General features: G+C 43.9%; 11 protein-coding genes and 5 non-coding genes across 22 annotated transcripts; 10 read left to right on the top strand and 6 right to left on the bottom strand.

Annotated features, from left to right (window-relative positions):
- Positions 1–8512: 8512 nt before the first annotated feature.
- Positions 8513–10211, top strand: LOC121402253 (histone H1A). Its single transcript, XM_041588857.1, has one exon. It carries the CDS (start codon positions 9459–9461, stop codon positions 10146–10148), a length of 690 nt encoding a protein of 229 aa, XP_041444791.1. The 5' UTR covers positions 8513–9458; the 3' UTR covers positions 10149–10211.
- A 2271-nt stretch (positions 10212–12482) lies between these two features.
- Positions 12483–13069, bottom strand: LOC121402259 (histone H2B 1.1). Its single transcript, XM_041588863.1, has one exon. It carries the CDS (start codon positions 12916–12918, stop codon positions 12538–12540), a length of 381 nt encoding a protein of 126 aa, XP_041444797.1. The 5' UTR covers positions 12919–13069; the 3' UTR covers positions 12483–12537.
- Positions 13070–13164: 95 nt separating this feature from the next.
- Positions 13165–13686, top strand: LOC121402256 (histone H2A type 1). The gene has a single exon (XM_041588860.1). It carries the CDS (start codon positions 13231–13233, stop codon positions 13621–13623), a length of 393 nt encoding a protein of 130 aa, XP_041444794.1. The 5' UTR covers positions 13165–13230; the 3' UTR covers positions 13624–13686.
- Positions 13687–15719: 2033 nt separating this feature from the next.
- On the top strand, positions 15720–16142 carry LOC121402265 (histone H4). Its single transcript, XM_041588869.1, has one exon. The coding sequence runs from the start codon at positions 15768–15770 to the stop codon at positions 16077–16079; it is 312 nt and encodes a 103-aa protein (XP_041444803.1). The 5' UTR covers positions 15720–15767; the 3' UTR covers positions 16080–16142.
- Positions 16143–22024: 5882 nt separating this feature from the next.
- LOC121402254 (histone H1A-like) lies at positions 22025–23749 on the top strand. Its single transcript, XM_041588858.1, has one exon. The coding sequence runs from the start codon at positions 22995–22997 to the stop codon at positions 23682–23684; it is 690 nt and encodes a 229-aa protein (XP_041444792.1). The 5' UTR covers positions 22025–22994; the 3' UTR covers positions 23685–23749.
- A 1023-nt stretch (positions 23750–24772) lies between these two features.
- Positions 24773–26510, bottom strand: h2bc11.S (H2B clustered histone 11 S homeolog). Its single transcript, NM_001093284.1, is given in 2 exon segments — positions 24773–25410; positions 25785–26510. A coding segment is annotated over 1 exon segment (381 nt). The 5' UTR covers positions 26488–26510; the 3' UTR covers positions 24773–25410; positions 25785–26106.
- A 234-nt stretch (positions 26511–26744) lies between these two features.
- Positions 26745–27255, top strand: LOC121402258 (histone H2A type 1). The gene has a single exon (XM_041588862.1). It carries the CDS (start codon positions 26800–26802, stop codon positions 27190–27192), a length of 393 nt encoding a protein of 130 aa, XP_041444796.1. The 5' UTR covers positions 26745–26799; the 3' UTR covers positions 27193–27255.
- A 2046-nt stretch (positions 27256–29301) lies between these two features.
- LOC121402266 (histone H4) lies at positions 29302–29726 on the top strand. The gene has a single exon (XM_041588870.1). It carries the CDS (start codon positions 29352–29354, stop codon positions 29661–29663), a length of 312 nt encoding a protein of 103 aa, XP_041444804.1. The 5' UTR covers positions 29302–29351; the 3' UTR covers positions 29664–29726.
- Positions 29727–35538: 5812 nt separating this feature from the next.
- LOC108712507 (AP-1 complex subunit mu-2-like) lies at positions 35539–36702 on the top strand. Its single transcript, XM_018254705.2, has 3 exons — positions 35539–35546; positions 36179–36326; positions 36416–36702. Exons 1-3 carry the CDS (start codon positions 35539–35541, stop codon positions 36560–36562), a joined length of 303 nt encoding a protein of 100 aa, XP_018110194.2. The 3' UTR covers positions 36563–36702.
- A 9229-nt stretch (positions 36703–45931) lies between these two features.
- On the top strand, positions 45932–68313 carry cdkn2d.S (cyclin-dependent kinase inhibitor 2D S homeolog). Its single transcript, NM_001093415.1, is given in 3 exon segments — positions 45932–46117; positions 57450–57599; positions 64817–68313. Coding segments are annotated over 2 exon segments (486 nt in total). The 5' UTR covers positions 45932–46117; positions 57450–57458; the 3' UTR covers positions 65162–68313.
- An 8594-nt stretch (positions 68314–76907) lies between these two features.
- Positions 76908–95130, bottom strand: atg4d.S (autophagy related 4D, cysteine peptidase S homeolog). 7 transcript variants are annotated; one of them, XM_018253978.2, is made up of 11 exons: positions 95112–95130; positions 86299–86588; positions 86122–86205; positions 85656–85829; positions 84645–84945; positions 83353–83417; positions 83106–83251; positions 81167–81245; positions 79302–79378; positions 78986–79105; positions 76908–77339 (listed from the first exon to the last, which is right to left on the bottom strand). In XM_018253978.2, the coding sequence occupies exons 2-11, from the start codon at positions 86489–86491 to the stop codon at positions 77172–77174; spliced, it is 1407 nt and encodes a 468-aa protein (XP_018109467.1). In that variant the 5' UTR covers positions 86492–86588; positions 95112–95130; the 3' UTR covers positions 76908–77171. The 7 variants fall into 7 exon arrangements, with proteins under 7 accessions (XP_018109467.1, XP_041443383.1, XP_018109466.1 ...); XM_041587449.1 differs by lacking the exon at positions 95112–95130 and adding an exon at positions 88302–88448; XM_018253977.2 differs by lacking the exon at positions 95112–95130 and adding an exon at positions 88238–88432.
- Positions 95131–97279: 2149 nt separating this feature from the next.
- On the top strand, positions 97280–97351 carry trnae-uuc. Its single transcript has one exon. It is a non-coding gene; the product is annotated as a tRNA-Glu (tRNA).
- Positions 97352–99559: 2208 nt separating this feature from the next.
- trnam-cau lies at positions 99560–99632 on the bottom strand. The gene has a single exon. It is a non-coding gene; the product is annotated as a tRNA-Met (tRNA).
- Positions 99633–102428: 2796 nt separating this feature from the next.
- Positions 102429–102514, bottom strand: trnay-gua. The gene is given in 2 exon segments: positions 102429–102464; positions 102478–102514. It is a non-coding gene; the product is annotated as a tRNA-Tyr (tRNA).
- A 1359-nt stretch (positions 102515–103873) lies between these two features.
- Positions 103874–103945, top strand: trnae-uuc. The gene has a single exon. It is a non-coding gene; the product is annotated as a tRNA-Glu (tRNA).
- A 474-nt stretch (positions 103946–104419) lies between these two features.
- On the bottom strand, positions 104420–104505 carry trnay-gua. Its single transcript is given in 2 exon segments — positions 104420–104455; positions 104469–104505. It is a non-coding gene; the product is annotated as a tRNA-Tyr (tRNA).
- Positions 104506–118141: the final 13636 nt, after the last annotated feature.

Genomic DNA, 118141 nt, shown 5'->3' with positions numbered 1-118141 from the left:
CATCTGGCCCAGGACTTTTATTAATAGGAACTGAATGTAAGATTTCCAATAACTCTTTTTCATTGAAGGGGCTGTCAATTAATTGGCGTTGTGCTTCGGTTATATAAGGGAGATTTGCTTCATTAATGAATTTCTCTATCTCAGGTTGTAAGATGGAAGGGTTTGTTGGGTTTTCTAATTTATAGAGTGATTGGTAGAAATGCTGAAAGCATTGTGCTATTTTAGGAGTAGAGAAGCAAATTTGTTGGTTTTTATCTTTAATAGTTGGTATGAACGAACTAGGTTGGATTTTTTTAAGAATAGCAGCAAAATGCTTTGTGCTTTTGTCGCCTAACTCATAAGTTTTTTGCTTACTTCTCAAGTATGCTCTGTAGGAGCACTGATCAAGAATAGATTTCAGTTGGAACCTTTTTTTGTTTAAACTAGACAGTGTATCAGATGCTAATGTCTGCTTATGTGCTTGCTCAAGGAGGGCAATTTCTTTTAGTAAGGTCTGGATAAGTCTTTCTCTGTCTTTTTTGAGTTTGGAGCATAGTGAGATCAGGTTACCTCTTATTACACATTTATGTGTTTCCCAGAGTATTGCCGGATTAGTATCTGGAAGGTTGTTAATCAGAAAAAATTCCTCTAACATTCTCCGTATTTCAGCCTTATTCTTATCATTGAGCAAAAGGGTATTATTCAGTCTCCAGTTGAATTCAGATTTAGTGGTATTAGGAAATTTGCAGTTAACCACCACTGGGGAGTGGTCTGATAAAATGCATTGTGTGATTTTTGCGTCATAGCAATATTGGATCCAGTTGTGGGAAACATAAATATAATCAATCCTGGAATAACAATTATGAGTTTTAGAATAATGAGAATAGTCCATGGAATGAGGGTTCAGGCATCTCCAGGAGTCTACTAGTTGCAAATCGGCTAAGGCCTTTTTTACTTTTTTAAGACCTCTATATGATACATTAGTTTTTTTATTAGATGTATCAATCAAAGGATTCAAAGGAAGATTGAAGTCTCCCCCAAGCACAATATAACCTTCAGCAAATGATGAAAGCTGATCAAGTTTCTTTTATGTGTAAATTTCTTTCTAAGAGTTCGGAGCATAAACATTTGCAATTGTGATGTTATAATCAGCTATTTTCCCCTTAATTATCACATATCTTCCTTCATTATCTTTTATTTGGTCCAACAGAATAAAGGGTAGATCTTTGTGGATCAGAGTAAGGACACCAGTGCTTTTTTTAATTGGATTATTGCTCGTAAACAGCAAGTTGTAATGTTTAAATGTAAGCTTCGGTGTTTTATTTTCTTTGAAGTGAGTTTCTTGTAGAAGGATAATTTTAGCCCCCAATCTTTTGCATTCATTCAGAATTTGTGATCTCTTAACCGGCTCGTTGATCCCATTAACGTTGTAACTTATAATTTTACATTCCATATTATTTAATAAAGGTTATGAGAACATGGTTTGAACAAATATTCAGATTAAATATGTATAGACCAGATTTTGTTGTACTTGCTATGACCTTTTTGGGAGGGAAAAAGAAGAGAAAGAATGGAAAACTGGGGAAGTTAAACAATGGAACCATTCGTTCCAACATGGCCGAACCAGAGGGAAGAGGGGGAAAAGACAACGCCCCTCTCTGGTTAGTTTAACTCGCGGCCAATGTATATTTGGGGAGAGAGTTTAGCGGCCGAGAGGTAACTAGACGAGAAGCAATGAACACTACTGAGGATCTAGTCACCAGCAGGCAAACATATCATATAAGTGGGTGTATTGGGGAAACCTTAATTAACCTTGTTACATAACCGAAACAGTATTATCATGTTAATATATGCCTTATAAGTAGTGAAAGAAAATAAACAAGATATATGACCTTACAGCACCAGCATCTTGTCTGAAAAAGTCTTGTAACGGCCAACATGACAGACAGGATGGGGTCAGCGACCCTGTGACAGCCTGTTTGTTATAGTTATACAGGAGTAGTGACCAGCTCCATGTTGTAGCTCCCACCCCTCCCAGCTATAGTCAGGTGATCCCACTGGTGTCTAATAAAAGGGCAGCCAAGTAAGGGGGTTTACTTTGAAAGCAGCTAGTAAGTTGCAGGTAAAACCTAGTCCCTTTGTAAAATGTATAATGAAGCAATAGAATTCTTAATGAATCAGATAAAATTGAGCATAGGACTGGCCAGATATGGGATGACTTTGACGTAGTTAAATATATTGCAATATATGGACAAACAATCCCTGTTTTGTTTAAAGGGTAAGGCATTTTTTAGTAGCAGTATGCACAAAATGTCGCTGTCTTAAATATATTGATAATGGGTTGAGTGCAGAGGACTCTTGTATTTGACTATATGTATTTTGTGGTCACAGCCTCATTGCACCCCCGCCTAATGGTTTTAAAAAATAGTGGTGAGCACAACTTTCCCTTGTTTGTTACAGCCTGAGCAGAAACATCTTGAAGCATAGTGTGGCTTCTATTAGAGTTCTATTTACTTGGAAAAATGTCTTTCTCTTTGAGGCATATTCCTTGGTGTTCTTGGTGTCTGTCTGGGGGTGCGTTGCATTGTCCATCCGCCTTGGAAGGTTAAATCCGGTCCCATAAGGTCTTCAGTTTCTTTAATCCAGCCTGGAAGTTGTAGCTGTGGTAGTTGTAGTCTCTGTATGAAATGAGAGGTATCATCTGGAACTCTCAGTGAAATCTGAGTACCCTCTTTGGTAGCTATTAAGGCAAACGGGAAGCCCCATCTATAGGGAATGCTTTTTTCTCGAAGAGCCTCTGTCAGTGGTTTTAGGGCCTTTCACTTCATCAAAGTAGTGCGGGACACATCTTGAAAAAGTTTTATCGAACAATCTTCGTAAGTCAAATTGTTAGTATCTTTGGACTTTTGAATAATCTCTTCTTTCAGTTTAAAACTATTGAGGCAGCATAGTACATCCCTAGGAGCATTCAGCGGAGTGGCCTTAGGCTTTTGGACTCTGTGAGCCCGTTCAATTTCAATAGCTGTATCAGGGTCCCTGGAGAGAAGGTTATTGAAAATTTTCAATAGAGTTGGTAATATCTCCTCTGTAGAAACAGCTTCAGGAAGGCCTCTTACCCTGATGTTATTTCTCCTACTCCTATTTTCATTGTCTTCGAGCTGCCGCTGCATCTCAGTGATAGTGCGGGCCTGTGATACAATCTGTGAGTGGAGGAGTTTGTCATTATTCAATAGCTTAGTTTGGTTCGCCTCAATGTCATCAGTGCGGGTTGAGATGCTAAGCATATCATTTCTTATTTCTTTCAGTTCCTCTTTAAGTGAGGCAGTTACCTCCTGCAACATGGACTTCAACTACGTGTGTGAAGGCAAGTTCGCCAGGTAGGTACGGATATTAGCGTCCTCGTCTCCCTCACTGTCAGGCTCAGATGTATCCCGTTCCGCATCGGCATAGGGCTCCTTGCTTGAAGCTGCCGGCGCCATTTTGGCAGACACGCGGTCTGATTTTTTGCGCAAAAATAGAGGTGCCACATCGAGTTGGGACATCGGGTTTTTCTTTAGAGGTGTTCTCTCCTTCTCCGGTCTGTTTTTCCCGAGTTTCCCCATGGTTATAACTAACTTTTAGTGCCTCGCCAGTGAAATCCCTGCAGAGCACACGGATCAGGCAGCCATTACTCTCGGTGGCTAGACACGCCCCCCCTGGAGGGAAATCCTTATTGTACAATATCGGGGTCAACCGAGAATGCGGATTAAGAAGGCATTTTCTATGTTTCAATGCATCCCAGGTGTTAGCGATTTCATTGATAATTGGATTAGGAAATGGTGGCTTGCAACGGTGAGATTTGGGTAACCATGTGTAGACTTCCAGCGGGTACTCATATCCATCTTGTGCCACAAGTGGCCATAATTTAAGTCTTAGATTTCATTAAGTCCATCATCCGTTGTAAGACCGCGGCTTTGTAATATGCCCAAAAGTCCGGCAAACCTACCCCCCCTGCCTCCTTCGGTTGAGTAAGGGAATCAAATTTCTGTCTGGCTTTCTGACGCTGCCAAATAAACTGAGAGATGAGAGAATGTAATTCTTTGAAAAATGGTCTCGGTATCTGGAACGGGATTGTCTGGAACAGATATAGAAAACGAGGGAGTATATTCATCTTTACAATGCCGATGCGTCCAAACCAGGAGAAGCCCGGTTTGTCCCATTTCCGCAAGTCAGCTTTCACCGTCTTGAGATGTGGGTAAACATTCAGGAGGATGCCATCCGTAAGTTTAGCCGAAATCTTGAGACCCAGATAGGTGAGATATTTAGGTTCAATCATAAATGTACAGTTATGACTTATATGTTGCAAGTCCTGGTGAGGCAGAGAAATGTTAAGTAGGCTAGATTTCTGTTGATTTATTTTTAGATTGCTCAGAGAGCCATATTCACCTAGTTCGAGCAAAATCTCTGGTAATGCGGTTTTTGGTTGCGTTACAAAAAACAACAAATCGTCTGCATAAGCCGCCGTTTTGTGTGAATGATCGCGTATATGCACACCCGGGATATTCGCATTCTGTCTAATGCGCTTTAGAAATGGTTTCGAGTGTAATGACAAAGAGGAGGGGAGACAGTGGGCACCCCTGTCGTGTGCCATTTTTAATATCAAACGGGTCGGATAGCATCCCATTAACTCGGATACGTGCCTGTGGACGAGTATATAAACTTTGGACATACTGCTGAAAAACAGGGCCAATTCCTATCCACTGAAGACATTTGAATATCATATCCCACTTCACCCTATCAAACGCTTTTTTGGCGTCGGTAGACAATAACGCCAGTGGGATGGCCTTCTTTTTGCAGTAATGTATGATGTTGTATACTCGAAGAGTGTTGTCTCTGGCTTCCCTCTTAGGAACGAATCCCACTTGTTCGGGGTGTATGATCCTTGTCAAAAGAGGTTTCAGCCTTTCCGCCAAAACCTTCGCAAACAGTTTAGCATCTACGTTGAGAAGGGATATCGGTCTATAGCTCTTGACATCTAAAGGGTCTTTCCCCTTTTTATGAATCAGTGTAATATTAGCTTGTGTTGCGTCCGAAGGCAGTTTACCCTCAACCATAACCGCATGGATATGTTTCTGGAAAAATGGCAAGAGAGCCTTGGAGAACCTTTTATAGTACAAACTAGTAAACCCGTCTGGGCCCGGGGCTTTATGGGTGGGTGTGTGTTTGAGAGCGAATTGAATTTCCTCTAGGGAGATAGGAGACTCTAAGCGATCGAGGTCCTCTCTCGACAGGTGAGGCTTAGGGATGGTTTGTAAATAAGAGTCAATCGCATTGCGGCAATCAGGTGCTGCGGATCGATCCGGTTCCTGGTCGATATTATATAAAGAATTGTAGAAATCTCGGAAAATGCGGCTAATATGATCTGTGTCGTGAGTAAGTGTACCAGCGCGGTCCTTGATGCTCATAATGTGATTTTTCCGTTGCTTGATTTTTAATGCAGAGGCTAATAGGCGACCACATTTGTTCCCATGTTCAAAGTAAAGCTGCTTCTGGTAGAAAATCGCTTTAGCAGTATAGTTGTTCAACAGGGTTTTAATTTCTTTTCTGATTGCCGTTATTTGATGAAGGGTATTGTCTGAATGTTGGGATTTGTGTTGCCGTTCCAGCGTCGTCAGAGTCTGGAGCAGTTGATTATATTTCTGCTCTCTTTCCCTCTTCTTTTGTGTGCCGAGCTTGATCAATTCCCCCCTTATCACACATTTATGAGCTTCCCAGACCATCTGTGGGTTGGAATCAGGAGTGACATTCTCTTTAAAATAATTTTCAATGAACTCTGTGAGACGGGTAATAGTGGAAACGTCAGCAAGTAAAGTTTCATTGAGCTTCCATTGCCACGACTTTTGAGGGGGTCTCTGCCGCAGGAGGTACAGCAAAACTGGGGCATGGTCTGACCAGGTAATCGGTCCAATGGTAGCCATAGAACACCTAGGAAGAGTATCGTGTGATGTGAGCAGATAATCTATTCTGGAGTATTGTTGATGTGGGTTGGAATAAAAGGAATAGTCTTTTACTTCAGGGTTCAGGATCCTCCAAGTATCTATTAAATTGTATTCCTGCAACAAATGCCTCAATTGTGTTAGTTGATGTTTCGGGAAACTATAATTTGTAGTGGAACAATCTAGAGTCGGTTCCAAAGGAAAATTAAAATCGCCGCCTATAATCATGGTGCCCTCTGCAAACTGATCAATTTGTTGAAGTAATGGTGCAAGACGGCCTAGTTGTCCCACATTGGGAAGGTACAGCGAATGTAGAAAACCAGAAATTCAACAGAAGTCTGAAAGAAACACTACAGACAGCAAATCTTACTGGGAAATCTTGAAACGTATTTACAATAGAGTTCCTACCTAACTACTGAGAAATGTGCCATGCAACAACCCAATCATCTCCAGCTGAATTATTACATGGCAGACAGATGCGCACTAAGTTACATGTTGCAGACATCAAACTTCCACAAAATACTGTGCCTACAAAATCATCTACTGCTGACGTTGTCAATCGTCAACAAGCCAAATGCAAGGCTTATACGGACAGAAAACGTGGTGCAAGAGAAGTACACTTTCAGCCTGGATCTTTAGTCAGAATTAAGAAACCAGGACTAATGAAACAAGGACAATCTAAATTTACTACACCACTTGAAGTGAGATGCCAGTGAGGACTATACACATATGAACTGTCTGATGCATATGGAATGCAAGTCGTTTTGCTCCTGTGAGGAATGAGCTCACCATTCTCAAGGCACGTGTTCCGCCATATATCGGCCAGAACTCCCATTAACATTTGACCTCCGCCAAAATGATTTACATAACATCCATATTAACTGTACTGCTGTGACTTTTTTTTTTAATTTACATTTTTGTATCATTTTTGTATCATTTATAACACTTTCTACATAACTTTTGGGTTTGAACCTTACCGAGGAGATCCCCTGGCTGCACAGTAGAAAAAACGAGGTCCCGGTAAGCTTTTATAACCTCTGCTAAAGGGAGAATGCGGCGCGGGAAAACCTGGCCAATCCGAGCTATCCCCTGCTGCCGGTAATACCACCACCCTAACAACCTGCTCGGGGGGGGGGGGGGTAATTAACCCATGGTGTCCTGTCCCCATCCCATGCCCACAAGGAGAGGGAGTTCCCCTCCTCCCAATGGGCCATGGGGGGAACAGTTGAACTGGGCCTGGGGCTAAAGGGGTCTGTGCTGCATTTAATATTTAAAGGGATACTGTCATGGGAAAACATGTTTTTTTCAAAATGCATCAGTAAATAGTGCTGCTCCAGTAGAATTCTGCGCTGAAATCCATTTCTCAAAAGAGCAGACAGATTTTGTTATATTCAATTTTGAAATCTGACATGGGGCTAGACATATTGTCAATCTCCCAGCTGCCTCCAGTATCCCTTTAAGTTTCCTTTTCATACACCAATTTGCTACATTAGTTGATACTTTTCTTATCTTTGGCCTTGTTGAGCTGAATCCCTGAGTGTCATTAAAGACAGCTGTTATAAATGATAAATGGGGGAAAAAAAAGTGTCAAATATATTTTTGCTAAATTTAGCAAATTGGAACCGTTCAGAATCTGCACCTGGATTTTTGAGCTGCCAGGCTGAAACATGAAATATTAAACGGTAAAAAATAAAAAAATAAATGTATACGGAGAGCATTTGAAAAAAAAATCTTTATTTCTTGTAAACAATCTTAAAACAACTGAAATGCACAAAGTGTGTAACGTATGATATCCCAAAACCCACAGAACAATTTGTAGCAGCTTTGAGAGAGCTGGTTGTTACCTGTGAGTTTGGGAATCTAACAGATGAAATGCTAAGAGACCAAATAGTGGAAAAACCAACTCACCTCGCATTAGAGAGAGACTGCTCCTAGAGCAGGATTTAACCCTTGCAAAGGCTATTACAGTTGCTAGCCAAATTGAAACTGCAGTGGCAGTCACTAAAATCATAGGCGGAGGGTGACTTTTTTTATTTGGGGAGGCTAAAGTTGACCATACACAGACTAACTTACAAGGGGATTTATATAATAATTATCAACCCAATAACCACTCACAGTTCCCACTGACTTCAGTGGGAAGTGCTTCATCCAATAAATACTAGGGCTGCACCGAATCCAGGATTCTGCCTTTTTCAGCAGGATTCGGATTTGGCCGAATCCTTCTGCCCGGCTGAACCAAATCATAATTTGCATATGCAAATTAGGGAGGGGGAGGGAAATCGTGTGACTTTTTGTCACAAAACGAAACATGTTTTCCCCTTCAGGCTGGATCAGTACCAGTCAGTCGGTGCAGTACCGGATCCAGGCCCGGATTTGCGGCAAGGCACATGACTTGGGGCAGCTGGAAAATTGACAATATGTCTAGCCCCATGACAGATTTCAAAATTGAATATGAAAAAAAATCTGTTTGCTCTTTTGAGAAATGGATTTCAGTGCAGCATTCTGCTGGAGCAGCACTATCAACTGATGTGTCTTGAAAAAAAGAAAAAAAAAAACACGTTTTCTGATGACAGTATCCCTTTAATGGCTTACACTAACAGCCCTAGAACAAATGGAGCTGACAGATCATAGATTCCTGCAAACGCCTCTTACATGCTTCTTCTTAAGATGAACACTTTCCTTACAGACTGCAGCAATGTGTAAAAGTGAAATCTTCAGCTGGAAAATGGCAGGTATGACAGTGAGTGGCTGTCAGAGTGCTGTGCTGGTTGCAGGCGTGTGATATGATCTACGCAGCCAAACATCCTTGATTCGGTGTATGGAAATGTTACTACATCTACTCTGCTCTCTGGCAGTACATGAAGGTGGAACAATGACATCTTGGTGGCCATGGTGTAACGAATGACAAAACACAATGCACACGAGTATGAAGGCTGCAGGGACTGGACTGCAGCAGATTCGCTTCTGTGCTACTTTCCTGCCAGTGCAAAGCCCGCGGATTTCTTTTGTAGCCTCCAAAGCCCTCGCTGTCCCACTGATATCTTGCCCCATAACCTTTTCTCTCTCTGGGATAAGAGCTGGAGGAAATGGATGGAAGTGAGCAAGTCAAATGAAAGCCTTAAGAGAATATCCCCCAGATAGACAGGAGTGTGCCTGAGATATCAGGGGCTGTTTTGGGACAATCGCTGCAACCAGTATGCAGAAAATCGCTGTCAGAGACAGAGACGTTTCCCAGGCAGGCGACTGTACAATCACTGGGAAACGCTTGGAAGTCGATTTTATTAATAACTTTGCTTATTGAGACGCTGGAAGCACAGAATGAAAGCTCCCTAAAAGCCCGACACGGACAAGAAAATAATGGGCGTGGCTACGCTTTGTCCAATTAGAACTCAATTTTACAATAAAACTCAGCCAATCAACAGACAGAACACCTTGTATATAAGGAGAAGTGGAAAGTCCAAGCTCCGTGTTTATCTTTTGTAAAAGAACGACAGAGAATCTGCAATGGCTGAAGCCGCCGAATCCGCGCCCGCTCCTCCCCCGGCTGAGCCCGCGGCCAAGAAAAAGAAACAGCAGCCCAAGAAAGCAGCAGCAGCAGCGGGGGCCGCTAAATCCAAGAAGCCCTCGTCTGGACCCAGTGTGTCCGAGCAGATCGTCACAGCCGTGTCCGCTTCCAAGGAGCGCAGCGGGGTGTCTCTGGCAGCGCTCAAGAAGACTCTGGCTGCGGGAGGCTACGATGTGGACAAGAACAACAGCCGCCTCAAGCTGGCTCTCAAGGCTCTGGTCACCAAGGAGACCCTGCTCCAAGTCAAAGGCAGCGGAGCCTCCGGTTCCTTCAAGCTCAACAAGAAGCAGCTGCAGAGCAAGGACAAGGCCGCCGCCAAGAAGAAGGCGCCGCTAGCAGCGGCCAAAGCCAAGAAACCAGCGGCAGCAGCCAAGAAGACAGCCAAGTCCCCGAAGAAGCCCAAGAAGGTCTCGGCAGCCGCCAAGAGCCCAAAGAAGCTCAAGAAACCCGCAAAGGCCGCCAAGAGTCCCGCTAAAAAGCCCAAAGCCGCCAAGCCCAAGAAGGCCACCAAGAGTCCCGCTAAAAAGACCGCCGTCAAGCCCAAAGTTGCTGCCAAAAGCCCCGCAAAGGCCAAAGCAGCCAAACCCAAAGTGGCCAAAGCCAAGAAAGCCGCCCCCAAGAAGAAATGAGCAGCTCGCTCGCTCGCTCACTATAGTGGCCAATTCAACCAAAGGCTCTTTTAAGAGCCACCACACCCCCCTGAAAGAGCTTACAACTTCCCGCGTCTCCTGCTTCTACCACAAGTCTCCCTACATACCGTAATATTTTCTCACTAACACCACTACAAGTTCCCACATGTAGTCGTTTAGTGGTGCCGGCTGCCGCGAGTACCAACTCGGCTTAAACATTCTATTCGGAGGGCGGAGAGAGTTAATGGACGTTGCCGGGAAGCTTTGGGGGGGGGGGAACTGAATTGCGGGAAACCTTGTTGCGAGTTGTATCTGCGCTGCGAGTAACGCGGCGAAAATGTCCCAGTGTAACAATGTGGCAAAGCGCTACTTTTATCCGCTCATTACTGGAAATCTTTAGAGAAGTAACAAACGGCCAGAGGAACACCGAGCTCAGCTGAGAGGATCGTTGGGTTGCCGCCTATTAGTGGGGCGGTGGGGAAAGGAGTAAAGGAGAAGTGGAGCGATTTTGCTGCAAAGGATGTACCAGATAAATAGATAAATACATGAAACCTGCACAAAGTCTATCCCAGCGGAGGCGATTGAGTAGGATCGAATTTCATGGCGGAATGCTGGGGACAAAGCTGTATGTTACTGTACTGTAGCCAGTTAACGCAATCCTTTTGGCGGGCAATCGTGTTCAGTTCAAAATCACACGCCAGCCAATGGCAAGCCGCCAAGTGATTCCTTTGAAACGCTAGGGAATAAGGGGTGGAGTCAGTCCTTGCAGTTCCCTATCAGGTCAAGTAAATCTGTAGAGCAACGGGGATGAGAGCGAGGAAGAGGTTAAAACCCTCGCTTCTGTATTCTGATCAAAACGGCCCTTTTCTATTTCTTGAAAAGGCTGTACCCCTATATGATCTCTTGTATTTCGTACATATCTATAAACCTAAGTCTCGTCTCTAAAGCATTAAAAAGGGTTCGTCACCTTCCAAACTATTTCCAGTTTAGTTGTTTTCAGATGCTTCACTAGAAATGAAGACTTTTTGCAAGCCAATATTAGAAAAACATCACAAATAGAACGGAAGTGTAAAGTTTACATTTTTTACATTCTAAAGTAGCTATGAAAGGAGGGGGTCGCTGACTCTAATTTAGACTCCTTACTAAATTGATACATTTCTTCTGTTTGTCCCTGCAGCGCAGAATCCCTGAGTTTCCTTGATTACAGGCAGCAGTCAGAATTGATACAATAGTTGCTAATTCACCAGCGATGTTGCTGAAATTTGCATCAACCAATTGTTATACCCAAATGTTGCAAAGTTGTAACAGTTCAGAATCTGCGCCTGAATAACTGAGCTGCCAGACTGAAAGGCCAGGGACATTCACGTTTTTAAACTTCAACTTTAGAAAAACAATAAAAAATAGAAGGTAATTGAAGAAAGTCTTTATTTCTGGTGAGCAATGTGAAAACAACTAGATTGGAAAAGGTGTTTGGAAGGTGAACAACCATTGTGTTACATGGAGCACAACTAGAGAGCAGGTAGAGACCACCCGCTTATACTCCACTTCATATCTGACGCCAAAGGAAATCCACCGGAGCCCTCCAGAAAGCGGATTAATGGCAAAACTGATCCAACTAGAACTCCGGGCCTAGGACTAGGCAGTGATAAGGGTTAACCTAAGGGAGGAACTGATGTGTGTGTGTGTGTGTGTGTGTGTGTGTGTGTGTGTTACAAAGAAATATGTACGTGAAAAACATACACAGGGCAGAGGAATGGAGCAAGCAGGTTGAAGAAGGGCTCCTTTGACTTCTAGCGTAGTTTCCAAAACGTCATCAGCCAGCAGCAGGGGTGGCTTTGAAATGGTTTCCTTGGAACTACTCTGTGGCCATGTCATGGTTTAAAAGGCTACCAATGGATTTAGCCAATTCTGTACGGGTTTATAAAGGAGCTTCTTCATTTTGGGCGGGCTCAGTGGAATCAGCAGCGTGTTCTCTTTGCCCCAAGAAGCTGAATGGGCCGCGCTGGTAAGGATCACAAGTGCAGGCTTGGAGTTGTCGGTGCCTCATCTGTTGTGTTCTAATGCGTGGACTGAAACAACGGTGAGCTAAAGCCATCAAGTGAAAACCGTCAGAAGCGTTGTGGTCTTTTGTTCTATATGAAAAGAGCCAAATCCTGTTTTTAGGCAAATACTGCACGGAGTAAGGAAGGCTTCAGACGTTAAACTATAACGCCGTGGCGCTAAAGCCTCTTCACAGAAGGGTGTTTGTAAATCTTCTAGATAGAAGTTGAATGTAAATACTAAGCGACTCTGGATGAAAGTGGAAGTAGGTGCAGCCCTTGTACAGAGGAGGTGGGTGGCTCTGAAAAGAGCCTTTGGGTTTGTGGGGCAGGGAATGGGGAGAGAGAGATTACTTGGCGCTGGTGTACTTGGTGACGGCCTTGGTGCCCTCGGACACGGCGTGCTTGGCCAGCTCCCCAGGCAAGAGCAGGCGGACCGCGGTCTGGATCTCCCGGGAGGTGATGGTGGAGCGCTTGTTGTAGTGAGCCAGGCGGGAGGCTTCCCCTGCGATGCGCTCGAAGACATCGTTAACAAAGGAGTTCATGATGCTCATGGCCTTGGAAGAGATGCCGGTATCGGGGTGCACCTGCTTGAGCACTTTGTACACGTAGATGGCGTAGCTCTCTTTCCTGCTCTTCCTACGCTTCTTGCCATCCTTCTTCTGGGTTTTAGTGACGGCTTTTTTGGAGCCCTTCTTTGGGGCTGGAGCGGATTTGGCGGGTTCAGGCATGTTCAGCAACTAGACAGGATGAGTCTATAAAGCAAACGATGAAGTGCTGCTCCGGCTGCAGCTGCTTTTATACCCTGCCCATGTAAAGCAGGCTGCGCCGTGACACTGATTCCCATTGGCTGGCTCTGTGGCATGACGTCAAAGCGCAGCTTTTCTCCAGACGATTGGTGGTAAGTAAAGCTTGTGTTTCGTTGGCTGCGAGGAAGCCTAACCAATCGGCAGAGAGAAGGACTCTCGCTGCTGACTATAAAAAGCAAAGTGCGCGCTACACTGTATCGTTGAATCATTTTGTCTAACGAAGTCGTTTGAAGCATGTCAGGAAGAGGCAAACAAGGCGGAAAGACCCGGGCCAAGGCCAAGACTCGCTCATCTCGGGCCGGCCTTCAGTTCCCAGTCGGCCGTGTTCACCGGCTCTTGAGAAAAGGCAATTATGCCGAGCGGGTGGGAGCCGGAGCTCCAGTCTACCTGGCCGCGGTGCTCGAGTATCTGACCGCCGAGATCCTCGAGTTGGCCGGCAACGCTGCCCGGGATAACAAGAAGACTCGGATCATCCCCAGGCACCTGCAGCTCGCCGTGCGCAACGACGAGGAGCTCAACAAACTGCTCGGAGGGGTCACCATCGCCCAGGGCGGTGTCCTGCCCAACATCCAGTCTGTGCTGCTCCCCAAGAAAACCGAGAGCGCCAAATCTGCCAAGAGCAAGTGAGCTCTCCCCTCCAAAAATACTACTGCCCTGACCACTCACCCAAAGGCTCTTTTCAGAGCCACCCACTTCATCTAAACAGCGCTGTATAGCCCCGTGTGTGTCTAAATAGTGAGAATAAATTGTGACACATAAGAGGGTTTCCCTTGTACACTTTTTCCTCACTTGATTGCCAGGGAAATGATGTGGTGGGAGAAGGGCAGCTATTTTGCAGAGCATTAGTCCCCTAATACGAGATTTTTGTGATGAGAGAAGAGTGGGACTAGGGACTCCAAGTCCAATCTTCTCAGTGTGAGCAATGAACGCGTGTGTGTGTGTATGCGCAGGGGGAAAAAAAGAAATCCAATAGAACGGTCTGAAAGGGTGTGATTAGTACTCTCGGGACGGGCTGCGAAGTGAAGCCCGATCATCATTGTCGTACAAGTCCATTCAACTACAACAACGTTTTGCCTGAGCTGCGCGAAGTGGCTTGTGCCCGATGGAAGCAGCACAAAAGCCAGGCTGTCGGGTGACCCGGCGCTGCTAGAGCTTGGCTTCTTTTCGAGGATTAGCTATATAAAGTGATAGGAACCCCCCTCCACCTCGATTAAGGGAACAAGGATTTCACTGGCTGCCGCCTGGTAATTGTGTGTTGATATTTGTACATGGGGGAAGATGTGTGAAGCCCTAATAACAGTGGAGCACAGCTGATTGTCAGACAGTGTTGGTGGCTCTGAAAAGAGCCTTTTGTGTGAGTGAGCGATGGAGACGGGGAGGAGTGATCTAAGCCCTCTCTCCTCGGATCCTGCGGGCCAGCTGGATGTCCTTGGGCATGATGGTGACTCTCTTGGCGTGGATGGCGCACAGGTTGGTGTCCTCGAAGAGCCCCACCAGATAAGCCTCGCTGGCCTCCTGCAGAGCCATGACGGCTGAGCTCTGGAAGCGGAGATCGGTCTTGAAGTCCTGGGCGATCTCCCGGACTAGACGCTGGAAAGGCAGTTTGCGGATGAGCAGCTCGGTGGATTTCTGGTAACGGCGGATTTCCCGGAGAGCCACGGTGCCTGGGCGATAGCGATGGGGTTTCTTGACTCCGCCGGTGGCCGGGGCGCTCTTGCGGGCTGCCTTGGTGGCCAACTGCTTGCGGGGAGCCTTCCCGCCGGTGGATTTGCGGGCGGTCTGCTTGGTACGAGCCATGTCAACAGAAAGCTTTTCACTAACTCCAATACCAGCCTCACGGCCGATTTCTCCCTTTTATTAGAAGCGCCTTAATACCATTGGCTCTTTTTTTAACCACACCCCTCCTTCTTCATCTTTGATTGGTTCTTAGCCGTTTCAAACTGCCCGCTAAAAGTTACAGATTTTAAGCGAGGTACTTTTTCCTCATACAAAACCTTTTTTTTTTTTCTTTTTTCTTTCTCTGCATACTCATTTCCTGAAGTCGACTTGAAATTCCGAAGATCGACCGGGTTTCCTCGTTATTTACTTTCCGGAATAGAAACGGGCGCTGTATGGGGGCTGGGAGGTGTTACTGATTTCACACGGTGGCAGCGCTGAGCTGCAAATGCGAACGCTCAGATCTTTCAATCCCTTCACAATACAAAGAAATGGCCAGTTAGCAGATGAGTTCCAGCCCCAGCCACACCTAGTAGAATACTTGGGGACGAACATGTTGGGCAGGGGAAGCCCAAGTGCTCGTATAGGCTGAAGCTGCTGATCAACGACAAGTTACACACAGACGAATGTGACATAGTGACTGTCACTTGGGCACCAGTTAAATGGACTATATAGTAAAAGACTCAATCGCCATATTAGTGCCCCCTTCCCCTTCCCCTTCCCCCTTCCCCCCCATAACACACTTTGTGCGCTTTACAGAGCGAATGTCCCAGTGTAACAATGTCGAGTGGTATCATATTTACAAATTAGCACGATAGATTTGGCGGGCACTTTACAATGATGGGAAGGTTTGACGCTGAAAAGCACGTTTTAGGAATGACTACTGGAGGTTGACGTTTATCCAATCACGAGTTAACACATCGAACTCGTAGAAGCCGATGGGAAAGGGGCGGGGTGTGCTTGCTGTTCCCTATCAGGTCAGCCCAGTGTGTATATGATTTAGGGTCTGAGCGCCTGGACTCACACATTCGATAAGGACTTTAGTGAGTGAAATCATGTCTGGAAGAGGCAAGGGCGGAAAGGGTCTGGGCAAAGGAGGCGCCAAGCGCCACAGGAAGGTGCTGCGGGATAACATCCAGGGCATCACCAAGCCCGCCATCCGCCGCCTGGCACGCAGAGGGGGAGTCAAGCGCATCTCCGGCCTCATCTACGAGGAGACTCGCGGGGTGCTCAAAGTTTTCCTGGAGAACGTTATCCGGGACGCCGTCACCTACACCGAGCACGCCAAGAGGAAGACCGTCACCGCTATGGATGTGGTGTATGCTCTGAAGCGCCAGGGACGCACTCTGTACGGATTCGGAGGTTAAAGGCTCGCTAAGGTTTTTTATATTTTTCCCCTCATCAAAATAACGGCCCTTTTAAGGGCCACCCACCTATTCCTTCAAAAGGCTGCATCCGTCTATTTAGATCTATTGTTTGAAGTTGTATACCGTAATATCGAAATCTTTCTTATTAACCGCTTGTACAAGAGTCGGTGCCGCCCGCATGTCTTACACAGTGGCTGCTATAGTACCGAGTGGATGGGGAAATAAGGCTGCTTTGCTCATAATGAGGGAGGAGAGGCCAATCGAGCCTCCTTACAATCAAATGCTATAGCTGATGTTCTAGCGGCGGTTTTGTAGCAGCTCAGGAGCCAGAGAAACAGTGGACTGACACGTGATCGCTACAATACAGGCGGCGGCTAAAAACCTGCTCTTTGTGCTGCTGCTGCTGCTGCTGCTGCTACAGGACACGGTCATTTGGGGAAGGGAAGTGTGGATCTGGGATGTGTAGAATCGCAAGAACGTTACAATGCATGGATGATTTTACCAGTGCGATTTCTACTCGCTGACAATAAAATATACACGGTGTAGCCATAGGCATTCGCGGTGTCATTTTGGCGGCCTGGGAGATAAAAAGCGGCTTCTCGCAACTCAAAGGACAAAGGGACTGGTGTTTCTCTTCCTGCTCCGCCCTCACACGGTAAGGACGGGAACTGCAGCCAGACGCTCCCCACTAGCAGACAAGTCTCCTGGATACTACACTGCAATAACTTACTGTTGCACAGTTCAGCAACTATTCATTGTCATACCATCCATAAACTATGAAGAGGCATAGCACATAGCAGCTGTAAAATAAGCACCTCCTATGAAATAATGCAAAGAACTAGAAGTTCTGTGCCAGCAATCCCTTATAAACTCTAATCTTTATACACCACAAGGTGCAGAGCTCTATCAGACATTCATGAGGCCTATATGGGATTATACTAATCTCTTGACCACTTCTAATATACTATCCTGTTATGACCCTGTGGTGTTTATACAACTGGCCTGCAGATGTCACTGTGCTCAAGACTTATACTGGGCATACTTTCTATACAGCTTGTGGTGTTAGAGTTGCCTCCTGTTGTGTAATGCCTGCATGAGTCTGCTAATAAAGCACTGTTATACTCTACTCATCCTTGGCTACCAAAACATAACAAATTGAGGATGAGATGGCTCTTCTACCTCTGCAGCAGGCTGCAGATTTTCTTCCAAACCCTGGTGAGCCTACCATACCTTTAACTGCTTGGATCCGTATGTTTCAAAATTACGTTATTGCTGCTGACCAAGGGGAGATTTCTGCTGCTAGAAAGCTTTACTTATTCACTGCCTGGGAGCAGAGGGACAGCGTATATTCTAGACATTACTATTACCTGATGAGACTTATGAAACTGCACTTACTACTGTAAAGAACTTTTTCATGCCAAGAGTAAATGTGGTTGCTGAAAGATATAAATTCCACCAACGTGGACAACGTAATGGCGAATCCACAGAACAATTTGTAGCAGCTTTGAGAGAGCTGGTTGTTACCTGTGAGTTTGGGAATCTAACAGATGAAATGCTAAGAGACCAAATAGTGGAAAAAACCAACTCACCTCGCGTTCGAGAGAGACTGCTCCTAGAGCAGGATTTAACCCTTGCAAAGGCTATTACAGTTGCTAGCCAAATTGAAACAGCAGTGGCAGTCACTAAAATCATAGGCGGAGGGTGACTTTTTTTTATTTGAGGAGGCTAAAGTTGACCATACACAGACTAACTTACAAGGGGATTTATATAATATATATATATATATATATATATATATATATATATATATATATATATATATATATATATATATATATATATATATATATATATATATATATATATATATACGTATCACCCTACCCTTTTAGCAGCTATCTTGTATGTGTTTAATCCACATGGGGAGGGTTTTAGTAAAAAAATAGCAGGGTTTGCTATGGCATGAGAAGGGTTAATGCTGAGGTAGGACAATTTGCTAAGATCTGCTGTAGTTCTGCTAAAGATGTTCATGAAGTCACTACTACAAATGTCACAGTATTACGTGTGAATAAAGATGACACATTTATTCCAGACAAGTTTATATACACTGTCAGTGTCAGTATTGCTTCTGCTGACAAGGGACACTCCATTAACCTGATGCTTGATACAGGTTCAGCTCTTTCTATACTACCAAAGGAGATTTTCTTGAAATACTTTGCAAAAGATCAGCTTGTTGCACCTGCCCTGAAACTGGTCAGTTACTTAAAGGATCCAATCCCTGTGCTTGGTTGCTTGCGAGCAGGGCCCAAACTAGGGGTAGGCAGAGTAGGCACGTGCCTAGGGCGCAAAGCTGAGGGGGCACCAGGCACGTACCTCCTCTGTCGCCTACCCTGGGTCAGGTCCCGTCTCTCCCCGACTGCCGCTGGGGTTTTGAGCATAAATGCTCTTCTGCGCATGTGCGTAAACACAATCCGCGCATGCTTTGCCTAGGGCACCTGGCCGGGTTGGCCTGGCTCTGCTTGCCAGTGACTGTACAATTTGAATCAAAGACTGCAAAATGTGACTTGTACATTGTGAATAAGGGAACTGCTATACTTGGAAGGGATCTCTTTGCTGCATTAAACCTACAATTAGTTGATGGTCTCATTACTACAGCACCAGTACCTGCCACACAGCCAGTGTCTAAAATGTCACCACAAAGCAACACTTCACTGGGTTGTGCCAAGAACTTTGTACACACAGTTAAGTTGAGACCAGATGTAAAACCAGTACAATTCCCTGATTCAGCATGGGGAAAAACTTGCTATCGATATCGTCGGTCCTTTTACAGATGCTCCTATAGACTGTAGATTTGCTATAACCTTGATAGATTATTACAGTGAACGGCCTGAAATTGCATTTGTTTCTCATATAACATCAGCTACAGTAATAACATTTCTGTCTACAGTCTTCAGCAGAGAAGGTAATCCAAAGGAGTTAATGTCAGACAACGGACCACAGTTTGTCTCATCTGAGTTTGAATCCTTTCTGAGAGAGAGAGAGAGGAATATTGTGCATCGGAAATCGTCAGTGTATTACCCACAAGCAAATGTAGAAAACCAGCAATTCAACAGAAGTCTGAAAGAAACACTACAGACTAGGGATGTAGCGAACTGTTCGCCGGCAAACTAGTTCGCGCGAACTTCGACTGTTCGTGTCCGCCGAATGTTCGCGAACGTCACGCGACGTTCGCCAATAGGCGTTCGCGTCAAAATCGTTCGACCATTCGACCATTCGATCGCTAAAATCGAAGGATTTTCGTTCGAATCGAACGATCGAAGCCATTGGATTGAATGAAATCATTCGATCGAATGGCTTCGATCGTTCGATTCGAACGAAAATCGTTCGATCGAACGATTAAAATCCTTCGATCGTTCGAATCGAACGATTTTCGGATGTTCGAAGTTCGCGAACAGTTCGCGAACTGTTCGCATTTTTTGCCGGTGTTCGCGAACACATAAACGGCAGTTCGCTACATCCCTACTACAGACAGCAAATCTTACTGGGAAATCTTGAAAAGTATTTACAATAGAGTTCCTACCTAACTACTGAGAAATGTGCCATGCAACAACCCAATCATCTCCAGCTGAATAATTACATGGCAGACAGATGCGCACTAAGTTACATGTTGCAGACATCAAACTTCCACAAAATACTGTGCCTACAAAATCATCTACTGCTGACGTTGTCAATTGTCAACAAGCCAAATGCAAGGCTTATACGGACAGAAAACGTGGTGCAAGAGAAGTACACTTTCAGCCTGGATCTTTAGTCAGAATTAAGAAACCAGGACTAATGAAACAAGGACAATCTAAATTTACTACACCACTTGAAGTGAGATGCCAGTGAGGACCATACACATATGAACTGTCTGATGCATATGGAATGCAAGTCGTTTTGCTCCTGTGAGGAATGAGCTCACCATTCTCAAGGCACGTGTTCCGCCATATATCGGCCAGAACTCCCATTAACATTTGACCTCCGCCAAAATGATTTACATAACATCCATATTAACTGTACTGCTGTGACTTTTTTTTTTAATTTACATTTTTGTATCATTTTTGTATCATTTATAACACTTTCTACATAACTTTTGGGTTTGAACCTTACCGAGGAGATCCCCTGGCTGCACAGTAGAAAAAACGAGGTCCCGGTAAGCTTTTATAACCTCTGCTAAAGGGAGAATGCGGCGCGGGGAAACCTGGCCAATCCGAGCTATCCCCTGCTGCCGGTAATACCACCACCCTAACAACCTGCTCGGGGGGGGGGGGTAATTAACCCATGGTGTCCTGTCCCCATCCCATGCCCACAAGGAGAGGGAGTTCCCCTCCTCCCAATGGGCCATGGAGGGAACAGTTGAACTGGGCCTGGGGCTAAAGGGGTCTGTGCTGCATTTAATATTTAAAGGGATACTGTCATGGGAAAACATGTTTTTTTCAAAATGCATCAGTAAATAGTGCTGCTCCAGCAAAATTCTGCGCTGAAATCCATTTCTCAAAAGAGCAGACAGATTTTGTTATATTCAATTTTGAAATCTGACATGGGGCTAGACATATTGTCAATCTCCCAGCTGCCTCCAGTATCCCTTTAAGTTTCCTTTTCATACACCAATTTGCTACATTAGTTGATACATTTCTTATCTTTGGCCTTGTTGAGCTGAATCCCTGAGTGTCATTAAAGACAGCTGTTATAAATGATAAATGGGAAAAAAAAAGTGTCAAATATATTTTTGCTAAATTTAGCAAATTGGAACAGTTCAGAATCTGCGCCTGGATTTTTGAGCTGCCAGGCTGAAACATGAAATATTAAACGGTAAAAAATAAAAAAATAAATGTATACGGAGAGCATTTGAAAAAAAAAAAATCTTTATTTCTTGTAAACAATCTTAAAACAACTGAAATGCACAAAGTGTGTAACGTATGGTATCCCAAAACCCAAAACAAAGCCCAAGGTCCAGGTCTCAGCTCACGTTTCTGCCTCTAACAACCACCTTTCTCTTCGGGAGGAGACTTTGCTACTCGGATTTGGCCGAATCCTTCTGCCCGGCTGAACCAAATCATAATTTGCATATGCAAATTAGGGACGGGGAGGGAAATCGTGTGACTTTTTGTCACTAAACGAAACATGTTTTCCCCTTCCCACCTCTAATTTGCTTATGCAAATTAGGATTCAGATTTGGTTCCGTAATCGGGCGAATCTTTCCCAAAGGATCCAAAATAGTGGATTTGGTGCATCCCTAATAAATACCCTCTGATTTACTAATACCTGTGCTGGACTAACTGTAGTATGGGCAATCAGAAAATATTGCAAGAGATCTGTAATGTTTACAGGAGGAACGGGATACAGAGAATGTAGTTGTGGAACAGTCTAGGACAGTACCAAGCTGACAGGATCAGGAACAAAGAGCGTAATCAGGATAAACAGGCTGGATCAGTACCAGTCAGTCGGTGCAGTACCGGATCCAGGCCCGGATTTGCGGCAAGTAGGGATGTAGCGAACCGCCGATAATGTGTTCGCGAACGCCGTTCGCGAACACCGGCAAAAAATGCGAACAGTTCGCGAACAGTTCGCAAACTTCGAACATCCGAAAATCGTTTGATTTTAGCGATCGCATGGTCGAATGGTCGAACGATTTTGACGCGAACGCCTATTGGCGAACGTCGCGCGACGTTCGCGAACTTGCGGCGGACGCGAACAGCCGATGTTCGCGCGAACAAGTTCGCCGCCGAACAGTCCGCGACATCCCTAGCGGCAAGGCACATGACTTGGGGCAGCTGGAAAATTGACAATATGTCTAGCCCCATGTCAGATTTCAAAATTGAATATGAAAAAAAATCTGTTTGCTCTTTTGAGAAATGGATTTCAGTGCAGCATTCTGCTGGAGCAGCACTATCAACTGATGTGTCTTGAAAAAAAGAAAAAAAAAACACGTTTTCTGATGACAGTATCCCTTTAATGGCTTACACTAACAGCCCTAGAACAAATGGAGCTGACAGATCATAGATTCCTGCAAACGCCTCTTACATGCTTCTTCTTAAGATGAACACTTTCCTTACAGACTGCAGCAATGTGTAAAAGTGAAATCTTCAGCTGGAAAATGGCAGGTATGACAGTGAGTGGCTGTCAGAGTGCTGTGCTGGTTGCAGGCGTGTGATATGATCTACGCAGCCAAACATCCTTGATTCGGTGTATGGAAATGTTACTACATCTACTCTGCTCTCTGGCAGTACATGAAGGTGGAACAATGACATCTTGGTGGCCATGGTGTAACGAATGACAAAACACAATGCACACGAGTATGAAGGCTGCAGGGACTGGACTGCAGCAGATTCGCTTCTGTGCTACTTTCCTGCCAGTGCAAAGCCCGCGGATTTCTTTTGTAGCCTCCAAAGCCCTCGCTGTCCCACTGATATCTTGCCCCATAACCTTTTCTCTCTCTGGGATAAGAGCTGGAGGAAATGGATGGAAGTGAGCAAGTCAAATGAAAGCCTTAAGAGAATATCCCCCAGATAGACAGGAGTGTGCCTGAGATATCAGGGGCTGTTTTGGGACAATCGCTGCAACCAGTATGCAGAAAATCGCTGTCAGAGACAGAGACGTTTCCCAGGCAGGCGACTGTACAATCACTGGGAAACGCTTGGAAGTCGATTTTATTAATAACTTTGCTTATTGAGACGCTGGAAGCACAGAATGAAAGCTCCCTAAAAGCCCGACACGGACAAGAAAATAATGGGCGTGGCTACGCTTTGTCCAATTAGAACTCAATTTTACAATAAAACTCAGCCAATCAACAGACAGAACACCTTGTATATAAGGAGAAGTGGAAAGTCCAAGCTCCGTGTTTATCTTTTGTAAAAGAACGACAGAGAATCTGCAATGGCTGAAGCCGCCGAATCCGCGCCCGCTCCTCCCCCGGCTGAGCCCGCGGCCAAGAAAAAGAAACAGCAGCCCAAGAAAGCAGCAGCAGCAGCGGGGGCCGCTAAATCCAAGAAGCCCTCGTCTGGACCCAGTGTGTCCGAGCAGATCGTCACAGCCGTGTCCGCTTCCAAGGAGCGCAGCGGGGTGTCTCTGGCAGCGCTCAAGAAGACTCTGGCTGCGGGAGGCTACGATGTGGACAAGAACAACAGCCGCCTCAAGCTGGCTCTCAAGGCTCTGGTCACCAAGGAGACCCTGCTCCAAGTCAAAGGCAGCGGAGCCTCCGGTTCCTTCAAGCTCAACAAGAAGCAGCTGCAGAGCAAGGACAAGGCCGCCGCCAAGAAGAAGGCGCCGCTAGCAGCGGCCAAAGCCAAGAAACCAGCGGCAGCAGCCAAGAAGACAGCCAAGTCCCCGAAGAAGCCCAAGAAGGTCTCGGCAGCCGCCAAGAGCCCAAAGAAGCTCAAGAAACCCGCAAAGGCCGCCAAGAGTCCCGCTAAAAAGCCCAAAGCCGCCAAGCCCAAGAAGGCCACCAAGAGCCCCGCTAAAAAGACCGCCGTCAAGCCCAAAGTTGCTGCCAAAAGCCCCGCAAAGGCCAAAGCAGCCAGACCCAAAGTGGCCAAAGCCAAGAAAGCCGCCCCCAAGAAGAAATGAGCAGCTCGCTCGCTCGCTCGCTCACTAGTGGCCCATTCAACCAAAGGCTCTTTTAAGAGCCACCACATCCCCCTGAAAGAGCTTACAACTTCCCGCGTCTCCTGCTTCTACCACAAGTCTCCCTACATACCGTAATATTTTCTCACTAACACCACTACAAGTTCCCACATGTAGTCGTTTAGTGGTGCCGGCTGCCGCGAGTACCAACTCGGCTTAAACATTCTATTCGGAGGGAGGAGGGCGGAGAGAGTTAATGGACGTTGCCGGGAAGCTTTGGGGGGGGGGGGGAGCGCGCTGAATTGCGGGAAACCTTGTTGCGAGTTGTATCTGCGCTGCGAGTAACGCGGCGAAAATGTCCCAGTGTAACAATGTGGCAAAGCGCTACTTTTATCCGCTCATTACTGGAAATCTTTAGAGAAGTAACAAACGGCCAGAGGAACACCGAGCTCAGCTGAGAGGATCGTTGGGTTGCCGCCTATTAGTGGGGCGGTGGGGAAAGGAGTAAAGGAGAAGTGGAGCGATTTTGCTGCAAAGGATGTACCAGATAAATAGATAAATACATGAAACCTGCACAAAGTCTATCCCAGCGGAGGCGATTGAGTAGGATCGAATTTCATGGCGGAATGCTGGGGACAAAGCTGTATTTTACTGTACTGTAGCCAGTTAACGCAATCCTTTTGGCGGGCAATCGTGTTCAGTTCAAAATCACACGCCAGCCAATGGCAAGCCGCCAAGTGATTCCTTTGAAACGCTAGGGAATAAGGGGTGGAGTCAGTCCTTGCAGTTCCCTATCAGGTCAAGTAAATCTGTAGAGCAACGGGGATGAGAGCGAGGAAGAGGTTAAAACCCTCGCTTCTGTATTCTGATCAAAACGGCCCTTTTCTATTTCTTGAAAAGGCTGTACCCCTATATGATCTCTTGTATTTCGTACATATCTATAAACCTAAGTCTCGTCTCTAAAGCATTAAAAAGGGTTCGTCACCTTCCAAACTATTTCCAGTTTAGTTGTTTTCAGATGCTTCACTAGAAATGAAGACTTTTTGCAAGCCAATATTAGAAAAACATCACAAATAGAACGGAAGTGTAAAGTTTACATTTTTTACATTCTAAAGTAGCTATGAAAGGAGGGGGTCGCTGACTCTAATTTAGACTCCTTACTAAATTGATACATTTCTTCTGTTTGTCCCTGCAGCGCAGAATCCCTGAGTTTCCTTGATTACAGGCAGCAGTCAGAATTGATACAATAGTTGCTAATTCACCAGCGATGTTGCTGAAATTTGCATCAACCAATTGTTATACCCAAATGTTGCAAAGTTGTAACAGTTCAGAATCTGCGCCTGAATAACTGAGCTGCCAGACTGAAAGGCCAGGGACATTCACGTTTTTAAACTTCAACTTTAGAAAAACAATAAAAAATAGAAGGTAATTGAAGAAAGTCTTTATTTCTGGTGAGCAATGTGAAAACAACTAGATTGGAAAAGGTGTTTGGAAGGTGAACAACCATTGTGTTACATGGAGCACAACTAGAGAGCAGGTAGAGACCACCCGCTTATACTCCACTTCATATCTGACGCCAAAGGAAATCCACCGGAGCCCTCCAGAAAGCGGATTAATGGCAAAACTGATCCAACTAGAACTCCGGGCCTAGGACTAGGCAGTGATAAGGGTTAACCTAAGGGAGGAACTGATGTGTGTGTGTGTGTGTGTGTGTGTGTGTGTGTGTGTGTGTGTGTGTGTGTGTGTTACAAAGAAATATGTACGTGAAAAACATACACAGGGCAGAGGAATGGAGCAAGCAGGTTGAAGAAGGGCTCCTTTGACTTCTAGCGTAGTTTCCAAAACGTCATCAGCCAGCAGCAGGGGTGGCTTTGAAATGGTTTCCTTGGAACTACTCTGTGGCCATGTCATGGTTTAAAAGGCTACCAATGGATTTAGCCAATTCTGTACGGGTTTATAAAGGAGCTTCTTCATTTTGGGCGGGCTCAGTGGAATCAGCAGCGTGTTCTCTTTGCCCCAAGAAGCTGAATGGGCCGCGCTGGTAAGGATCACAAGTGCAGGCTTGGAGTTGTCGGTGCCTCATCTGTTGTGTTCTAATGCGTGGACTGAAACAACGGTGAGCTAAAGCCATCAAGTGAAAACCGTCAGAAGCGTTGTGGTCTTTTGTTCTATATGAAAAGAGCCAAATCCTGTTTTTAGGCAAATACTGCACGGAGTAAGGAAGGCTTCAGACGTTAAACTATAACGCCGTGGCGCTAAAGCCTCTTCACAGAAGGGTGTTTGTAAATCTTCTAGATAGAAGTTGAATGTAAATACTAAGCGACTCTGGATGAAAGTGGAAGTAGGTGCAGCCCTTGTACAGAGGAGGTGGGTGGCTCTGAAAAGAGCCTTTGGGTTTGTGGGGCAGGGAATGGGGAGAGAGAGATTACTTGGCGCTGGTGTACTTGGTGACGGCCTTGGTGCCCTCGGACACGGCGTGCTTGGCCAGCTCCCCAGGCAAGAGCAGGCGGACCGCGGTCTGGATCTCCCGGGAGGTGATGGTGGAGCGCTTGTTGTAGTGAGCCAGGCGGGAGGCTTCCCCTGCGATGCGCTCGAAGACATCGTTAACAAAGGAGTTCATGATGCTCATGGCCTTGGAAGAGATGCCGGTATCGGGGTGCACCTGCTTGAGCACTTTGTACACGTAGATGGCGTAGCTCTCTTTCCTGCTCTTCCTACGCTTCTTGCCATCCTTCTTCTGGGTTTTAGTGACGGCTTTTTTGGAGCCCTTCTTTGGGGCTGGAGCGGATTTGGCGGGTTCAGGCATGTTCAGCAACTAGACAGGATGAGTCTATAAAGCAAACGATGAAGTGCTGCTCCGGCTGCAGCTGCTTTTATACCCTGCCCATGTAAAGCAGGCTGCGCCGTGACACTGATTCCCATTGGCTGGCTCTGTGGCATGACGTCAAAGCGCAGCTTTTCTCCAGACGATTGGTGGTAAGTAAAGCTTGTGTTTCGTTGGCTGCGAGGAAGCCTAACCAATCGGCAGAGAGAAGGACTCTCGCGGCTGACTATAAAAAGCAAAGTGCGCGCTACACTGTATCGTTGAATCATTTTGTCTAACGAAGTCGTTTGAAGCATGTCAGGAAGAGGCAAACAAGGCGGAAAGACCCGGGCCAAGGCCAAGACTCGCTCATCTCGGGCCGGCCTTCAGTTCCCAGTCGGCCGTGTTCACCGGCTCTTGAGAAAAGGCAATTATGCCGAGCGGGTGGGAGCCGGAGCTCCAGTCTACCTGGCCGCGGTGCTCGAGTATCTGACCGCCGAGATCCTCGAGTTGGCCGGCAACGCTGCCCGGGATAACAAGAAGACTCGCATCATCCCCAGGCACCTGCAGCTCGCCGTGCGCAACGACGAGGAGCTCAACAAACTGCTCGGAGGGGTCACCATCGCCCAGGGCGGTGTCCTGCCCAACATCCAGTCTGTGCTGCTCCCCAAGAAAACCGAGAGCGCCAAATCTGCCAAGAGCAAGTGAGCTCTCCCCTCCAAAAATACTACTGCCCTGACCACTCACCCAAAGGCTCTTTTCAGAGCCACCCACTTCATCTAAACAGCGCTGTATAGCCCCGTGTGTGTGTGTGTGTGTGTGTGTGTGTGTGTGTCTAAATAGTGAGAATAAATTGTGACACATAAGAGGGTTTCCCTTGTACACTTTTTCCTCACTTGATTGCCAGGGAAATGATGTGGTGGGAGAAGGGCAGCTATTTTGCAGAGCATTAGTCCCCTAATACGAGATTTTTGTGATGAGAGAAGAGTGGGACTAGGGACTCCAAGTCCAATCTTCTCAGTGTGAGCAATGAACGCGTGTGTGTGTGTATGCGCAGGGGGAAAAAAAGAAATCCAATAGAACGGTCTGAAAGGGTGTGATTAGTACTCTCGGGACGGGCTGCGAAGTGAAGCCCGATCATCATTGTCGTACAAGTCCATTCAACTACAACAACGTTTTGCCTGAGCTGCGCGAAGTGGCTTGTGCCCGATGGAAGCAGCACAAAAGCCAGGCTGTCGGGTGACCCGGCGCTGCTAGAGCTTGGCTTCTTTTCGAGGATTAGCTATATAAAGTGATAGGAACCCCCCTCCACCTCGATTAAGGGAACAAGGATTTCACTGGCTGCCGCCTGGTAATTGTGTGTTGATATTTGTACATGGGGGAAGATGTGTGAAGCCCTAATAACAGTGGAGCACAGCTGATTGTCAGACAGTGTTGGTGGCTCTGAAAAGAGCCTTTTGTGTGAGTGAGCGATGGAGACGGGGAGGAGTGATCTAAGCCCTCTCTCCTCGGATCCTGCGGGCCAGCTGGATGTCCTTGGGCATGATGGTGACTCTCTTGGCGTGGATGGCGCACAGGTTGGTGTCCTCGAAGAGCCCCACCAGATAAGCCTCGCTGGCCTCCTGCAGAGCCATGACGGCTGAGCTCTGGAAGCGGAGATCGGTCTTGAAGTCCTGGGCGATCTCCCGGACTAGACGCTGGAAAGGCAGTTTGCGGATGAGCAGCTCGGTGGATTTCTGGTAACGGCGGATTTCCCGGAGAGCCACGGTGCCTGGGCGATAGCGATGGGGTTTCTTGACTCCGCCGGTGGCCGGGGCGCTCTTGCGGGCTGCCTTGGTGGCCAACTGCTTGCGGGGAGCCTTCCCGCCGGTGGATTTGCGGGCGGTCTGCTTGGTACGAGCCATGTCAACAGAAAGCTTTTCACTAACTCCAATACCAGCCTCACGGCCGATTTCTCCCTTTTATTAGAAGCGCCTTAATACCATTGGCTCTTTTTTTAACCACACCCCTCCTTCTTCATCTTTGATTGGTTCTTAGCCGTTTCAAACTGCCCGCTAAAAGTTACAGATTTTAAGCGAGGTACTTTTTCCTCATACAAAACCTTTTTTTTTTTTCTTTTTTCTTTCTCTGCATACTCATTTCCTGAAGTCGACTTGAAATTCCGAATTCCGACCGGGTTTCCTCGTTATTTACTTTCCGGAATAGAAACGGGCGCTGTATGGGGGCTGGGAGGTGTTACTGATTTCACACGGTGGCAGCGCTGAGCTGCAAATGCGAACGCTCAGATCTTTCAATCGCTTCACAATACAAAGAAATGGCCAGTTAGCAGATGAGTTCCAGCCCCAGCCACACCTAGTAGAATACTTGGGGACGAACATGTTGGGCAGGGGAAGCCCAAGTGCTCGTATAGGCTGAAGCTGCTGATCAACGACAAGTTACACACAGACGAATGTGACATAGTGACTGTCACTTGGGCACCAGTTAAATGGACTATATAGTAAAAGACTCAATCGCCATATTAGTGCCCCCCTTCCCCCTTCCCCCCCATAACACACTTTGTGCGCTTTACAGAGCGAATGTCCCAGTGTAACAATGTCGAGTGGTATCATATTTACAAATTAGCACGATAGATTTGGCGGGCACTTTACAATGATGGGAAGGTTTGACGCTGAAAAGCACGTTTTAGGAATGACTACTGGAGGTTGACGTTTATCCAATCACGAGTTAACACATCGAACTCGTAGAAGCCGATGGGAAAGGGGCGGGGTGTGCTTGCTGTTCCCTATCAGGTCAGCCCAGTGTGTATATGATTTAGGGTCTGAGCGCCTGGACTCACACATTCGATAAGGACTTTAGTGAGTGAAATCATGTCTGGAAGAGGCAAGGGCGGAAAGGGTCTGGGCAAAGGAGGCGCCAAGCGCCACAGGAAGGTGCTGCGGGATAACATCCAGGGCATCACCAAGCCCGCCATCCGCCGCCTGGCACGCAGAGGGGGAGTCAAGCGCATCTCCGGCCTCATCTACGAGGAGACTCGCGGGGTGCTCAAAGTTTTCCTGGAGAACGTTATCCGGGACGCCGTCACCTACACCGAGCACGCCAAGAGGAAGACAGTTACCGCTATGGATGTGGTGTATGCTCTGAAGCGCCAGGGACGCACTCTGTACGGATTCGGAGGTTAAAGGCTCGCTAAGGTTTTTTATATTTTTCCCCTCATCACAATAACGGCCCTTTTAAGGGCCACCCACCTATTCCTTCAAAAGGCTGCATCCGTCTATTTAGATCTATTGTTTGAAGTTGTATACCGTAATATCGCAATCTTTCTTATTAACCGCTTGTACAAGAGTCGGTGCCGCCCGCATGTCTTACACAGTGGCTGCTATAGGACCGAGTGGATGGGGAAATAAGGCTGCTTTGCTCATAATGAGGTAGGAGAGGCCAATCGAGCCTCCTTACAATCAAATGCTATAGCTGATGTTCTAGCGGCGGTTTTGTAGCAGCTCAGGAGCCAGAGAAACAGTGGACTGACACGTGATCGCTACAATACAGGCGGCGGCGGCGGCTAAATACCTGCTCTTTGTGCTGGTGTAGAATCGCAAGAACGTTACAATGCATGGATGATTTTACCAGTGCGATTTCTACTCGCTGACAATAAAATATACACGGTGTAGCCATAGGCATTCGCGGTGTCATTTTGGCGGCCTGGGAGATAAAAAGCGGCTTCTCGCAACTCAAAGGACAAAGGGACTGGTGTTTCTCTTCCTGCTCCGCCCTCACACGGTAAGGACGGGAACTGCAGCCAGACGCTCCCCACTAGCAGACAAGTCTCCTGGATACTACACTGCAATAACTTACTGTTGCACAGTTCAGCAACTATTCATTGTCATTCCATCCATCAACTATGAAGAGGCATAGCACATAGCAGCTGTAAAATGAGCACCTCCTATGAAATAATGCAAAGAACTAGAAGTTCTGTGCCAGCAATACCTTATAAACTCTAATCTTTATACACCACAAGGTGTAGAGCTCTATCAGACATTCATGAGGCCTATATGGGATTATACTAATCTCTTGACCACTTCTAATATACTATCCTGTTATGACCCTGTGGTGTTTATACAACTGGCCTGTAGTGATGGGCGAATCTGTGGCGTTTCGATTCGCCGAATAATTCGCAAATTTCCAGCGAAATTCACGAAATGGCAAAAAATTCACGAAACGAGACGCGTCGCCCGATTTCGACGCGCGTCAAATTTTATCAGTGTTTTGGCGCGCAAAGTTATTTTTGACGCGCAGTGCAATTTGATAAAACCCATCTTCCATGGGTATTTTGTTTGTATATAGTGATGGGCGAATTTATTCGGCAGGCGCGAATTCGCAACGAATTTGCGCGTTTCGCGAAAATTCGCGTCAAAAACGCGAATTTTTCGGCGAAGCGAAACGGCGCAAATTCGCCCATCACTATTTGTATAACCTTTTTTCACCTTTGGGGCTACGAATAAAAAAATTCTCCTTAGTTTCAAGCTTTGTAGTCTGTGATGATAAATGAACATGGTATCTTTTGCTTTGTGTCTGAATGTGCTGAATTAGATTGGACTCCATGGGAAGACGAATACACATGCGTGTTTCACTTAGTATACTGCTACACACATGCCCTGCATTGTTAGAGGACTCCTATCTTGAAAAAAATGGCTCCCATTTTGCAAGTTTCTTAAACTTTTAACATTTGTGGATTTTTTTACATTACCTCTGGTCAACTGGTAATGGTATCTACTACTATTCTATAGTTTAACCAAAAAGTACCATCTGTACTTCATATATCTAATAGTAGATTACTAACACAAGTACAACTAATAAATCTGAACAGATAGTATCTGGATGCTTTGTATCTCAGATAAAAATGAATAAACCATATGTTTATGTGAATGAACCTTATATTTACATCATGTTATTGTAATGATTCTGAAATACTATGTAATATAATGTTAATGACTCCGATTAAGAATAGTCATCGTTGTGTTATTAGAATCCAAACAATTTCAAGTACCATCTGAGTATTAGTTTAGTTAAACGAAAAATGAACTCCAAATATAGAGATATAAAAAACTTTTTAAATAAAGAAAATAGCACAACGGTGCTAGGCCAACTGATGTATATAATAAAATATAAAATTACAGAGGAGGAGGAGGAGCAATGACCCTCTGCAGGGACTCCACTATGTCCCTGACCTCCACCAGGTCCTGCCTGATGGCATTCACCTGGTGGACCAGGGTGACCAGGACCTCAGTGTGGTCGTAAAAGGCATTCCCAGTTTGAGTGCCTACACTGAGCCCCTGGTTAGGTGGTGGTGGTGCCCGGTCCGGTGGTGGCGCTGCCCGGTCAGATGGTGGCGCTGCATCATCATCATCAGGATCATCCTGGATCCACTCAGCTGGCAATGAATGAATTTCAGTTTGAGAAACACAGCAATTGCATTTGTACAGTATAAATTATACAGGATAAAGTGTCATGTTGTAACTACCGGAAAATTAACTTTATTGTAGTTAACAAGGGAAACTTATTTATTCCGTTTAAATAAATGTACCTTTATGTGAAGTAAAATTCTTATTAAGAATAATTCTTATTAGCCTTGCCACAGGCCTAAACAAACACACATTTGCTCCAAAATACCAAAATAAATCTATTATAATCTCCATTTGACAGCTCATTTCCTTGTTATCTAACTTGTCAGTCAAAGTCAACTGTTCCAATCCTAATTACACTATTCACTTAAATACATTTTTGCTGTAAAATAGCAAATCATTTTAAGATGTTTTCTTTTTAAATAACTCTACCTTCAACCTCCATCTGCAGTTCTTCTACTAATGCGCTGTGGTGCCTCAGCCTCTCCATAATGCTGCGGTGGAGTGCCTGGATGCCTCTTACACCAGGAGCGATATTGTCGTATCCCTCCCGGTGCAGGTCCCTGATAAAGTATCGCAGCTGCTCCTCACTCATAATACCAGGTCCTGCCATTTTTTAACTGCACTCCTATAACTGTAAGCAAGGGCGGGGCTATTTATATTTGTGACGCCCATTTTGCACGCAAACCAAGTCTGCTATGACGCGCGCTAAATTTAGACGCAAATGCGCTGAAATTGATGAATTGACTACTGTAACACTCAAATACATTGATTTTTTAAATACAATTTGATATTAAGTCACACTATATTTGCTAATTAGGCACTATTAGAAGTAACATTATTCCCCTAGCAACCATGCATTGATTTAAATAAGAGACTGGAATATAGGAGAGGCCTAAATAGAAAAAAGTAGCAATGACTAACAATACATTTGTAGCCTGACATAGTATTTGCTTTTTAGATGGGGTCAGTGACACACATTTAAAAGCTGCAAAGAGTCAGAAGAAAAAGGCAAATAATTAAAAAACTAACTAAAAAAAGTTGCTTAGAATTTGCCATACTAAGGGGCAAATTCACTAAACCGCGAAGCGCCGAACGCTAGCGTTAATTCGCTAGCGTTTGGCATTTTCGCTACTGCACAAATTCACTAACGAACGCTGGCGTAGTTTCGCTAGTGTTACTTCGCAACCTTACGCCAGGCGAATCTTCGCTAGCGACGAAACTACGCAAATTCACTAACTTGCGCAGTGTACTGAACGCTACCTTTTACGCTAGACTTCCTTCGCCACCTCAGACCTGGCGAAGCGCAATAGAGTAGATAGGGATTGTTTAAAAAAAAGTCAATTTTTTTTCTAAGTCCCAAAAAAATGCTGACGTGTTTTCTACATGATGGGTGATAGGCGATAGGCTGAAAAAGATTGAAAATTTTTTGGGGCTCCCCTTCCTCCCCCCTACATTTCCTGACTCATGGCAACTTACCTAGACAGTGGGCACATGTGTAGGGCAAAATAAAATTTTTATTTGCTGATTTGAAGGTTTTCTAGGCATTTGTAGTGCAGATACGTGTTCCTCCATTGAAATTTATATTTCGCGCCGTATGCAAATTAGCCTTCTCTAGCGTAACTTCGCTTTATATAGTGAATCAACGCTAGCACAACTTCGCAACCTTACGCTACCCCTGTGCGCAACTTTGGATTTTAGTGAATTTGCGGAGCCCTGGCGAAACTACGCCTGGCGAAGTGCGGCGAAGTACGGCGAAGTTGCGCCTGGCGCAACTTCACATCTTAGTGAATTTGCCCCTAAAAGTTACCTTAAAGGTGAACCACCCCTTTAAGGGCTTTGCACTGGATCTATGAATACGTTGTGTAAAGTGTTTGGAAACAAAGGATGGCGTTTGTTCTCTTTGAAGGTTATGGACAGCAAACTGGGACAAGACTGCTTGTGAAGTTGAAAGTTGCAAAATAGCAGATGCAGCTGAAAGTGGGATGTAAGATGGACATCATCTAGGAATGAAATTCCTCTTTCCATCCAGCAAACTGTGTTGTCTCGTTTATTTAACTCAAGGACAAAAGCATTCATAGAGGACAAATTCCATCTGAATTATTGCTTACAGCATGAATTTACAGTAAGTAGAGTTTATGGCTATGTTTGCGTCACCCAGGGTTGCCAGGTTGGTTGGTTTCCAGTCAAATTTACTGGGCTGATGTTTGGGGCCTGTTTGGGCCTCTGTGTAATTTGAATGCCAGGGCCTATTTTGACTCCCAGACCAGACATGGCTTTGGAACTACCATTAAAACATTTCCCTTATTTTTAAGCTTTGTACACAGTGATAAATGTATATATGCCATGTTTTGCTTTGGAGTCAATGGGAAGAGCAATTCGCACCTATGTTTCACTCAGTTACTGCTACACACACATGCCCTCCCTGTATACATTTTTTAGAGCACTCCTATCATTTCAAAAGAAAGAACAGGACTTTTGGCTGCAGTCGTTTCAGGGGTAATAATAGTGTGAATACATTTGCCAACCAAGCAGCAAGCATTTGAATCAACTGTATTAGAGCCAGAAGAATTAAATGAGGCAGGCCTCAAGCAGAAGACATTAGCCGACTAAGCAACAAAATTATAAGCAACATATTTAGAAGCCATGTTAGGCCTCAACCAGAAGAAATTAGCCAACAATGCGGCAGTATTTGAAAAAACATTTTTAGAAGCCATGTTAAGTCTCAACCAGAAGAAATTAGCCAACTAAGTGGCATTAGTAGCAACAGCAGCAGCAACAGTCCTGTTGTAATCAACTCTGTATTAGAGCCAGAAGAATTAAATGAGGCAGGCCTCAACCAGAAGACTTTTGCCAAATAATGAGGCATTAGTAGCAACAGCAGCAGCAACAGTCATGTTGTAATCAACTCTGTATTAGAGACAGAAGAATTAAATGAGGCAGGCCTCAACCAGAAGACGTTTGCCAAATAATGAGGCATTAGTAGCAACAGTCCTGTTGTAATCAACTCTGTATTAGAGCCAGAAGAATTAAATGAGGCAGGCCTCAACCAGAAGACTTTTGCCAAATAATGAGGCATTAGTAGCAACAGCAGCAGCAACAGTCATGTTGTAATCAACTCTGTATTAGAGACAGAAGAATTAAATGAGGCAGGCCTCAACCAGAAGACGTTTGCCAAATAATGAGGCATTAGTAGCAACAGTCCTGTTGTAATCAACTCTGTATTAGAGCCAGAAGAATTAAATGAGGCAGGCCTCAACCAGAAGACGTTTGCCAAATAATGAGGCATTAGTAGCAACAGTCCTGTTGTAATCAACTCTGTATTAGAGCCAGAAGAATTAAATGAGGCAGGCCTCAACCAGAAGACTTTTGCCAAATAATGAGGCATTAGTAGCAACAGCAGCAGCAACAGTCATGTTGTAATCAACTCTGTATTAGAGCCAGAAGAATTAAATGAGGCAGGCCTCAACCAGAAGACCTTTGCCAAATAATGAGGCATTAGTAGCAACAGTCGTGTTGTAATCAACTGTATTAGAGCCAGAAGAATTAAATGAGGCAGGCCTGAAACAGAAGACATTAGCTGACTAAGCGGCAAAATTAGAAGTAACATATTTAGAAGCCATGTTGGGCCTTAACCAGAAGAAATTAGCCAACAATGCGGCAGTATTCCAAGAAACATTTTAGAAGCCATGTTAGGCCTCAACCAGAAGAAATTAGCCAACTAAGCAGCAAAAATAGAAGCAACATATTTAGAGGCCATGTTAGGCCTCAACTACTAAAAAACATTTGCCGACAATGCAGCAGTAGTTTCTACGATAGCAGTAGGATCTTTGATAGGCCCCCAGAAGAAAATTTGCCGACAATGCAGCAGTAGTGTCAGCGACAGCAGTAGGAGCCTTGATAGGCCCCCACCAGAAAAAAAATTGCTGACAATGCAGCACAGCAGCAGTACTACTAGGGCTAGTAGCAGGCAGCAGCAGCAAGGGCAGCAGGTGCAGACAGATGGGGAAAGGGCAACACTACTGAGGGGGAGAGTATGGGCAACAATGGAGAGAGGAGGCTAAATCTGTGAAGAGGAGGAGAGGGGGCTAGTCTCTGCTGTATATGCTCTCACTACCTTGCCCTACCATTCCATCATGGTCCACTAACACATAGGCATACTCCAATCTGCAGGCAGCATTGACTGGTCAGCTCACTGATTACTATAGGTTACTAGATCTGTTGCCCACCTTTAAATATTGATGCCAGTTTATAGCTGATCAGGCATGACCACCATCTTTTTCTGTTATTCATAGGTATATCACACAGCAAGGAAACAAACTGGATATGGGCAAATCTCGTGTCCCCACCACTGTGACCAACGCAGTGTCCTGGAGGTCTGAAGGGATCAAACATAAAAAGAATGAAGTCTTCATAGATGTGATTGAGTCTGTCAATATTCTAGTAAGTGTATGACCATTACTCCTGTGATGCAATTTGTTCTCTGAGCTCTGGCTCAACCCACACTCACTATGTCCGTCTTTGTGATCCAGGTGAATAGCAACGGCAGCGTTCTACGGAGTGAGATTGTGGGCAGTGTGAAGCTGAAGGTCTTTCTCACCGGGATGCCAGAGTTACGGCTGGGGCTTAATGACAGAGTCCTCTTTGAATTAAGTGGACGTGAGTTTTGGGGGGACTAAGATAACTCTACTGGTGGATTATATAAGGCTTGTCCTCCACAGCTCTTCTACCTGCCAAATCCCTTCACTGACTTCATATCAATTTGAAATTATTCCAAAATACTCTCAAAACTGTCCCCTTCCAACCTTATCTTCTACCCCCTCTGCCATTAACTCTAATGCTAGCTAATTGGGGCCCCTTTGGAGGCACAAAGGGCTGTGGGGGCCATGAATTGGTAGAGAAGTATTTCAAGTAAATAGTAAGTTCTCCTCTACATTAAAGGTGAAACTATTATTGGCTATATAAGTACTATAAATTGCAGAATTCATATTTACAGGTCTTTCTTCAGACATATTTTGAGGATGAATTGAAGCTTAATTCCTGATTTTAATTGCAGTTTCTTTACTAGCTGCTCTGCTGTGTTCAGCCATAAAGGGATACTGTCATGGGAAAAAACATTTTTTTCAAAATGAATCAGTTAATAGGGCTGCTCCAGCAGAATTCTGCACTGAAATCCATTTCTCAAAAGAGCAAACAGATTTTTTTATATTCAATTTTGAAATCTGACATGGGGCTAGACATTTTTACAGAAGCCTAGGTTTTTTGGAAAATCTAAAACTGGAACCTTTCCATGTATGAGCTGCAATTGTTGCTCATCAATCATGAAAGGCAATGTTGTTAACCATCCCACTAGAGGCTATGAGATAAAAATCAAAACTTATGCCACCTGTAATACGACCCATGTAGTGTACCTACTAAAATGTCCCTGTGGCATGGGTTATGTAGGGCAAACAAAAAGGGAAATTAAAATTCGTATTCAAGAGCATAGAGGGAATATTAGGAACTTCAAGATAAACACACAAACAGATACATCTGTATCTAGACACTTTGTAGAGCATAAACACAATCCTATGCAATTGAAATGGTGTGTCCTAGATGAAGCTGTGCTAGATTAGAGAGGTGGGAACAGATTAAATAAACTTCTGCAACTTGAAGGCAGATGGATTAGAAAGTTAAACACTCTTATTCCGGATGGAATGAATGATAGTTGGAGCCTAAAACCGTATCTTTAACCTTGACTCGGTGTCTTCATTATTACAGGTTCTGATATTAGAAAATTCTAGCAACTTAGTCGCAATAAGGGTAAGACGATTTAATTACATATTGGCATTAGGCCATATAACTACTATAAAGTAAGGAATATTACCATACAAGTTGTCAAAATGAATACTATGAAAGTTACTTTAGTTTCTGCTTTACGAATGTTTTTTGAATGTTTCGTGAAACCTAGGTAGGCACTGTGATGTGCAGTACCCAGGCGCTATATCAGTGAATTTTATTTTATTTATAGGTGGAAACTGGCGATATGGCAATGGACTGAATATGCCATGGATTAAGGTCAAAAAAATTTTTTTTGTATAATACTGGACTATGTTTTGAGTCACAATTTTTTGATATACATCTTAACCTGCAAATGTCTGAAATATTATACGTACACTTTCACTAATGCACTTTCATATTTTAAAATCTTTTTATGTGTAAGATCGACATTTTTATTCCACATACTGTTGTATTTATACTATTAACACTGTTAATTGGCACTTGATCATGAAACATGGAGGTGATGAACTCTAACCCTGCAATTAAGGGGTGGGATTTCAATAGGATATGTTTTAAAAGGTCACTTTGTTTCCATTTTTGTTACACTTGATAAAGGGCGTTTGAGGCCGAAACATGTTGTGTGTTTTGTAGCTGCTAATAAACTACATAGTTGCAGATCTTCTGCCCTGGATTGCTCTCCTCACTTTTCTATTTATATGTATGTCGAAGACTTGCGGTAAAGTCTATGAGGAAAGAAGCACCACTGCATAAAATACTGGGCTGTGCGCTGAAGTAATCTTGTTGAGTGATGGGGCTAGACATTTTGTCAATTTCCCAGCTGCCCCTGGTCATGTGACTTGTGCCTGCACTTCAGGAGAGAAATGCTTTCTGGCAGGCTGCTGTTTTTCCTTCTCAATGTAACTGAATGTGTCTCAGTGGGACATGGGTTTTTACTATTGAGTGTTGTTCTTAGATCTACCAGGCAGCTGTTATCTTGTGTTAGGGAGCTGCTATCTGGTTACCTTCCCATTGTTCTTTTGTTTGGCTGCTGGGGGGAAAAGGGAGGGGGTGATATCACTCTAACTTGCAGTACAGCAGTAAAGAGTGATTGAAGTTTATCAGAGCACAAGTCACATGACTTGGGGCAGCTGGGAAATTGACAATATGTCTAGCCCCATGTCACATTTCAAAATTGAATATAAAAAAATCTGTTCGCTCTTTTGAGAAATGGATTTCAGTGCAGAATTCTGCTGGAGCAGCTCTATTAACTGATTCATTTTGGAAAAAAAAATTTTTTCCCATGACAGTATAAGTCTTTGTCTAAACAAAGCCCCGCCCACCCAGTCACATGGATTTGTCTTTCCTTTAAACACAGGTAAGAAGAATAAAACAATGGAGCTTGAAGATGTGAAGTTTCACCAGTGCGTCCGCCTGTCCCGCTTTGAGAACGACCGCACTATTTCTTTTATCCCTCCGGATGGGGATTTTGAGCTCATGTCTTACAGGCTGAACACACAGGTATTGCATTCTTCCATTCTGTATAATTCTGTATTCTCATTCTGTGATTTGTGCAGAATAGCTTATCATTATACCACTATGTTACAAAAAAAAAAAAATATATATATATATATATATATAATCTACAGACCAGCCAATTCCCTATGGGCCAGACTGTAAATTATATCCTTATAAACGGCGCGTTCTGGCGTCAGAACGTGCCGTTTATATTCTTAAAGAGACAGCACTTGCAGCTGCTGCTCTGTCCTCTAGCGTTGCTTCACATCAATTTAGCTTTGAAATACCACATAATCATTTTCTTACTTCCCACACACGAAACACACTCCGCCTGTTCCAGTCCCTCCCACCTATTGACTTGTCTTTTGCTCGCGTCTCACATCTCGTGCAGCTGCCTCCCTAGTGTCGCTCCCATCACAGGATTCCTCTCCGCTCGCTCCCCCTCCCATCCACCATCTCAAATCTCGCTCCCTCCTCTCATTCACCAGCTCAAATCTCACTCCCCCATCCCATCCACCAGCGCAAGTTTCACACCCCCCTCCTTCCCTTGCCTCCGCTTGTCCACCTCTGATGCTGCTAAATGACGTTACATAGAGCAGGCTCCTGCAAAAGAAACTGAAGAACGCAAAAGTAATAAAGGTACTAAAAGGGCTGCAGGGGAAAAAATCAACAAGGAGGGACAACAGTAAAAAAAAGTATTGCATTTGTAAAAAGCAAAGACAGGAATTAAAAAGTAAACTCAGAAACTGTAGATTATAATCAATAATGTACCCCCTACTTAAAATTTATAAAGATATTATTAGCACCTCGGAGTTATGTGACCTGTATAAAAGCACTCGGCCTGCGGCCTCGTGCTTTTATATGGTCACATAACTCCTCGGTGACTGATAATATCTTTATAAATTACAGTAGGGGGTACATTATTCACTATATAATCTGCCTCTTTATTTGTTCGCTGGTTTTACTGGAGATCTATATCACACCAAAGGATTATTATATATAAATCTGTTTTTCGTTGTGTTGGTGAATTTGAGATGTACAAATTGAAAACGTGTTCAATAAAATATATATCTTTTCATCTTTCCCTGTTTCCCTGTAGCCTCCTTTCTGTGGCCACATTGCACCTTACAGTGTGTGTCACAGGGGGGGGGGCAGCTATAAATATATAGTGGGAAAAATTTCATTTTCAACACTAGGTGGCACTGCGTACATATTAAATAAATATTTACAGCACTTGCTTTAAACCAGGGGTCCCCAACCTTTTTGACTCGTGAGCCAAATTTAAATCTAAAAAAGAGTTGGAGAGCAACACAAGCATGAAAAAGTCCATGGGGATGTCAAATAAGGGCTGTTACTGGCTGTTTGGTAGCCCCTATGTGGATTGGCAGCCTACAGGAGGTTCTGTTTGGCAGAACACCTAGTTTTTATACAACCAAAACGTGCCTCCAAGCCAGGAATTCAAAAATAAGCACGTGCTTTGAGGTCACTGAGAGCAACATCCAAGGGGTTGGGGAGCAACATGTTGCTCACGAGCTACTGGTTGGGGACCACTGCTTTAAACTGTCATCCCATATTTCTGGTGGCAGATTAAGAGCACATTTGGACCTTGGGCTGTTCTGAAGGGCCAGAACTAACCCTAGAAGCCACTTTGCCAATACTACTGATAACTGATTATTTACTGTATGGTGACCAGCAAACAGGCTTCTTCAATGTCATCTGGCCTGGCGAGGGGGTGTAGCCTATGAGCACTGGGGACTTTTTTTGCAGCCAGACAGACTCATACTTACTAATTCTGGGTGTAAACATTCAGCAGAAGGCCCCAGCTACCATTAAGCCACCTACATTATAATCTGCAAAAGCAGAGCTACAATCACAGGCTTCTTCAGGCAGCAGTATAGTAAACAAGCCATTCAGATGTGATATGTACAAATAATCTGTATTAGTGTCCCTAGGCGGCATAGTCCTAACTCCCCCGGAAGTGCTGGGGAGCTGTGGGTCCCCAATGCTCCTTAGAATGCAGCTGGGCAGCATGCCGCCCCGGAAATCTTGTGTCTTAGGTCCAGGCTTTCGTGGCCTTGCCAAAAATTCTCATTAGGAACCAATTAAGCTGCCTGTGTGTTTTTGGAGTGTAGTCCTTGACATGGGGAGAACATATACAAGTTCTGTACATGTAAACTGGCTGGAATCAAACCTAGAACCCTGGGACTTGTCTATGGCACAAAGATGAAGGGGCACATGCACATACCTCTACTCCCTGGCTGCTCTTAGTTCTTAGCTCCCGAAGATGATGAGTTTGCACTGCTAGCTCACCTGTACAGTACTTCTGCCTCCACCTGTCTGCTGCTGGTCACTGCCGGAGAGGGTGCTCTGCATTCATGTGCAGGGTAATGAATGCGCTCTGCCTTGGGAGCAGCAGTGACTTCGCCTAGCCCTGCACCATGATCTTGACTACATACACCTAGGCTGGTTGGGATGCTGGAAATGTGCTGGATAGCATGGCCTAATGAATAGGCTAGAAAGCTAGGAATGTAGGTGAATACTGACTTACCTAAAACTGTTGGTGTCTGCATCCAAGCAAGAGGAATTCATACCCATCTGGCCACCGATTGGTTAGATCAATGCTATTTAGCCATCCACTAATGTGGACTAATTTTATAATATTGAGCATGGTCCAGAGATGCCAACCCAGATTTGGGTGCATCTTGGCCATTCATGTCCGGGCCCAGCCTCCTGCTTCACTGCTTTGGACAGATATCAAAGGACATAATGTGACCATTCTACACGTTTTAGTGGAGTAGGTAAGTAAGGTTTTGGGTGCAAATAAATGACATTGGGTGGCGGACCTGTCACTGTGAGTGACCAAGTGATGGGAATTAAATGAAGGTGAAAAATACAGGTGAGTTGACATATCTGCTGGATGGTTATTCTGAAACCAGTGCATTATTCAGCTCACATCACAGAACTTGGCTTTCATTATTCTGTCTGCTCTAAAACTGCAACCCAGTTGGCATTGGATTAGAGACCAAGTTTACCTAATGCAGGTAAAATAAGTATTGAAACGTCAACATTTAAATATATTTCTAATGGGACTATTGACATGAAACTTACACCAGATATCAGTAACGACTCAAGTACTCCACACACACAAAGAACTCACAACAAACAAGTCAATACATTAAATCATGTGTAGTAAAGTGGAATGACACCAGGAATAAGTATTGAAATGTATTTAATACTTTTAAAACCTTTGTTGGGTAATGACAGCTTCAAGACTCCTCCTGTAAGGAGAAAATGCATTGCTCAGGTGTGATTTTGGCCCATTCTTCCACACAAACTGTCTTTAAATCTTGAAGGTTCCTGGGACCTCTTCTATGAACTTGGATCCTCAGTTCTTTCCATAGATTTTCAATTGGATTCAAGTTGGTTGATTGACTGAGCCATTCTAGAAGCTTTAATTTCTTTCACTGAAACCAATTGAGAGTTTCCTTGGCTGTGTGTCTGGGATTATTGGCTTGCTGAAAAGTCCAACCTTGTTTCATCTTCAGCATCCTGGTAGATGGCAGCAGATTCTTATCAAGAATGTCCCGGTACATTTCTCCATTCATCCTTCCTTCAATTATATGAAGTCTGCCAGACCATAAACTGAAAAACAGCCCCACATCATGATCTTCCCACCTCCAAACATCACTGTTGGTATGGTGTTTTTGGGGGTGATGTGCAGTGCCATTTCTTCTCCAAACATGCTGTGTGCAATGACATCCAAAGAGCGCAATTTTGGTCTCATCTGACCAGACTATATTCTCCCAGAATTCCATTGGCTTGTTCATATGTTGTGCACCAAAAAGTTTCAGCATGCTTTTTCTTCAGCAGTGTAGTCTTGCCTGGTGAACTTGCATCGAGGCCATGTCGGTTGAGTGCATTACTTATTGTTTTCTTTGAAACAACTGTACCTGCTAATTCAATGCCTTTCTGAAGCTCTCCATGAGTGATCCTTGGCTCTTGAACAACTCCTCTGTCTGCAATTAGAGGAGAACCTGGTCGTGGATGGTTTAGGGTGAAATGATGTTCTTCTATGGATTGTGGCCCAACGGTGCTCACTGGAACATTCTGAAGCTTAGAAAAACATCTGTAACCAATACCATCAGTATGTCTTGCAAAGGGACGGACTGTAATGTAAAAAAGGGAACAGAGCCGCTGGTTGTGATGTAAAAGGGGCAGAGAAAAGCAGAAGATGGAGAAAAGGTATGTTTCCAGTGGAAAGCCAAGGGTTTTGTTTAGGGTATTACAAAATTGTAATGCTGGCCCTGGCCTTGGCAGGTGTTTTACCGGCTAGGCCGGTAAAATATCGGCTGGGTGGCAACCCTACGTAGTTTGTTACCATCAATTTCATGTCAATTAGAAATATATTTACTGAGAAAAACTGACGTTTCAATACTTTCCCTGCTGTATAAGATACTAAGTCCCTAAACACGTCTTGGGCTCTCCATAGTTACACCCATTTTACTAACATGGGTGACAAAAGATTGAGTTCTAGAAATATTCCCTCTTTTTATCAAGGCTTCTTGGTATTTTTCCATCCCTGGTGGCTGTCCTGAGCTGCACGTAGGAAGCTGCTGGTGGCTGGCGCTACCCTGGGAAGTTACTATTCTGAGAATATAAATATTCCCCTTTTGCTTGTCAGCGTGCCTTCATGTAATCCGTGCAAAGCTGGAGACGTCACTAGTAATTTGCCATTGGTGGTTTCAGAACTCAAGCAACCTTCCAACTAAATAATTTTAAACCTCAACTTCACTGTTTAATTGTGAATCTTTTCTTGCCAAATCTGTCTCTCTTCTTGGATGTCCACATTAGCTTTCAGAAATGGGGGTGTACACACCACCCCTGCTTCCAGGGTCAGAGTGGGCCAATGGGACACCGGGAAAAAACTCGGTGGGTCCCGGCCCTTATAGGCCCCCTGCCGGCCCAGACCGGTTCCTTGATCCACTGGCCCCAAAAAAACAATATGTGGTGCTGTGCACGCCAGCATTCGCACATGTGCACCGCGATTCGCTCATGGACACTGAACGCCGGTATTCGCGCATGTGTACGGGGCCTTGAAAGTTTGGAACCCGGTGGGCCCCAGTGCTTCTGTCCGACCCTGCCTGCTTCCAAATTGTATGTATGGCAATCATGTTCAGAATGCACAGTAAGACATGTATAATAAGGGTGGCACTTTATTTTCTCCAAGTTGAACTAGGGACTGATCCAAATGTCATCCGGAGTCAGAAATATATAGAGACTTCAAAAGGGTTTTTTTTTTTTTTGCCTTCCTCTGGATCAACTAGGTTATATAGAGACACAAAATGTTAAACTTGATGGATGTGTGTCTTTTTTTCAACCTTTCTGTGTTACTATGTAAGGATGCAAAGGTCCAACAGCAGTGTCCTTGTTGTCGGTGTATGATGGGATGGTATAAGGCCCGGACTGGCAATCTGTGGGTTCTGGCAAATGCCAGAGGGGCTGCCATAGAAAATCACTATTTAGTGGGCTGGTGAGGAGCTGATTGGGCCTCTCTGTGCTTGAAATGCATTTTGACTCCCAGTTCAGACCTGTCACGGTATGATTGCTGTGCCAGCAACAGATATGAAACGGAGAGACGTCTAAGGTCGGGGCTCATCTGCTGTGACTTCAGTAGAATTTAAAAAATCAGGCGTGGCCGAAGGAGAGAGTGTGATGGCATCTACAGTCGTCTATCATTTTGTGTGTGGTGACTCTTTGACCCCACGGCACAAAAACAACAAGTGACGTGACTCATGCAGCAAATATATAAACAGATGAACCAACGGAGGGGGGAAAAAAGGGGTAATCCCAGTGGTACAAAGGCAGTCAGCCCTGTTTGGGAGACGGCGACTATTTCAGCAGCGTCGACGTATGCTTTAGATTAAGGACCACTAATACCACAGGCCGGGGGCAAAACAGATTTTAAACAACTACCAGCCTCCCTGACACCATGTTCAGACTGGGTAATAGGCGCTGAATTTTCAAGTACACAGCAGTTGAGTCCTGCATTGGGTCAGGTAGCCATGGAATACCCGGGTTTTGGGCAGAAAGTCACCTGACGACCTCGGTAACCCACTTGTCTGAGGTACTTGCTTGAGGTACTCTGGGATTCACATAGACACTTCCAAGGCTTCCAAAGTGGCAGCCCCAGTGGGGCCCAACACCTCAGAAGAAACTGTCGCTCAGACGTAAATATACAGGAGGCTGAGCAGCAGCTACAGGGCAGCAACTTGGACAACACTACCATAAAGCACTACTGCCGCCATCTTGTCCTGTCACCTCTGCTACTGGGCTCAGGGCACCTGCGCTTTGTTTTCTAGAACTGGCAAACAGTATGTGCGCTTTATTCGTAAGATAAATGCTGTGTGTGTATGAAGCAGCGCCAACATTTAAACACAAATCGCCTGCCAGAGGTGAATCTAAGGTTACTACAAAGGCTGACACCAGAATAACCCCATCATCTCACACAGAGACAGTGAACTGATGGGAGACCCGCCCCTTGTTTTTAAAACAGTTCCAAGACCCGCCCATTTTCTATTAGTTGAGTTTATCCAATAAGCAGCTCCAATTTCAGGATTACCCTTCGTTGGGCAGCGAGTTGCCGCCTAGCAACGGCGAGCCCCTCTGGCACATGTCATTGTGATTGGACAGAATGGTCAGAGAGGCGTGGCTTCAACGTGCGACAAGACCAATGGCCATCAAGAGACGTCGGCACAACAGTTGCCTTTTTCAAAAAAAACAACAATCGTACCACGTGGGGCGGTGACGTCAGAGACCGACAACAAGCGATTGGGAAGACCGAAGCCAGCGATTCTCAGAGAGACGAACCGCGTCCGTTGGAGGTTTGTGCTGGTCTTTCACCTGCCGGACACCGGGTCACGTGCTCAGCCTGTGTTTGCGCGGGAAGACGGCGATATAAGGTGAGATACGCGCGAGGTTTGTCAGGGCTTTGGGCTTTGAGTTGCGCCGGCTGTTTGTCATCTGCACCTGTCACTGGCCGGAACTAGAACAACGGAAGCCTCCCAGCTCTGTGCCCTCCGGCTATTCCCTCATAATAATAATAATAATGTCAGATACATGAACATAATATACACACTGCTCCTCGTATTCTCTCATTAACATCTCAGCTCTGCTCCCAAACGTCCCATCACTTCTATTGCTTTTCCTACAGAGCCACAAATGTAACCCCTGCTGTCTCCTCTCATCTCCCTCTGTCTCCCCTTTGTCTCCTCTATTATCTCCCTCTGTCTCCCCTTTGTCTCCCTGTCACTGACATTCCTCCTCTAACCTCTGTCACCAACATCTCATTCTGTGTCCGTCTCCCCCGTCACCAACATCTCATTCTGTGTCCCAGTCCCTGTCTCCCCCGTCACCAACATCTCATTCTGTGTCCCAGTCACTGTCTCCCCCAGTCACCAACATCTCATTCTGTGTCCCTGTCTCCCCCCGTCACCAACATCCCATTCCGTGTCCCAGTCCCTGTCTCCCCTGTCACCAACATCCCATTCTGTGTCCCAGTCACTGTCTCCCCCCGTCACCAACATCTCATTCTGTGTCCCAGTCACTGTCTCCCCCCGTCACCAACATCTCATTCTGTGTCCCAGTCACTGTCTCCCCCAGTCACCAACATCTCATTCTGTGTCCGTCTCCCCCCGTCACCAACATCTCATTCTGTGTCCGTCTCCCCCCGTCACCAACATCTCATTCTGTGTCCCAGTCCCTGTCTCCCCCCGTCACCAACATCACATTCTGTGTCCCAGTCACTGTCTCCCCCCGTCACCAACATCTCATTCTGTGTCCGTCTCCCCCCGTCACCAACATCTCATTCTGTGTCCGTCTCCCCCGTCACCAACATCTCATTCTATGTCCCAGTCACTGTCACCAACATCTCAATCTGTGTCCCAGTCACTGTCTCCCCCAGTCACCAACATCTCATTCTGTGTCCCAGTCCCTGTCTCCCCCCGTCACCAACATCTCATTCTGTGTCCGTCTCCCCCCGTCACCAACATCTCATTCTGTGTCCCAGTCACTGTCTCCCCCCGTCACCAACATCTCATTCTGTGTCCCAGTCCCTGTCTCCCCCTGTCACCAACATCTCATTCTGTGTCCCAGTCACTGTCTCCCCCCGTCACCAACATCTCATTCTGTGTCCCAGTCACTGTCTCCCCCGTCACCAACATCTCATTCTGTGTCCCAGTCACTGTCTCCCCCAGTCACCAACATCTCATTCTGTGTCCGTCTCCCCCCGTCACCAACATCTCATTCTGTGTCCGTCTCCCCCCGTCACCAACATCTCATTCTGTGTCCCAGTCCCTGTCTCCCCCCGTCACCAACATCTCATTCTGTGTCCCAGTCACTGTCTCCCCCCGTCACCAACATCTCATTCTGTGTCCGTCTCCCCCCGTCACCAACATCTCATTCTGTGTCCGTCTCCCCCGTCACCAACATCTCATTCTATGTCCCAGTCACTGTCACCAACATCTCAATCTGTGTCCCAGTCACTGTCTCCCCCAGTCACCAACATCTCATTCTGTGTCCCAGTCCCTGTCTCCCCCCGTCACCAACATCTCATTCTGTGTCCGTCTCCCCCCGTCACCAACATCTCATTCTGTGTCCCAGTCACTGTCTCCCCCGTCACCAACATCTCATTCTGTGTCCCAGTCCCTGTCTCCCCCTGTCACCAACATCTCATTCTGTGTCCCAGTCACTGTCTCCCCCCGTCACCAACATCTCATTCTGTGTCCCAGTCACTGTCTCCCCCGTCACCAACATCTCATTCTGTGTCCCAGTCACTGTCTCCCCCAGTCACCAACATCTCATTCTGTGTCCGTCTCCCCCCTGTCACCAACATCTCATTCTGTGTCCGTCTCCCCCCGTCACCAACATCTCATTCTGTGTCCCAGTCCCTGTCTCCCCCCGTCACCAACATCTCATTCTGTGTCCCAGTCACTGTCTCCCCCCGTCACCAACATCTCATTCTGTGTCCGTCTCCCCCCGTCACCAACATCTCATTCTGTGTCCGTCTCCCCCGTCACCAACATCTCATTCTATGTCCCAGTCACTGTCTCCCCCTGTCACCAACATCTCAATCTGTGTCCCAGTCACTGTCTCCCCCAGTCACCAACATCTCATTCTGTGTCCCAGTCCCTGTCTCCCCCCGTCACCAACATCTCATTCTGTGTCCGTCTCCCCCCGTCACCAACATCTCATTCTGTGTCCCAGTCACTGTCTCCCCCCGTCACCAACATCTCATTCTGTGTCCCAGTCCCTGTCTCCCCCTGTCACCAACATCTCATTCTGTGTCCCAGTCACTGTCTCCCCCCGTCACCAACATCTCATTCTGTGTCCCTGTCTCCCCCCGTCACCAACATCCCATTCCGTGTCCCAGTCCCTGTCTCCCCTGTCACCAACATCCCATTCTGTGTCCCAGTCACTGTCTCCCCCGTCACCAACATCTCATTCTGTGTCCCAGTCACTGTCTCCCCCCGTCACCAACATCTCATTCTGTGTCCCAGTCACTGTCTCCCCCCGTCACCAACATCTCATTCTGTGTCCCAGTCCCTGTCTCCCCCTGTCACCAACATCTCATTCTGTGTCCCAGTCACTGTCTCCCCCCGTCACCAACATCTCATTCTGTGTCCCAGTCACTGTCTCCCCCCGTCACCAACATCTCATTCTGTGTCCCTGTCTCCCCCCGTCACCAACATCCCATTCCGTGTCCCAGTCCCTGTCTCCCCTGTCACCAACATCCCATTCTGTGTCCCAGTCACTGTCTCCCCCCGTCACCAACATCTCATTCTGTGTCCCAGTCACTGTCTCCCCCCGTCACCAACATCTCATTCTGTGTCCCAGTCCCTGTCTCCCCCCGTCACCAACATCTCATTCTGTGTCCCAGTCCCTGTCTCCCCCTGTCACCAACATCTCATTCTGTGTCCCAGTCACTGTCTCCCCCCCGTCACCAACATCTCATTCTGTGTCCCAGTCCCTGTCTCCCCCTGTCACCAACATCTCATTCTGTGTCCCAGTCACTGTCTCCCCCCTCACCAACATCTCATTCTGTGTCCCAGTCACTGTCTCCTCCTGTCACCAACATCTCATTCTGTGTCCGTCTCCCCCGTCACCAAAATCTCATTCTGTGTCCCAGTCCCTGTCTCCCCCCGTCACCAACATCTCATTCTGTGTCCCAGTCCCTGTCTCCCCCCGTCACCAACATCTCATTCTGTGTCCCAGTCACTGTCTCCCCCCGTCACCAACATCTCATTCTGTGTCCGTCTCCCCCCGTCACCAACATCTCATTCTGTGTCCCAGTCACTGTCTCCCCCGTCACCAACATCTCATTCTGTTGTCCATCTCCCCCTGTCACCAACATCTCATTCTGTGTCCCAGTCACTGTCTCCCCCCGTCACCAACATCTCATTCTGTGTCCCAGTCACTGTCTCCCCCGTCACCAACATCTCATTCTGTGTCCCAGTCACTGTCTCCCCCCGTCACCAACATCTCATTCTGTGTCCGTCTCCCCCCGTCACCAACATCTCATTCTGTGTCCCAGTCACTGTCTCCCCCCGTCACCAACATCTCATTCTGTGTCCCAGTCCCTGTCTCCCCCTGTCACCAACATCTCATTCTGTGTCCCAGTCACTGTCTCCCCCCGTCACCAACATCTCATTCTGTGTCCCAGTCACTGTCTCCCCCCGTCACCAACATCTCATTCTGTGTCCCTGTCTCCCCCGTCACCAACATCCCATTCCGTGTCCCAGTCCCTGTCTCCCCTGTCACCAACATCCCATTCTGTGTCCCAGTCACTGTCTCCCCCCGTCACCAACATCTCATTCTGTGTCCCAGTCACTGTCTCCCCCCGTCACCAACATCTCATTCTGTGTCCCAGTCACTGTCTCCCCCCGTCACCAACATCTCATTCTGTGTCCGTCTCCCCCCCGTCACCAACATCTCATTCTGTGTCCCAGTCACTGTCTCCCCCCGTCACCAACATCTCATTCTGTGTCCCAGTCCCTGTCTCCCCCTGTCACCAACATCTCATTCTGTGTCCCAGTCACTGTCTCCCCCCGTCACCAACATCTCATTCTGTGTCCCAGTCACTGTCTCCCCCCGTCACCAACATCTCATTCTGTGTCCCTGTCTCCCCCCGTCACCAACATCCCATTCCGTGTCCCAGTCCCTGTCTCCCCTGTCACCAACATCCCATTCTGTGTCCCAGTCACTGTCTCCCCCCGTCACCAACATCTCATTCTGTGTCCCAGTCACTGTCTCCCCCCGTCACCAACATCTCATTCTGTGTCCAGTCCCTGTCTCCCCCCGTCACCAACATCTCATTCTGTGTCCCAGTCCCTGTCTCCCCCTGTCACCAACATCTCATTCTGTGTCCCAGTCACTGTCTCCCCCCGTCACTAACATCTCATTCTGTGTCCCAGTCCCTGTCTCCCCCTGTCACCAACATCTCATTCTGTGTCCCAGTCACTGTCTCCCCCCGTCACCAACATCTCATTCTGTGTCCCAGTCACTGTCTCCTCCTGTCACCAACATCTCATTCTGTGTCCGTCTCCCCCGTCACCAACATCTCATTCTGTGTCCCAGTCCCTGTCTCCCCCCGTCACCAACATCTCATTCTGTGTCCCAGTCCCTGTCTCCCCCCGTCACCAACATCTCATTCTGTGTCCCAGTCACTGTCTCCCCCCGTCACCAACATCTCATTCTGTGTCCGTCTCCCCCCGTCACCAACATCTCATTCTGTGTCCCAGTCACTGTCTCCCCCCGTCACCAACATCTCATTCTGTGTCCATCTCCCCCTGTCACCAACATCTCATTCTGTGTCCCAGTCACTGTCTCCCCCCGTCACCAACATCTCATTCTGTGTCCCAGTCACTGTCTCCCCCCGTCACCAACATCTCATTCTGTGTCCCAGTCACTGTCTCCCCCCGTCACCAACATCTCATTCTGTGTCCGTCTCCCCCCGTCACCAACATCTCATTCTGTGTCCCAGTCACTGTCTCCCCCCGTCACCAACATCTCATTCTGTGTCCCAGTCACTGTCTCCCCCCGTCACCAACATCTCATTCTGTGTCCCAGTCACTGTCTCCCCCCGTCACCAACATCTCATTCTGTGTCCCAGTCCCTGTCTCCCCCCGTCACCAACATCTCATTCTGTGTCCCTGTCTCCCCCCGTCACCAACATCCCATTCCGTGTCCCAGTCCCTGTCTCCCCTGTCACCAACATCCCATTCTGTGTCCCAGTCACTGTCTCCCCCCGTCACCAACATCTCATTCTGTGTCCCAGTCACTGTCTCCCCCAGTCACCAACATCTCATTCTGTGTCCCAGTCACTGTCTCCCCCGTCACCAACATCTCATTCTGTGTCCCAGTCACTGTCTCCCCCAGTCACCAACATCTCATTCTGTGTCCGTCTCCCCCCGTCACCAACATCTCATTCTGTGTCCGTCTCCCCCCGTCACCAACATCTCATTCTGTGTCCCAGTCCCTGTCTCCCCCCGTCACCAACATCTCATTCTGTGTCCCAGTCACTGTCTCCCCCCGTCACCAACATCTCATTCTGTGTCCGTCTCCCCCCGTCACCAACATCTCATTCTGTGTCCGTCTCCCCCGTCACCAACATCTCATTCTATGTCCCAGTCACTGTCTCCCCCTGTCACCAACATCTCAATCTGTGTCCCAGTCACTGTCTCCCCCAGTCACCAACATCTCATTCTGTGTCCCAGTCCCTGTCTCCCCCCGTCACCAACATCTCATTCTGTGTCCCTGTCCCTGTCTCCCCCCGTCACCAACATCTCATTCTGTGTCCCAGTCCCTGTCTCCCCTGTCGCCAACATCCCATTCTGTGTCCCAGTCACTGTCTCCCCCCGTCACCAACATCTCATTCTGTGTCCCAGTCACTGTCTCCCCCAGTCACCAACATCTCATTCTGTGTCCCAGTCACTGTCTCCCCCCGTCACCAACATCTCATTCTGTGTCCCAGTCACTGTCTCCCCCAGTCACCAACATCTCATTCTGTGTCCGTCTCCCCCAGTCACCAACATCTCATTCTGTGTCCGTCTCCCCCCGTCACCAACATCTCATTCTGTGTCCGTCTCCCCCGTCACCAACATCTCATTCTGTGTCCCAGTCCCTGTCTCCCCCCGTCACCAACATCTCATTCTGTGTCCCAGTCACTGTCTCCCCCAGTCACCAACATCTCATTCTGTGTCCGTCTCCCCCAGTCACCAACATCTCATTCTGTGTCCGTCTCCCCCCGTCACCAACATCTCATTCTGTGTCCGTCTCCCCCGTCACCAACATCTCATTCTGTGTCCCAGTCCCTGTCTCCCCCCGTCACCAACATCTCATTCTGTGTCCCAGTCACTGTCTCCCCCCGTCACCAACATCTCATTCTGTGTCCCAGTCACTGTCTCCCCCCGTCACCAACATCTCATTCTGTGTCCATCTCCCCCTGTCACCAACATCTCATTCTGTGTCCGTCTCCCCCCGTCACCAACATCTCATTCTGTGTCCCAGTCACTGTCTCCCCCCGTCACCAACATCTCATTCTGTGTCCCAGTCCCTGTCTCCCCCCGTCACCAACATCTCATTCTGTGTCCGTCTCCCCCCGTCACCAACATCTCATTCTGTGTCCCAGTCACTGTCTCCCCCCGTCACCAACATCTGAAGACTCTGTCACCCACTTTATTCTCATCACAGTAGCTGAATGTTATAGAGATTAGCCATAGATATGAAATTGGGGTGAAACCTGTCCCTGCTCCCCTTTTACACGATTATTCCTGTTGGTATGCTCCTGAACCCTGTTGATTTGGGAAATACCGTATATACTCGCGTATAAGCCGAGTTTTTCAGCACCCAAAATGTGCTGAAAAACTCAACCTCGGCTTATACGCGGGTCATACGTAGATACGCTCCTTCCGCGGCCCCAGCAGGACTGTCTGTGACTGACTGTGTCGCCGCCCGGAGCAGGTCCAGGAGCTCCGGGCGGCGCGTCCTTCCCTGCCGGCGTTCACTCCCAAAATGGCGGCGCCCATGGCCGCCATGGGCGCCGCCATTTTGGGAGTGAACGCCGGCAGGGAAGGACGCGCCGCCCGGAGCTCCTGGACCTGCTCCGGGCGGCGATCATACAGACAGTACTGCGCTATGGGAGAGGGAGGTATGTTGCAAATGTACCGAATCATAGTGATAAATGTTATGGGTTAAAACCCCAGCCCCTTCCAAAAAACAATATTACTTTATGCTAATGTTATTAAACTTTAAATCTAAAAAGCTACAGTTATCTTTTGGATGAAAGAGACCCAGTGCCAGGAACATGCTCAATATTAAGTAAGTGCAAAGTGGTCCAACAAAAATATAACCTAAATGAGCCTGACACAGGTGCAATGTCGCCAGATTTGACAAATGTTTTATCAGAGCTGCAAGGCTCTCAGGTCCAGACAGTCCTGCGCTATGGGATCACACAGACAGTCCTGCGCTATGGGAGAGGGAGGTGTGTTGGGGCCGCGGTACCTTTTTTCTGCTTTCCTAGGTGCAGCACCTCATTGGCACATTCACATCTTGAAATCTGACATGGGGCCCCTAGGCTTATACACGAGTCAATACATTTTTCCAGTTTTCTTAGGTAAATTAGGTACCTCGGCTTATACACGGGTCGGCTTATACACGAGTATATACGGTATGTCGCTCCTTTCCTTCTCTCATCATATTATTCCTATTGTCAAACCCTGTCACTTCTCCCTTTGCAGTAAAGCCTTGATCCACCCCTTTCTCTTTATACAACTAATAAAACTCTCCGCTGTGCCCGTATCATCTCTCAGCCAGATTACTGCAACCTTTTACAAAATGACACTCCGACTCCTACTTTTAATCCTTTCCACTAGTTTTCTCTTCCACTACTTGAATTCTCTCCCCTTCAGTAAAGCCACTTTCCTGCTGATCTTTCCCATAAAGCAAATAACCTCACTACCTTGCTTCACTTGTATGTCCATATGCTACCACACTTAGATTGTAAGCTCTTCCTATTAATATATATATATATGTAAATTATACCTTTGGAGGGGGGATTTTGCTTTGGGTTAACATCAGAAGTGTAGGGCAGGGAGGAACATTAGATGATATCTCAGACTGGCGCTGAGAGTATTGGCTTGGCTTTCAGTGAACTGCTTGAAGTAACATAATGGAAATTATTTGCTATTCTGTATGTAAATATTTTTTTGGGTATTATGACTATATTGAATCATTTTCTTCTGTTACATTTTGAAACTGTTAGTGGATTAATTGTGTTTCATTGTTTCTTGTAACTGCCACTTAATTATGATTTTGTTTTTGCTAACAGAGCCTCCTCATATTTCTAGATCTGTGCTCTTTATGTGTTTATGGCCCAGCCTGTCATTCAGCCATAGTGCCACATGTCACTTAAAGGAGAACTAAAGCCTAACTAAAGAAATAGCTAGAAATGTTGTACATTATGTTTTGTGCTTCTGTATCAGCCCAAGGCAACCACAGCCCTTTAGCAGTAAAGATCTGTGTCTCCAAAGATGCCCCAGTAGCTCCCCATCTTCTTTTCTGCTGATTCACTGCACATGCTCTGTGCTGCTGTCACTTACTGAGCTTAGGTAGCCACTCACAATATACAGTACACATAGAATAGAAATGTCACAATATAAGGCTGATTAGTAATTAATATACATAATTACTACATGGCAGCACAGAAACCAGTGCAATTAGCATCAGAATTTAATAATCAGCAAAGCTGTAGCATCAGCTTATATTACAGCCAGGGAAGCTCATTTTCTGCTGGATAATTAGTGACGAGCCCTAAGCTTAGCTTCTCAACAGCCAATCAGAGCCCACTGAGCATGTGAGTGTCACAGACACTTTTCAAGATGGTGACCCCCTGTGACAAGTTTGAAATCCTGGATCATTGCTGCTATTGACAAGCTGAAACTTTAGCCTTGTGCAATAAGTTCACTATGTAAAATATGGCATTTGTTGCCACATTTGTTATAGGGTTTAGTTCTCCTTTAAAGCTACAGATGTGCCTTTTTGATGTCACAGGTAAATAGGCAGGTCACTGATCAGTTACATCCAGGTGACTGAGCTGATGCTTTGACCTCATCACATACTATCTTCAGCCTATGTTTGTTATCTATTGTGTTCAAGTTGATTTAATTAATACATAGGAAGATGATTCATCATGTTCAGTAACTGTCCTTATAGTGGTGACACTGGTGATTATGAGATACGGTGTGTGTAGTCCATTGTTTTGCACTGATTTGTGTCGTATTCTCTACTCCCTGTCTGCTTGCCTGTCACTGGTTTAAGTACAGCTGTCATTCCCTTGTTTGTCTTGCCATCTTGAAACTTGTCAAGATTTAGGGGGGAGCGCTCCCGAACTGTGGGGTTGGAGTAGTACAATAGGGGCTCAGCCTAAATTCCAGGTTTTAGAAAAAATGAGACAAATCCTGTTTTAGTGGGATTCTGTTCATAACATTTTAGTCATTGACAGCGTCGGACTGGAGGGCCAGAGGCTCATTTGGGCTTCTGCCACAAGGCCCCTCCTCCCCCATTAATCGCTACTCTGCCCCCTCTACCTCCCAGAGGCCCCCCGTCCCAGCCACTATCCCCCTCCGGGCCCTGCTTTTACCTGTGTGTTAACTGCTGCCACAATCGGGCTGGGGGGAGGCAATCAGAGGGTAGCGCGGGCTGTAGGTGAGTCTTGGTCGGCAGGACCCACAAGGGCTGGGGGTTCATCGGGTTTTTACCCGGTGTCCCACCAATCCAGTCCGACCCTGGTCATTTATTGAAGATATGCATATCACTAGGCTGTGAAAGTGCACCAGCAAGATGTAGTATTTACTAGCTACTCTGTGCTGTGTGTTTACTGGCAACATGTGGTACAGCTAGATCAAAGAAGTGGCAGTAAAAAGGTTAAAGGATAAGTAAACCAGTAAAATAAGTGAATTTAAAATTAATGAGGGTGCTATTTTAAGCACTTTTTCATTTACATTCATTATTTATTTTGTTTTTATTCCAAGATATTAAGGTATACATGTGCTGTTAATATGAATGAATTTTGTTCCAACAGCGCCACCTGCTGGTCAGTTTCCCACCAGTCTGACCACCAAATCAGCTTATTCCCTTCCCTAAAGTTGAAAGACGGGATCAGAGCAACATGGTTACTCATACATGTGGCCAAACTGAAAAAGATTTAGCCTCCAACCCTTGGGATGAACAAACAGTCAAAGAGTTTCTGTCCACCAAGTAGTCAAGGAAGTTGTCAGGAGAAAGAAAGAGGCTGCTCTGATGTTCTTCTGCTTAGGAAAAGAATTATAAACCTCTCTCACATCTTTCCTAAGCAGAAGAACATCAGAGCAGCCTCTTTCTTTCTCCTGACAACTTCCTTGACTACTTGGTGGACAGAAACTCTTTGACTGTTTGTTCATCCCAAGGGTTGGAGGCTAAATCTTTTTCAGTTTGGCCACATGTATGAGTAACCATGTTGCTCTGATCCTGTCTTTCAACTTTAGGGAATAAGCTGATTTGATCACATGGGAAGTGTGGACCCCTGCATCTCCTGATGGCTGATAAAAGGGCACATGCAGCACTGTGCAACTAGCACAAATTAGCACAGATATGTGATCTGCTAAAGAGCCTTGGAGCTGCTTGAAAAGAAGGCTCAAAAAATGCCCAGACCAATGTGTTGATAGGAAAGGCTACAACCAAGTAAGCCTTATCAGAAAGGTCTGTATAAATACACCAGTAAACCCTCAAAGTAATGCTGCTCTGAGTCAAAAGAAACAGCACATTTCTTTCCTTCTATTGTGTACTCATGGGCTTCTGTATCAGACTTCCTGTTTTCAGCATAAACCTCCAGGGCTAGGGCTTGAGCATGCTCAGTTTGCTCCTCCCTCCCTTTTGCCCCTCCCTCCTCCCCTCCCAGCTGTAATCTGAACCAAGAGCTATAAGTGAGCAGGGAGAGACTAAGCCATGAAGTGATGTCACACCAAGCTAATATGGCAGCTGCTATCGTAAACAAACAGAGAGCTTCTAGAGCTGTTTACTCAGGTATGGTAAAACATTCTACAGAAAAATTATAGTGTTATAGCTTGTACTATTGTGGCTAATCTATTGGCAATAAACTTCTTCAGTAGCTTTCTTTCTCCTTTGATGACCTTTTATAGTCTGCAGTCATTTATTTGGATTCCACTGTTCTTATTTAATTTTTCTATTCTGATCTTGCAGCTCTCCCTCATGTTGCTACAAGAGACCAGCGCTGGAGACCGCCTGACACGAGCGGCTGCCAGGGGAGACCTAACAGAAGTGAAAAGGCTTCTCCATGAAGAGAGGATCCACCCTGACTGCCTGAACTGCTTTGGGAAAACTGCTCTGCAGGTGAGATGATGTAGTGGGGCCACACAAAGCCATTTCCCAGCATTCGGACCAAATCATCACAGGGAATTTGACTTAAGGTGCCATAGACGTAACAATGACGATGTTTCCTGGAAAAGATGTTTCCAAGGAAGATCTTTCATTTCAGTACACACGTTTAGAGCTTATTCGTCAGATAGAAAATGGAATTCGATTTTCTTGATTTATCATACTCTGGCCCTTTAAGAACTCGAATATGACTATTCGGCACCTAAAACCAGCCGAATTGCAGTTTAAGTCAATCTGGAGTTGTTTGCAGCCTTCCTGACATTCAAGTTTTTTTCAGAGAACAGTTTTTTAAATTTGAATTGAATTCAATTCGAGTTCTCGGGTCGATTTAATTCATCTGAGTTTTAAAAATTCTATTTGTTTAATAAATTTATATTGGTCGAATTTATGGGAGTTTTTAAAAACTCACATGAATTGGAAAGTCGACCCTTGATAAATGTGCCTCTAACAGTTCAACTTTCCAGGCTGAGCTCTGGTCTTTTCATATTCTCTGTGACTCACAGGATATTCTTCTCCAATGAGGGAGGAAAAGCAGTTAAGTAGTAACTTAATAGAACAGCTCTGAATAGTTAGAGCACAAACAGCACCAGTAGCAAAGGCACAAGAAACAAACTGGTACATCTTGCTCAAAATCATGTTATCATTATGTTCTATCATTATAAATAGATGGAGTGTAAACTTGACATGGAATTAACTGTGACTATTACAAAGTCCTCTTTTGCACCAGAGCAAACCTGGATTTATCTTGAGTGGCCCTTTAAATCCATCACAAATGGCTCCTAATCCTCTGCCAAAAGATGCCTTGTCCTCGGTGAAGTTCAATTGTTTCTGCAGGGTGGGGCATTCCTTATTATTTGCTTGTGCTCTACTGTTGGGTGACCACTCCCTGTACTAAGGGTGTGTTCACCACTACACAACAAATTATGCCCCACGCCCAGCAGCCAGGGGTTAACTAAGGCATGGGTAAAGTGTCACTGTGCAAGTGGCAGTCATTGTGTATATTCATGAAGTGAGCTCTGAAATACTTATCTCCCCTTATTTTGTTGGCACACATTTTATTTTATTTGTTGTTTTACTTCCTCTTCAGTCTCACATTCCGTCCACTCTTTTCTTAACATTCTCTCTCCTGCCCTTAAAGGAGAACTAAAGCCTAACTAAAGAAGTAGCTAGAAATGTTGTACATTATGTTTTGTGCAACCACAGCCCTTCAGCAGTAAAGATCTGTATCTCCAAAGATGCCCCAGTGGCTCCCCATCTTCCTTTCTGCTGATTCACTGCACATGCTCTGTGCTGCTGTCACTTACTGAGCTTAGGGACCCACTCACAATATAGAGTACACATAGAATAGAAATGTCACAATATACGTCTGATTAGTAATTAATACAGATAATTACTACATGGCAGCACAGAAACCAGTGCAATTAGCATCAGAATTGAATAATCAGCAAACCTGTAGCATCAGCTTATATTACAGCCAGGGAAGCTCATTTTCTGCTGGATAATTAGTGACGAGCCCTAAGCTTAGCTTCTCAACAGCTGCTCAGAGCCCACTGAGCATGTGAGTGTCACAGACACTTTCCAAGATGGTGACCCCCTGTGACAAGTTTGAAGTCCTGGATCATTGCTGCTATTGACAAGCTGACACTTTAGCCTCGTGCAATAAGCTCACTATATAAAATATGGTATTTTTAGCCATATTCATTTTTAGGGTTTAGTTCTCCTTTAAAGGAAAACTATACCTGTTCTGTTTCGGTCCACTTGAGTTCAGCTGTCTGTGGAGATCTGTCAATAACAGTGAGTTGTGTCATGTAAAGGTCCTGGCCCAGATCTAAGGGAACTATCACTAAGGACAGTGGGTTGAAACAGAACAGTCGGAGAATATAATTGCCAGCCAAGTTCAAATTGGGCCATCTTTGTGTTAGTTCTGAGCTTGTAAGGAGCAGCCAGTCATCAGCAGCAGCACAGTGCATGTGCATAGCAGAGAATCAGCAGTATATCTGCACACTACAGTGTCCCCTCAACAGGATTTATCAGCATCCAATGTGAATAATTACATGTACAGATTTGCTTCAGTCAGGAAGAGCTTTTCTACATACCAATGTTCACACAATTCTGCTATCCATATTCTGCACAGAGACACAAGTGGGATATATTCTATATTGAACTTTCTGTAATCTGCCTGTCTGCTCAACACCTGCCTCTCCCCTGCTCTGAGCTGTGTGTCACATAGACCTTACACTGAAAATCCTGCAGCCAGTGCAGTCATTGCTACAGTATGTCCCAGTTACGCTCTGTTAAAGGTACTTCAGAATGTGTGTATCAAGAACCACAGTCCACTGGGGTACAATACAGCTCCACCTTGCCAGAACAAAGTATCAGATCCAAAAGGAAGATCATACCTACTATTAAATTAAAGGAAAATTTTGAAGCTACTAAAGAGCAACTCTCAGATAATCTCACTGAGCTATGGAACAAATCAGTACACTGCATGTCTGTGGTTAGTGACCAGGAAGTACTGCACCTAGAGGGCACTCTCAAAGGTCTCAATATTGCCTTTGAACGTTATCAGAGACTTGAGTACTAAATATTCATCTTTCTTAAAGAGCACCAACACAGAGGATTCTCTAGAAGAGTTAAGCAGATTTAATTACCTCACTGAGCAAAGAATCAGCCTAGTACAAGAGACTAAGGTGAAGGCTCAAGCAAAAATCACACATCAAGTTGAAGCCACATCTCATGTTTCTGCATCTTCTAGACACACAAAAAGGTCTTCCATATCTTCACATGCAAGGTGTTCTACACTCAGCGCTCTTGCTGATTTAGAAACTGCTAAAATAGAGACTGAATATGCTAGAAAGGGTGCTACCCTTAAAGCAGAGATGGAAGCAGAAACTGCTCGTAAAAAAGCTGAAACTGCTCGTCAAAAGGCAGAAAGGGAAGCAGAAACTGCTCGTCAAAAGGCAGAAATGGAGGCCAAAATGGAGATCTTGCAAAAAGAGTGTGACCAGGCAGCAGTGTTGGCTATACAAAAAGTTTTATAACAAGCTGCTAAAGAGATTGATAGAGACAGTGTCAGTCTAATGGACACAGAGGACTCCAAGTGCACCAAGGACTACGTCTTGAGCCAAAATAGCAGGCATCTGTTTCTGATATATCGGAGCACACAAGCAATTCCTTAAAACAGTCATTTCAAGGCATGGCAAAGATACTCCACAGCTCTAACAGTAGTGTTCTCCTCTTTCTGCTTCAATACCTGTGCTCCAACAAACTATAATTCGAGGTGTTGACATACTACCTGACCCAGTATCACACATGGTCAGTCATCTACCCTCTGACAACGCTGCTGCAGATACATACCCCATTATGATAATGGACTACAAAATTAATCCTAAACTGAATGCCTCTGCATCACCTTAATTCCCTTAATTCAACACTGCTTCTTGCCCAAAGCTTGACCGAACTGAAATATCAGACATTGTCATGGCTCACCGTGAACCAGTCTTTCAAAGTTTGACGACCGACCAGAAACCTACAGGGGCTGGAAGAGTATATCTGAGGCCGCAGATATTGGTATTACAGCCGGACAAGAATTAGATCTACTGATCTACTGATTCAGTGGCAATGTAGCTGCAGGTCTCAGAGCTGCATGGGAACGCCTGGAACAGAGCTATGGCAGTCCAGAAGCCATTGAAGGTGCTTTATTTAAAAGACTCCAAGGTTTTCCAAAAATATCTGGAAAAGACAATCAAAAGTTTAAAGACCTGAGTGACCTCTTTCTTAAACTGGCAAAAACTGATCCTCGCTTGCCAGGTCTCAGCTATCTGGACACTTCTCATGGTGTTAATCCAATAGTAGCAAAGCTGCCATACGGCATTCAAGAAAAGTGGGTAACACAAGGTTCTAATTATAAAGAGAAAAACCAAGTGTCTTTCCCACCAATTACATTCTTCTGCGACTTCATCAAAAGGATTGCAAGGATGAAGAATGGTCCGAGCTTTTCCTCAAGTTTTCCTTCATCAAAACATACACACACCAATTACAGGGATCATAGAGGTCCTTTGTCTGTAAAGAAAACAGATGTTGTTCCTGCCATTACACCTTCCAACAAAGTTGACCAAGGGGAGAAAATCAAAAACCCAAATAGACAATGCCCTATTCACAAGATGCCTCACCCACTCAAAAATTGTCTTGGCTTCAGAGCAAAACCACTGCAGGAACGCAAAGAACTCTTAAAGAAATTTGGCATCTGCTATAAGTGCTGTGCCTCTGTGGAACATTTTGCCAAGGACTGCACAGCTGTTATTAAATGTCTAGAGTGCAACAGCGACACACGTGCCAGCCCTTCATCCACAATCCTCTCCAGTGATACCTTCGAACACTTCTTCCCAAGGAAATAGCGTCGGGGAGAGCTCAAATCAAACCTCAGCTTCTACTTCAGTGTCCACTTCATGTACTGAAGTCTGTGGAGAAGGAGTATATGACAAGTCCTGTGCAAAGATATGCCTGGTTAAGGTATACCCTAAAGGACAGCCTGAAAAGACACTTAAACTCTACGCCATTCTTGATGGCCAAAGTAATAGGTCACTGGTACGAACCGAGTTCTTTGATTTATTTATTCTCCATAAATGGAGAAGTTCTACCATATACACTTGGCACCTGTGCAGGTATTTCTGAAGTGGCTGGAAGAAGAGCTTATGGCTTTATGATAGCATCTCTAGATGAGAAGATAGAAGTTCCTTTGCCTACTCTGGTTGAATGCAACCGTATACCGTCCAACAGAAAAGAAATTCCTTCACCCGAATTTGCCCTTCATCACCCTCACTTAAGGAGCATAGCCAACTGCATACCAGTCATTGACAAGAATGCTGACATTCTCCTTATGCTCGGTAGCGATATCTTGAGAGTACACAAGGTACGCCAGCATCGCAACGGGCCTCATAATGCTCCTTATGCTCAATGCCTTGACCTAGGATGGCTCATCGTAGGAAATGTCTGTAGATATGGAAGAAAGAAATCCACCTATATTTCTTCTTACAAAACCCATGTACTCCCAAATGGCTGTTATACTTATTTTGAACCATGGCCACACCATTACTGTGTGAAATAAAGACTTGGAAGCAACTCAGAGTTTCAGCACATCACAGAGTAGTGTGAATTCTCACCAGTCTCAGGGAGACACTCTAAGTAGCACTGTGTTCAAGTCAACCAGCGATGGCAGCAAAATAGTTCTTACAACTGAGGATAAAGAATTCCTTCAGGATAAGTCCAACAGCTGGGTAGCCCCTTTATCTTCCTGCACACACAGGCAATTTTTGCCTGAAAAAGGCAACAAGCAATCTCTAGCCTCATCTGTTTCAGTCAAGAACCTGTGGTGGTAATTACAGAAATTCCCTCTGTGCAGCATAATGTTGACTTGCTTTGGGATATCCAGAAATATGCATCTATGTACCAGGTGTCTACTTGCAACAAGCCCTTCACTACACATGGAGTCTTAAAAGTAATGGATAACTTCTATGACCCACTTCGCTTAGTGGCTTCAGTCAACTTTCAGTGTAAACTACTGTATGGAGAACTGTCTACAGAAATCTATAACCGGGACACCCCCTTATTAGTGCACAACGTCTCCACCGCACTTATCCCAGCAGACTTTATCTCAAGATTAAAGGGATACTGTCATGGGAAAAAACATTTTTTTCGAAATGAATCAGTTAATAGTGCTGCTTTTGCAGAATTCTGCACTGAAATCCATTTCTCAAAAGAGCAAACAGATTTTTTTTATATTCAATTTTGAAATCTGACATGGGGCTTGACATATTGTCAATTTCCCAGCTGCCCCAAGTCATGTAACTTGTGCTCTGATAAACTTCAATCACTCTTTACTGCTTTACTGCAAGTTGGAGTGATATCACCCTCCTCCCTCCCCCCCCCAGCAGCCAAACAAAAGAACAATGGGAAGGTAACCAGATAACAGCTCCCTAACACAAGATAACAGCTGCCTGGTAGATCTAAGAACAACACTCAATAGTAAAAACCCATGTCCCACTGAGACACATTCAGTTACATTGAGAAGGAAAAACAGCAGCCTGCCAGAAAGCATTTCCCCTTCTAAAGTGCAGGCACAAATCACATGACCAGGGGCAGCTGGGAAATTGACAAAATGTCTAGCCCCATGTCATTGCAGCACACTCTGTGGACGTCAATGGAAGCACATCGGACATCTTTCCAATGTGCTTCTAAACTACTACTATTTGAATGTTCTACAGACTCAAGTTGCAAAAGGCTAAGCCTCACCTACTAGGGATCTCGTTCATCAAAATGAACGACTCACAAAGACTTTACCTAGTGATGGTGGGGAACTACTAAAAGGTAGAAGTAAGGTGACACTACCTGGATTTCTTCAGACTTGTTACTGAACTAGTCTTACTCATATTAAGAGAAGTCTTTAATTCACCTTATGCTTAAGCACCCTGAGGATTGATGAATCAGATCCTGATAATATGAACTCAAGATGCCTGTAAAGGACTTTAATACTGTTTTGCTATGCATGCCTTTTTGTTGTTCTTGTTTTTTCTCTCTATCTTGTTACAGGTCCCTGAAGTACAGGAATCGCCAGGTTATTTAATGTTTAGTTTTTGTGAAATATATAGATTTCAGGCTGGGAGTGTTATATTACACACAACTTGTCTTTTTATTATTGTTATTGTTGTGTGCTGCATCTTTCTCTATTTGTCTTTCACCTCCCCCTCTAGTCCAGGAAGATGCTGCACACAACAATAACAATAATAAAAAGACAAGTTGTGTGTAACATAACAATACCCTCTGAACAATGTAGGTCTCTATAGAAATATGTAGCATAAAACCGCTCATGTATTTCTGGTCAGGTGATCTGAGGCAGCACACAGACCATCATGAAATGGGGGTTCAAGGCAAGAGATGTTAAAGGGCAATATTTACTTAAATATATATACCAGTTTGGTAAGATTCTTTAATTTGATATAAACATTCTGTTTTGGGGTTATTTTGGGTTATAGTTTTCCTTTAACCACATGACCCTTTTTTTACTTTATCCTGTTAATTCACTGTCTTTTGCCTTCACTCCTCCTTCTTATTCTTCTTTCCTTAGTGCAGTTTATTCTCTTTCACATCCCTCCTCTCTACCTCTGTCTCTCTAGGTCATGATGTTTGGCAGCACCCCAGTTGCATCGGAGCTTTTGAAACAAGGCGCCACTCCTAATATTCAAGATGCATATGGCACCACCCCTGCTCATGATGCTGCTCGCTGCGGTTTCCTCGACACCCTGCAGGTTTTAGTCCAACATGGAGCAGAGGTGAACACACCTGATGCCTCTGGCTCCCTACCTATACACCTGGCCCTTAAAGCAGGTCATGTACCTGTCATTACCTACCTTGCCCTTATCTCTGACCTTCAGCAACATGATCGGGAAGGGCATACGCCATCACAGTTGGCCGCCATCTTGGATCCTCGTCTGGCTTCCATATTTGAGCTCAGCACATAGAGGAAACACCCAAAGTTGTCCAAACATGCCATAAGAACAATTAAGGTGCTCAGTTTCTTTTTTCCTAGTGCAATGCATAGTAGTGTGTAGATACTCAGTATTATTGTATAGTTCAGCATGTTTGTTACTGACTGCGGAGAGCTGCAATAGTACCAATGCCCTATATATTGTTCTAAATACTGGGAACAACTGCAGCACCCTTCAAGGGAAGGGGAACATTTGCTAGTGGTTAAATGCTGTTGGTTTTAGGGTAATAACGATGCATTAATGAGCACTTCTTTGTGTACATATTTACATACATGTGGCCGGTTACGTGCAGTTTTTTATTTTAATACTCAGGTCATGTTTAATTATTATTATTTTTTTGAATTCTTCTTCCATCTTTGAAGTCCTTGTCTTTCTGCAATTACTTTATACTTATATATGTTTATCTTTAGTGAAACTTTCTAAATTACAAATGCATTTATTAAAGATTTAGATACAATCCACCCCCCCCCCCAAATATCATTGGTAAATCACGATAATTACATGCCACAAAAAAGTAACCAATTACTCTTCTCACGCTGTATAGAACTGGCCAATCTGAGATCACTTTGAATAATTGCTGGAAATGACAATTTAACCCTTTCTTATCCGTATTAATTTTCTTCCACCTCCAGTACAAATATAGTCGGGCTCATTTACCAGTTTCCCTGAGGCTTCTCATATTGTGCATTCTGAATGATGTGCATAGCTGGGGGGGGGATACAGGGGACACCCAGATGCTGCTCACCTCCTTGCTTCTCCTGTATACAGTGTTATACACAGAGTCAGGTGCAGCTGTTTGTGCTCTTTTCTGGGAATTCTGTGGCTCGGTGCAACCCATATTCCCTCTTCCTATACTGTAACTTCTCAATCTATAACTTTTCCTTTCAACCACCGTTTCTCTTTAATTTATATGCAGCTCTTGTCTCTTGCAGTACAATTACATTAATGGCATTATATAAAAAACCCTGTGTAATTCCCCTATTGCTGCATCAGCAAAATAAAAAATGCCATTCCATGAAGCGGCACAGAGGAATGTGGTTGTGGGTAGGCCCTGGCCCTGCAGAAAAACAATTTCTCTCTTACTTCCCACATAGAGTCGTTCTGAAATGTGCTGAGACCTCCATAGTCCTCTCGTTAGTCCTCTCATTAGAGATTCCTACAGTAGTGTGTAGGAGGGAGGCACATGTCAGCACAGCTCATCCACACAATGCAGCTCGGGGGTTTAAGTGATTGCCCAATATATGACCCTACAACTCCAATAGCACCTGAAGGGCCACAGGTTGGGCAGCACTGATATTAAGAACCCTGTTTCTTAAGTGCCTAACGAGTAACATTTAGTGATTTGCTACTCACTGATTTCCGTTGGTTTTGGAGTTGCTTATTTATAAAGAAATGGGATTCTGCCAGGTCTCAATTACACATAATGGGTTGTCAAACCACAGCCATTCCATGAGTCTACTATAATGATGCTTTATAAATATATATAAATATAGAGCCCAGGGTTTTACTGGTGCCATCTTGCCTTCCAGTCTTGATCCTTTCAGTCTTAATCTTGCCCTACTGTATATGCCACTGTGGTGTCCTATGTTGTGTAGGGCCACCCTGCCAATTTGCACCCCAATTATAGACAATTGTACCCAACTTAGAGACAGCAATGCCTATAGCTTAGGATAAGGAGAAGCAGGGCCAACAGCCACTCAAACGGATCCACAGGACCAGAGAGGATTAGTTAAAAAAATATTTTTAGTTAAAAAATGTATATAATCTCCATCCGCCCTACGCGTTTCGTACCCACTTGTCGCACTTAGTCATGAGCTCATCAACCTTTAAAATAAGTAAATGTAAAATTGATGAGGAGGCTATTCTAAGAACTTTTGTAATTTACATTCATTATTTATTTTCCTTTAATTCCAAGATATTAAAGGAACAGTAATGTCAAAAAATAAAAGTGTTTTAAAGTAATGAAAATATAATGCAGTGCTGCCCTGCACTGGTAAAACTTTGCTTAAGAAACACTACTATTGTTTATATAAATAAGCTGCGGTGTAGCCATGGGGGCAGCCATTCAAAGGAGAAAAAGCTCAAGTTACACAGCAGATAGCAGATAAGCTCTGTCTGTCTAATGGTGTTATCTGTTATCCATTAGTTAACCTGTGCCATATAGCCGTTTTTCAATTTCCGCCATTGCTCCACAGCAGCTTGTTTATATGAACTATAGTAGTGTTTCTGAAGCAAACACATCAGTTTTACCAGGGCAGGGCAACAGTACATTATATTTTCATTACTTTAAATCACTTACATTTTTTGGTGTTACTGTTCCTTTAGGGATACATGTACTGTTAATATGAATGAATTTTGTTACAACAGCACCACCTGCTGGTCAGTTTCCCACCAGTCTGACCACCAAGTAGTCAAGGAAGTTGTCAGGAGAAAGAAAGAGGCAGCTCTGATGTTCTTCTGCTTAGGAAAATAATTAGAAACCTGTAACAAAATTCATTCATATTAAAAGTACATGTTTCACTTAATATCTTGGAATAAAAAGAAAATAAATAATGAATGTAAATTACAAAAGTGTTTAGAATAGCCCCCTCATCAATTCTACATTCACTTATTTTAAAGGTTTACTTATCCTTTAATAGATGACTGGGTGTATTTCTGTGTTGCAATGAATTTCCCCTCCCAATTCAGAAGATCCCGGCAGCCCTGTGCTCCTGCTGTTGATCCCCCACGCCATGTATTCAAGATACGGGATGAAACCTTGCACCGACTGCACATACCGCAAACTGTACTTTTTCTCTCCCATCGTTTGTGTTTCTGTTTTTTTTTTTTTTTTCTTTAACAAATGAATTTTTCCGCATTTAGATCTTTGGACAAAGCTTTTGGTTTTTGAAAAAAATGAATTCTATTTATTGAGCATTTGAAGGAACTGTTTGTATTGTTTTTTTTTTAACTTTTAAATTAATATTGGTGGACTTGAATATTTGCTTGTTTTTATGTGTTTTTGGTTGAAGTTTAATTTATAGATGTGAGCGACAGTTTGAATTGATATTAATATTGCAACCGTCATCCTCCTCTGTTTTAAAGATGAATTTAAAGGAAAACGAATAAATGAATATCGCTGTGAATCATCTTGCATTCCTGAATTTCATTAAAAGCAGTGAAACGGGGCAGTGAATCTATTCTTTGTTTAAATTGCTGTTGATGTATAGTGTGGGCAGCGCCATTGTCTCTCCTGCGTCACTCCGGGGTCACCCCACACACATTTATTCTACTCCCTTTATCCTCACTGTGACCACTTCCCCTTTACCCAAGCCAGAAGTGAATTTGTTATCAACCTTCTTTTCATCCCTTGATACAGGAGAGGCGGGGTACAGAGAAGAACCCAACCATAGACATTTATTAAACAAATTGGTGTCGGTTTTTAGGCTTATTCTTGCTGGTATGGCAGTTTTTTAATTCCATCCAACTGTCATCTGCTCCTGCTCTCAACCATATCTGCTTTCTCTTTTAGTCGGAGTATAATCTGTTCACAAATTTCAGATTTCAGACCCATGAGCTCCTGACAAACAAAGAGATCAGCCAATAAGCTGGTAACCTGGCCGTGTACATATCAGGCTAATCAGGGAGTTCAGATTTTGGCAGTGTCCGCGCAAGGAAAGGCAACTTGCATTAGGCTCCAAGTGTTAGAGCTCAATCACCATAAATAAAGGGATCCAGACACCCAAAAACTACGTAGGTCACTTTACTCCTCTATTGCCTTTATGCATTTCATTCTTACCGAGCACTGACAGTCTGATTAAGTGCTTGGTGAACACAAAACGCGTAAGGTAATAGAGATATTCAAAGAACTTTTGTAACTATTTTTGGTGACCTTCGTGATTTTTGAGTGCCTGGGTCCCCTTATATTTGGTGATTGAGACATATGATTTTTCAGAATGCTTTCTGGAAAGTTTTTTGCTATATACTGAGTTACAGTATTTTTTTTCAACTTTTTTGTACTGTGTTCTATACACAAACTATGAGTTTGGTTCCAAGTCAAACAAATGGCTTGGAGAGTTTGGGAGGGAAAGAAGTTTGCAGGATTCTGCTTCTGAATTCATTTTCTGCAATAATCTCACTGGCATGTCTGGGGTTAATGATTTTTCTGCAGAAATAATACTGGCAGCTGTGGAGTTAAAGCAATATAATATTTTATGCAGTGATCTTGCTAGCATGTTTGGGGTTAAAGCAATGCTCTAAATCCATTCAGCAGTGCTCTTGCCAGCATAGCTGGGGTTAAAGCAATGCTCTAAATCCATTCAGCAGTGCTCTTACCAGCATAGCTGGGGTTAAAGCAATGCGCTAAATCCATTCAGCAGTGCTCTTACCAGCATAGCTGGGGTTAAAGCAATGCGCTAAATCCATTCAGCAGTGCTCTTGCCAGCATAGCTGGGGTTAAAGCAATGCTCTAAATCCATTTTCAGTAGCGATCTTGCTAGCATTTCTGGGTAATTATGGCTAAAGGGTGTGCCAGTGCATGGGGCACATTTTTTGGGTCACAATATTGACATTTGCCCTAGGCCACTTATTTTGTTGACATGGCCTTAGCCCTTGACTCAACAGTTTGATTGCACTGGGGCAACAGAAGTATAGTCAACAGCAGACATACAGGGACCAATGCTGAAAATAGAGCATTGCTTTAACCCCACAGATGCCAGTCCAGCAGGCCCGGACTGGCAATCTGTGAGTTCTGGCAAATGCCAGAGGGGCTGCTATAAGGTCCCATAGAAAGTCAGTATTTAGTGGGCTGATTTGGCCTCTGTGTACCTGAAATGCCAGGGCCTATTTTAATTCTCACTCCGGATCTGCAGTCCAGGTATGGGACCTGTTATCCAGAATGCCCGGCACTTGGTTTCTGGATAACTGATCTTTCCATAATTTGGATCTTCATACCTTAAGTCTACTAGAAAATCATGTAATCATTAAATAAAGCCAATAGGCTGGTTTTGCTTCCAATAAGGATTAATTATATCTTAGTTGGGATCAAGTACAAGGGACTGTTTTATTATCACAGAGAAAAGGAAATCATTTTTAAACATTTGGATTATTTGGATAAAATGGAGTCTATGGGAGACGGGCATTCCGTAATTCTGAGCTTTCTGGATAACGGATTTCCGGAAAACCGATCCATACTTGTATTATTACTGCAGAAAATACAGTTAGAGCATTGCTATTTTCTGCAGTGATCATACTGGCATCTGTGGGGTTAAAGCAATGCTCTGAATCAATTTTCAGCAGTGATCTTGCTGGTGTGCCTGGGTAATTATGGCTAAAAGGCATGCTGGTGTATGGGGCACATTTTTTGGATTTTGATGCCAAAAAACGATTTTCTCCGACCTGCTCCCTGCAGCAATCGCGGGCTGGCCAGAAGTTACAATCACGTGTCGTCACTTCTGGTCCACGGAACATGACGTCAAACGATCGGGAATCATCAGGTTTTTTAGTTTACCCCAGGATTGGCCGCCTGTATGCCACCCCACTGCATCAGATGGGGGTACACGCGGGCCACCCGCACAGTGGGCACAAAAAGTATAATCCAGCTGAGACCCAATCACATTGCGGGTACCGAACCCTGATGCAGGACTCTACCACTGTGAACTGATATCACAAACAAGCAAAGATAATTTTTTTGGTGGACTGGTGAGCAGAAGTGTGGCATGAACTGAATATCTCCTGTTAGTCTAAAAAAATCGAATCATTTTATCATTTAGCAAAATATGATGTCATGGTTCTTATAACATGTAATTGCATGAAGGGGTTAACAGTAATAATAATAATAAATAACAGCAGTCTCCTAAACAGCTGATCCCTACATTCTCGCTGGAGATTACTTCTTAAGACTACGAGGATTTCTGTTGTATGCCATTCTATAGCCACGCTGGAAATTCCCCTGAACAACAACAGCGTTGTGTATTGTCTGAATTATGTATCCTTCCCTTTATGTGCTAATCCCCCACCTTCTCCAGGGCTTTCAGTAAAACCTGCACTAACTGCTTAAGGTCATTAGATTTTTTTTTCTTTTAAGAAAATGGACTTAAAGGGATTCTGTCATGATTTTTTCTGTCATGATTTTTCACTCTAATCATTCACTCTAAAATATAAAACTTCATTCCTGAACCAGCAAGTGTATTTAGTTGTAATATTGGTGTGTAGGTGCATCTCAGGTCATTTTGCCTGGTCATGTGATTTCAGAAAGAGCCAGCACTTTAGGATGGAACTGCTTTCTGGCAGGCTGTTGTTTCTCCTACTCAATGTAACTGAATGTGTCCTAGTGGGACCTGGATTTTACTATTGAGTGCTGTTCTTAGATCAACCAGGCAGCTGTTATCTTGTGTAAAGGTGGCCATACATGGAGAGATCCGCTCATTTGGTGATGTCGCCAAACGAGCGGGCAATATTGGGCTGATCCGATCGTGGGCTCTAGGGGGCAAACCACATAACGATGGGTAAATGGGCGGTCAGATTGCGGGACCGCATCAACGTACAGATGCGATCCGGCGGAATGTTTAGTCCCGATATCGATTTCGGTTGGGGAAGCCCGTCGTAGGGCCCCATACACGGGCCAATAAGCTGCCGACTCGGTCTGTCTGCAGCTTTTATCGGCCTGTGTATGGCCACCTGGTTATCTTCCCATTGTTCTTTTGTTTGGCTGCTGGGGGGAAAGGGAGGGGGTGATATCACTCTAACTTGCAGTACAGCAGTAAAGAGTGACTGAAATTTATCAGAGCACAAGTCACATGACTGGGGGGACCTGGGAAACTGACAATATGTCTAGCCCAATGTCAGATTTTAAAATGAAATATAAAACATCTGTTTGCTCTTTTGAGAAATGGATTTCAGTGCAGAATTCTGCTGGAGCAGCACTAGTAACTGATGTGTTATGGAGTACTACTCCAAGCTCTCTTGCACCTGAGTTCTCTTGCACAGTGTCTATATTTCCATATGATTCAGCCCTTGCGTGTGGGATAAATAAGGCCCATTATATGGAAATACTGGAACGAAGCACTAACTTAGACTTATATATGAACTTTGCTCTTTATCGGAGTTCTCAGTAATTCCTTTGCAGCACTAAGATCGCCTCCTGCTGGCTGAATATCATAAAAAAAGCCATAAACTCACTCGTCTTTCAGTTAACTTTAAGTAAGATGCAGAGAGTGATACTGAGACAATTTGCAAATGCTTTTCATTTTTTTTTTTTTTTTACATATTTAACTTTTTATTCGGCAGCTCTGCAGTTGCCAGGTTCCAAATTCCCCTAGCAACCATGCATTGCTATGAATAAGAGTCTGGGATATGAATAGGAGGGGTCCTGAATAGAAAGATGAGTAATAAAAAGTAGCAGTAACAGTAAATGTGTAGCCTTACAGAGCATTTGTTTTAGTGATTCCCATTTGAAAGCTGGAAAGAGCCAGAAGAAGACGGAAAATCATTTTTTTTTTTTTTTTTTTTTTAAAAATGAAGACCAATTGAAAAGTCGCCATTCTATAACATACCTAAAAGGTGAACCATGCCTTTAACAAGCAATTATTGTTAAAAAAATGGTGAATGAGCCACAGGCGATGAAGAGGAGGATTGTGAGTGATCAGGGGGGGGGGGGCAGGTAAAAACCCAGTGGGCCCCGTCAAACCAGACCCTCACCCCTGATTGTGTCCCCCTAGCCCCGATCCAGGACACAACTTACACACAGGTAAGAACGGGGGTCCAGAGGGGGGGTCGTGGCTGGGGGTCATCTTGGGTTGTAGTGACAGAGGTAGGGAGAGTGGGAGGCCTGAGGTGGAGGGCCTCCAGTCTGACGCTGGGGGGGTTGAAGATGGAGGTGGTATTAAGTGACCAATAGCAGAGAGGACCAACTGTCACTGCTTCCACAGAAACATGAGGAATGCTCTGGCTCCTCAGATGAAGTGCCAGAAAGAGGCATGAAAGGCGTCAGGTCACTATACACGTCATAGAGTAGGAAGTACATCTGTAACCTATGTCTGTTTGTTTTAAATCGCTCAAAATAAAGTTTCTTGATTTGAACTTGTGTCTGCGGGACACTTCCCTAAGCTACTAAACCTTGTGAATAAAATACTGACTGGATCAGAGACCCCTACGTGGAACAGTAACAAGTAAACACAATGAAACAGACACGTGAGCTTAAACTTTTCTTTCATCAAATGCTCTGGCCATGGCTCACATTGGTGGCCACCCCATGAAATGCTCCCGGCTCTCCCATTCGCTCATTCCTGACATTTTTCAATGGAAAGAAAGAAAAACGATAAGAACATTCTGGAATGGAGAAATGATGAGAGGGAAGTGGCATTTAGATAAACAAAAGGCTTCCCATTGGAGAGCTCATATCTATAGACATATACAGGTATGGGACCTGTTATCCAGAATGCTCGGGACCTGGGGTTTTCCGGATAACGGATCTTACCGTAATTTGGGTCTTCATGCCTTAAGTCTACTAGAAAATCATGTAAACATTAATTAAACCCAATAGGCTGGTTTTGCCTCCAATAAGGATTAATTATATCTTAGTTGGGATCAAGTACAAGCTACTGTTTTATTATTACACAGAAAAAGGAAATCATTTTTAAAAATTTAGATTATTTGGATAAAATGGGGTATATGGGAGACAGCCATTCCGTAATTCGGAGCTTTCTGGATATCGGGTTTCCGGATAAGGGATCCTATACCTGTATATGGCAATTCTCTTTTTCTAAAACCTTCATCATTCTTTGCCTATGGAGGATCATCAGTAGGTTTGTAATGGCATTCAATGAGGGAAACAGATGAGGGAGAAGGGAAAGGAGTGGGGGAAAAAAGGATTAAAGGACCAGTAACATAAAAAAAATGTAAAAAAAATTTGTTGGAATACATTGAAAAAAAAAAAAATAAGACACATTAAACTTTCAAATCGCAAAGTCTTTATTAAGAAATAACTTATCAAAACTCGGCTTGCTTTCCTCTTCAGAAAGTGATTGTATTTTGATGTATTAAAGCAAATTTTTAAAAAATGTTTTTTGATGTTATTGGTCCTTTAAAGGATAAGTAAACCTTTAAATAAGTGAATGTAAAACTGATGAGCGTACTATTCTAAGCACTTTTGTAATTTACATTCATTATTTATTTTCTTTCTATTCCAAGATATTAAGGGATACATGTGCTGTTAATATGAATGCATTGTTATCATAGTGGAAGGGGGAAAATAAGATGAAATGTCAATACTGAAAGCCAACAAACGTGTCTTCAGACTTCAAACATCCATATGGTAGAGCAATCCCTTAAAAGCTCTAATTTGTACTCTGCAGTGCTCCGGGGGTGTGGGAGAGTCCTGCAGCTGGTCGGGTAACCGCGGGTTACCCGCAAAAAAAGAAGGTACCCTGCAGAATGAGGGTAGGATTTTCAGGTATAGATGGGGGTTTGCAGGTCTCATCTAAATTTCTTATCTTATGTTATATTGTCTATATTTTACTCCTTTTAAAATTTGTTCTGCCCGCCCACTTTTGAGGTCACTTCCGGTTTGCAGCAACATCACTTCCTGTTTGATGGTGGTCAGCAGGTTGCGGATAAGGCAGTTGCATGTCCGGGTCGGTTAGCGGATCAAAGTGGGTAAATATGGGGGTTGCGGGTTTAGGTCTTAGAAATTGGTTCCATGCAGGACTAGTGTGGGAGAAGTTTGTAAAGGTCTCACACTGTCCAGACAAACAGTCCTTACAATGCAAACCCAGAGTGACAGTTATGGGAGAAGTTCCCCTTTAGACATAGCAGGGCTAGCACTTACACAATGGAGAATGTTGGGAGTTTTTAGCTTGAGTACATAACGCTACCCTGCCCATTACCTAGGGGTGAACATGAATCCTTTTCCAGCTGATATTAATGGAACATTCTCCTCTTACATGAGGAAGCCCAAGAGACCACGTCACCTTCCAAAATGAAAGTAGAGAAAAAGAGGCGAGACAGACTGAAGAAAACCGAGGAAGAAAGAGAGAGCAGCCAAACAAGGAGACTGCAAAATGAGAAGCCATTGACGTGAGCTGCGGGAGAGACTTGCCGGCTTCCAGTGCACTGCAAAGATCCCGGCCCCCAGCAAAGCTGCTGATAGGAAACAAGGGCCCGAAATGAGCTGGGGCCCCAGCAAAGCAGACATGGCAGTAAGCAACAGAGAGGAACAAGAGACTCTAGAGAACCAAAGTGAGGAGGGTAAACACAGACACGTAGAGGAAGCAGTGCCCCCCCCCCCCGATATCCAAGAGAAGAAAGTTTGTTGAGCAGCAAAGTGAAGCTAGGCGGCCGAGAGTTCAGTGGGTATTGCTTACGGGTCTATGGCCTGAACCCAAAGAGACTGCGTTATCACCAGCTTCAGAGGGAGAAAAGGAAAAAGGCAAAGCCTAGAAAGGGTTAGCGGTGCCATTTATCCAATCAGAACACAAACCAGTATCCTATTTATATACATTTATCCAATCAGAACACAAACCAGTATCCTATTTATATACATTTATCCAATCAGAAAACAAACCAGTATCCTATTTATATACATTTATCCAATCAGAACACAAACCAGTATCCTATTTATATACAATTATCCAATCACAACACAAACCAGTATCCTATTTATATACATTTATCCAATCAGAAAACAAACCAGTATCCTATTTATATACATTGACTTTGCACAGGAGTCTACGGGGGAAGCACAAAGAAACCACTGGACAAAATTCCACTTAAAAAGGTTTATTTCCCATATATATATATATATATATATACAGTATATATATATATATATATATATATAAATAAAAACTTGTCAGAATATACAGATTTCACTTTTGTCTTCTTTCAGTTTAAAACTGACAATTTGTACACAAACACACACACACACACACAGACCCAGTGTATTAGAGACGTGATCTAAGGATTGTGATTCCAGCATGGGCATCTGCAACCCACCTTTACCCTTCAAATTGCCACAATAGTATCTATTGGAACTATAGCTGCCCAATTTCATGATTAGAGAGGAGGGGGAGTGATCTCTTGTTAAAGGATAAATAAACCTTTAAAATAAGTGAATATAAAATTGATGAGGGGGCTATTCTAAGGACTTTAGTAATTTACATTCATTATTTATTTACTTTTAATTCCAAAATATTAAGGGATACATGTGCTGTTAATATGAATGAATTTTGTTACAACAGCGCCACCTGCTGGTCAGTTTCCCACCAGTCTGACCACCAAGTAGTCAAGGAAGTTGTCAGGAGAAAGAAAGAGGCTGCTCTGATGTTCTTCTGCTTAGGAAAACAATTAGAAAACTTTCTCAAAGAGAGAAGAACATCAGAGCAGCCTCTTTCTTTCTCCTGACAACTTCCTTGACTACTTGGTGGTCAGACTGGTGGGAAACTGACCAGCAGGTGGCGCTGTTGTAACAAAATTCATTCATATTAACAGCACATGTATCCCTTAATATCTTGGAATTAAAAGAAAATAAATAATGAATGTAAATTACAAAAGTGCTTAGAATATCCCCATCATCAGTTTGACATTCACTTATTTCAAAGGTTTACTTATCCTTTAACTCTTCAGCCTGAGACACAGATAGGGAGCTTGTAATATACAGTACTAAAACTGACATGATGCTCTATGGAGATGATCAGCTCTACCACAAACACACACACACGTATAAAAGGACGGGCAGATGAGCTTTCCCTACTAGCGCTATTTATTGGGTTGAAGGTGAGTTGGAAGATTAAAGGGGCCCTGTACTCAAACCCATTTAAGGATTAAGGTATTGGGCAGTAGCTAAGTGACCTAAGAGCAGTAGTATGTAACACTAGTCTCTAGCAGGACTAAATAGTAGAGTGCAGTGGGCTTCTCCCAGCAGTACCACACTCTTCACTCTCTTAACGGTCTCACTGTGTATTTTTGACTGCTGGGCGCATCACAACCTGGGCACAACACTTGCACTTTACAGGAATTCAAACTCATCTGAGCTGGATCTCGTCGACAAGGGCCCTTTCTTGCGACACACAGGGGGGTGGGAGACGCTCTGCAGCCCCTCAGCATATTCCTGAACTTGTCCTTCGGAGATACTGAAAATGGGATATTTCTCCTCGGCATGGGGGGAGTGCAGCACCTGCAAAACAGGAGAAAGGTTGATCAGATTGGGTAAAGAAACCTTCATACAGAAGAGAGTTAGTTGTGCTGCTTATTTTACAGTCTCAGAATAGCATTATGGGAAAAACTCTTCCTTTTAAAGGATAAGTAAACCTTTTAAGTAAGTGAATGTAAAATTGATAAGAAGGCTATTCTAAGCACTTTTGTCACGTACATTCATTCTTTATTTAAGATATTAAGGGATACATGTAACAAAATTCATTCATATTAACAGTACAACAGCACCACCTGCTGATCAGTTTCCCACCAGTCTGACCACCAAGTAGTCAAGGAAGTTGTCAGGAGAAAGAAAGAGGCTGCTCTGATGTTCTTCTGCTTAGGAAAAATATTAGAAGCCTTTCTCACATCTTTCCTAAGCAGAAGAACATCAGAGCAGCCTCTTTCTTTTTCCTGACAACTTCCTTGACTACTCGGTGGTCAGACTGGTGGGAAACTGACCAGCAGGTGGCGCTGTTGTAACAAAATTCATTCATATTAACAGCACATGTATCCCTTAATATCTTGGAATTGTAAAAAAATAAACAGTGAATGATGAAAGTGCTTAGAATAGCCCCCTCATCAATTTTACATTCACTTATTTTACAGGTTTACTTATCCTTTAATTATATTAAAATGAAGCACCAACATATGCTAGGGGGCTTTACCAGGGAAGAGTGCATGCACCCAACATGCAGAATACTGCCTATACAAGAGGAAAAGACAGCCCTGCTCATCTGAGTTTACTTATTCACGGCTCACGGTGCTCTAAAACAACCAAAACCAACTCCTACCCCCTCCCACTCACCTGCACGGGAAAAAAAAACAGGTGCCTGATAACCTAGGAAGTGCCCAGTGTGAGCTTTTTTGGGCTGAAAAGCATCAGTAGGCAGTTTCTGTTCAAGTGAAGAGGTGGAGGGAGAGACGTTTAGGTCCCACGACCATTCTGCTAAGTGCTGAATCCATGACATCATTTGACCTTTAAAGGACATATAACGCCTACATTTTCCTACCATGTATATAAATTGGGCACATCTCCCCCACCCAAATGACGTAATTTGAACTTCATACAATCCCTCAATTTGCCAGCGTCATTGCATTTCCCTGAAACAAATAACTTTCACTCGGCGGCCATTTTCCCTCTGACACATCATCAGTGGATTTATATCTGCAAACAGCAAATATGCAATGTAAAGTTCATGCAATTAAAGAATGCAGGCTAACACAGGCAGAATTTACTATGATGACAAGTCCTGATTGGTTTGAGCACTGTAATGGTTACTCTGAGCTCAAGAGAGGGGGGGTTACGATTTAAAAATAGGATAAGACAGCTAGAGCAGAGTTTCTATGGGTACCAGCAATGCCCTCTCTTCATTGGCTGCTAGACTGGAGGGTGTGTTTATTAATATGAGTTGAGCAGAACTGAGCATTCTCATGAGCCAACAGCCAAAGGAAATTCCCGAGGGAGGAGGCTAAGAGGGTTAGAGGAACAGAAGGAATCCTAAGTGATTAAGGGCATGCTCCAGCTTTACTATTAACCTTTGCCAGGTATTCAGAGTTTTCAAAGAGGCTCTTCAGTGATTACATTTTTGTGTGAGAGGTTTACATGTCCTTTAAACACTGGGTTACCTTCATTAGATGGTCGCAGAGTTTACCAAAGTCATCGCGGTTTTGGGCATAGAAAGCGAAGGTGCAACTGGGATCCATTCTGGTGATGGAGATTTTACGAGGAGTGTTACAGTGGAAAGACTACGAGAGAAGAGAGGGTGTAGGTGATGTACCAGGATGCAATATTAACATCAAACCCCAAATTAGCTGAATGGGGGCGGCGGCCTAGTGATACCGATACCAATACACTTACTCAATAGACCGTATTAAATAGACTGTTCCACCTTAATTCTAGTTCATTTACTGGAAACAAAGCAATGTTGTAACTTTCACTTACCTCTAATGGGAAGTCATTCCTGCTGGTATCAATGTATGACTGACTGTAATGTGGATCCAGGTACAGCAGGTAATTATCTGAGAGACAAAACATTATTATTTATACGTGTAACACAATGAGGAAATAATGTAGTAATGCTCTCCCCCTGTATAATGGGACCGAGTATCTATACCTTGATAATGCTCTCCCCCTGTATAATGGGACCGAGTATCTATACCCTGATAATGATCTCCCCTCTCTGTATAATGGTACTGAGTATCTATACCCTGATAATGATCTCCCCTCTCTGTATAATGGGACTGAGTATCTATACCTGATAATGATCTCCCCTCTCTGTATAATGGGACTGAGTATCTATACCTGATAATGATCTCCCCTCTCTGTATAATGGGACTGAGTATCTATACCTGATAATGATCTCCCCTCTCTGTATAATGGGACTGAGTATCTATACCTGATAATGATCTCCCCTCTCTGTATAATGGGACTGAATATCTATACCCTGATAATGATCTCCCCTCTCTGTATAATGGGACTGAGTATCTATACCTGATAATGATCTCCCCTCTCTGTATAATGGGACTGAGTATCTATACCCTGATAATGATCTCCCCTCTCTGTATAATGGTACTGAGTATCTATACCCTGATAATGATCTCCCCTCTCTGTATAATGGGGCTGAGTATCTATACCTGATAATGATCTCCCCTCTCTGTATAATGGGACTGAGTATCTATACCCTGATAATGATCTCCCCTCTCTGTATAATGGGACTGAGTATCTATACCTGATAATGATCTCCCCTCTCTGTATAATGGGACTGAGTATCTATACCCTGATAATGATCTCCCCTCTCTGTATAATGGGACTGAGTATCTATACCTGATAATGATCTCCCCTCTCTGTATAATGGGACTGAGTATCTATACCTGATAATGATCTCCCCTCTCTGTATAATGGGACTGAGTATCTATACCTGATAATGATCTCCCCTCTCTGTATAATGGGACTGAGTATCTATACCCTGATAATGATCTCCCCTCTCTGTATAATGGGACTGAGTATCTATACCTGATAATGATCTCCCCTCTCTGTATAATGGGACCGAGTATCTATACCTGATAATGATCTCCCCTCTCTGTATAATGGGACTGAGTATCTATACCCTGATAATGATCTCCCCTCTCTGTATAATGGGACCGGGTATCTATACCCTGATAATGATCTCCCCTCTCTGTATAATGGGACTGAGTATCTATACCTGATAATAATCCCCCTCTCTGTATAATGGGACTGAGTATCTATACCTGATAATGATCTCCCCTCTCTGTATAATGGGACTGAGTATCTATACCTGATAATGATCTCCCCTCTCTGTATAATGGGACTGAGTATCTATACCCTGATAATGATCCCCCACTCTGTATAATGGGACTGAGTATCTATACCTGATAATAATCCCCCTCTCTGTATAAGGGGACTGAGTATCTATACCTGATAATGATCTCCCCTCTCTGTATAATGGGACTGAGTATCTATACCCTGATAATGATCCCCCGCTCTGTATAATGGGACTGAGTATCTATACCCTGATAATGATCTCCCCTCTCTGTATAATGGGACTGAGTATCTATACCTGATAATGATCTCCCCTCTCTGTATAATGGGACTGAGTATCTATACCCTGATAATGATCCCCCGCTCTGTATAATGGGACTGAGTATCTATACCCTGATAATGATCTCCCCTCTCTGTATAATGGGACTGAGTATCTATACCCTGATAATGATCTCCCCTCTCTGTATAATGGGACTAAGTATCTATACACTGATAATGATCCCCCGCTCTGTATAATGATACTGTACCTTGGTATCCAATGAAATAGAGTGAGTGTTTAGGTTTTCCTCCAATAATGCCCAAACATGATGGCATCCGCAGGAACTCCTGGAAGAGGCAAGACAAATTGCTCATTTGGGATGTTGATTGCACAGACAAGAACAATAACAGAGCTCTCTTCCTATGGTTTATGATCTACCAGGGCACCAAGATCAGCCCAATCAGAGCAGGATTAAGACTGTGTGCCATATATCTTTCAGTGTGGATTCATTTCTATTTACGTTTCCATGGCACATGCCCACTAAGCCATTACCCTACAGTTTACAGGATGAATTATGCTTTATAGACAGTTGAGACCCGGAACAGGCCTTAGAAAAACCGAACTGTTTGGGCAAAAACCGAACAGGTGGCAACCCTAGATATATCCCTTAAAGGGGACCTGTCGCCCAGACTAAAAAGCTGTATAATTAAAGCCCTTTTCAAATTAAACATGAAATTCTAATTCTTATTTTTATTAAAGCACTCATTTAAAAATCTCAGCTGTCAATCATATACTGCCTGCCCCTCCTCTATGCCTTAGGCAGACAATTACTTTCACTTTCCATTCAGCACTTCCTAGATGTCACTGCTCTCCCCACATTCCCCCGTTCTCTTTACTGTATAATTGTGTAGCCAGGACATGGGGATGGACATCGGGTCCCCCATTCTGGTGCACAAACAAGATTCTGAGATGATACAAGACTTGTCTTAATAACAGTGTCCACAAAATGGCTGCTGCCTGCTTGTTATAATTATGAATTCCCAGACTGAAGGAAACAAGATTCAAATAATTTATACAGTGTAATTAAAGTTTATTCTGCTTGACTAACATGATAAAATAGGATTTGGAATCATTTTTTTGGGTGACATGTCCCCTTAAATATCTTGGAATACTTATCTAATTTAAAATTATCCATAGGTTCCACCTGACCCCCCTACGATTACATCGTATTGGAATCCGAGATTCTTCCCGCTGCCCTAAATGTGGTGCCTCTGAGGCTGACTACTTCCATCTAATATGGCCATGTCCTAAATTTCATCCAGAACACAACGTCCCTACCGAAAATACTTGCACCCAAGACATGCCTTTTTGATATCATAGGTGATATTGGTTTAGACTCGGCAGCACGTATTCTGTTTAGAACCTTATTCTGTTTTAGAATCTATTCTTCTACATTGGATGGCCCATTCCTCTCCAACACTCACCAGTTGGCTCAATCGAATCAGAGCACATCTCCCACTGATACAACTTACCTATATGGCAGGAGGGTGCCCGTATTAATATGATAAAGTTTGGGGTGAGTGGGTGGAAGGTAGGGATGCACTGAATCCATGATTCGGTTCGGGACTCGGCCTTTTTCAGCAGGATTTGGATTCGGCCGGATCCTTCTGTCCGGCCGAACCAAATCAGAATTCTAATTTGCATATGCAAATTAGGGGTGGGGGAGATATCACGATTCAGGGCTTCGCCGAATCCTAAATAGTGGATTCAGTGCATTCCTAGTGGAAACTATAAACTAATACCATCTTGTCACTCCCCTGAGATTAAGAAGGGAAACCGAATGGGTCTCTCCAAGCTCCAGCTGCTAGATGACATCATGTGTAGACCACTGATATCGAACTAAATCAGATGTATCGGAGATTGGAAATAAGAATGCAATAAGTTGTTAAACCAATGTTGTATTGTTTAATGTTGTATTATGTTATGAATGCATAAATAAAAACATACAAAAAAAAAAAAAAAAGATCTTGGAATAAAAATAAAATAAATAATGAATAGAAATTACAAAAGTGTTTAGAATATATATATATATATATATATATATATATATATATATATATATATATATATATATATATATTCTCTTACTTTAAAGGTTTACTTATCCTTTAAATATTCTATATATTCCATTTCTGAGTAGATTTTACCTTGAGACAGTGTTTATAAACTGGGTTGAAGGTTTCTCCACCGAGTCGTGCGGGCACCAGGATAATGACGGCTTTCCCTGCATCCCTGCTGGTCTCAGCGTGTGGAACGTCTCCAGCAAAGAGCTGCTCAATATCTGCCTTATACACTGGGACAGAAGAACGGCATCATGGGTACAGGCCTGCAGTCATTCTAGCCACTCCCACAGCCTATACATCACCAGCTGATGCCACAATGATGCTCACATACCTGTGCAATCCTGAGACACATAGACAGACAGTTCTGCTACTTCACATGAGGTTTCTATTGCTTTTCTGTTACAGAGAAATAAAGGGGTACATTGGTTACTAACGGCAACAAACTCATTGATATTGTCTTATAACAGTGACGTTGACTAAACGTGGAGGGAAAGTAAAAATATTCAGTACTTCAAATAATCAATATGCCTTTGTTACAAGTCTTAAAGGCTAAGTAATCCTTTTAAAAAAAGTGAATATAGAATTGATGAGGATGCTTTGTAATTTACATTCATTATTTATTTTGATTTTATTCCAAGATATTAAGGGATATATGTACTGTTAATATGAATGAATTTTGTTATAACAGTGCCACCTGCTGGTCAGTTTCCCACCAGTCTGACCACCAAGTAGTCAAGGAAGTTGTCAGGAGAGAGAAAGAGGCTGCTCTGATGGTCTTCTGCTTAGGAAAAGAATTAGTAACCTCTCACATTTTCTAAGCAGAAAAACATAATTTTGTTTACTTTCTTTAAAGAAAAAGAAACCTATCTCCAACAATCTTTAATAAAAAATGTGCACCGTTTTTATAAGAAACCTGACTGTATGCAGTGAAATTCTCCCTCCATTTACTGCTGTGGATAGGAATTGTCAGACGGTCCCTAACTGCTCTGCAGGGAAACAATCATACTTATGAACAGCAGGGGGAGCCCCCGCCTTACTTCCCAGCCATGCAGAACTCAAGCAGCTTTGTTTGTTTCCCTGTAGAGCAGTCGCCTGTAGAAATTTGTATTGGATTTTTTTTTGGCATTATATCCCCTTTATTGTTTCCTACAAAGGTCATGGAGCCAGATTTAAACAAATAAACTGGGATTCTATTTGGAGGGTTATTTTGCTGCAGCCACTGGTTCTGCAGAGTTGGAGAAAGTTTGTATTAAACAATACAAAAACTATAAAATCCACATATTACATGACAACACAGGACCCAGTGCAGTTTATTTATTCTGATTATTAATCAGTCTTGCTGTATCGGCTTCTGGCAGATATTATTTGACTTGTCCTGTTTTGATAATTTATGATGATCCCTAAGCAGCCCAGACCACACTGAGCATGTGCACAGTCTTAGTCTTGCAAAGATGTTTAACAAAGATACAAGTTGGTGAACACCTGTGGCCAACTTTGAAAGCATAAATTATTTGTTTAATAAGGCTTGTGGTGCAGTAAGTTCATGTTTATGTTTAGTATACAAAATACAGCATTTCTAGCCTTATTCTATTTAAGACTTTACTTCCCCTTTAAGGGACTTACTTTATAATGTGCGCCACAATACTGGGGCCATACCAGTCTCCGGCTTTTTTTCCAAAGATGCTTCCCAATGCCACCATCCGGTGCAGACCAAAGGGGGCGCTTGGATGGTCTGAAAACCAGCGAATTATGTTCCGATGGACTTGATTTCCATGAGGAGCTCTGGAACTGTGAGCGTGAGGCCAACAGTCACTGGCTGAATGGCTTGTGGCCAAGGAAGAGAGGGGCATTCTGGATGGAGACGAAGACCGAATGGGTTCCATTTCTACAAAGTGGGTGTATAAGGCCTCTGGCCAAGTCCATTCTGGGTATAGGAGAAACATAAGTTGAAGTGGAAAATTGTGTTCCTTTGTAACCGAATTGGGACACCCTAAAGTGGCAATTCTTGTCTTACAGATCCCTCTATAGGTGTCCTAGTGCCACTGGGAAAGACAGACTCATGTCCCATAGTTCCCTCCTGTCTGTGTCACTGTATCACCCTGCAGTGGGAGGGACAGACTCATGTCCCATAGTTCCCTCCTGTCTGTGTCACTGTATCACCCTGCAGTGGGAGGGACAGACTCATGTCCCATAGTTCCCTCCTGTCTGTGTCACTGTATCACCCTGCAGTGGGAGGGACAGACTCACTCCCATAGTTCCCTCCTGTCTGTGTCACTGTATCACCCTGCAGTGGGAGGGACAGACTCATGTCCCATAGTTCCCTCCTGTCTGTGTCACTGTATCACCCTGCAGTGGGAGGGACAGACTCATGTCCCATAGTTCCCTCCTGTCTGTATCACTGTATCACCCTGCAGTGGGAGGGACAGACTCATGTCCCATAGTTCCCTCCTGTCTGTGTCACTGTATCACCCTGCAGTGGGAGGGACAGACTCCATGTCCCATAGCTCCCTCCTGTATGGAGTAAGATGGTAAGTAACCAGTATATTTTCCCCTGACATATATCTATGCTCCTTGCCACCAGGAACTACTGGATGAGCAAGAGAAGAATGAGAGTGGTGCAAGTGTAAAACTGACCTCGGGAAAGCAGGTGCATGAGCAGACCTTGCGCCAGTAACATCTGGCCACTCCTGATCATGCAGCCCCATCCGCAGTCTGTAGTGAGTGCTGTTCCCTCAAGGGCAGGAAAGTCACGTCTATACGTCAGCCACACCCGGGACACAAAATCCTTCTGAAACCGATCAATTTCATCTGTAACAGGAAAAGACTAACTGTGTTGTATAATGATCTCTGAATGGAAAACCTGCTTGGGGAACAAATATATATATATATATATATATATATATATATATATATATATATATATATATATATATATATATATATATATATATATATATATACATTGTGTGAACTAATACACAGCACAAGCACAGAGCAATTCACTACTAAACCATTACACATACACACACAGAGGGATGCAGTTCTACTCACATATAACAGGTGTAGAGCACACACAGTCGCAGCATGTAACTGAACTCACCATCCAGCCTGAAGCAGTAGCGTTCTCCCAGCAAATACACAGGTGCAGAACGGCTGAAAGTGGTTTTCATTTTCACTGACCAGCCTTTGTGAAACAAAATCCTGCAATTAAGCTTCTGATATTGGCCCGACTGTCTGGCCTGACAGTTTCAAAGTGGAACACCGGCCCTGTACTTACCATACTTGACATTGTTCCAAGCGCTCAGCAGTTTGCTTTTCAGTTTATCCACTTCATCAGCTTCTCCCTCTGGAGTGGCATCTTGGTAGCCCTTTCTCTGCTCATGGTACCCACGCTGAGTCCTGCGGTTTTCTGTCGACCGTGAAGCTTTGGGGCTTCCATATTGTGTGGCCAGCGGGGACACAGAATTCATTTAACCGCTGAGGCCTCCCCAAGACCTGACACCAGAGCCACGTTGATTAGGATGTGGGGGTATCTGTCAGATTCCTGATGTTTGAGTCGTGTCAGTCCTAGACAGGCCCAAACACAAAACCACAGAGTTACAGAGATACAGAGATACAAACTGAACAAGTGCTGCTTTATCCTCTGTCCCATCAGATGTAACATATTATGGCTTCCCCAATACCTGTAATGAGTCTTACTACGCTGCAAAACACCCACTAATACATGGTCTAAGGGATGCAAAATACTCAGTCCTAAGGGGCCACAGAACTTTTTGATACGCAGTCCTAAGGGGCCACAGAACCCTGTGATACACAGTCCTAAGGGGGAACAGAACTCTGTGATACACAGTCCTAAGGGGCCACAGAACCCTCAGATACACAGTCCTAAGGGGCCACAGAATACTGTGATACACAGTCCTAAGGGGCCACAGAATACTGTGATACACAGTCCTAAGGGGCCCCAGAACTCTGTGTTACACAGTCCTAAGGGGCCACAGAATACTGTGATACACAGTCCTAAGGGGCCACAGAACTCTGTGTTACACAGTCCTAAGGGGCCACAGAACCCTGTGATACGCAGTCCTAAGGGGCCACAGAACCCTCAGATACACAGTCCTAAGGGGCCACAGAACCCTCAGATACACAGTCCTAAGGGGCCACAGAACTCTGTAATACGCAGTCCTAAGGGGCCACAGAACCCTCAGATACACAGTCCTAAGGGGCCACAGAACCCTGTGATACGCAGTCCTAAGGGGCCACAGAACCCTCAGATACACAGTCCTAAGATGCCACAGAACCCTGTGATACACAGTCCTAAGGGGCCACAGAACTCTGTAATACGCAGTCCTAAGGGGCCACAGAACTCTGTGATACGCAGTCCTAAGGGGCCACAGAACCCTCAGATACACAGTCCTAAGGGGCCACAGAACCCTGTGATACACAGTCCTAAGGGGCCACAGAACTCTGTAATACGCAGTCCTAAGGGGCCACAGAACTCTGTGATACACAGTCCTAAGGGGCCACAGAACTCTGTGATACGCAGTCCTAAGGGGCCACAGAACCCTCAGATACACAGTCCTAAGGGGCCACAGAACCCTGTGATACACAGTCCTAAGGGGCCACAGAACCCTCAGATACACAGTCCTAAGGGGCCACAGAACTCTGTGATACACAGTCCTAAGGGGCCACAGAACTCTGTGATACGCAGTCCTAAGGGGCCACAGAACCCTCAGATACACAGTCCTAAGGGGCCACAGAACTCTGTGATACACAGTCCTAAGGGGCCACAGAACTCTGTGATACGCAGTCCTAAGGGGCCACAGAACCCTCAGATACACAGTCCTAAGGGGCCACAGAACCCTGTGATACACAGTCCTAAGGGGCCACAGAACTCTGTAATACGCAGTCCTAAGGGGCCACAGAACTCTGTGATACACAGTCCTAAGGGGCCACAGAACTCTGTGATACGCAGTCCTAAGGGGCCATAGAACCCTCAGATGCACAGTCCTAAGGGGCCACAGAACCCTGTGATACACAGTCCTAAGGGGCCACAGAACTCTGTGATACACAGTCCTAAGGGGCCACAGAACCCTCAGATACACAGTCCTAAGGGGCCACAGAACTCTGTGATACAGTCCTAAGGGGCCACAGAACCCTCAGATACACAGTCCTATGGGGCCACAGAACTCTGAGTTATGTAGTCCTAGAGTTAGTACATGGGGAGCACAGGACTAGGAGAAGGATTGAGGGGCGGTGCCTTTACTCATAACTATTCCATGCCTCCCGACAGTCCCGCTCTTCTTAACGCAGCCCGCCCTTCCCCCGGCTCCTCATAGTCCCACAGCGCCGGTAACGACTAGTTTCTTGGTTCCTTCCGGGATGCTAATCCTGACGTCACAAGGTCATCACGCCAAACTGAGGCGCCACGCTACGTGCATAACGTGACGCTGTACGTAGCTGTTTAGGCGCGTGTTTCGAATTGTGGCAGAGGCGGAAGTGAAGTGGTAGTGCGAGGCGGCGGTTGCGCTTATTGTGTGTCTCTCTCGCCTCTCTATGGTTTAGTCACCGGCTTGTGCCAAAGAACAACAAGAGAGACATTTCCCTATTTGTTAACAGGACCTGCCGCCATCGCTCCCTCTTCCACCGGTCACAGGAGTATTTGTGGGAGTGAGGGGCACACTAGGCGCTATTTAGGGACGAGACAAGGGATTATGCAGGAGAAAATGAACAAAACTAATTAAGTGTTTTGAAGCCTTTTTTTTACTGTCGTTTGCCATTGCCTCGCAATTTTGCCATTGGTCTTCTTTATTTTGATTTTTTTAAAGTATTTGCCGGCTTTCTTTTCTAGTTTTGAAGTGGGGGTCACTGACCCCATCTAAAAACAAATCTCTGTAAGGCTACACATTGTGTAATGGCTACTTCTTATTCCTCATCTTTCTATTCAGGCCTCTCCTATTCACATTCCAGTCTCTCATTCACATCAGTGCATGGTTGCTAGGGGAATTTGAACCCTCAAAAAAGGAAAAAGAAAGTTTAGTTTGTCCTATAGTGTTAAAGGAGACATTCAGTGTAAAAAATAAGAATGTACCAGTGCATTATACTCATTTAGATATAGAAGAATTGTGCTTAAAAAAGTAGTGTTTTAGGCTGATTTATTGAATATTTCTGCAAAACCCCTAATAATCCCTCCCTTCTCTTCCTGCTCCCTGAATTCCCAGGCTGTGCTCTCAGCTCACTGCACTGTAGGACAGGAACCAATCAGCAGCTAGCAGGACCTGATAGGGAACTGAAGCCTGTCTGCTTGCGTGACTGCAGGGCTGTGATTGGCTGTCCCCCTACTACTGTGCTTCTGGCATTAGGACACACCCACCCCTTATTTGAAATAGGGACCAGAGAACATCTATCCGGAGCTCCAATAAAGGGGCTATTTTTAAAGATAATATTAATGTTTAGCACCATGTAAAAGCAGCACCATATATTACTTATAATTGCCTACAAAATTAGGGTGTTTTCTATATGTCTCCTTTAACTCCTCCTGCCGATCCTTCCACAGTCTCCCAGCCGGATACAGAAAGTCACAGTGAAAAAAGTGAATCAGCGCCTAGGGCAACGGAGAGACCAGAAACAATATATGGTGTAATATGTTCCAGTTAGATGTAGATGACACCATGTGTCCAAACAGCACTCCTATTATGTGTGATTCCTCGAATGAGCCTTCCTCTCCCCTTGAGTGTTAAACCACTGGTTAATTATAACTAGGGATGCATGGAATCCAGGATTTGGCTGAATCAAATCCTAATTTGCATATGCAAATTAGTGGCGCAGAGGGAAATCATGTGACTGTCACAAAACAAGAAAGTAAAACATGATTTCCCCTTCCCATCCTTAATTTGCATATACAAATTAGGATTTGGTTCAGTATTCGGACAAAGGATTCGGGGGTTCGGTGCATCCCTAATTATAACAGCCTTCACCAGTTTGGAAGAAATACCTACTTAGAAGACCAAGAATAGGTGTTTCACATGTAGCATTCCACAGGTGTAGATTCTTTTTGGGATATATACCTTTAAGCTCCAAAAAGGGAACATAGAAATCCCATAGCATAATACTATTTATTATTAAAATGTGTTAAAAGAATATTTTGCACTCACATTTGCTATGAAGTCAGTCACATAAAATCACAAGTCTTTATGCAGGTTGCCGATGAAATACAAGGAGGGAAACTTTTTCTCTCCCTTTCCACGGGGCGTACCCCGCAGCTTGCAGTGACGGCACTTCCGGCTGACTGCATAGCAAATGTGAGTGAAAAATATTATTTTAAAATGTTTTATTAATAAGTAGTAGTATGCTATGGGATTTCTATGTTCCCTTTTTGGAGCTTAATCGTGAGGAGAATCTACACCTGTGGAATGCTACATGTGAAACACCTAAATATCCGCGACTAATAGACACTCTGGTTAGGGTTAACAGTTTTTGTTTTTTAAAAAAAAAAAAAATGCCCCCCCCCATCACCACTAGGACACTCAGCCCCAGACTGACATCATGCTCATAATGAGCAAGTCGGGGCATTCGCTCATTATGCTCATGTGTGTGTCCCAACATCATATCTCCAACCTGTCCCGTTTTTAGAGGGACAGTCCCTCTTTTGACAGCTTAACCCGCAGTCCCGCATTTGTACTGGAAAGTCCAATTTTTCTATGCACAGAACAGCCAGAAAAAAGAAACCACTTTTTGGCAGAGAGCCCAGCCACTGCAGCAGATAAGATACTTTTGTAACAATACAAGCAAATAAGTAATTGTAACAATATAAGATAGGTCCCTTGGGAATAGTTTGACTCACAGCTTAAAGGGCAATTCACCTTCATTAGCAAAACTGTAATAACTGGAAAAAAAAACACAGAAATATGTTCAAACTTTCATAACCTGCCAAATTTGGTAAAATGAACATAGTAATTAGGGTGTGTGCACAAAAATGGGTGTGGTCATAAAAATTACCACGCTACTAGCACCAACTTTAAAAAAAAAATTGTTACATTTTTTACTATTTGTGTTTTTTTAGTTATTTAGCTTTTTATTCAGCAGCTCTCCGGTTTGCAATTTCAGCAATCTGGTTGCTAGGGTCCAAGTTACCCTAGCAACCATGCATTGATTTGAATAAGAGACTGGAATATGAATAGGAGAGGGACTGAATAGAAAGTAACAATAACAAAAAATTTGTAACCTTACAGAGCATTTTTTTATGGGGTCAGTGACTCCCATGTGAAAGCTGGAAAGAGTCAGAAGAAGGTCAATCATTTAATAAACTATAGAAAAAAAAAATGAAGGCCTAATGCAAAGTTCTATAACATACTGAAAGTTAACTTAAAGGTGAACCACATTCATTTTGGCTCTTTGGGGTCCTGACCTTCTACATCCGTCCCCTCATCTGACACCCCAAACAATTGCTACTAGGTGAAAACATGACTCCTAACTGAGGTCTAACTAGAATTGCTCAGTCCCAAGGGGTGAACCTGGGCCCCCCATGTGTGGGGGTTGCACTGGTTGTGTGTCTGTTCCGCTAGTGTGTAAGGTCATTTCTGTTCATACACAATATACACACCATGCTGCTGTTTATGGAGGGTAGGGTTTAGGATCCGTGGCTCCGCTTAATGACAGGCTATAAACTCCACATTCCTGACATGCATCAGCTGCAGTTTCCACCCTCTTGCTGGTCCTGGGGTGCCTTACCAAAGCCAATATGAGCAGAGATGAGGTGAAGCCTAATTATTATATAATATCCTTTTTTTTTTTTTTTTGGAAAGTCCCAGTCCTGTTGGTGACTGTGTCTGCAGCTGAGTCTCTTCAGGGCCCTCACGATCACTGGGTTTTCGTTAGAGGGGTGGTTTCCCTTTAAAGGGGTGGTTCATTTTTAAATAAATATTTAGTATGTTATAGAATGACCAATTCTAATCAACTTTAACTTTTGGTCTTATTTATTTTGCATAGATTTTATAAATGATTTGCCCTTTTCTTCTGACTCTTTCCAGCTTTCAAATGGGGGTCACTGACCCCATCTAAAAGGCTACACATTTATTGTTATTGCTACTTCTTATTACTCATCTTTCTATTAAGACCCTCTTCTATTCATGTTCTAGTCTCTTATTCAAATTAATGCATGGTTGCTAGGGTAATTTGAACCCTAGAAACCAGACTGCTGAAATTGCAAACGGGGGAGCTGGTGAATAAAAAGCTAAATAATTCAAAAACCACAAATAATAAAAAATGAAAACCGATTGCAAATTGTCTCCGAATATCCCTCTCTACATTATACTAAAAGTTAATTTAAAGGTGAACAACCCCTTTAAGTTAAATTGTAGTATGTTATAGAATGGCCAATTTTAAGCAACTTTTCAACTGGTCTTCATTATTTATTTTTTATAGTTTTTTTTTTAATTATTTGCCTTCTTCTGACTCTTTCCAGCTTTCAAATGGGGGTCACTCCTGAAAACTCTGTATTGCTACAAATTTATTGTTATTGCTTTCTTTTATTTAGGGATGCACCAAATCCAGGATTTGGTTCGGGATTTGGCCATTTTCAGCAGAGTTCGGATTTGGCTGAATCCTTCTGCCCGGCCGAATCCTAATTTGCATATGAAAATTAGGGGCGGGGAGGGAAATCACGTGACTTTTCGTCACAAAACAAGGAAGTAAAAAAATATTTTCCCCTAATTTGCATATGTAAATTAGTGATTTGGGGGTTCCATTGAATCCAAAATAGTGGATTCAGTGCACCCCTACTTTTAGTACAAATTTTTCTATTCACCCAGCCTTTTCATATACTAGTCTCTTATTCAAATCAATGCATGGTTGCTAAGATCATTTGCCCCTAGCAACCAGGTTCCGCTACATATGATCAGCTGTTTTCACCATTTATCATTTCACCATCTATTAGATATTTTATCCTAATAAGAATATATGGTGCAGTAGAACCCGCAATTTACGTTTTTCAGGGGACCAGAAAAAAATGGTGTAAAATCCAGGAAAATGTAAAATCGAGGAAAATGTATTATGTATAATATATAGGTGGGACCACAAAACAACAATGTAAAATGAGGGGAAACTTAAATTCATGGGATGTAAAATTGAGGTTTCACTGTATTTATGTTTTTGGTGTTCTTTAGTCAGCCTGTAGATGCTAACTTCATTAACCCCCTTTTTATAACTATTCTGGCACAGACTTTAGCTGATCACTTGTTCTATGAAATGGACAAACTTGGTGTTGGAAACTCATTTTGTGCTTTTGCCATATGATATCATATTCTGCCACCAATAAGGAGCAGCCGCAACTTCGAGAGGTCAGTTTTTTTAAAGGGAAACTCCACCCAAAAACTGTTTTAATTTCTTTGCATAATCCCAGTATATATATTTATTAAAAAGTCCAAGTCACAGTAAATTATCCGTTCATTCCACTGCCTGCATACAGGTCTGGACTGTGATACAAAATAGTCCCTGGCATTTCAAGTACACAAAGGCCCATATACAGCCCAATAAATAGTAACTGTCTACAACAAAGGTCCCCAACCTTTTTCACTCGTGAGTAGGGTTGCCACCAGGCACATACCTTCTCTACTTACCCCCTAGTCCGGTCCCCTCTCTCTCTCTCCTGTCTGGACTGTCCGCGTCGTTTCGTTCCTGCGCTTTTGTGTTGTATATATTTATCTTTATTCCCTATTAATAACATTGGGATCACTGACCTTCCTATATATTTATCTTTATTCCCTATTAATAACATTGGGATCACTGACCTTCCTATATATTTATCTTTATTCCCTATTAATAACATTGGGATCACTGACCTTCCTATATATTTATCTTTATTCCCTATTAATAACATTGGGATCACTGACCTTCCTATATATTTATCTTTATTCCCTATTAATAACATTGGGATCACTGGCCTTCCTATATATTTATCTTTATTCCCTATTAATAACATTGGGATCACTGACCTTCCTATATATTTATCTTTATTCCCTATTAATAACATTGGGATCACTGGCCTTCCTATATATTTATCTTTATTCCCTATTAATAACATTGGGATCACTGGCCTTCCTATATATTTATCTTTATTCCCTATTAATAACATTGGGATCACTGACCTTCCTATATATTTATCTTTATTCCCTATTAATAACATTGGGATCACTGACCTTCCTATATATTTATCTTTATTCCCTATTAATAACATTGGGGTCACTGACCTTCCTATATATTTATCTTTATTCCCTATTAATAACATTGGGATCACTGACCTTCCTATATATTTATCTTTTTTCCCTATTAATAACATTGGGATCACTGACCTTCCTATATATTTATCTTTTTTCCCTATTAATAACATTGGGATCACTGACCTTCCTATATATTTATCTTTTTTCCCTATTAATAACATTGGGATCATCCATCATTGTTACTGGCCAGGACAGTAAAATACCGGCCAGGTGGCAACCCTAGCCCGGTGGCTGGCCTGGCTCTGCTGTGTTTAGTTTTGGCAGTGCACCTTGTTTTTATTCAACCAAAACTTGCCTCCAAGCCAGAAATTCAAAAATAAGCACTTGCTTAAAAGGACTAAAAAAATTTAGAAATGTGTTTGTATACTACAAAAAAAAAAAACACCAACACATATTAAACTTTAAAATCGCAAAGTCTTTATTTAGAAATAACTTACTGAATTTCCGCTTGCGCTCCTCTTCAGAAAAGGCGACAGGGCGACGATCCATCGTGTGGCGCTCAATTTCTCCTCCCTGGCTATCTCCTATACAAGGCAGGGAGGAAGAGAAATCGAGCGCCACAAGATGGATCACCCGATCGCCATTTCTGAAGAGGAATAGCATAGAGACAATCATAGATTCTTTAAGTTATTTCAAAATAAAGACTTTGCGATTTTAATGTTTAATATGTGTTGTGGAAACAGGGGGTGGGTTTGGTCCTTCGTTAAATTTTTCCTCCAGTTTAGACCTTTTAACTTGGTTCAAATTCATGCACAATCCCCAACCAACCCCCACCTTCCCTTTATGGAATCTCCTTCTGTGTTATATTATTACTGACCTCAAAAATTCTGTCCACAGGGATCCCACAATGTCCAGAGCCAGATGTCTCATCCAAGGCTTTTGGTTCCATTCAGATCTGAGCCTATCGGGCAAAACTCCTACACAGCTTTATACCTTGGCCTTTAATCTCAGGTGAGAGATGCCTGTTCCTAATAACAGGTGTTTGTTCTTCCTTTCTGTTTTCATCTCCTCTCTCTCCTCCCTCTCTCCACTCCTATCATAGTTCCTTACTGAATAGCCATTGTCTCACACAACCAAATCCACAAAACAAACAAATTTTTCCAGCGCTAGGGCTTAATATTCAAATCTAAACTGTTCGACTTGGGCGTGCAGACTAAATATGTGTTTACACGTATATATACATCCCAGGGGCACCATTAACAACAGATGCGGGTGCCTCATACTCTTAAACTTTAAAATGATCCTGCTCTACACGGTCTCCCCTTATACATGCATTACAAGATTGGTGCAAGTCTTACCAAGTTGGTGCTGTGACCCGGGTTCCACCGCCCTGAGTCCTTCACTAAGAGGAATGTTGCCAGCTCACACCAAACATTACAGCAGTGCACTCCCGGATTTTTTAATAACCGCTCACTCCATGATTGGCACACTTATACCTATAATTGTGGAGTGAGCGGTTCTTGAAAAACCCCGGAGTGCACTGCTGTAATGGTTGGTGGGAATTGTCTCACACAAGGCTTGTTTCAAATGCACAGAATGCCAAGTTTGACTCCAGTGGGATTCCAGGGATTGGCTCAGTAATGTCGCTCTAAGGAGCACCTGTACTGCAGAATAAAGTGGTCCCTACTATCTGTTGAAAATTGTAGGACAACATGGAGGCCATAGGACAAGATAAAATCAAGCGGGAGGGGCAGTAGGGCATGGCAGAAACAGGACAACATGGAGACAGTGGTATATGTTGGAGACAGTAGGACAAGATTGAGAAAGTAGTGGTAGACAAAAACAAGACAGAAGTAGGACAACATGGAGACAGTAGGACATGGTGGGGACTGTAAGATAAAAAGATAGGTGGGCATTGTAGGACAACATAAGGACAGTAGGACTTGATGTAGACAGCCATTCAACCACACTTCCAGGAATATCTAAGGCAGCAAATGAACATTCACCCAAAACCTCACCCTACTTGTCCTTCTGACTGGACTTTCAGGTTTATCTAGGAGAGCAAATGGCCGTTCTTCCCAATTCTGATACACTTATTTTCCTATATCTGTAATTTTGTGATAAGCTAAGGGGGCCCTCCAAGCTGGATGATTGAAAAAGTTCGACAAGCACTGCCTTTATTAGAGAGGCATAGGAATGCTGCAGTGAGTAATTAAAGTGATTGGTGGGACATATTGGGGATGGATTCCTCAGTGCTGTATTGCAGAAGTGGTGTGCATTAAAGATGCAGAAATTTAAGTTGCCACAATCTCATGAATAATTATTATTACTGGAAATTATAATGAACCTGCAGAGGGCGCTACGCCTCTTTATGTGAGAATTGTATGTGTAAATGCATACTAGCATGCTCATGGCAATAGTAATAAATATTGTTACTAGTCTCATTATTCCCTAAGCACATACAATATAGGGGATAATGCACCCCCATAATAAAATGTAAGAAGACACCTAATATACTGACAATGTAGTTGCTAGTAAAACTATAAATTCCTTCCACCCATCACGGCCTGCCCCCCGACCCAAAGGCTGGAATTGGGGTGAAAAAAAGATGGGAACCCTATCTGGTGTCCTAAATACGTATAATATTGTAAGCCAAGAGGACCCTGACCAAATGTTGGACCCCAGAGGTGGCCTGTCCTCCAGCCACTGTGTTTATGGAGAAATGAGCGAGGCAAGAATGGTTATTTTCCCTGTGCCCCAAAATCATAATGGAAAATATATGAAAATCCTATATTAAGTTCATTTTTTTTCCGTTAAGGTGGGGCCCTATTTGCTTCTTACATGTAACCCATGTTCTGTGTGTCCTGCATTTATAGGTTCTTACATGTAATGTAAATGTAGTAAGAAACTGTAAGAACTACTAGATCCACTCTGTTTTCTTCACAGTGAGACACACGGCTGGCAGCTGCAAATCATACTTGGGTGTTGTTGAAGTGCCAAGGGTTAAAGTTGTTCTAAAGCGGATGAGAAAAGTCTAGGCTAAGATCCCATATGGTCTAGCGGTTAGGATTCCTGGTTTTCACCCAGGCGGCCCGGGTTTGACTCCCGGTATGGGAAATGCTGCTTTTAAGATTCCAAACTGGTGTGCAAGCCATTTAATTGTTTTAAGTACCTGCGTATTTCTGCCATGGTTGGCTTTATCATTATTAAAGTCCACAGGTGGGTATAGAAAACGTAGAGCAGTGACCAAAGTAGTCCTCAAAGCTTACATTCTATAATATACTAAATTAGACAATAAATGGTATCACCTAGTCTATAATATTGGTTGTTTACCATTCTTGTTAGGAGATAAGAAAAATTCACCTAAAGTTGCAATAATTTCCAGTTGTTGGGAGGAACAGGAGGTGTCATAGTTTATGGGTCGGAAAAAAGGAATGCCGGATCATGCCTGACATTGTGTTATTGCTCTTTATTTACCTTTAGACTCTCTTGCTTCTGCAGAACAAGCTTTTCTCAAATTCATCCCCTACTTAGTGGGTGCAACTTGCATGGGTAAATGTTCTTGGTGCCAGAATTGAACCTTCAACCTAAGAAGCACTTGGTTAAAGCTACAGCCCTTCTCTCCACCAGTAGAGGCTTGGTTTGTTAATAGGGGTTAATCAAATATTGAGCTGCAGACTGATGGACAGTGACTGCTGCTAAAATAGCTCCATTGGGAGAGCGTTAGACTGAAGATTTCGGCAGATGGAGCCACTGGTTCTGAGACGATTTTAACTACTGTAGGTGCGAGGCGAACAAATTAGCTGCAAGCAAAGCCACAGGTGGTATGTGGAAGATTGGTTGTCTCACTCTCTGTTAGAAAATACCTCCTCAGTGGTCCTTTGAAATTACCTGGGTATATTTGACATTGGCAAAGGCTAAACTGTACCCATAAAGATCAGCGAAGATGCTTCCATACCTTGAAAAAAAAAACTGTGCAACCTAACAATTTTCATAGTGGCTCACTATGGAAACAAGCTATTCCAGATGGGGGATTAGCTCAAATGGTTAGCTTTTAAATTCGGAGATGAGTGAAAGCTGTTATGTTTTGGTAGCCAAGGATGAATAGAGTATAACAGTGCTTTTTTAGCAGGCTCATGCAGCCATTACACAACAGTAACTTTCACTTTTAATCTGTCCAGGAAGTATGCACAGTGTAAGTCTTGAGCACAGTGACATCTACAGGCCATTTGTATAAACACCACATATTCCCCCTATAGTAGGAAAGCATTTGGACAACTATAAAAAACAGCAACAATTAAACAGTATGCATTTTAAAACGATATTATACATTCTTCACATAACAGAGTCCTTGGTCCATACAGGTAGTATTATGATTCTCTCAGTATGCCTTATAGGTTCACTTTCTTCAGGCCTATTGCAGTTGGCTTCAGGAGTAGGAAAATGTCCTTCATCAAATGGAGCTTCTCCAAAGTCATTCCTAATAGGAGCAAGACGACTTGCATTCCATATGTGTCCATCAGACAGTTCATATGTGTATGGTCCTCTCTGGCGTCTCACTTCAAGTGGTGTAGTAAATTTAGATTGTCCTTGTTTCAGTATTCCTGGTTTCTTAATTCTGACTAAAGATCCAGGCTGAAAGTGTACTTCTCTGGCACCACATTTTCTGTCAGTATAAGCCTTACATTTGGCTTGTTGAGGTTTCTATTTGTATTTCCTGCACAGTTTTGCAGTGTAGGTGAATCCCTCTCCATAGCACTGTATTTTGCCTGTGACTGTGCATCATTAGGCCACAGTGTTGAATTCACAGTCTGTACATTCCCAGTGACCCATAGATGTTACTACTTTGCAGCCAATGCAGTCTACAGGGTAAAACTTCTGACCCTTCAGAGATGAGATGTGCAGTCTTCTCACTGAATGCATTGTGCGAGAATTCTAAACTGTATGCAGCTGTCACTTGCATGAAGAGAAAGCTGCAACAGATGCAATCTCTAGAAAAATGTCCTTCAAGACAGCGACCGAAGGATTACTACAATAGACCTACAGTCATTGATATTTGGTGATATTTGGGGCAAGGGGAACAATGAATGTTGGGCCTCAAAAAGGCTAAAGCAGGCCTTTACAAAAACTCTAACAGATGTCTCATCTGATGCCAATATAGTGACAGTGTTAGACTGAAGATCTAAAGGGTCCATGGATTGTAGAAGAAAGGCAATTGTTCTTCGTCTTTTCCTGGTCTGGTCAGAGCATAAATATCTTCATCACAGTCATTTCATAGGATATTTTTGTGACACAGCCAACAGAAGTGAAAGCTTTCCAAAAGCCTGCTCCGTGTGAGGATCGAACTCACAACCTTCAGATTATGAGACTGACGCGCTACCTACTGCGCTAACGAGGCTGCTGAGTGTGTCCAACACTCTGTGTCACAGACCCGCCATGCCCTACTCCATATGGAGTAGGGAGGAATAGGGAACGAATGATGCCTTCAAGGAAGCTCTATATCCTCTAAAAAATGTAGCAACTGAGACCATAAACAGACTGAGGGACAGTCAATGTGCATTTTGCAAGGCAGGTTTCTTTCTTCAGCCAGACATGTAGACAATGCTCTCGTCAGATATTGTCTCGGAACTGGAATTCTGATTTCTCAAAGGAACCATTCCCAGCTCTAAGGTTACACTGTAGGGATAGCATTGAAACTGGACACTGTTTGGCCTGTATGGGTTAACCTCTGAGTTGGACATGTTTCACTCCTTGAGGCGAGAGCTTTTTAACAGGAATGTCTGTCTCTGTTGTCTTGCTGTGAAGTATGCAACATTCTATTGTGTGGTGGTGCAATTCATCTGGAGCAGTGCTGTCTGACACAATGTAATGAGCCAGAGTTACCTTTAGGGAGTACTCAGAAAGCTTTTCCAGAAGGGGGATTAGCTCAAATGGTAGAGTGCTTGCTTAGCATGCGAAAGGTAGCGGGATCAATGCCTGCATCCTCCAGGAGATTGCACTTTTAGTTGTGGATTGCTGCTGTGCCTTTTGTTGTTGTTTTTTAAATAGAGAGATGCGTGGAAATGACCCTCAGAACACGTCCTTGATTATCGAACAACTTCTACCTTTTTTTACCCGTGAAACACAATTAAATGTAAAAAGAATTGGGGAGCAACACAAAAGTTCAAAAGTCCCTAGGCTGCCAAATTAGGGCTGTGATTTGCTATTGGGTAATACCTTTGTGGACTGACAGCCAACGGGAGGCTTTATTTAGCAGTACACCTAGTTTTTATTTATTGATTTGAAGCCACTTTATTTATTGATTTGAAGCCACTGAGAGCAACATCCAAGGGGTTAGTGATCAACAACAGTGATCAACAAGTAAAACTTTAAAATAAAAGATTGTAAAATTGATGAGGGCGCTATTCTAAGCACTTTTGTAATTTACATTCATTATTTTGTTTTTATTCCAAGATATTAAGGGATACATGTACTGTTAATATGAATGAATTTTGTTACAACAGCACCACCTGCTGGTCAGTTTCCCACCAGTCTGACCACCAAGTAGTCAAGGAAGTTGTCAGGAGAAAGAAAGAGGCTGCTCTGATGTTCTTCTGCTTAGGAAAAGAAAAAGAAACCTTTCTCGTCTTTCCTAAGCAGAAGAACATCAGAGCAGCCTCTTTCTTTCTCCTAACAACTTCCTTGACTACTTGGTGGTCAGACTGGTGGGAAACTGTCCAGCAGGTGGCGCTGTTGTAACAAAATTCATATTTTCATATTACCCTTATTTTAAAGGTTTACTTATCCTTTAAGAATAGGTATCATATGCTAAGAGCATTTCATGAGCAAGTCAACAGATACAAGTAGGTAAAGGTTTATATTGCCATATGGTCTAGCGGTTAGGATTCCTGGTTTTTCACCCAGGCGGCCCGGGTTTAACTCCTGGTATTGGAAAAGCTGCTTTTATGATTCCAACTGATTTAGCCATTTGATTGGTCCGGTCTCGGCAGGTTTCTCCTATGCAAATGAATGAAATGAACAAAACATGAAATGGGCAGGCCAAAGACCTCACAGCTGTTTTACAAACAGTTAATCTGGGTTCCATTCCCAGCCAATGCAATATTTGTGAATGTAATCTGAGCTCTTGCTTGAAAGTGCCCTGTGTGTGTGAGGGGGTCATTTAAATTGCAAGTGCTGTTAATTGCATTGAAGGGATACTGTCATGGGGGAAAAAAAATCAGTTAATAGTGCTGCTCCAGCAGAATTCTGCACTGAAATCCATTTCTCAAAAGAGCAAACAGATTTTTTTATATTCAATTTTGAAATCTGACAAGGGGCTAGACATATCGTCAATTTCCCAGCTGCCCCAAGTCATGTGACTTGTGCTCAGATAAACTTCAATCACTCTTTACTGCTGTACTGCAAGTTGGAGTGATATCACCACCACCCCCCCAGCAGCCAAACAAAAGAACAATGGGAACATAACCAGATAGCAGCTCCCTAACACAAGATAACAGCTGCCTGGTAGATCTCAGAACAACACTCAATAGTAAAAACCCATGTCTCACTGAGACACATTCAGTTACATTGAGAAGGGAAAACAGCAGCCTGCCAGAAAGCATTTCTCTCCTAAAGTGCAGGCACAAGTCACATGACCAGGGGCAGCTGGGAAATTTACAAAATGTCTAGCCCCATGTCAGATTTCAAAATTGAATATCAAAAAAAATCTGTTTGCTCTTTTGAGAAATGGATTTCAGTGCAGAATTCTGCTGGAGTAGCACTATTAACTGATGTGTTTTGAAAAAAAACATGTTTTCCGATGACAGGATCCCTTTAAGTGTTTAAATGCCTTCCATATATGCCCCTATTACACAGAGTTAGCTGTGTTAATTCAGGCAGCTTGTGTACGGCGTTGGTTGTATAGTGGTGAGCATAGCTGCCTTCCAAGCAGTTGACCTAGGTAGCCAATGCCAAGTTTTTTTCTGCAGCAAAGTTCAGCACTTTTGAATGGTTGTCCCCGTAGTGACCCATAGATGTCACTACTCTGCCACCATGCCAGCCAGTGCAGTCTACAGGTCAAAACTTCTGATCCTTCAGAGAAGAGATGTGCAGCTCACTCAGCGTGTCTTGCTAGAACTCTAAATTGTTACAAACTGAATGCAGCTTTGATTTGCATGAAGAGAAAGCAGCAACAGGTGCAAACTCTAGAAAAACATCCTTCGAGCCGGAATTGAACCAGCGACCTAAGGATTGCTACAACACACCTACAGTCCTCCGCTCTACCAGCTGAGCTATCGAAGGTTGGGGACTCCTGAGGTAGGGGGAAGACTGAATGTTAGGTCTCAAAAAGGCTAAAGCCTTTACAGGAACCCTAACAGATGTGACATCTGATGCCGATATAGTGACATTGTTACACTGAATATCTAAAGGGGACGGCATTAGACTGAAGATTTAAAGGTCTCGGGTTTCGGCAGGTGGAGACACTGCTTTTCAGACCATTTTAACTAGCTGCAAAGCAAGCAAATCAGCAGCAAGCAAAGCCTCGGGTTATATGTGGAAAATTGGCCCCTGGTATGGCTAAGTATGTCTCACTGTCGGTGGTCATACCTCCTCAGTCGCCCTAGCGGACATTGATGCCCACATCCTCCAGGAGGTTACACTTTTCATTGTGGATTGCTGCTGTGCCTTTCCTTGTTGTTTTTTAAATAGAGAGAGGAGTGGTAATGTGCCTAAGAACTCTAGTCCTTGAGTATCAGACACCTTCAGTTTCTTAAGCTGGCCATAGATGGAAAGATCCGATCGTACGAATCATCATACGATCGGACTTTCCCATCTCCCGACCCGCCACTAACCATTCAGATCAAAGTCTTACCAGTCAGATTAGTAAAATAACAGATCAGCAATGTTCTGCCCCTGACAGCAATCGTAAGATATCTATGTCCAGCCAAAGCTGGTGACAGTCTCCCACTGAAAATCGTACGATCGGCAATACACGCAGAGATATTATCGGCAGCCGACAGAAATTTTCTAACCTGTCCGATCGACCAAACGACTGATCTCCGCTGGACAAAAAATGTCGGGACTCTCCACACACGTTCCGAAAATCGTACGAATCCTCGATTCGTACGATCAGATCTTTGCGTCTATGGCCACCTTTACCTGAATTGACAGAACACTATCAAAACAGTGGACAGTGTTGATTTGCCAATGTTGTTCTCAAGCAAGGCAATAGCTGTTTAGCTCATCCTTGATCCTAGAGCCAAAGATCTTTCCATTACATTATTTCACACTAGGGGTCCCCAACCTTTTTTTTACCCTTGAGCCACAATCAAATGTAAAAAGAGTTGGGGAACAACACAAAAGTGAAAAATACCCTAGGTTGCCAAATTCGGGTTGTGATTTGCTATTTGGTAGACCTTTGTGGACTGACAGCCAACGGGAGGCTTTATTTAGCAGTATACCTGGTTTTTAAGGAACCAAAATTTGTCTCTAAACCTGGAATTGAAAAATAAGCACCTGCTTTGAGGCCATCAAGAGCAACATCAAGAGGTTGGTGAGCAAAATGTTATGAGCTGGTTGGGGAACACTGGTCTATTGGTGTCATATGGTAAAAGCATTTCCTGAGCAAGTCAACAGATACAGGTCAAAGTTGTTTTGCAGTCCCATATGGTCTAGCGGTTAGGATTCCTGGTTTTCACCCAGGCGGCCTGGGTTCGACTCCCGGTATGGGAAATGCTGCTTTTAGTATTCCAATTAATTTGCATTTGATTGGTCCAGTCTCAGCAGATTTCTGCTATGCATTTTTGGCCTTCACAATGATTCAAGACTAAAACATGAAAGGAGTAGGCCTGAGACCTAACAGCTGTTTTGATCTGGGTTCCATTCCCAGCCAATATTTGTGAATGTAATCTGAGCTCTTGCTTGAAAGTGCCCTATAAGTGCTTTTAATTGCATTTGGTGCTTAAATTCCTCCCATATGTGCCTCTGTTACCCAGAATTAGTTAAGTCCATTCTTAATGTGTTGGTGGTATAGTGGCGAGCGTAGCTGCCTTCCTAGCAGTTGACTTGGGTTTGATTCCCAGCCAACGCGCAGTTACTATTTTGCAGCAAAGATGAACACTTTTTAAAATAGTTGTCCCTTAAGTGACCCATAGGCTTGACTTCCATGAAGAGAAAACGGCAACAGATACAATCTCTAGAAAAATGTCCTTCGAGCCGGAATTGAACCAGCGACCTAAGGATTGCTATGATAGATCTACAGTCCTCCGCTCTACCAGCTGAGCTATCAAAGGTTGCGATTGCTTGTTGTATGGGGAAGATTGAAGGTTGTATCTAAAAGCTAAATCATTTGCAGGAAGCCTTACAGATGTCAAATCTGATGCCATTATAGTGACAGTGTTAAGGTGGCCATAGACGTAACAATTACAATCTTTCTTGGAAAAGATGTTTCCAAGAAAGATTGTTTGTTTCAATACACACGTGTAGAGCTGAATCTGACGGTTCAGCACTAACAATGGCCGATGTTTGGGTGCCTTCAAAGGCACTTGATCAAAATTTTCACAGCCTGATCAAAGAGCCGATATCCAAGTCTTCTGCCAATATCGGCCGGCTCTTTTCCCACCATACACGCACCGAATATCTTACGAAAAAAACATTTTGTACAATATTATCTGTGCATCTATGGCCACCTTTAGACTGAAGAGCTAAAGCGGCCATGGATCGTTGAAGAAAGGCAATTGTTCTTCATTTTTTCCTGGTCTGGTCAGTGCAAACATATCTACATCACAGTAATTTCATGGGATAGTTTTGTGACACACTCAACAGAAGTGAAAGCCTTCCCAAAAGCTGCCCCAGGTTAGAACTCACGACCTTCAGATTACGAGACTGAAGGGCTACCTACTGCGCTAACAAGGCCTCAAAACATGGTCAACACTATGTGTCATAATCCCAGCATTCCCTACTGCATATATCCTCTAAAAAATGCAGCAACTGAAACCATAGACTAAAGGTGGCCATACACGGGCCGATAAAAGCTGCCGACAGACTGTGTCGGCAGCTTATTGGCCCGTGTATGCGGGCCCCCGACGGGCTTCCCCGATCGAGATCTGGCCGAAAGTCGGGCAGATCTCGAACGGATGGGTTTAAAAATCCCGTCGGATCGCGGCCGCATCTGTTCGTTGATGCGGTCCCGCGATCCGACCGCCCGTTTGAGAATGCTAGGATCCGATCGTTGGGCCCTAGGGCCCACGATCGGATCTGCCCGATATTGCCCACCTCAAGGTGGGCATATCGGAGGGAGATCCGCTCGTTTGGCGACATCGCCAAACGAGCGGATCTATCCATGTATGGGGACCTTTAGGGACAGTCAAGGCAGGTTTATTAGCAACCAGACATGTAATAGGCAGACAATGCTCTCATCAGATCTTGCCTCTGAACTGGAATCCTCATTTCCCAAAGGGAGCATTCATGGTCATCGCACCCAAACCCATCCTACAAAATCCTTCTGCTAACATTTAAAGCCCTTCACTCCACTGCTCCTCTCTGCATTTCTTCACTTGTCTCCATGTAATTTCCCGGCTGTCTCCTTCAATCCTCTTAGAGCAGGGGTCCCCAACCTTTTTTACCTGTGAGCCAAATTCAAGTGTAAAAAAACGAATGTTTGTCCTCAAAAAGGCTAAAGCCTTTACAGGAACCCTAACAAATGTGACAACTGCTGCCAATATAGTGACAGTGTTACACTGAACATCTAATGGTCTCGGGTTTCGGCTGGTGAAGCCACTGCTTTTGAGACCATTTTAACTAGATGCCAGGCGAGCAAATCAGCAGCAAGCAAAGCCACAGGTGATATGTGGAAATTTGGCCCCTGGTATTGCTAAATTGGTCTCACTGTCAGAGGTCTCACTCTCTGTCAGAAAATACCTCCTCAGTCGCCATTTGGAATGACCTGAGCATATTTGACATCTGCAAAGGGTAAACTGTACCCATAAAGATCAACAGAAATGCTTTCATACCAACCTAAAATTTGTCATAAAGGCTCACAATGGAATTTGTATTTTCCAGGTGGGGGATTAGCTCAAATGGTAGAGCGCTCGCTTAGCATGCGAGAGGTAGCAGGATCGATGCCCGCATCCTCCAGGAGGTTGCACTTTTCATTGTGGATTGCTACTGTGCTTTTCGTTGTTGTTTAAATAGAGAGATGAGTGGAAATGTCCCAAAGAACTCTAGTCCTTGAGTATGGGACAACTTCAACTTCTTACCTCATTAAAAGGGAATTGACGGAACACTATCAAAAGAGTGATTCATGCACTGCACTGACTGTTGTCATTTGTGGACAGTGTTGATTTGCCAATGTTGTTCTCAAGCAAGGCAATAGCTGTTTAGCTCATCCTTGATCCTAGAGCCAAATATCTCCATCACATTATTTTACACCAGGGGTCCCCCAACCTTTTTTTTACCCTTGAGCCACAATCAAATGTAAAAAGAGTTGGCGAGCAACACAAAAGTGAAAAGTCCCTAGGGTGCCAAATTCAAGCTGTAATTTGTCATTTGGTAGCCCCTTTGTGGACTATCTTTATTTAGCAGTATACCTGGTTTTTATTTGTCTCTAAACCTGGAATTGAAAAATAAGCACCTGCTTTGAGGCCATCAAGAGCAACATGAAGGGGACAAGTATTATAACAAATACAATGTGGTATGAGACACAGTAGGAAGGATGTCCTTGCCCAGAGCTTACAGTCTAAGTGGGTGGACAACATACAGGCAAAAATTGGAGGACAAAATGCACAATGTTTTGGCATTGGCCCTTAAGTGCAGGACTAGACTAGACAAAATAATATGCTAGTGCTCCAGAAGCTAGAATCTGAAAGATTGTTCCTTATGGTGGAATGCAAGGATGGAATTCCAGAGGTAAAGAGCATTGAGATAGAAAGGTCAAGATGAGACATAGCGGTGGGTTTGGGTGGTCCGAAAAGACAGTGACTCTAAGAGGAGTGAAGGAGACAGCCATGGACATGGAGACAAGTGAAGAAGTAGGTTCTAATTGTGGACCTGAACATACAGAACAATGAGAAGGAATGTCAGCTAGTGGGCTATCAGTCAGATACTAGAGAGTATCAGACAGTGCAAGGCTGTCGTTCTTCAAGAGTCCAGATCTGAAACAGTGTTCCTCTACTGGACATGTGGCATTTAGTTGAACATAGAGAGTCCAGTCTGGGGCCCCATGACAGAAAAGGGCCCAGAGAAAAGGGAAAGTCTGATTTGTGTGGTTTGTTGAGATTGTAGCCGAGTAATGGGGCATGTCATTCAGTTTGGGCATGTTGTTTAATGGAGCCCAGTTCTACATCCTTAGCAGGAACCACTTCCCAGGGGTGAGGAGGGCAGTAGGCATTATGGGGCTCCATAACTTCTGATTTCGGCAGTGTTGGACTGGGGGGGCCCACCAGGGCTGCCACCTCAGAGCCCCCCATCCCAGTTGCAAGTTCCTCCACTCCAATCATGAACCCACCACACCCCAGCAGTAGGGTCCTCCCACCCCACTCATGAGCCCACCCCAGATGCAAGCTCCAGCCAAAATCAAACCTGACGCTAACCTGCCCAACTCCCTCCCACCTTCATTATACCATGAGGATTGGAGGGTGCCCAAAGTATCCAACAGGGAAAATGCTTAGGTTCAGAACGAGGGCCGGGGCCCACCGGGTGTCCCACTGGCCTAGTTCAACCCTGGGTGGTGGCCCTGAGCTTGGTTCACTAAATTCATGTTGAAGGCATATTTAAGTAGGGCTTTGAAGCTTTGCTTCCTGCTCTGCTGTGTAAAAAAAGTGTCTCCTAGGGCTACAATTTGCCCTCTAAGGTGTGCAGAATAATCAATAGCGCAACACGGTAAATTGCACCTCGTTCCCTTTATATCGCCATGACTGTGTTCAGTTGCAGAAAGGTTAAGCTGTTATTGTGCACAGTTCTACTGAATGTTATAGTATTTTCTTTATCAGAGAAAAGTATAATTACAGCCTCATCAAGCCATTTCAATGGAAAAAAAACCTGAATAAATATAACCAGCTGAGGTCATAGACTAAATTATAGGTTCCCCGGCCCAGAAATTCTTCCCTTTTAGCCACGGCCAGACTTAAATATAGGTTGGGCTAGCTTTATTCTGTGCAAGGACGGGGAAGTACTCTATGGATGAGAGATGATTACTCTTTATACATATAGCACTTTACAAAAATATACAAAATATCATCTCAATGCCTAGTACACAAGGGTCTCAGACAGTGTTAGGGCACAATAAAAGGACAATGTATTGTATTTATATGTAGTTTAGCTTTATTTTCCCTGAAACAGGCATAGCTTGCAGGTACAGAACATTTCTATTCCAATCATTTGCATTTGTAGACAAAATAGGAGCTGCCATATTACTTTCTTCAGCTCAGGCTATTGTGTTAAACACGTGCAATCTATTCATACCCACTGGGAGTGATGCATTGATGCAGTGTGTAGAGAATACCATGGGGAACACCATGGCAGATCCTACACATATGCTAATAGACTCCATTCAAATAAATTAGCTAATATGTCGTCCTGGGGGGCCTACGGCCTCTGGCAGTTGATTAAGAGTTAAAAGTTTCATGAACTTATTCAGTTCTCCCCCCAGTTACCCCACGCTGTGGTCCAGTCCAATTAAATTAAGTAGTGTATGGTTTATAAAAGGTCAGTGAAACTTGATTAATGATACCTGATTCCATAGATTGAAAGGAAACCATGATACTCGTAGGAACCATTTCCCATCATCCCATAGGCTTATAACCTTATTCCATTGGGAAGTGGATGAATTCTGGAACTTGAAGTCCTTTTTATTACCATAGTGGGTGTTGCACAGGGTGGTAGTGTGTACAGAGAGTGACCGGTTGAAGGCGACTTCCTAGTTCTTAGGACCCAGACCAAAGGGCGGCCATACTTGACTCATCAACTACAGGAGTCTGAGATTATTATCCAAACAGCTTTCGAGCGATGACATAAGAGATCCATTTCTAAAGGGTTCATTGAAAAACCAAAACCCACAATTACATTAAAGTGCCCTGGAACAAATCCCGCTTATTACATGAAGTTCTCGGAACGGCTTACAGTTTGACTTAACCCCTTGGTTGTTATCAAACAGCCACAGCGCTGAGTTAAAGCGAGACCCACTAAATCCGCAAAAGCTTCAGATGTGAGATAAGATCTGCAACAGCCCATCTGTTCTGCCCATTTCCTTTCACGGGCAGACTTTATTGGCTCTCTCTATTGCTCCATGTTCATCAACTTCTCCATAAGCCAAATGTCCTCTTCACATAACAGTGACCCAAACTGTGGATTCCCTATCACACATCCTGAGCACATAACTTGTGGTGTGAAAGAGGTGCCATGGTCGTGCAACAATAGGGGATCCTGGGTCACACCAGACATTTGAGGAACCCGATGACCTGGGTAATATACTCTTCTCCTTTCTCAAACTCCCTTAAAGGATAAGTAAACCTTTAAAATAAGTGAATGTAGAATTGATGCGGGGGCTATTCTAAGCACTTTTGTAATTTACATTCATTGTTTATTTTCTTTCTATTCCAAGATATTAAGGGATACATGTGCTGTTAATATGAATGAATTTTGTTACAACAGCGCCACCTGCTGGTCAGTTTCCCACCAGTCTGACCACCAAGTAGTCAAGGAAGTTGTCAGGAGAAAGAAAGAGGCTGCTCTGATGTTCTTCTGCTTAGGAAAAGATGTGAGAACGGGTTGTAATTCGTTTCCTAAGCAGAAGAACGTCAGAGCTGCCTCTTTCTTTCTCCTGACAACTTCCTTGACTACTTGGTGGTCAGACTGGTGGGAAACTGACCAGCAGGTGGCACTATTGTAAGAAAATTCATTCATATTAACAGTACATGTATGCCCTCCAGCAGATGGTATCCCTTGCACTATAACCCTTGGTTACCCTGGATTGTGGGTAAAACTGTTGCAGGTCAGGTTTGATGTGGTAGGGGAAATAAAACTGCAGCTCGTCGGTTAATGGTTCAGGGTGGTGTCTAAAGTTTCCTTTGTGGTCAGTAGATTCCCCACTCCCAACACTGATTATGACCACTCCAAATGCCCAAGAACATGGACACCCTAGTCACTTGTCAGTTGTAAGTGCAATGGCATTTGAAGGTCCTAAAGCTTCTGGACAGCTAGGGGGAAACACTGCAGAAAGGATAAATTTCATGGTCAAGTTTACAATACAAACACACAGCTGACGTTTGGTGTTGACAGTTGCATATAGATTGTGATTTTCTCAGCTGGGCAGAAAGGCCTTCTGCCTTTCAGCCTGTCATCCTGTTACTGTCTTCACCTTTGCCCCCAAAACATTTGGACTTGGAATCCCAAGTGCCCAGCAGGACCTCCAGCTCAACCTGAAGAGTTGACCTGGTCATGACTTGGTTCTATCCGCGCCCCGCTCAATCCCGTCTTGACTTCCATACTCAGATCCTTATGTAGCACATGTGGCAGGCAGAAACGGGCCTATAAATATCCATAATATAAACAAGATCAACCAACTGTGGGTGTTTGCGAAGTCAGGAATGACTTCAGTGTTTCTTTTTCCCCATCAGAAGTGGAGGTGCCACGTGCCTGAAATGCTTCAAATAGATGCAGGCTCAACGGCATATCAGAGTATGAAAGAAGAAAGTATCCCCAAATATCAGTCTGTTTAGTCTTTTCTGTGGCTATTCCCTTTGATCCCCTAGGAACAGCTGGAGCAGGCATTTTAATGGGAGAGTGAAGTGCATGACATTGATCAGTTCTACTCGTGAGTAGCACAGAGAAACCGGGGAATGTTGGCTTTAAAATGCTTATCCTTGTGTCATTGTACAAACCATCAGTCAAATACAATTATCCTCCCTTGTGCCTGACGCACAGCCGCTACAATTACTCACTGTTGTACATTACTCATATCTGTACCGCTGTCACTTCTTATTATTTGTACTCACTATTGTTCCTCATACCTCCTTCCGTGTACAACTATTCCTACCTCAAACAATTACTCACTCTTGTTCCCAACTGTTGTCTTATATAATTACTCCTATTCCTAACTACTGCCTTGTACAATTAGTTAGACCCATTTCCAATTCCTGCCTTGTGGTCGCTTATGTTCATAACTATTGCCTTTTACAATTACTCATACTCATTAATAACTTCTGCCTTGTACAGTTACTGACTCTTTTTCCTTACTACTGTCTTGTACAACTACTCTTACCCATTACTCCTGCCTTGTACAGTTACTCGCTCTTGTTCCTAACTATTGCCTTGTACAACTTTTGATAACTCCTGCCTTGTACACTCTTGTTCCTAACTATTATCTTGTATAATTACTCATATTCATTAATAACTTCCATTCCCAACTTCTGCCTTGTACATTTACTCACTCTTGTTCCTAACTATTTTCTTATATAGATACTCAGTCCCATTTCTAACTTCTGCCTTATATATTTACTCACTCTTGTTCCTAACTATTGTCTTATATAGATACTCTGTCTCATTTCTAACTTCTGCCTTATATATTTACTCACTCTTGTTCCTAACTATTGTCGTATATAGATACTCTGTCTCATTCCTAACTTCTGCCTTATATATTTACTAACTCTTGTTCCTAACTATTGTCTTATATAGATAGTCCCTTTCCCAACTTCTGCCTTATACAGTATATTTACTCATTCTTTTTCCCTAACTATTGTCTTAAATAGATACTCAGTCTCATTTCTAACTTCTGCCATGTGCAATTACTCGCTGTTGTTCCTAGATATTGTCCAATTACTCATACTCATTGTAACTCCTTTCCTGTACAATTACTTGCTACTAATGCTGACTCAGGAACAAGGTCACTTTAGGGATGTCTCTTATTCCTAATAAAGTGGCATGGCCATCCCCAGTGGCATAAGTAGAATTGAATGCTACAATAAAAATATTTACATATATCCCCCCCTCGTACATGTACATACAGAGCTCGTATCACCCACAGCATGGGACCTCTCGCCCCACCTGTCCTTGACCCATTAATACTTTCTGCTGCCCCTATTGTTCACTCCAGGTCGAATCAATGAGGCCAGAAAGTAAAATGGGAGGTGGGCTAAAAAGCTGACGGACACAGCATGGGGACCAGCGGGATGCTCTGAGGACCATTCGGGGATATTAGTTGCCCGGCAAGCAATCGCCTCTTCTTCGGGCGACTAATATCCCCGAATGGTCCTCAGAGCAGTTCATTTGAAGCACTCCAAGTGCCATCCCGTCGGTGATTTAGATTCTAGCCGGCGGGAAGGCAATTTGGGGAGATTAGTCTAAATCTCCCTGAATCTCCACGTGTGTCTCTGCCCTTAAAATGCAAATCTTATTAGTGACAATTGTATCTTTGCTTATCTGAAATTGTTACAAGTGTATCTAACTGCAGGTGCTGAGTGTTCTGGTCTCTCTGTCAAAAGGCCTCTTATTTAAATAAGTTTCAATATTTTTAATAAAATCCAGGACTGCGGGCTGAACTATAAAAATAAGGACTGTGCCGCAGAAAATGGGAGGTATGGTAATAAAAACAGTACCTTGTACAGCGACTGCACCCCCTCGGGGCCCGTCGGTGGTTTGCGCTATTGCAAATCTGCTGTGATTTCTGCTTACGAGGTGGGGGGCCCGGCTGCATAGTCTTCACCCAGGCCCCATGCTGGATAGTTCCATTACTGACCTTGTACTTGGTCCCAACTAAAATATAATTAATGCATTTGGCGGCAAAACTGTTGAGTACACTTACATGAACGGATATCCAAATTACAGAAAGATCCCTTATCTGGAAAACTCCAGGTCCCAAGCATTCTGGATAACAATTCACCCCTTTCCATGGGCCAAATCCTCTTCCATTCAGCTCCTTTCTCATGTATAACGCCCCCCATCTTTCTTTCTATTCCCCCTGCAGGCTTCCCTATGAAGTTATTCAGTGAGGGCTGAATTATATTGAAATTATGATACAAAATCTTTAAAGCCCTTGAGCAGATTGGGGTCCATAAACATGTCTTATGGGTCACATCTATCTCACAGGCATCAGCTGAAACTGCCAGTTACTTGTATCTGACATATGCTGAGTACCTGCACCGCTCCTGTTATGCCCAAATATCTGATTTATGTAACGACTGCCCAAAGCACTCAGCTCCTGTCCTCTGTTCCTGCTATGGACTTAATATATGAACGTTTCCCTTTAACTGCAATGGGAAAGACCTTGTCACTGGCGTGAGAGACTCCTGAGCATTGAGCTCCCTGCTTGTCCCATATTATAAGTGAAATAAGAACAGTACTTGTATAATACATTAGGCACATGTGAGAGCATTAGTAATTAGCATTAAGCTGCTGCATAGTCTGTCCGTGTTCCTCTTCTCTTTACAGCCCCCGTCGGACCCCACTAATATGTTCAGCTGTCTAACAGCCCTGCCTGTGACATTGTATAACTACAGCTAATGTTACACTTATATCCCTGCACAGAGCTCAAAGCAAAGGCTCAATGTCAGGGAATGTGCAAGTCCTTCAAAGGAATCCGGCACAGAATATAAACTATTCCCTGTACTGACAGATGTGCTCAGAGATGTCACGGACTCAAACACGCCAGGAGCTCACGTGTTCTCTTGTGTCACTGTATCACCCTCAGACTCATGTCCCATAGTTCCCTCCTGTCTGTGTCACTGTATCACCCTGCAGTGGGAGGGACAGACTCATGTCCCATAGTTCTCTCCTGTCTGTGTCACTGTATCACCCTGTAGTGGGAGGGACAGACTCATGTCCCATAGTTCCCTCCTGTCTGTGTCACTGTATCACCCTGCAGTGGGAGGGACAGACTCATGTCCCATAGTTCCCTCCTGTCTGTGTCACTGTATCACCCTGCAGTGGGAGGGACAGACTCATGTCCCATAGTTCCCTCCTGTCTGTGTCACTGTATCACCCTGCAGTGGGAGGGACAGACTCATGTCCCATAGTTCCCTCCTGTCTGTGTCACTGTATCACCCTGCAGTGGGAGGGACAGACTCATGTCCCATAGTTCCCTCCTGTCTGTGTCACTGTATCACCCTGCAGTGGGAGGGACAGACTACATGTCCCATAGTTCCCTCCTGTCTGTGTCACTGTATCACCCTGCAGTGGGAGGGACAGACTCATGTCCCATAGTTCCCTCCTGTCTGTGTCACTGTATCACCCTGCAGTGGGAGGGACAGACTCATGTCCCATAGTTCCCTCCTGTCTGTGTCACTGTATCACCCTGCAGTGGGAGGGACAGACTCATGTCCCATATATAATATAATAAAATGTTCCTGACTAAGCCCTAATATCCCATAACCGAGTTCCTGGTCGTTGCTTATTATTCGTCGCTGGGAGGCATTAACTAATCAGAGCAGTATTTAGAGAAAGTAATTTTAGAAGGTAAATGATAAAAGTCCTTTAAATATATTTTTAGTGATATGGGACCAGATGCCCTGAGCCTGCGCCTGATGGATGAGATTTGGAATCTGCTGGAACTACTTACCTTATCTGATTGTGATTGGGAAAGTTCCTGGGTTTGAGTGCATATAAATAAATATATAGAGTAGAGACGTCTGGCAGACACTCAGAGAAAACTTTATTTATTCTATTTATCACTTCCTACTTGATGTCGGGGTAAATAGGAGGAAAAACAGAATCCATCAGCCATCCAGACTAGAGGAGGAAATTCTGGATCCAGAGAGGGGGAGATAAAGCTCTGGCTTCCTGACGATGAAATGCAAATTATAACAGGAAAGAAATAACATGGAGACTGCAGGTGCTGTAGAACTACAAGTCACACTCATCCTTCCTAACTAACTCAGCTGATACGGGACGCTAGGAACGTAATGTTAAGCACTTTGTTTTTCTAAACTGAGACCTCAATAGCATGAAGAAAGACTAGAGCTGGAAGGAATTAACCCTTTATGCTGAGGTTAGTGGGGGGATTAACTGTATCCACTACAGCTGCAAAGAGTTTTAGAGACTTTAACTGACTTCTATATTCTCACACCTCAGGGGGTAGTTTGCTGATTCTGTAGCTAAATAATCATTATCTTGACCCCTCGGGTATAGGCTAGGGGCATGTTGTTAAATAAAGCAGGTGCTGGGCAAAATGTCATTTCTGGGTGTCAATTTCCTCCCTCTGTCTCTGACTCATGAGTCGCGTTCACACCAGACTTAATGTTCTTCAAACCGCACTCGTGGTGTTAGAGGCTGTACAGCAATAGTTGCTTGTGATATAAGTGCTACGGAGGTGTTAGAAATCAAAAGGCGTGGAATAATAATAATAAAACAAAAAGTATGAGTTTGTGGTAGCTTTTTAAGCAAGCGATATCAGGATGAGTATTAGCAGGCACTTTGCTGCACCTCAGGGGGGTCTTGTCACGTATCAGAGATATTGGGACAGATATAACAGATTCAGGTACGTTTTACATTTGATATATACGGTCTAGAATCTAAAGCGATCAACACTGGGGCATACCTCCCAACTGTCCCGTTTTATAGAGGGACAGTCCCTCTTTTGACAGCTCATTTGTACTGGAAAGTCCCGTTTTTCTCTGCACTGAACAGGCAGAAAAAGAAACAAAGTTTCTAACTTAATTGGCTTTTGGCAGAGAGCCCAGAACAACCACAGCTGCAGATAAGAAACTTTTGTAATACTTTTGAGATAAGCAAATACGTAATTGTAACAATATAAGATAACAGGTCCCTTGGGAGAACTTAGACTCACAGTAGAGTCTTGCAGCGGGTCGGATACCCGCGAGTTACCCACAAAAACCTGCGGTACCCTGCTGGTTGTGGGTAGAAGTTCCAGGTGCGGGTATAGACTCGGGTAGGCAGTTTCGCGGGTCGGGCCACGGGTCTTCTCAATAGCGATTTTTACTCCTTTTTTCGGATCATGTCTACTTCCGATGATGTCACTTCCGGTTTACAATGACAGCACTTCCTGATTCTTGATGGTCAGTGGGTTGCGGGTAAGGTACTTGTGGGTCGAGTCAAAGCAGGTAAGAATGCGGGTTGCGGGTCCAGGTTGCGGGTACGGGTCGGGTTCCAAGAAATGGATCCGCGCAGGACTCTTACTCACAGCTTAAAGAGCAATTCACCTTTATTAGCAAAATTATAATAACTGGACAAAAAAACACAGAAATATGTTCAAACTTTCATAACTTGCCAAATTTTGTAAAATGAACATGGTAATTAGGGGGTGTGGCCACAAAAATGGGCGTGGTAAATGTTACTGGGCCTTCAGCAGATTAATTTTAGGGCCCCCAACACAACCAGAGGTTGTCCTTTTTTATCAATATATATTGAAATTGCTCATTATTTAGGACCTTGTGGGGCCCCTAAAGCTCGTGGGGCCCCTGCAGCTGCAGGGTCTGCTTCCTCTGTAGTTACTCATCTGGATTAGGGGAAGAGTACAGTTACAAGGGGAAGTAGGGGGTGAAAACATAGGATAGGAATGGGAGAAATAGAGGTAGAAATTTTATTAGGTCAGCTCATCTGATAGAAGGACCAGAGTTTAGTTTCTAGGTCTAATATTGGTACAGGAAATTAATGTAAAGACTGGAAACTAAAAGCGCTTCTGGGTCTGCTCCTCCATTGCACTTGAGTCCAGCAAGAAGTTGTTTTATCTCATCTTAAGTCTCTATATTTAGATGAAGAAATTGGTTTTAGATATGGTAATACTGGTTTTAGGGAAAACATTTTTGACACTTTGGTCTCCCTACTTTGACATTCTGGAGTCTGATGATAAAGTCATTATTGGAAAGGTCATGTACAATTCTGATGAAGACTCTTTTCACTCATCTATTGATGTTCAAAGATAAATAGATGATTTGCTAAATGTGTCCATAAATATAGCAAATGTTTTATTTGCTTGGCTGGTAGAGAGGAAGATTTTATTTATTTTTATTCTGTATTCATTTATTTGTTCCTTGATTCATTTTTCTTTAAAGGGGTGGTTCACCTTTAAGGTAACTTTTATTATGTTATAGAACGGCCAATTCTAAGCAACTTTTGAATTGGTTTTCATTATTTATTATTTTTAGTTTTATAGTTATTTGTCTTTTTGCTCTGTAAGCATGTAAGCAATGTATTATTATTGCTACTTTTTATTACTCATCTTTCTATTCAGCCCTCTCCTATTCATATTCCAATCTCTTATGCAAATCAATGCATGGTTGCTAGGGGAATTCGGATCCTAGTTACCAGATTGCTTAAAATGCAAAATGAAGAGCTGCTGAATAAAAAGCTAAATAACTCAAAAACCTGTAAATTGATGGGCTTTATTGTAAGTCAATATTCTGTTGATTTTGCTCTTACTGTTTAATTATTAAATAGCAATAAACATAATCGTAAAAGAAAAGTCCAGTATGCAAGTTAAAGTGAATGGGGGCAAATGTGCTCTCTCTTTACTGTAATAGAGTCAATCTCCAGGTAAAAACAGTTCCAAGATCATCGCATTACTTCAATTTTGACGCCGGCGTTAAAGTCAGTGGGCGTCCGGATAATGCTAACGCCCGACGGTTTTGACACAATCAACTTTTCTGACGTGCGTCCAAAATTTTTTGACGCCGACTGCAGTTTCGCAAATTTATTCGCCGGTGGAGAAATGTGGAAATTCGCCACAAATTTGTGCCTTGTGAATTTATGCGCCCATCACTAGTATAAACACTTACCTGTGAATCAGTCAGGAAAGGTAGGGGTGGTTGGAGGCCTGTGCCTAGGGCAGTGTCTGATTTAAATCCACCACTACCTGTTGTAAGAGTTTATTTCTGCATGTACAGTATAATCTGAGACTCAGGACAAAGCAATATCTCAGTATCAAGCAATAGTGAAAAGGCCAAATTGGTAGGACAAGTGATGATGACATATCTCAATATT

The sequence above is a fragment of the Xenopus laevis genome, chromosome 3S (genome assembly GCF_017654675.1).
Source record: "Xenopus laevis strain J_2021 chromosome 3S, Xenopus_laevis_v10.1, whole genome shotgun sequence".
In the NCBI taxonomy this organism is placed as follows: domain Eukaryota; kingdom Metazoa; phylum Chordata; class Amphibia; order Anura; family Pipidae; genus Xenopus; species Xenopus laevis.
The sequence above is the reverse complement of the archived record's forward strand: the minus strand, read 5'-3'. Positions and strand labels throughout refer to the sequence as shown.

Coding starts and splice junctions, on each gene's coding strand:
- LOC121402253 (XM_041588857.1), top strand. CDS start 9,459: ATGGCTGAAGCCGCCGAATCCGCGCCCGCTCCTCCCCCGGCTGAGCCC.
- LOC121402259 (XM_041588863.1), bottom strand. CDS start 12,918: ATGCCTGAACCCGCCAAATCCGCTCCAGCCCCAAAGAAGGGCTCCAAA.
- LOC121402265 (XM_041588869.1), top strand. CDS start 15,768: ATGTCTGGAAGAGGCAAGGGCGGAAAGGGTCTGGGCAAAGGAGGCGCC.
- LOC121402254 (XM_041588858.1), top strand. CDS start 22,995: ATGGCTGAAGCCGCCGAATCCGCGCCCGCTCCTCCCCCGGCTGAGCCC.
- LOC121402258 (XM_041588862.1), top strand. CDS start 26,800: ATGTCAGGAAGAGGCAAACAAGGCGGAAAGACCCGGGCCAAGGCCAAG.
- LOC121402266 (XM_041588870.1), top strand. CDS start 29,352: ATGTCTGGAAGAGGCAAGGGCGGAAAGGGTCTGGGCAAAGGAGGCGCC.
- LOC108712507 (XM_018254705.2), top strand. Junction 36,327..36,415: donor TTGAGTCTGTCAATATTCTA/GTAAGTGTATGA, acceptor TTTGTGATCCAG/GTGAATAGCAACGGCAGCGT.
- LOC121402256 (XM_041588860.1), top strand. CDS start 13,231: ATGTCAGGAAGAGGCAAACAAGGCGGAAAGACCCGGGCCAAGGCCAAG.
- atg4d.S (XM_018253978.2), bottom strand. CDS start 86,491: ATGAATTCTGTGTCCCCGCTGGCCACACAATATGGAAGCCCCAAAGCT. Junction 86,206..86,298: donor TTGGAACAATGTCAAGTATG/GTAAGTACAGGG, acceptor TGTTTCACAAAG/GCTGGTCAGTGAAAATGAAA. Junction 79,106..79,301: donor GGAATGACTTCCCATTAGAG/GTAAGTGAAAGT, acceptor CTTCTCTCGTAG/TCTTTCCACTGTAACACTCC.